Source organism: Ammodytes marinus (genome assembly GCF_949987685.1).
Source record: "Ammodytes marinus genome assembly, chromosome: 15".
In the NCBI taxonomy this organism is placed as follows: Eukaryota; Metazoa; Chordata; class Actinopteri; order Uranoscopiformes; family Ammodytidae; genus Ammodytes; species Ammodytes marinus.
This window is the reverse complement of record NC_137219.1, coordinates 8,520,658-8,650,159: the sequence shown is the minus strand read 5'-3', so window position 1 is coordinate 8,650,159 and position 129,502 is coordinate 8,520,658. Positions and strand designations below refer to the sequence as shown.

The 129,502-nt window shown below is 40.9% G+C and overlaps 5 protein-coding genes and 1 long non-coding RNA gene across 6 annotated transcripts; 2 read left to right on the top strand and 4 right to left on the bottom strand.

Moving 5' to 3' along the window:
* The first annotated feature begins 7,863 nt into the window (after window positions 1–7,863).
* On the top strand, window positions 7,864–60,726 carry stag1a (STAG1 cohesin complex component a). The gene is made up of 32 exons (XM_080041820.1): window positions 7,864–8,003; window positions 40,556–40,754; window positions 40,888–41,011; window positions 41,302–41,457; window positions 41,648–41,744; window positions 41,855–41,931; window positions 42,291–42,495; window positions 42,817–42,968; window positions 45,791–45,864; window positions 46,041–46,164; window positions 46,284–46,382; window positions 46,511–46,590; window positions 47,426–47,533; window positions 47,662–47,776; window positions 47,966–48,083; window positions 48,292–48,395; window positions 48,765–48,857; window positions 49,323–49,616; window positions 50,230–50,300; window positions 50,397–50,565; window positions 52,667–52,759; window positions 53,229–53,403; window positions 53,941–54,080; window positions 54,308–54,409; window positions 54,525–54,673; window positions 54,830–54,958; window positions 55,054–55,256; window positions 55,375–55,546; window positions 55,666–55,782; window positions 55,955–56,069; window positions 56,208–56,288; window positions 59,185–60,726. Exons 2-32 carry the CDS (start codon window positions 40,726–40,728, stop codon window positions 59,206–59,208), a joined length of 3,789 nt encoding a protein of 1,262 aa, XP_079897946.1. The 5' UTR covers window positions 7,864–8,003; window positions 40,556–40,725; the 3' UTR covers window positions 59,209–60,726.
* A 422-nt stretch (window positions 60,727–61,148) lies between these two features.
* On the bottom strand, window positions 61,149–94,250 carry pccb (propionyl-CoA carboxylase subunit beta). The gene is made up of 15 exons (XM_080041947.1): window positions 93,990–94,250; window positions 66,064–66,183; window positions 65,900–65,968; window positions 65,747–65,803; window positions 65,386–65,499; window positions 65,144–65,254; window positions 64,608–64,716; window positions 64,401–64,521; window positions 64,204–64,285; window positions 63,982–64,105; window positions 63,653–63,760; window positions 63,131–63,231; window positions 62,820–62,918; window positions 62,633–62,732; window positions 61,149–62,120 (listed from the first exon to the last, which is right to left on the bottom strand). The coding sequence occupies exons 1-15, from the start codon at window positions 94,233–94,235 to the stop codon at window positions 61,999–62,001; spliced, it is 1,683 nt and encodes a 560-aa protein (XP_079898073.1). The 5' UTR covers window positions 94,236–94,250; the 3' UTR covers window positions 61,149–61,998.
* LOC307262116 lies at window positions 75,962–76,757 on the bottom strand. Its single transcript, XR_013845237.1, has 3 exons — window positions 76,563–76,757; window positions 76,366–76,470; window positions 75,962–76,008 (listed from the first exon to the last, which is right to left on the bottom strand). It is a non-coding gene; the product is annotated as an uncharacterized lncRNA (long non-coding RNA).
* A 1,113-nt stretch (window positions 94,251–95,363) lies between the features above and the next one.
* On the top strand, window positions 95,364–101,923 carry msl2a (MSL complex subunit 2a). Its single transcript, XM_080042257.1, has 3 exons — window positions 95,364–96,381; window positions 97,150–98,555; window positions 99,892–101,923. The coding sequence occupies exons 1-3, from the start codon at window positions 96,240–96,242 to the stop codon at window positions 100,204–100,206; spliced, it is 1,863 nt and encodes a 620-aa protein (XP_079898383.1). The 5' UTR covers window positions 95,364–96,239; the 3' UTR covers window positions 100,207–101,923.
* Window positions 101,924–102,256: 333 nt separating this feature from the next.
* Window positions 102,257–107,865, bottom strand: LOC307262276 (tumor necrosis factor ligand superfamily member 10-like). The gene is made up of 6 exons (XM_080043107.1): window positions 107,580–107,865; window positions 106,575–106,715; window positions 106,025–106,070; window positions 105,774–105,890; window positions 103,689–103,921; window positions 102,257–103,324 (listed from the first exon to the last, which is right to left on the bottom strand). Exons 1-6 carry the CDS (start codon window positions 107,691–107,693, stop codon window positions 103,115–103,117), a joined length of 861 nt encoding a protein of 286 aa, XP_079899233.1. The 5' UTR covers window positions 107,694–107,865; the 3' UTR covers window positions 102,257–103,114.
* An 8,570-nt stretch (window positions 107,866–116,435) lies between these two features.
* nceh1a (neutral cholesterol ester hydrolase 1a) lies at window positions 116,436–121,883 on the bottom strand. Its single transcript, XM_080041783.1, has 5 exons — window positions 121,692–121,883; window positions 119,622–119,874; window positions 119,056–119,125; window positions 118,709–118,880; window positions 116,436–118,609 (listed from the first exon to the last, which is right to left on the bottom strand). Exons 1-5 carry the CDS (start codon window positions 121,830–121,832, stop codon window positions 117,986–117,988), a joined length of 1,260 nt encoding a protein of 419 aa, XP_079897909.1. The 5' UTR covers window positions 121,833–121,883; the 3' UTR covers window positions 116,436–117,985.
* Between the last annotated feature and the right edge of the window lie 7,619 nt (window positions 121,884–129,502).

Sequence of the window (129,502 nt, the reverse complement as noted above, 5' to 3'; positions counted from 1 at the left end):
AACACAAACAGCGCTATATGCAAATGAGCAATGTCAGACTCCAAACTGTTTATGTATTTGTTTTTATATAATAGCCCTGGACAGGCCGCCCAAATTGGCTGTTTAAATGAGAAATTTAACACTGATAGAAAAAGTTAATCTATTTCTCTTGCACTGTCTCTGGGGCTATTACAGTGACATGATGATGGTCCATGATTGAACCCAAATCACTTTTCTCTTTCTTTCTCCCTTTCTTTATTTGTTTTTCTCCATGCATATGCTTTAGGCCACTTATCTGGGGATGAGGAGGAATATAGTGTTTCCATGGTTACAGTGAGTAAAAAGTACATCGGACCCAGCTATTTGGGGCACCGTTTAAAAAACCCATCGACTAGGCTCCGCTTTGGGCAAGCTTCTGGGGGGGGGGGGGGGGGATAAATTCTTATCCAGGCTGGGAGGTGCAGCCTCCAGGGAGGAGTTGGTGACTTGCCGTGATAAGAATGTGCCAAGTGAAGCAGAGACGAGCCCACCACAGGGAGAGAGAGACAGAGGGATGAGGGAGGGAGGGAGGGAGGGAGAGGGTGGCAGGGTGGAGAGTACAATTCAATTCAAGCAAAATGCAGGAGGCAAAAAAAAAATCAAGAAGCTTTCTGCACAGTCAGCTGTCTCTTGCTCCGTGCCTGGTCTGGATTAAATGAATTATGGAGTAGGCCTATATATACGGTGACAGACAGACTTTCAGGAGTGCATTTAAGTTTTTTTCATTCTGTGTCTACCACTATTAGGCCTATATGCTGCAGTCCAACCCCATCTCTGTGTGAAGCTTTCTCTCTCAATCCAGAGCTTTCAAATAATCTGCCCCATGTCTATGGAACACTCTCCAACCTCCTCACACAGTCCGTCAACTTGACTTTCTTGATCAATTCAAATCTCAACTCAAAACACGTCTGTTTAGATTAGCACACCCGGCATAATCTAACTTCCACTCTGTCCACCCTTAATCTATATTAAATGTGTTCAACTGGTGACCTTAACTTTACCGTTTATTTTGTTGTGCTTGTATTAATGTTTTGTGTTCAAGTGCCCTGAAAGTCGGCGACAAATACTTAGCACTAGTTAACTAGCATAGTTAATGCCAGCTATGTATTAACTAACCATTAATAACCTAACCATATCTTAAAAGTCTTAGTATTACAGTTTTTGCCGATTGCTTACACACATGTTGCAGACTTTGGCCCAATGTGTCAAAACTTAACACACAGGCCGAATAGGACAAAGCACATGGAGATAATCTTCTAATTTATACGGCAAAATGAAGCTCTTGAAACAAAACCTAACAATCCCATTTCAAAACTGTTTTTAGCATCAAAACAATACACACATGCACTTTTGAATTACTCTTTCCTGGCAGCAACAACACACAGATGGGCTTTATGCAAAACACAACTGTATTCAGTACTTTGGATGGTTTTTGACTTTAAAAGTCTCATACAGATTTTTTTTGTGAAAGACTGATCCACTACAGTTGATCTAGACACATGAAAACAAAATGTAAACGCTTCAGATCTTTTATTTTATTTTGCCATTTCAGGTTTTTGCAAAAGTAAAAAAAAACACAAAGACACACAAGAAATGGTACAACTAGAATGTTCTACAAAACATAGTGTTGTAGGGGAATGATTGGAAGACATTTAGGCTATGGATCCTGTCTCCTGTTGGCATCTGGCCACATCACCTCATCCACGTCACAGGCAATGTCCTCCCTTGCCAAGCAACGGGGGAAATATCGCCTTGCGTGCCGTATCCAACCTCTTGAAGAATTTTTTGGAAAGATTGATCCACTATATTTTCAATTAGACACATAAAAAAAATATATAGATAAGCTTCTGAAAAAAAGTGTATGTTGCAATTTCATGGTTTTGGCAAAAAAAAAAAACAATAGGTAGGATGCAGTTCAAAAACAAATTCAGTGTGTCACTACTATACTGTAAACTCTGAAATAATTGCGAGAGAAAAAAAAAACAATGTTGTACGGAATGGGGCGGATGGATTATGAACCCTTTGGATACCGCCTCATGTTTGCGTCTGGCCACATCGCCTCATCGACATCACATGCAATGTCATCCTTTGAGAGCCAACAGCGAAAATATTCCTGATATCCAGTCTAAATGACCTAATTATGGAGCTATTGTGTAGTTGGGCTGGACTCTCTGCCCAGGCTCCTATATCGTTAGGCCATGATCTATAACATGGTTCACTATAGTGACCCTGTCTCCGTCTGTTGCCTTCTTTGTCCTTGTCCTCCTGCCGCTCTCTCTTGGCCTCTTCCCCTAACTCTTACTGTACTGTCTCACAAAGAAGCTGAGCTCACCTGAAGTATATTTGTAGTGCTAAGTTGTATTCAATTAGTTTTATTTTGTATATTTCATGTGTGTGAGTCTGTGTGATTTTCCAAATTTGGTTGTGTTTTGTATTTTACATAGATGTGTTTTCCCAATGATTGCAGGAGATTTCATTTTTGAACAATGTGTCTTATGTAAAGAACTGTGTGTAGTGTTTTGCAAGAAGTGTTTTGGAGAATTTAAAAGACAGTGCAAAGCATATTTTTTGTTTGTGGGGTTGGTGCTTGTGTTTAGGGCATGGTCACCAAAGTGGCCTAGCAACCACTATTAGTGTGTAAGCATTAGGCAAAAACTGTAATCAACCTGTAAAAGCATTAACTAAGCAATAATGGACAGTTTATTAATGTACCCTTATTCTAAAGTGTATCCATAAAATGTATTATTAATATCAATCCCTCTCAATCTATCTATCAAGTGCAGTAAGATCGGATGTTTCTCTAACACTTTCTCACTTGTTCTATATGGGAGGCCTCACCATCCCTCAGTCTGTCAGGCAAATATGACGACTCTTGGAAATCTACACTTTTCAACAGTTCAATTCACAGTGTGGGGATTTATTGGATAAATAAACATGATGGAATAGGCTGAAATAGATTTGTGTAGTCCTTATCAATCAGTATTCATCACTGTGCTTCCTCTGTCTGTCCTAGGGATTGTAAAAAATGGGTCTGCTTTGTGTGTTTTGGTGTTTTTTAAAGTGTGAACAGGATGCCATCATTCAAAGCATGGGTGTCTGAGCTTGTTCCTCATTACAGCAGGAGCTGATGAGAGCAGAAATAAGTGAACCCAGCCACTGAAGACAGGGCACATTAATCACTGGGCCCTCCATGGTGGAAAAGGGATGGAAGAAGGGAGTCAGAAAAAATAATAACAGAAGTGGGCAAACCACTACTGCCGAAATGAAGATGAAGATCTTCTGCTGAAATTAGTAGCCGGAGGTGGTAGCGTGTGACATATACACACTGCAGCAAAGAAAAATCTTGGCTCTGTCCACTTCCATCTGTGTGTGTGTGTGTGTTTGTGTGTGTGTGTGTGTGTGTGTGTGTGTGTGTGTGTGTGTGTGTGTGTGTGTGTGCGCGTGTGTACGTGTGTGCCTGTGTGTGTGTGCCTATGTCTGTCTGTGTCTGTGTGTGTGTGTTTTCGAATGAGGGAGGACTGCCTAGTTCACAAGTGAGAGTTATGGTAGACTGTAATGTTTTTGGATTTTTTCTTTGGTCCACAGCTACTATAGCACTCTACCTCTCATGCATTTTGCATTAACCACAGTGGTGGAAAGGGAGGAGAGAGGGGAGGAGAGGGGAGGGAGGGCAAGAGCAGAAAGAGACAGGGGGGGAGGAGGCAAATAAGATGTGTGGAGGGAGCATATATAGACTGTATGGGAGTCAAACATGGGGTGTCTGGTAACGGTCAAACAAGATTAAAAAAAAAAAAAATGCAGAAAAGTAGCCTTGAGAGTGAAAAGGGGCTGCAGGCAAGGTCAGAGGAATTTAAAAATAGAACAGTTCGTAGAGGCGCACACCAGTCAAAGTGAAGCGTCTCTGTTATAGGCAGCAGCCAGCCCCAGAGGTGAGGCAGAATAAATCAGATCTTTATTGCGTAACATAAGAGTGTGTGTTTCAGCATCAATACAGAGACAGAGACAGAGGATTGAAACCCCACTGGGAGTTTCTTTTCCTATGTATTGAGATGTCTGTCAGTGCTCTTGACTAGCTGAGTATAAGCCTGTGATTACCTTGACAGTCTATAAGGGGCTTCACTCCAGTGACACCGCACCGCCAGACAGCCTCTGTTGCCATGGATACGGGGGCCTGGGATACAGTTTTAGACTATACGGTTGATGCTGTGAATGTGATCGTGTGTGTGTGTGTGTGTGTGTGTGTGTGTGTGTGTGTGTGTGTGTGTGTGTGTGTGTGTGTGTGTGTGTGTGTGTGTGTGTGTGTGTGTGTGTGTGTGTGCCACAGTTTGAGGCAGAATTGGGGCAATATGAACCCTATCAACCCTACCTAACGTCTTCTGGTTATGTAACTCAACGCTGCACCATGCATGCTTAAAAAGTGAGGTGTAGTCTGACTGAAACAGCCCCATTGCCTTAAACACTGGGTAGATATGATACAGATTAACCTTGGAATGTCTGTTTTGAGAGGATGAGACTGTAAGTGTTGAGGATGTCGGTCTAAAGGGAATATAAAACGCTTGAAAAATAAATCCACAAAGCCGAACATGCAATATACTGCAACACAATAAGACTGCAAGCCCCCTTTTGTCTGAGTTTGTCTGAACAAGAGGATAACCAGACAGACAGAATCTCATTGCCTGTTTCAAGGCTGCATAGTGTAAACAGCACGCATGCAAATGGTGAATGAACGGAGCATTTCTCACTGCAATGTAGAAGGTTAAATATGCAAAGTTATGGATTTGAGTTAATAGGTGTAGGTTTATTCATGATACATGATCGTTGTATAAGTCAACACGTGTAATTGAGAGCAATGCTGCCAGCCAAGTTCTCCTACATTCAGAATAATACAATACATGAATCACTGCATCTCATAGGTCGACAGCCAGAGGGTACATTGCTGGCATCACTGGGCTCAAAAGCGATATATCATCCATTCCAAATATAGCAATTTCTCCACGGGTTTTTATATTGTACATAAAAACAGACAGAAATTTGTATCGCACTTTTTAAAACATAAATTTACAAAGTGCTTCACACACAAAATTTAAGTGAAAGAAGAAATATAGAATGGTCAAATTAACAATTAAAATATTATAAAAACAGACCAAAGACATAATGGTAATGCTGCTATTCTTACATCTTTTGTCTAATGCATGTTGTCTAAGAACTGAACATACTGTACATACATATCTTTGATGTCTCCCACAATGTAATTCGCTCTGGAGTGGCATATATTCTCAACAGTAGAATCTCCCTTGAGAGAGGCGATATGAGTATTAGAGTAGGTATTTTTAGACAAGATCAATAAACTGAAAAGGAGACAAGATGCCATGTGGGCGAGCCGGCTGACATGCTGCATTAACACTGGATTTCTGCTTATGTTGCTTTCCGCTACAGCTGACCTTTGACCTCTCAAATAGGAGGAATAAGTAAAGATGTTTTATTTTTTTCTGTGCTGGAAAGTTCAGAGAATCTTGAGGCAACATTAATGGGAGTTATTCCGCTGGTTTGTGTCTCCACAGCAACAGAGCTAGATGGGCATGGCAGCTGTGAAGCATCGAGACTTTCCCTGAAGTGGACTTAAGGAGCAGCACTTCCACATAAAGACAGATTCTAATGTGTATTGTCCTGTATTGGTGTGTGTGTGTGTGTGTGTGTGTGTGTGTGTTTGTGTGTGTGTGTGTGTGTGTGTGTGTGTGTGTGTGTGTGTGTGTGTGTGTGTGTGTGTGTGTATGTGTGTGTGTGTGTGTGTGTGTGTCTGTCTGTCTGTTAGTCTGAAATATTTGTATAGTACTTAATACATGTTATCAGAGAAAACAAAAGATGAAAGATAAGAATTGAACAATATATTTTTTTTTCTATATTGGGTTTGACAAAAGTGTATACACAAGATTCCAATTTTACAAATCGTTTCTCCAAGGATTATTTCAAAGGACTTGAATGAAAAAGGGGGCCTCTTTGTTATTTATTGTTTTTGCCTTGATATCATTTGATACACAAGACACTAGCGGAATGCTTCACCACAGCACCAAGCAATAGGAGGTTAATAACATTGGAATATTTGTGTGTTTGTGCGTGTGTATTTGGTTTTGTGAAATGACCCTGAAGCAAGGATCTGGATGCAGCTATAATGGCAAAGACGTGCTGTTGCTATGGCAAACAACAGTGCGTCTGTTGGATGAAACACTCTGTGTGTGTGTGTGTGTGTGTGTGTGGGTGTGTGTGCGTGCATGTGTCACTGCCTTATCTATTTCAAGGATTTAAACTATAATAAAAAAAAAAAATGTAATCAGCTTTTTCTTTTTCTTTCTCGCACTTTCTCTCTCTCCCTCTCTCACACACACAGACACACAAACACACACACACACACACTTGTAATGTAGGTGTTTGAAATCCGCGTAATGAGTCTCAAGTGGGACTAATATAATTAACTGAAGGCTCTCCGTCTCTGACTTTCTGCCAGTATCAGGCCATGGTGGGCAGGGAGTGAGTAATGTACATCAATCCAGGCTCGGTAATTGGATTTAAGCAGGCCCAATTCCAGCCCAAGGATCTCGAGGAGACAAATGGCACAGGAGTTTGGCCCTGTGTGTATACTAACTCTTCTCTCTGTCTGTCTAAAGTACAGAGGCAGAGATGAAAAACATCAAACATGACCCCAGGTCAAAGGTCATTAATGCACTCACGTCTTGTGTGTCTGCAAACTCAGTCTTGTCAATTTAAGATATATTGCTCTCAAGTATACATCCTTCACATATCTATGCAGACACTGGGCACCACAGTGAGTCTAACAGAGATGAAATGATTAGTCCAGCAAAAGAATATGAATCTGCAACTATTCTGATGATCAATTTTATTAGTTTTGGTCATATGCAGGCGAAAAAATAACAAACAATTACTGGTTCCAGCTCGTCCAGTGTGTGATTTTGCTGCTTCTGATCGTCAAAAATTATAGAATGGGACATGACAAAACAATTTGATCTGTAAATTCATTTATTTATCTATTTTTCATTCATCATTATTATTATTATTATTATTATTATTATTATTATTATTATTATTATTATTATTATTATTATTATTATTATTATTATTATTATTATTATATTTTTTACTAGCCTACTCTTTTTGACTAAATGATTACATGGGAAAAACAACAGACAAATTATTGATGAAAAAGAAACGTTATAGCAATTGGTGTCATATTTCTTTTTCAAAATGCTTTATATAAAGTCATTTGTTTGTATTTGTTTTTGTTATGATATTTGATTTTTTTGTGTGAATTAGGGGGGCTATAATAAATTATGATTGGTGACCGTTAATTGATAGTAGCAGCAGCCCTATAGTTTATGCATGTTGGTTATATCATATGGCCTTTCATATGAATGAAGCCTGTTTATTTTTTAAATCTCCTGTATGCTATTAATTAAGGATTTTGTGATGTATTTTGACTCATATCGGTTACATCATCATACATGTATTACTGTGATGTGTGTAGCCTATAATATTCCAAAGGGTAATCAAAAAAGTGTGTTGTCTTTAGAGAGCTTTATATTATATAAATAATTAAACATTAGCTAATTAAACTGAGAAGAGGAGGGGGGAGAGTGTCTGCTCCTGTGCGCGTGCCCGTGAGGGTTGTGTTGGCGGGGTCTTGCGGGTTCCTCCCATCCCAGGCTCGCCCCCCTCTTCCCCGGGGCGCGTGCCCGCCGCGGCCCGGTGTGTCCGCCAGGGGGCAGCTGTGTCTCGGTCTGAGGCTGCGCCGCTCCCGCTGCATCACAGAGAGGAAAATACCACCAGATGGCGGTTTAGGATTGCTGCTCTTCTCTCTAGGCGCGGTTCCGCTCGCACGGCCAATTTTCAATATTAAAATACGCACAATATTAACACGAAAATCGATTTATTGTTTCGGAAGGCGATAATCGATTCGGCGATGGTCGCTAAAGGTGAGTGTCTTGTGTTTTTGTCGTGTTTTGTGCGGCGGGGAAGGGAGACGGAGCACAGATTAAAGATGGTGGACACAGACAGGGAAGACTGGTTGGTTGGGGGATGGGCGTTAGCGGCTAACGGAGGTGAATGTGCTTTCTCTCTCTTCCTCAGTTACATTATAGCCTAGCAGAGCCATTAGCTTGCGAGCTAGCCACTCAATTTTCGGGCAAGAGAACTTGCTAGAGGGGCAAGTGGTTCCCGCAGCACCCGGCCTGTTTTTTCCCCTATATTTTTTTTGTCCACCCGGAGCTGGAGTTTGGCTTGTCAACAAATAAAGAGCCATGCGGTGTGACGTGTTTTCTTGCTCTTTGCAAGACAGGATTCAGAGCATCACCTTTTCTCATTTGCACAGCCGTATTATGATTGTGCGCTACAGTGTAGTTGCCCTCCTGCCGTGCAAGTCTTTCTTTGGTTTGGGTTGTCATCTACGCAAATGCCACGTTGTTGCTGACTTTGTTGTCATCAACCCCCTTTTTGCACACTCAAAGACATGCACAATGTGAGATATGAACGGTTTCACAGTTGCTACTTTTTCTCGTGTCAACATCAGCACCCAAGCTCCTTCTTTTATCATCATGCCCTGCCAAGTTTATAGTAGTGGCGACTTTTTCACACAGCTAATAAACATGTTGCCAACCCAATGGATGACAGCACGTGAATGGGCTTCTCAATTTAGGGTTTGATTGTCTCGTGCGACGTTTTGAAAACATCATTATGGCGCTTCTTTCCCCTTCTCTTTTCCCGCCCCCTTGTACTGTGCGAGAAGCAGGCAACACTGAGCGGGGAAACATGAGTCACATTAGGGGGGATGGGCTCCAGCAGCCATCCCTAGACTAGTCCAGGTTTTAGATGGGCTCCAGTTCTACCCCCTCCCACACTGACCTCTGCCCGGCTGACCCTGCCCTGTGTGGCATTAAGGAGAGTTGATAGTGGGTCAGAGAGAGTGCTCCCTGGCCGTGTAAGCCTGAATCTCAGATTGTTGCATAACTGCTTTGTTTACAGTCAGCCTGCCATGTGATTTTTTTTTCTTCTCTCACCCAGTCTTGTCTTGGATTGTTAATTGACTGCAGCCTGCCAACTTGTCTCCCATTATCACTCAATGTTTCCACACACCCGTTCTCAACAAGACAGATTTCATGTATCATGCAGATTCAGAACAAGTCAAGCAATAGATAGTTGTATTCCTGTTGTGCTGTCAAACATATTTTTTTAATGAATGGCTTCTGAACATGTGCGTTATCTGCAAATTAACATATGGAGTAGCCAATGTTTCCATAACCATATTCTGAAAGCACATGAAACATATGTCAGTATTGTACTAAATGAATTGTTTAGAGCTCCATATTGGGGGTTCCAATACACATGATACAAAATGGGGGAAATTAAAGTTTCCCAATACGATAACTATAAGTACTTTCTTCTTTCTTTATATTATTTTATTTTGGATAATCAGTTGAGATATTTTCAGTTGAATAATCAGAGATGAATGTCTGTCTGTTTTTGGCTTATCCAGCTGTTTAAACTGAGTGCTTCATAAGAATCAGGATCAAGTTTATTATTAAGTTCGTTAATGCATGCAAATCATTTGTTGTTGTCTGATGGTGCGCACAATAAACATGCACAGAGAAGCTAGACAAATAGCATAGACATTTTACAATTTAAATATTTTAAAAAGAAGTATGTGCAATTATCTATTCTTTAAAAAGAATAGCTGTAAGGTTGTGCAGTGAGCAGAGTGATCAAACATGTGCAAACATGGATAATGCAACAATCATTAAAACGGTTCAATATTGCTTTATGCTCTTTGATTGGCTTAATTTCCCAAAGCGGTCTAATAAGAAGGCTGAGTGGTAAGCGGCACGGCAAAATCATATATGAAACGTTTATGATGTCTTCCGTTAAAAATCATAACATTTCCCACCCCTTACATAATATAATTAGTTTTCAGAAATGTGTAAGACTCACAATAACTCTGGTGTTATGACCATCACCATTAAGAAACTAAGAGGTATGGCTGCCAAACTGTTTAAGAGATATCCACGGTAATAGGAATGTGTAAAATTGGTCTGAAACATTAAAGTTATGTGTTGGCTTATATTGTAGAAAATCCTCCTTTGACAAGATCTCATAAGGAAGAAGAAAAGCACATATTTTCTGAATAACGGCATAGTTTTCCATTTTTGCTTTTTGGAATAAATTCAGTTGTACATCCACCTGTCCTTGCCTTGGGAATAAGACTGGAGCTGACATTCAGTGGCATTTCTTGCATAACTTTCTAACTGTGTCTGGTGTGAAGAGCATGTAATAAGCCCTTACACAAACATTGAAAGTTGACATAAATGGTGAAAATAACAGCCTCTTTCATCCATCCCTTCCCTTGCATTGTTGAGCGCTTTGCCTTGGCTCTTCGTATAGTAAGCCTATAAAGGCTGAGAGTAGTATAAACTCATAGTGTAGTTTGTCATTTACAATGTTGTAATGGATATTTGTATGGAGGAGAACTGGTTTTAAGCAGTTGCTGTTAAGAAAAGCCAATTGCTTGCCCAATGCTTTTATGTTGAACGTTAACTTAAGACATCAGGAAACGCTACTGTTATGTGTGTCTCATTTATGAATGACTCAACTAGTGTGGTTTTTAGGCAATACATCAAATTGGAAAGCAAAGCACACACACCTGGATTCTCTTTCATGAACTGTGCTGTATAACAGTAACTAAGCCTGAGGCTCTAAACACTCAGCTGCTGCAGTGTGCTTTTTGTCAAAGCCCTATGCTTATAATGATGACACAGCTCAGGAGATTATGTAATACGTTAGACATTTGTTAGAGCCTATACTAAACAGTGACCTTAATTCAAGATAGGCTTTAGTTAGAATAATATATCCTGTTCCTATTGTCGTCCTGCTTTTGGATGAATGTGAAAGAAAAAACTAGTATCGTTGCAAACTGCTTTTACTCTTAAAATCTATCTATTCATATATTACACTTATGTTACACATTTTCAACAGCAATAAAAATAACTCGACAGAAACCAAGTGATTAGAGTTAAATACATTAATGGGTTTCCTCATTATTTTATATGTAAATAGTAGAATATGTCAGCTTTACATACTGTAGGTGTACTTTGTCCTTTCATTTGCTCACTGCTATAATGCAGCTATAGAATAACATGCATATTGTTTGCCACAATTACACAAGTGTATGCAGCGAAATGTTGGCGCTAAAGTGTGTGTGTGTCTTTTTGCTCGTGTTGATATGTAAACAACAGACCTGTGTTTTGTCACCCCTCGCTGGCTTTCCTTGTGATGTGGTTTCCTGTTATGCAATTGGCTGCATTTCTGTTCTCAAAACTGTTGACTTTCACTTTAGTTTGCGGGGCAACTTGGGTTACGTCTTGGAATAAGATTCCTGTAAAGAAAAAGCTGTATTTGTTGACATAACTGTAGGCTGCTGAAATGAGGTCCAGCAGTAGTTGAGTTAAAATAGAAACACAGAATGCATGTTAAAGCATTGAAATATCATTGATATAATACCAACTTTAAACACAAAGTAGCAAAGACATTTTTGACAAACTGAAGAAGTTGAATTGTTGACGTAGCTCTTAAATGGCATGTCAACGAAACAGTTTTTTTATGTTTAAACAGTTTCATTGTGTTAATGCTTCAGGATAAAAATTGGCCACACTATTCTTCCAGTGCAGCCTCATTGCCCATACATTAGAGCGATGTCACCTATTGGTTCTGACCTTTTAGTAAAGCCATTAACTCTTGCCCAGAAAACGTCCGGCACCATTACATTAAATATTAATTGTTTCGTTTGGAAATGTCAAGCATAAAGGAGTGTGTGATCATCTTAGAACTGGAGATGCCCAAGTGTGAAGAGCTTGCCCGCCGAGGAAGGACATTTAATTAACTAGGAGAAGATAGACACAAGTCAGGGTTGTCACTTATTGGTAGAACCAGTCTGCTCAAGTGTAGGCTGACGGCACTTAAAACAACTTTGAAATAATTGGTTGTTGTCATATTTTCTGCAGTCAAACACGGTCCCTCCATAGCTTGAAAAGGTCAACAAGTTTATAATACCATCTGGGGACCAACCATGGTATGTGTACTTGCTGTTGCTGAAGATCTTTATAAACACTTCAAAACATATTGCATGGTTACTGGTTCATTTTTAAATGGATAACGCAGATGGTCTGGGCTCATCTTTTACCACATGGCCAAATCTGCCAATGGTATAATAATAATAATGGAAAATATTACTATGCTCAGTACATTGGAAATGGCCTTGCTGATTTGGAATGGAAATTTCATAGTCAGATAGCATAGTAATAGCAGTGTTGACTTAAAGATTGGCCAGATAGCGTAATGACAACCAGTTCTGTTTCCAGAGAGGGTATTCATTTAAGTAATGCTACTCAGCTGTCAGGTTTTTCTGTAATGAGCCGAGGTGCGCCATGTCACGTGTGTGTGTGTGTGTGTGTGTGTGTGTGTGTTTTGCAGGTTTGTTATCTCGACTTGGTATTCCTACATGGCTCAGACTGAAGATGCTTTTACCTGCAGCTGACACATAAGTGTTTTTGCGCATGCAGCCTAATGACCGACTGACAATGGCTATTACTACTTTTATAAAAAGTCAAGAAAGGAAAGCAAGAAAGGCTTTGCTTTCCAACGTCAAGACTGTTTTTCTTTATTGATATCGTAGTATTCAGGTTAGTAGATAAGACTTAAGACTTTATTTTTCAATAGTCATCAAATCTTGGATAAAGTATTAAGAACAGCTATGTATCTATTCTAGAGTCAGACAGCCACAACGACCCAGACAGCAGCCTGCTACACAACACAAAATCCATTGACTTACCGCGTTATTGATATCGTAGTTATTTTATTGATGCAAATATTTTTACATAATATATATATTATTCTATATTGTGTAAATATTGTAAAGCAATTAGCTTCCCTTATAGCGTCTCCTCCTTATCTCACTGAGAAACGCAAACACGTGTTTTGTCCCGCCCCTTAGCATATTTTATGAGCCACAAAACAAACACTGTGCGCTGCTAATGGAAACATAACTGCCAATGTGACCAGGGTTCGACATAACCAATGGCCCGGGGCCAGTAAAATCATATGCAGGGCAAGTTGATTGGCCAGTCACTGTCCCGCCCGGGCCAGTAACGGCCAATCACAGTTAAGTATCTTTTTGTAGACTACATCATGTCAGGTTCATTGAAATGCGCGTTGAGTCGTAATGAAAGCAGTTGTTATTTAAGACTCAATATAATAAAAAAACTATATAAAATATATTTTTAATGAAAGGCAACGATGCGTGGGCGTTTTGACAGGCGGAGCAACAAGCGGGCGCACTCTCGCTCCGTTGGCAGAGCTGCCTACCGCCCGCCTGCGAGTCGACAAATCAATCGACTTACTTTGCCCCCTTATTTTCTTCCCACAGCAGAGGTTGTGGTGTAGAAAATTAAGTGAAAACTGCGATTTTCCTTTAGCTGCCGCCGTAATGTTGCAGTATTTGCATCCAATGGTAATACAAATGAGAGGCTTTATTTAACCGCTGTGAATGCGTCTCTGGTGATTGTAATTGTGTCGGCTGTAGACAGAAACGAACGGAGGGACTCGGCTCACTGGACAGTTCCTACAGTCGCGCAGTTTGTCTGCCGACATGGCTCTGTGTTTTCAGGCTCGAGGCCAGGCCCCCAGGACTGTGCCTTCTCCGAGCAGCCAGCATGGACATGTGGCCAACCCATTGGTATTGCATGGTTGGGGGAGGAGCTTATTTTCATGCGGTCCGTAGGCAGATTTCCCTGTCCACACAGTACAAGCGGCGAACAAGATTGTGTCTCTGTAAAACATTTCTGGATATCAATCATAGGCTCATACTTATCTTTAGACCATATACTATTAAAATGGAAGTTTTCTCATTTCAAAACGCCACCTCAAGCGTTTTATTAGCCCAACGGCTTTTAACGTCTTTCAGTTTGTTTTCGCCAGGCTAGATGCTACAGAACGAGAATGATTCTACTCCCGCCTCCAGTCCGCTACGCTTGTCGCCCTCTTTCTTTATAGGTCCATAGTGCAGCTACGTCCATGCTATGTCATGCTTCCGGGCCGCATGGAATTTCCGGATTATGCTTCCTTGTTGCTTCTCTGCGCCAATGAGCAGCTTTCATAGGAATTAATGGGCGCCGTGTTTCAATCCGGTGTCCATTTCTTTATATGTCCATGCTCGAGGCATACAATCAGATCGCGGAAGTCTTTCCCATTGACATCGCTGGGGGGGGGGGGGAATATCCCGGTTATGATTTTAGCCACAAACCACAGTTCTTCTGCGCGGTGGCTCACTCGCTTACTGTCGAGATCTCACAGTGAAACGCTGCTTTGCTCGGACGAAGGCTTTGTGTGTTTTTAAGGTGATTTAACATCATAGTCTTAGACGAGCGTTTAACTTATGCTGCATATTTTGCACTGCATTGTTTTTTATCAATAGTTTGAAAAAATGGTCCCACCATTAATGTGAAGCTGACACTTCATGCAGAAGTGACGCTCCTGCAGCGCGCTCACGAACAGACGTGAACGCGCATACACGGTGAAATCTCCCATTAAAAAAAACGGCATAACCTTCCGATTTTCGGATTTCTATTTTTAAAGTCAACTTGAGTGCGAGTGGAAAACCTGGTTTGACACATTCCCATCCCTAATGCATAGAGAAAGTGATCAACTACCACACCACAAAGACTGATCAGACCTTCATCTCTTTTTTTCCCCTATGTTTGACCATGACTTCTGCAGGTGAACTATTCATTAAACTGCCCAAATTCAAAAATAAAAACAATCATCAAACTTCTGGACTTTAAAGTACTGGCCCACTCCTTCCACATACTTTCAGTTGTAGACTTCAAATTCAATATGTTTGCCTGTCTTTATATTATGCGTATGAGCAATATCAACATTTCATATCATTAATTAAAAGAAAAATAACCAAATCTAAAGGGAATATCTATACTGTTATAGTATAGACATTCCCTTTAGATTTGGTTATTTTTCTAATACAGGTATCATAATTATTGACACTAAATTATGAAGAAAAAAAAAGTGTGTGCAGGGCCAGTGAAAATATACAAGGGGCCAGTAGGAAAAAAAAGTTATGTTGAACCCTGGTGACTGCGGTTCAGTTAGATGCTATAACTTAACATGTAGGACTTACCGGACTTAGAAGCCTATAATGAATCATAAACCTAAAATAACACACATGGGCTCAATGGGATGTAAATCCATGGTTACAAAAAACACAAACATAAAGAAGGCAATTACTGTAATCTTCAATTGTGTGCCTGTGCTTCGTAATGACGTGTTCATTTGCTGTCAGTTCCCTTTTGTTCAAGCCAGACTGCAAACACAAAGTTTCCTCTCCCTCGCAGCATAATAGGTCAAACATCGTCTGTGTTGTTATTTCCATAAAAGTATCCAATTAAAATACCACAGCAGTGAATGTTCTCACTTATAGTTCAGCTTATATATGCAGGAATGAAATCACTGCTATTGTAAGACCTCCTGTATCAGCAATGTTATGTTAATTCTGCAAAACGGGCATTGGCCAGCTGGTATTTGATGAAGTATTATACACAAAATAGTTCATGTTACTGTCAGATTGAGAAAGTATGGAAAAGTGTGTAATTTGGCATTCATTAAAACATTTTGTCTTTGGTTTTGATGTTTTGGTTTGTCACATCTGCTGTTGGGCCAAGTGAGGAAGTGTTGCTGCTAGGGCTGCAACAACAAATCGATAAAATCGATTACTAAAAGCGTTGGCAACGAATTTGGTCATCGATTCGTTGAGTCGCGCGATTAATAAGTCACTTGCAGGCGCAGCACTGTTTACATCCAGCCGCCGACAGGTTCATGCACGCCCACAGCGAGCCTTCCGCACGTGAAGGCTCGCTTCACGTGCGGGAAAGCTATAGTGTGAGCGGTCACAGCTTGTATTTTGGTCATATCTAACACTGGACTGCAGGCCTATATAAAAGTGTTGTACCTTTGCTTTCTTTGGGTAAAAAAAAACTCCTTCAACTCAGTATCCGTCGTCCAAAAAAACTATGTCAGCTGCTGCTGCTGCAGAGTTCATGTTACTGTCAGATATCGAGCTGACGTGCTCGGAGAGTCGGCATCGGCGCATCAACAGTCATTCAAAGCAGCGGCAGTAATCACACAACCGAACGGTGTAGAAAGTCCCGTCAGTTAAAAATAGTGATCCAGATTTTAAATCTATGTTAAAATCGGAAGGATATAGAGCTAGTTAGCTTAAAAAAAGTAGCAAACATGTCAACTGTGATGTGTTCAGGCCGGCTCAGTAATATGATTGATGTGTTCAAATGCAACAAAAAAAAAAGAAATTTGAGATTTTGGCAAAACTTGTTTTCCCAGCAATATAAAATAGATAGTAAAGATGGAATTATGACCTGTTTAATGTCCTATCTTGAGCTATGATCATATCAGCAATTAAAGCAATAATACAAGTTCTATTTCAACAAAATAATAGAAAATTATCAATTGTGATATCAATAAAGACTTGGATCGTTAAGGAGTCTTGAAAATGGTATCAATATCGATACAAATTAACGATCTCCTGTCATCTGAGAGAAATTAAGATGATTACATTTTTTTAACCGTTAGTATTTACCGGTTAAAAATATTATCGGTTGACTGGTTTACCATGGACATCCCTTACACTGTATAAATGTATATCATACATTGTAAGTTTTTTTGTGTGTTATCCCAGTTAAGTTTATTATTAATTTTTTATCATTTAATATTACTTTTAATAGTTCCGGGACGTTGGCGCAATAACCTGGTGTTTTGACACTTCAGTCTGCACTGTGAATTTGAAGTAATGTTCAGTTTTTGAATAAAGATGCGGCATTTACAAATGTTTATTTTTTTTATCCGATTCATCGATTAATCGAAAAAATAATCGACCGATTAATCGATTATTTAAATAATCGTTAGTTGCAGCCCTAGTTGCTGCAGCATGCTCCGTTGATAGTAACAGCATTTAATTTTTACATCAGCGTAAAGTAAAGTGGAGCTTTGTAGACTGGAACACCTTATTAAAGCCCTGAGCTTTTAGACAGCCCGACGGCTCAAATAAATGTCTGCCACACTGCCTCTCCTTCTCACACTGAACGCAGGGGGAGAGAGTTTAAAGGGGGTTGAACAGTGAGACTTTGTGTGAAGAGAAGCGGATGGAGGTTCCTGTACATTTAATACAACACAATACAATGCTCTGTAAGAAATACTAAAAAGGCTACTGAGGGTGTGCATGGTTTCAACACACTTTCAACCTGATTGTCTTTGTAAACAACTATCACTCCTATGAGGAACCCATATGTGGATTCTGCTGTATAAATAAATTAGAAATTATGTTATAGTAGAACTGTTGTAAGAATACAAAATATGTCTCCAATTCCTGATAAATACTTTACATAGATAAATGCTGAAACATGTGCTATACATATCCGCACATCTGGATTATAGTTAGGGATGCACCAAATATTCGGCCACCGAAAAAGTTCGGCCGAAAATGGCAAAATAAGTAATTTTTCTCTTCGGCCCGAAACAGTTAAAAAGCCGAACAACATTACCGAAAATTGGCGAACTAAATGACACTAAGGAAATATGTTTTTAAAAGAGCTGCGCGCTTGTAAACCAGGAAATGGCAGTAAAGAGAGACGTAACCGTGTATGAGAGTCCACGTCTCTTTGTGAGCGCGCAGCAGGAGCAGTTTGGAGCGTGCATGAAAATGTCAGAGTCCAGTGTGGGAGAAATTTTCAAACTGGATGAAACAAGGCGCAGACAGTGCAATGCTTAATGCAGCATAAAGTTAAAACGCTCGTCCAAGACTGATGTTTAATCACCATAGAAACACAAAAGCCTTGCGCGAGCGAAGCAGCGATTCACCCGGTGAAACTCTGTGACAGTTGGTAACTGTGTCACTCACAGTGACACCTCGCCGGTGAGGGCCGCCGCGCAAAAAAAACTTTAGTTTGACATCTAAAATGATAACCGGAGATATCCTGTCCGTTAGCGCTGTTGGGGGAAAAAAGGCTCCTACGGTCTGATTGCATTTCTCGAGCCTGAATACACAGAGCCAAGTCGGCAAACTGACAACGCGGCTAAATATATGTCCAGCAAGCCGCCTCCCCCCCCCGTTAGTTTCAGTCTACAGACGAAAAGGTTACAATCACCTCCTAAGAATGGACATCGTTTAAAGCCTCTCATTGTTATGATCAGGCCTTTGAAGCAAATTCTGAAGTCTGAACAGTATGGTGGCAGCTGTGGTGCAGTTTTTTTAGAGCAACTCAACCTGCACTGCAAAAAATGAAGAAATGCGATATGTCAATCTTTTTGTAGATTCATCCTCATATAAGTCAAGGTAAAAATCAGTGAGAGGTTCACAAATTAATTCCTAGTAAAATATTACTCTTAGATTTGAAGGTTTTACTGTTTAATTATTTATTTAGGGTTGCTTTTTAGTTGTAGGCTATGTTTGAGGAGAACATTTGGGAGTTCATGTATGCAATGTTGAAATAATTGACTAAATAATAAACAAAACTGCAAAAGCCTCTTTCGGTATTCGGTTTCGGCCTTTCGGCCAACTGTTTAATTTTATTCGGTTTCGGTTTCGGCCAAGAATTTTCATTTCGGTGCATCCCTAATTATAGTGTGTGTGTGCACTGTGCTATAAACCACTTATAAAAATGATAATATAGAGCATATAAAAGTAACTGTTGACACATTTCTGTTATTACCTCACATCTCAAGTTGCATAATCAATAAAAAAAAATATTTGTACTGTACCTTTCATATATTCTATAAGGACTGAGAAGCTAATAAGACTGTAATGTAAGACTACTACACACACGTTATGATGGATAAAAAAAGTTAAACTCAAAAAAGACCAACGACATATGGACTAGATGAGCACATGCAAACGATAAACTGAATGGTTGAATAAAATAAATGATTACCATTTGCCATAAAACATTTTGATGAAAAGCCAGGTTGAAGAGCATCTGGCAGGCTGCTCCCAACAGCTTGCAGCATAAAGCCTAGAAGCTTGCTCACCAAACACAGTTTTGTTTTTTGTCAGTTTTCTAATTCCTGGGTGGAAAGAATTTACTTCTGGAGCGTTGGCCAACAGAATGGCAGTAAAAGTAAAAAGTCCTGGATTTGAAAAACTGATTGAAACGTTGTATTGAAAAGTTGTGTCTCCTTGAATGCAGCATAGTTGTTGTTTTATGAATGGAACAGAAGAGAGGTCATTATTGATTTCTTTGTGAGGCATTAAAGAGTGCCTTCACTTTCAATGGCAGAAATTGACAACCTGCACTACAGTCTCCCAGTGGATTCTTGGCTTCTGAGGTTTAAGACTCGATATTTTTGATTTAAGTTTGTCAGAGCAGCTAGATCTAAATTTGGCACCGAACCAGTCCGGCAAATCCTTTAGGTGTAATTTACACAGGCAACGTTAACAACTTGTTTTTTCAAGCAGCAAATCCAACCTCCTCAGCATCAGCTGTGGCAGTGTGTGTGTGTCTCTGGTCAGTATTAGTTGTACACTACACTCTTAATATTGATTCACTGGCCTGTGCCAAGTCAGTACTGTTCCGAGGCTGTGCTGAGTGGAAATGAAGTGGTTTTTAGATTGGATCCTTGGATCTGCTTAGCGCCAATACAAACTTGATAAGACTTCACAAACCGCGTGATGTTTGCGGCGCTGCTTGAGTCCCGCCCCCAACAGCGACTGCTAGAGAGGCTGGCAGCGTGATATATCAGCGACCTGAGTGGCCACATTTGATGCTTTTGGTGTGAATGTGGGGCTACCATAGTGGACTGGACATGTTTCCATGGATTTCAGATGAATCCTATTCTACAAGCTGAGATGTGACTAGGCTAGACTTGCTCACATCCCGGCCTCGAGACATCATTAGTTTGTATCACTCAGAGCCCATCTGCTCTGTCAGACTGTGTAAAAAGGATTAAGGGCCTTCCCTGCCCCGCACTAGCTGACTCCAACAGATTATTTACCCATAAACCTCCACAGACTGCATAATAGCCTGCCAGTGTTATCTACATGTAAACTAAGGAGTCCAACGTATAGTATCAGACAAGCCCACTGAGAACAGCTTGCTTAAACTGTTGACAGTGGCTGATGGACTTTAACAGTGCAATTTCATACATGACTTGGCGATATATTCTACCAAAATGTTTTACATTATAATGCCTGACAAAATGCATGTTCATCTTGGTACCACTCTTATTGTAGGTTAAGGCCCGAGCGTATGACTATTTCGTTGTTGATTATCCATCACGTTCATAAAAATGTAATTTACAAATTCTGGTAACATCTTCAAAATGTCCTGTTTCGTCTGACCCAACAGTCCAAACAGGTATTCAACATACAATTCAGACAAGCAGCATATCTTCACATTTCCCAAGCTGGACCCAGAAAATATTAGCTTTTTTTCACTTGATTAAACAGCTGTGTCAATTGATAGATCATCAAAATAATTTCAAAATGTATATTAATTAAGTAAGTTTCAGCTCTGTCATAGAAAACATTATAGTGCCTTGTTGTGACTTACCCAGTGATTCACATTCCTCTTCTGCAGTCATGATTTACCAGCGTTTACCTTGAAGTAAAAATATGATTTTCCACCTTTGGGCTTTTTGAAGGAGATTGATTGAGTGGTCTCCCATTCTTCTTCTTGGCTCTGTTCTCTTGGCCCAGCCAGGCCAGGCAGCAGCTACCATAAAGATTCAATGAAAGATTCAAGCTGTTTTACAATGGGAAATCACAACTAATCCTGGTGAAGTTATATATAGAAATAAACAAAAGAAACCTGGCTGTGGAATATATAAAATCTCCCGGCCACCAGTTTCGTATTGTCACTGTGCATTATCTTGACGATTGCACAAGATGATTATCCTGTTTAGTTCATAGTCTCAGTATAGACATTTACCAATAAATTAAAAGATCAAACACATCTCTGGACAACAATCTATTGCAGGTAGGGATGAGTACCAAAACCCGGTATTACATTTGTCCCGGGGCTAAATTGTTAATGACCGTAGTTAAGTTAGTACAACATTACACCGTGTTCCACCATATTTGGTGACCCATCAGATTCTGAAACCTGCCTTGATATCACCGGCTCTGCTCCATTTTTGTAGCCTGGCATTCCCAGACCTTCCACTAGGCACTGACAAATTAAATTTGCTGCGCCTGTTGGTCTGGAAACTCTCCGTTGAAGCTTTTTCAAAAAGACCAGAAATCTGGGCTCACGTTTCAATTGCTTCTATCTAACATGGGCGGGCCAGAGCCCTTTGTATGGTACTCTGGGGAGGACGTAACCGGATGACGATAGTGACGTGCATGCGACGTCGAAGCCGTGATAGTAAACATCAAAGATGGCTGCGGATATGTTGTGCGAGTTTGAGACTGCTTTGGCCTCGACCCTTTACGATTTGGAAGATGGCACTCAAATATTTCATTAGCAAGTAAGTGGAATGTTCTGTTTTGCCGACCGACCACGACAAACGTTTAATTTAACAGTTTAACAGCTGTTCGCTAAACGAACGGGGCTTATGTCACCTTGTGCATCGCTCTGATTGGTTGTAGTGCTATCCAACTGCGTGCAGTGGCATTTGAAATGCACGAGTAGGAGCCGCCCCTTGAGTTGGAAATTACTATTGATCGTGGCCAGACCCTCTATCGTTCAAGATATCAGGGTCTGGATTTCCAGGCTACCATTTTTGCTATTATTAGTCCAGAAGAGAGATCACCCTCTCTTGAAGCCTGTTGTAACAATATAGCAGATGGAGACCGACTGTCTGGCTATGTCGCGTTAGCAGTCAGCTAACTCGGCTTTGGTTATCATTAGTTGTGTTGCTAAACCATTCACTGTATACAGTGTAGTTCATGCAGTCTTTGTGCTAAACACGTAGCTTGCTAACTAGCCACAAGCAGTCCAACAATATTAATTTATTCAAAAATATATAGCATATAGTTTTCAGATTTAGGATCATTTTTAACATACATGAAAATAACCAAACTTACAATCATATGACACTAGTTTAACACGACCATTTTTCAAAAATATTTTGAATTTATTTATCGGGGGCCCACTGAAAGGATTGTATGTAATCAATTGTCAAATTAGAAGTAAAGACCATTTTAAATCAGCATAATCCAAGATGATTTATTATAACGGCAAAAGTAAAAGTGTTGTAACAATGACATGAATACAGAGAATTCACTGTATGAATTTGTATCATCAGCTTAATTATCTAAAATCTGACTTAATTGCTTAGTAAATTTGTCTAGGCACCACTCTGCAATAATGAACTCTTTCTCTGTTTGCTCAAACAGCCTCCAGCTGACAGAATTGTTTGTGCTTCGATCAGCAGGAGAGGCTAATCTCAAAACATCATTAAACGTACCACCAGTGGTTGACACTAACGCTTGCCCGCTTGCCCGGGGCAAGTGAAAATAATGTTCGGACAAGTTGATATTGCTTTTTGGTTGCCCGACCGGGCAAGTGGATTTTAGATGAGTTGTCAGTAGTCTAAGCTATTTATTCATGTGTTTTAGAGTCCGCAAAAAAAAATTTCCCCGCTAACTCACACAAAATAGATCGGCTATATTTACTATTGAGCAGCTGCGCGCGGCAGCCAGCAGTGTCACGCTCTCTCGCTCGCTCTCTCTCTCTCTCGCTCACACACACACACACACACAACAGCCTGTGTGCGCGCAGTTTCGCTGTCTACGTTCCGAAAGCCGGCTCTATTAGGCTACGGACCTGGTTCCGCTATATTCAAACCCCAGAAATCAATAACGTTTGAGCTTATCGATACCGCTATGGAGTCCAGTAGGTCACAATCACATGATGTAATTTTAAATATCGAGTAGAGTCGGGTCATCTTCAACTAATTAGGCCTACTTTGGCGAATTATTCCATCAGTGGTCTGCATCATAGACTGTAAAAGTGTTGTACCTTCGACTGTCTTGAAGAAACTCCTTCAACCTGCTTCAACTCTGTCTCCAAAAAAATAATAAAAAATCCGTCCGCTGAGCCGCTGCAGACCATGCTGCAGACGGGCTCGGCACCGTCTCATCATTCATTCAAAGCAGCGGTGATCAACAAACGAGAGACTCTGTAGCAAGTCCCGCAGTTAAAAAATCGGATAGTTTTTAAATCCATATTAAAATCTGCAGGATAAGAACTAGTTGGCTTTAAAAAAAAAATCGCAAACGGTTCAAATGTGATGTGTTCAGGTCGGCTCAGTAAAATGATTATTAGGCAAAGGTCAATAAAATGACATCATGATGTGTTCAAATGTAACATCAAGAAAAAAATTAATTTAAGTTTTTCGTGAGAAGCTTGAATAATACAGTTTGGGTGAAAAACTTGTTTCCCCAGCAATATAAAATTATTAGTAGGCCTAAATATGGAATTATGACCTGTTTAAAGTCCTATCCTTAGCTCTTCTAATATTATAAGCAATTAAAGCAATAATACCAGTTCTCTTTTAACAAAATAATAGAAAAGTATCGATAAAGATTTGGATTGTGGAGTCTTTATAATGGTATCAATATGAATAGAAATTAATGATCCCCTCCCTACTTACAGTATAACTGGGCAATAGCTTTAACATGGTGGACTTCAATAATTTTATGGCAGACTATCACTTTTTCGCACAATGTGACCGTTTTAAATAAGTAAAACAAGTTACATTTTTCTGAACACTTTTGTGTGGAAGCTTACCTTCAGCTTGACTCTGAGCTAGACTGAGACCCCCAAAACCAGGCCAGGTGCCTGGCAAAAAGAGGCCCTTTTACGATGCTGCAGCAGGACCAAGCTCTTGGTGTAGTGTGATGTCATGATATATAGGCTTATATGAATTGTTGTTGGTTGTATGTGGTCAGGATGAGACTAGTAAGCTGTGTTTGCATTTAAGAGATACGGTTCGCTAAAATGTATAATTTAATTAGCCTATATATATCATTGTTTTACAGTTTTTTTGGGCAAGTGAACACGACATTCGGGCAAGTAAAACATTACCTGTACTTGCCCTATGGGCAAGTGCTTTTGAAACCTTAGTGTCAACCCCTGTACCACTCACACTTTGAATCCAGCATGTTGCCTGTTAAATATTCCCCTATCTTTTTGTCTTGTCACCTGGCTAAGACTTACATACACGACACACCTTGAATCATTGTTTTTAAATGAGCCATCTGCTTCATTTAAGTCTCAGTATCTTCTTCTTCTGATTCCCTCCCCCTCAGTCTGTATCTGAGTCCTCAGCTGCCTGCACATTATAGAACTTGACTTTTTATTATTTTTTCAGTACGTCTGCCTTGCTCAGATTAGCCAACTTCTTCCACTCCTGTGAATACTTGGAGGTGCCGCTTCATCGTTAGGAAGTAATAATGGGGCATGAAAGTAATGGCCTCCGCAAAGGTGTGTGTGTGTGTGTGTGTGTGTGTGTGTGTGTGTGTGTGTGTGTGTGTGTGTGTGTGTGTGTGTGTGTGTGTGTGTGTGTGTGTGTGTGTGTGTGTAAAATTAAGAGTGTAATTGTTGTGAGTGTGTGTCTTGCCCCGTGCTCCCTCTTTCTTCCCCCCTCTATTAGAAGAGAATATGAGGCAGACTATGAAAACCCGGCGCCCAAGGTGAGAGAGGGAGCCCAGCCAGACAGATGAGAGAAGAACAAATTTGTCACTTTTTTTTCGACTGACTCGCTCTCCCTGCTGCGCTCCCCCTCTGTGCCGCTGTCACACTCTCTTAACCCACCTTACCCCCTCCTCCCTCTTGCCCCAATAGCCCTCCCCCCAACACACACACACACACCTCTCTTCTCTTCTGGCTCTCGCGGCTCCATTTTGCGCCAGCCAAGCAGGCAGCCATTGCACACAGATAGGGGGAAGAGAGATAGAGAGACATCCATTGCCTGTTCTGTCCATCTCTTTTTATAATCTATTTATCTTTTTGTATTCACAGAGGTAGCTCTCAGGAGATTGGGGGGGAATCAATTTTTCAACCCAGATATTATCAGTTTGTGCAGTTCACACAGTAGTATCCTCCTTCCCCTCCTCCCCTCCTCTTTGCCAAGATCAGGGCTTTTGTGAACTGCAGAGAACGAGTGTACAGTAGTTTGTGGCAATAACAGGTGTGTGTGTGTGTGTGTGTGTGTGTGTGTGTGTGTGTGTGTGTGTGTGTGTGTGTGTGTGTGTGTGTGTGTGTGTGTGTGTGTGTGTGTGTGTGTGTGTGTGTGTGTGTGTGTGTGTGTGTGTGTGTGTGTGTGTGTGTGTGTGTGTGTGTGTGTGTGTGTGTGTGTGTGTGTGTGTGAACACAGGACTACGGGTCCGACACGGTGACTCTGTGTCGGATGGGTAATCTCCTGTGTGACATAATCATAATCTGGTTAAAGCAGACGGCCACAGTTGGCCTCAAGGCCGTTCAACATATTATAAGGCCGTGGCTCTTTGGTCTCAGTACTATGCATGGAGGCTGGCAGTGTGATAGTGCAGTTATTGCCTTGGTGGTTCAGTTGGTACTGGTCCTTGTCCAGAGGGACAGAGTGTGGTTCAAACTCACAAGTCAGGCTATGGTTAGCCTTTCATTGTGGAGATGTTTTTAAGGCCACAAGAGTTGGCTGTTTAAAAATGGTTTTCTTTGTAGCAGTTTCATGACAGTCCTGCTATTTGATTTGACTTTTAATTACAAGTAAGGATTTGAGATTACAAACACCAGGAGGTGGGACATCTTCTCTCAATTCTCAATTTATTGCATGAAACCAAATTAACTTGCTGTAAATGATTGTTTTTATTATCGGTTAATGCACTGATTAAACCCTTTGATGAATAATTTAGTATTATGTCATGTCACATATTTTTCAAAGAGCCCAAGCTGACTAAAGGGCTGTAATCTACTCCTAATAGCAACATTTTTGGTTGCAGCAGGCAGCTGTTTTCAGTGAGAAAATAAGAAACTGCATGTTACGTGCTCAGGAGGACCAAATGGCAAAAATACAAAGTTGGCACCTGGCTGCTGAACAAAGTGGCCCATTTAGCAGCTAACTAGCCAGATTTTTCTGCTTTCGAACTTGGTGGAGACCAAAAAATTAGCTACAATTAAATGGCAAATTTCAAACGAATGCCAATGTGTCTGCTGGATGTGTGAATAAGTGACGGTTAGTCTAGCAGGTCAGTCATATCAACTTTAACCTCAACAATATTATGGTGTCCAATCAGTTAAAAACCCAACGTTAAACATAGTAAGGCTACAGCAAATATTCACATTTCAAATGTTGGAATCTATGCTTAAAAACAACTAATTATACACCAGAGTTGATGCCTGTTGATTTTCTGTCTAGCAATCATTACATTATTCTGCTAAGCCGCTTGGAAGTCAAACACCTCAAGATCTGTAATGAGACATTCTTAACTTTCGGCTTCACACCTATGACCATTAACAAATTCACTGTATGGATGAATGCATTTGTGACAGCAGTAGGATTTTTAGTTACTGAATACGGTCTTTAACGTAGAGTTTTCTGTTTTATAAGGTAGTTTGTGTTGTTCCTGTGTGGGGATCAGTCAAGTGCACACACAGTAGTATAATGCATAAGCAGCGTAGATGATCAACCAATGGCTGACATAATGACACATCCCTATGTCTGCCTTGTATCAGTTAAACCACATACTGAGCATGGTCTTGAATTATGCAGGGTTGTAAAGGCGTTGACTTTATTCCCATTTTAATTTGCGGTAGACACAATGCATCATCATCGGACACAAGTGCAGCTCTCCCTGCTCTGCCTAACAACAGTTAACGGCTGCCACAGACAAACCCTGGTGAGAAAGTATCGCATGCAAGGTCAAGCAGTTGAGATACACACATATATGAAAATCCGTTTGTTGTTGGACTATTAGTGCCTTATTACTGCCTGATGTTTTTCATCTTCTGTTTCTGCAAATGTTTTCCCAAGCTGATTGGTTATGTCTGATCTTCCAGCGTGTGTCTCCCCTTTTGGTTTGACATCTGTCTTGACATTTCTTCCCCGTCTCTCTAGCATTAACTAGCAGGCATTTCATCTGAAGCAGTCTCTCAATTATAGTTCACACATATTTTCATCTAAACAAGTGGGCACACTGGATAAGGAGTTTAAAACCCTTTTCATACAAGCACAGCCTTTGTATGATATTCTGACTAAATCTTAACTTGTTGGACTGGAAATCACAAAGGCAATCTCAAAGTTTCTGTACTAGTATTCTTAATGCCACAATTCTGTATTAAAAACCATCAGATGAACATGAATGCAGCAGCAGGGAAAGGAGAAACATGCAGAGACAAATAGAGATTATAATGCACGTCTTGTGCCGCCTTTGAAACTAGTGAATGTATAATCACGATTTTCTTCTCTTATGCACAAAATGTACTGAACTGGGAAACACACAGTGGAAGGGGCCAATTATAGAGCGTTGACAGATTGATCTTCTCATATGAAATCTGTCTATGAAAACCATTTTCCCCTCGTGATGTGACTATAGAATGAGATAAACCGCCTCTGTGTGTGCTTCCATTGTTAATTATAAGCCAACAACAGTGTGGAAATTTCAATGGATATCTGGCAAACACTTTGAATACAGCATGTCAACTTACAAAGATTACACAAGAGTCCCACCCTAACATCCTGTCATTCAGTGCTTGTGTGCACTGTTGGCTATTGTAGAACAGGCCAGAATTCGTCATCAAATAATAATGAATTGAACGTGATGTGAAAAAATATCAGAAGTTGCAACTTTCATTGGGGAGACTGGCATTTCTTTATTTGCTAAATTTTTGAAAGAAGGGTGGATAGCAAGAGAAACTATAGAGAGCTAGAAAGAAATGGTACATGGCCGTGCAGGAAATCAAAAGTCTACAGAAACTTATTTTAGCTTTTTTTTATTAAATCAGAAACTGTGGTAAATGTCATTCTAAGCAGCAAGCTATACCGTCCTGGGGGACACATACACTCTCATTCCCCATTGGTCATAATGACACATTTGGCACGATGGTGCAAACTTCAAGCTCGTTTGTTACGGATATAGGAATTGAGTCTTATAGTTGTAGCACTGTACTGAACACCATACAGCAGCTCTCTTTACAGCATTGTGGCCATAAGGGCTCTTCAAAATGCATAGTATAGCCAGTCTCAGTTGTGCCTGTAAATGAACAACATGCCCGCAGCCTGCTTCATTTGCCCTGTTAAATCTATTACAACTCAATTTAAGCACTAAGTGGCTATAAAAGCAATACCAAATTAACAACATTCAGATTTTTTTTTTTATCATAGTCTAGTTTCCCTCTGAATTTACACACATTCTCCACAAAGTTTTATCATACAATTATTGCTTTTACAACAAAAACATTTACTGAAATGAAACTAGGGTCTTCTAAAATAAAATGAATAACATTTTGCAACACTTAAATGCTGCTGAACATAAAACAATAGAATGTAAAGTTACAGCTTTAGAATGAATAAATTAAACCTATACCACCCAGTTCGTTTGGACAACCAAGCAACAAATGATAAAGCTTCTTGATTAAGGACACAAGTCTACAGTGTCAACAGTTTGCGGCTTCAAGGAGGAACATGGAAAGTTACAACATCTATTGAGTGGTTTGCGTGAATGAATGATAACATTGTCATTTATATAGCAGCTGGGATTGATATGAGCGGGACAATTGTCATCATTTAGAAATGAGATAGCATAGCTAGCTATATGAATCAAGATCACCATTCATTTATTTAGCCAGCCCTATCTGCAAGTATTATAAGCTTTTTGTTTGCTGCACATCTCTTTGCTGCTTCCACTTCACCATCTGTATTTTTTTGTGTGTGTGATATTTTCCACTTTAGCCTTTGATGTATTTTGCAGATCTGAACTGTGAAACTGTTGCAATCAGATAGCAGCAAGTATTGCTACTCCTGGCTGAAGCACATTTCAGTAACAACAACAACACAAATAACTCACAGCCAATACTTGGTATGATGAGCATAGAGGTCTGGGGTGACTGAAATATTTAAAGATGTTATGTTTTACTAATCCTAACCCTGTTGGCCCTGCAGCCTCACAATGTTAAAAAACTGAGCAGCTTTATTCAGTGTTGAACTGCTGACTGGATGTTGGCCACTCGCCATCCAGAGTATCTTGTAGAAACAGAAAAGTCCTCAGATATACCAGTTTTTTCCCCCACAGTGGTTTGTGTTGACAAGCACTACCCTATTATTTTTATTTATAGCAGAACATCAGAAGTCACTTACAACCACTGGTTGCCTCTTCCAGACAGTGCTGCTGAGCCCTTTCTGTGTGTGTACGCCTCTCCCTTAATTATATTTGTGTAATACCTTGGCCATTTATTTTAATACAATCCATAATATTCAATATCAGAGGAGCCGTTGGAAGCTGTCAATAAACTATTTATTTGGTTTTTGGCAGTTTAGTGTTTCTTTCTTATTTCGCACTGCCGTAAAAGCTTTGTCGTGCATCAGCATCGGTTTCATTTAAATTCAGTCCCTGGCACCGACTCCATTGTTGATTTTATAGGCTGCTAAATGTAATTAATGATCATTCGCCAACCGGCCATTCCACTCTGTCTTGCACAATTACTCAATCGCCCCCTGGTAAGAGCTGGATGTTGAACAGCGCTCCTTTTTAAAAATAAAAAAAAACTAACAAGTTGGCATTGCATCAAACTGAATTTTTCAGTAGGTTCCCTTTTTTTTAAAGATATTTTTGGGGCATTTTTATGCTTTATTTGATAGTGCAGAGAGACAGAGGTGAAATGGGGCAGAGAGGGGAGTGACATGCAGAGAACGACCGCGGGTGGGAATCGAACCCGGGTCTGCTGCTGGGCCCGGCCCGGGAGGGGGACGCCTTACCAACTGAGCTAAAGGCGCCCCCTTTCAGTAGGTTCCTTGTCTTTATTTATGAATAAATGTTTTAGATAAGAAAGTTTATTGTCCATTACCTTACACAAAATTTAAATTTGCCTTTGGCATTCTGGCACTCAGAATAAAAACAAACAGTGAGAAAAGACTAAAATACATTAATACATAAAACACATGAATATATTTGAGATAGTAGTGTTCATGGAAGGGTCTTATTTTATTATGTCTCTGTTTGATGATATGTTTTATTTCAACTACAATTGTGTTGGCCATGCTTGGTTTGATTAAGATGTAGCTAGTAGATACATTTTAAAATAAAATAAAACATTTATGTAGAAGAATATGTTTATACTCAAAATAGTAGTGAAATATTGTGTGACCCCCACAACTGAAAGCAGATAACTAAAACAAGGTTTAAAATCCATTCTAGAGGTTGTATCAGAATTTGTAAGGATCAGTCGGAGAATAACATTGTCTTTATTTGGAATTGAGCAGATGTTGAACACCTTTTTCGTGTTTGCGAGTCGTAGTTAGTTCAGAGTCAGACAGGGCTATAAATCAGCAGAGGTGATTATCAGAGTGTGAGCCGCACAGAATAGCTGTGAGGAAACTTCCCCACTACAGCTGTCTAACATCCTTTGCAGGCTTTTTCTCTCACTGATGAGATGTACAACACACACCGGAGATGCCTGGAGGGTGGTATGACAACCAAGCAGGTGGTTCAGACCATTTACATACATTCTTGTCTATGTTTCTCCCCTCTGGCATTCGTATAGACAAGGGTGGGGGAGACTGACATCATCAATCTATGATGATTTTTTATCATGCACACTGTCATAATAATCCGTTTTCCGTTTCAAGAGGGTGGAATCAGCGATTCTGGATAGGGCTGTGTCAAAAAAATTGAAATATCGATATATCGCGATACTTAGTTTCGCGATATCAGTATCGATTTTTATAACAGTTTTATTAATTTTCTTATTAATTTATGATTTTTTTTTTTTTTTTTGGCTTTTCAAGGCTTTATTGGCAGTGCAGAGATCCAGATATGAAATGGGGCAGAGAGGGAATGAAATGCACAGAACAACCACGGGTCAGATTCAAACCCATTCCACACCCAGTCTGCTGTCAGGCCTGAGCCTCTAGGATACTGACTATTGAAGTTAGATCAGTTTTGTTTATAAGAATACTTCACTGTGTCAGAAAAGCACACTGATGTGTTTTAATTTGCATTGTGTCCTGTACAGTTAGTACAAGAGTGAATTGGATTTGTTATTTTGATGTTATGGCAGCTGCAGCAGTGTTTGATCATTTGCCAAAACCAAAAAAAAAAGGAAGAAAAATAGTAAAGGAAGTTGTGAATGAAATAGTTTTGACTTCATTTGTCTGTGCAATTATCAATATATTGTGCTGTTATGTTTGACAAGGCAACTTGTTTATGGAATATCACAATATATCGTGATATATCAAGATACGCAATATATCGTGATATATTGTATGACCAGTGTATTGTGATACGTATCGTATCGCGAAGTCCTTGACGATACCCAGCCCTAGTTAATACATAGCGTAGGCTTTGGAAACAGGCATGTTGCTAGCTATGGTGGGCCCTGTTTGTTTACAAAACCGTTTACAGAGCCTAGGCTGTGTATGATCACCAGATTGTTTTCCCCCAGCAGCACACACAGTACAGACAGGTAGCTGATCATGAGGAGATGTTCACTGATTTTGAAAGAAAGTGGTTTTGGCGGGCATTTGCTGGAATTCTTGACTTTTTGCTTTCATTGACACTGTGTCCTGTCTGACCTACTGTCTGGAGGATTTACCGTCTCATTTTCCAATCATGGGGATGCTCCCTCATTGAATTGGATCCATTTAAATCCATCCATGTTAAACTAGTCCGCTTAACCAGGGGCGTTCAGGGTCTAACACTGCTGCAGTGCCCTTCAGGGATATATATATATACAACAGATAAAGGGATCCCATAGACCCCACTCTCTCTGTGCCTATTTTACAGCATCTTAGCCCTGTCATGAAGTGCAGTGGTAAAAAGCAGTGTCGAGGACACACCACAGTCTGCCAAGAGAGCAGAGAGGAGATAACGCAGCGTGGTTTACAGTTACAGATAACAGCCGGGATGATTGCGGGTCAAATTCTCCACCAGCTGAAAACTGTGGAGATAAATGGGTTCTGGAGAGAATAATACTGTAAAGTGGTAAATGGCCATTGAGGAGAAAATTACTTTTGTGCCGGGGCCACGTTGCTACAGTTAACACACAACCTTATTAAAGACGAGTGCTTTACTTGGAGGTTAACATCCCATTTTTAACACCTTCAACCAGTTTTTTATGTTTAATAATGGAGGCTGTCCATTTTCTGGTCTCCACACAGAAGGAGAGGCGTAAAAAAAAAAAGTGCATTCACTTCAGCCTGAGCTGGATTTGTTAATTCAGCTCAGCAGCAGCTTTAGTGTGTAGAGACAAAGTTAAGCAGCTTTAGCTTGACACTCAGTTAAAGCTCACATTTGCTGAGCTGTAACATAGAGGGAGAATAATAATACCCTCTCAGTTTCTCCTTCTATTCTCTCCAGTAACCACTGGCTTGTTTTAACTCTGGACTCGTCAACAGTTTTTTAAGTTACATTTTGGCATAGCTTTCTTAAAATAAAAAAATTATGTTCTGCTTTTCTTTGCTTCAATTCTGAATAATTAAGTGTACTTTTTTTTTTTTGAGGAGCTCAGATGAATTTGAGGAGACGGTGAGGGAACACGGAGTCGTGTTTGTAAGAGTAGAATTGTTTTGAGGATATTTTGAGCAAAGGAAGTAATTATCCATTGTATTGTAGAAGATGCACAAAGGGGAAATGTTTCGAAGCTCTACGGAAAGCTTTTTTTTCCCCTTTCTCAAGTGTCTGGTAAACGCTAAAATGAATAAATCAGGGGCTTGAGATGGTGAGCTTTTTATTTGTGGGACCTAGAATGAGTAAACCTGCTGTCTAGTACCCTTGGAGATGCAGCCAAAGAAATGTTGTAAGACTAAATGGTTGTGAAATGGGTCATCATGGCTCGTGCAGGGACCACCGATGATCATTAGCTGACTCTTGGCCATTGAAGCTGTTGAGTCCATTCCTGGGAAACATTCTCACATTCGAGATCATGCACAGAGGTGCATTTAATTTAATTTTACCAAATCTATTTTTTTGATAATTCTTTTTTATGACTTCATTGCAACATTTAACTGAATTAAATGTCTAAAGTGGGGTGGACATACACAACAATTTGACTTCCTTATCCTGATTATTACTTGTATATCCCCCTGTTTGTGCTCAATTAGTTTTAATATTTTTGTGCATTTTCCTGCATTTGTAACAAACTCTTTGGGAGTCCTATTGACACTGTCCTCTTGTTGAGCTTGGGTCTCTGTGTTTTTTCGCTGGCAGCACACTTTGATGTTCTGCTTTGTGCCGGTTTACCTACCTGAGGAGACACAGACACTGTAAAAAATAAAAATAAAAAAATGCTAATTACCTCTTTTTTTTTGCTGAATTAATTTGGCATTAAAGGCATTGACTTGCAAACACCTGGTAACTGACAAAAACACACAGCAATTCAATTCAAACAACGACTTTCTCTGTTTTGGACTTTGTGCACTTTACAGCATGAGGATACAGTCATCATTCATTTGTATTTCCAATCAGTTTTCATGTAAATTGCCAATATTATCATGCAAAGGACTCAATTGTTTAGTTTCCCCTTGGGTTATTATCCCAAATAATTATTTCTATTGCCAATATTTGTTGATAATGGGTTGATATTTCTTGATAATGTCCTAATCCCATTCTACAATTTCGGTGGCCACAGTGGCAAGTGTTATAATCCCCAGCTTTACTCACACATTTAGGTTCACACAGTCATCCTGAAATATTGACTTGACTGAAATAGCACACGGGTCCCTATTGGCATTATTGATATCGACACTTACACAAAGGCCTGTACAGTATCTGGGTCTTTGCTTTTCCCCTGTTGATGTTTTTAGTGGTGAACCCTATCTTGTGTCTGAAACGCTGCACAATTGTTACTTCACAGTACTGGAAATAAGGGCTTACTGCACTCTGTCTCTGGAGACAAGGGCCTATTATAGCAGATGCAGTATACAGGTTAGAGTTTTTAGATGAATCGGCCAGCAGCGACAGCTGTGTGTGTGTGTGTGTGTGTGTGTGTGTGTGTGCGCGCTCTTGAGTTTTTGCAAGACCAGCTCTTTCCAGCAGAGTGGAAGAAATCATCACCTTATTGTCACCACGCGTGAAATCCTCTGTGTTGCACATTCACTTTTAGAAACTAAAGGGTTTCATTGTTTTATCAGAGCAATGTTTCCACCTCTTTTGTGTACACATCATTGTTTTGTATTTGAGATATTAAAGGGTTTATATCAAGGAGGTAAAAGTGTTACTGGGATCCTCTTTAATTAAGTGTGACTATTATAAGATTACCAACTGCAGTGGCCCTATGCTGAGTTTATCACCTCTCTGATCTCCCTGTAGAAGTAGGAAGAAAAGTTTCCTTTGGACTTAGGGAAGTCAAACGTAATATTAAGCTGTTTAGGATGTTGTGACCATTATTCATTGTTGCCATACTGGTTCATTGCCATACTGTTCATTTGGCACAGTGGTGCTGCAATAGTTTTTTCTATCTTTGATTCTGCATAGTAGAGGCAGGAGCAGTATTTAAAACATTGTACGTGCAAGATTATTCCACACAATTTTCAGCTAAAAGAAATCTCTTTCAAAAGGCAAAAATAAATGCATACTTTGCTTTCAAGGTCTTTTTTGCTGTCTCACTTTAGAGGCCTCTTGCACTGGAATTGATTCCTTGTAATAGACTTTCACCTGTTTATCATAATAGCAGCCTCACACATCAGTGGCTCGATGCGTAATGTATTATTACGCTGTGTTGTTATGAATTAATTGTGGCGTAACGTTATTGTGTTTTCCCTCTATCATTAGCTTAATCACAAAGTATGGCTCTGGAAATAGTTTTTGCCTGCTTGAAAACAAAATTGCTTATTTGCTTATTAGCTCTTAACAAAAGGACTCTATTGTCATGCAATCATTGGAATGGGAAAGTATTCCTCTTTCTTTGCTTCACTTCTTAATAGTGACACTTTTGGCGAGGATTGGTCGTGCGAGATCCCATGTTTTATGTTGTCGGCAGTGGCACTATCAATACATTTTTCTCCTCTCCTAAACTATTGAGCCTATCCACTGAAACAACCCTGATGCAGAAAAAAAAGAGTTCAGAAAACGTTGCTTTAACAAAGGGCTGGCTGTTGCTTCTCGTAGCATTGACACATTAAAGTACAATCCTGGATAGCTGGTTGGAGTAAAAAGATGAGTAAGTCTGAAAGCTAAATATCAGACACCAACACATTCCACAGTGGTAATGTACAGTATTTACATTACAGTAATCTAGTAGGAGATGGCACTTTTTTGTTTGTTTTATAATTGGTTATAGATTAAAAAAAGATTATTCCTGAAGCCAGCTGTCTTGGCAAAGTTGTTCCATCATCAACACCGTGGTTGCATTCAAACACGGCTTTAAAGTGGGGATTTCCGGTCCAATCAAAATAGTCGACAGTTATTGTCTTCTTCATATAGAAACATATTCATGCTTTTATTTTACACTCCTACCTATAATTCCCCTCTATGGATTATGTAAGATTTGTTTCAAAGTTTTAACAATATCACAAATAAGATTAAATGGTGTCTCCAACAGGAGGTAAATACCAGGCTTTTTTTTTTTTGCTATTTTAATATCTGTGGACTCCATAATAATTGTCTTCATGAGATGACAAAAAAAAGACAACTCCTCCCAAGTTTAAATTTTCTTAAATCTACATCTCCATATTAATGAATGGAAATGCTCTAACAGAAAAAAAATGTATTTAGTAGTCCAAAGAAGAAAAGCAACATCTTCAATTTACTCAAAGACGTACGTATGAATAATTTAACCAGAGACACTGATCATATGGAGTAAGTCTCTTCCAGAACTTTCTCCAGTGACTCCTGTTAGTGTGTATGATGGATCCCTGATTGGATCTTTAACCCTCTATGGGCTCCCCCCTGTCTACACTCAGCCAATCAAATATACCGTCACCGCCGGGCTGATGACCCGCACCGGTTACTATAGCAACGCCGGCCTGCCTCCTGGAGAACATGTCATGCATGTTAAGTGGTTCTCAGATGCTCGCTCGGTGTCTCCCTGTCTTGCACTCTCTCTCATAACTAGACACACACACACACACACACACACACACACACACACACACACACACACACACACACACACACACACACTACAGTTTAGCATGAGGGTTTGTTTAGTGCCTCTGAAGCGGCACTTATTAATAACTGCACCACCTAAACCCCAGAATGTGTGTGTTAAAGCACAAGTGCCGACACTTACATGCTGAATAGGTTATCAGTAATTGGATTTCTCACCACTTATGAAATGGACGCAGTGCTAGAGGAAGGTTTTATGTATTTGCTATATGCATAAGATTGAATTAAAACTCAATTGCTTGAAATGTGTGTGTGTGTGTGTGTGTGTGTGTGTGTGTGTGTGTGTGTGTGGATGGTCACATACTCTCTCACACACGTTTTTACTGTTCTTTAACATCCCAGAAAGTTTTTGGAGCAAATTTCAAGACTCTCCAACAGTTATCGTCATATTACATTTTATTCGGCTATTAGCTTCTAATGCTACCCGAATAAACTGAACCAAATGTCTTTTGGTCTGTTCTTTTTGACGTGGCAACATAAAGTTTTATTATTCTAACTGGAGCTGTAATTAATTTTATTTATTTATTCATTCATTCAGAAAATATTAGGTTCAGCTCAGGGGAAGTTTCTCGTTTGACACCCTGTTGACACCACGCGTAGTTGCAGGGCAAATGTTATAAAGCACTTGAAGTAGACAGACTGCTCTCCGATCAGCTACTTGGTTGTACAACTGTCTGCACACCCCTGCTGCCAGGATTAAACTCCTCTCTGCTGGCTCGGTTGGAAGTGACTGTGTGAATAAGTGTTCTTTATAATATTAGCCCTGTCTTCTACCAGTGTAAATATTGAACTTTTTTGTCATTCTTCTGGGCTGCCCCTATTTTTATTACCTTTTCCCCCCTTTTCTATATTTCCACTCTAAAACGTGCATTCTATGAATCAATAAAACGTTCAAACAGATTAATAGATTGAAGTAGACAGCTCATCTTAGACCAGCTACAGTAACATACTGTGCTCCTATGCAGTATCATGGGTTGTGTCATTGCTGTTGCAGCGCAGCCACAACACATCTAACTGAGTGAGCAGGAGAGTGGCTTCATATCTATAATTCATCTTTTTTTTTATGGAAGTAAATGTATTTATTTAAGAGAGTTTTCCGTCTCATTCGTGCCGTCGAGACTTAAAGGAATACAAGAAAGAAAAAGGGCAACAGAGGTGTAAAGTGAAAGCTGTTGGCAGCTACTACCCTCCAAAAATTGAGGAATAGTTCAAGATACTCACTGCAAATTATTCATTGCCTTCTGTTGAGGCTGCTACTGTGTGTGTGTGTGTGTGTGTGTGTGTGTGTGTGTGTGTGTGTGTGTGTGTGTGTGTGTGTGTGTGTGTGTGTGTGTGTGTGTGTGTGTACGAGTGTGAGAAAGCTACAGATAGTGCCAGCAGTTTGTCAAGAAAATGAGAAAGGCCAATTAAGGATTGCTTTGTGCATTAAGGATTATTTAGTTGTTGGTCAATAGGGGATCAGGCAGGCTCCCCGCTTTCTCACACACACACACACACACACACACACACACACACACACACACACACACCCTTTTCCACTTCCTCTCTTTCTGTGTAGCTGAAGACATGAGAATTATTTATGTAGTTAAAGGTAATCTGAGGATGAGATTATTTTGGGGGATAAAACTAAGTGGAGTAAGCCACTGAGAGTTAAACAGTCTGTGAAGTATGGAGGGAAGATGGTGTAGGGTGAGGGTGGCTCCTCCAGCAGTGCAGAGAACAGTCAGCTGGCAGGACTTGTGGTAAAATGACATAGCGAAGCTGAAGCTCCCTGGCTGTGGCTTGACTTTGCTTACCTCATTACTTTGCTTATTATAAATGAGTTACAAAGTGCTGCTGATTATTACCGGTCTCAAGTGTCAAGTATTTTTGGCACAATTTGACTACATCTTGATTACCGTCAGCTAAAGCCGGCTTTCTAGACAGTGTTACGTGTTTTAGTAGGTTAAATCCACCAATTAGAATCACTCAGGATGATGACTAGACCAGATTCAATGAAGTGGTAATTCATTAACACCAGCAATCTCCAGTCATTGTCCTGTCAATTCCAGTCGCATTTACTCTCATTCTATTCCCTTTATTCTTAGTAGGCAGTTTTTTTTACAAGTTCTTTTTTTTTTTAAACATTTGATTAAACATTTTTTTTAAAACTTTTCACACAGCATGCAAGCTTTATTCACCTGCCTACTTACATCTGTGCTGATGAACCTTAAAAGGCAAAGTTTATACTGGGATTCTGTCAAATTTTCCTGTTTCTTCTTACAATACAAAGCACTGCCTTCCCCCCCCCCCCCCCCCCCCTGAATACCTGCATCTAAAGTGTTGCACATGAGAAGTCTACATCACTTCAAACTTGCATCATAGTTTGATCTCTGACAACCTTTTTTTCCCTATTTTTCTTCGCCCCTAGCTGTCAGCTTTTTGCACATTACATTTCCCACTCCACATTGTGTTCAATATCCCTCCAATGCTGATGTGGTGCTTACATGTGCAGAAAAAAAACATCTTTGAAGCAGGTGTCGTCTTCATTTAAGCTTTTTGTGCCAGTTAACAGTTTATTCCACATCCAACCGAGTTTTCAAAGGGTGAGAATATTTCCATTCACCATTCACATGTGCAGCCATGAATCAGGGCCTCTTTGGAATATCAAGTGCCAAAAAAATCGATTAGGAGATTATGTGCACGCACGCAGGCTCTTCCTATTGAAGTTTGTCTGAAAAAAGGCACAACCTCTGATTATGAAATATTCGCACAATTTACTGAAAAACCTGCTGGATTACTTCCGTTTAAAAAAATCTGTAGTCGTAAATGATTTAAATCACGAGTCTCTTTTCCCACAGCCTTGACGTTTGCTCAGCTGTCAGCCTGACTGTGTGACAACAGTGAGCCAGTTAGAGATGACTGTTTGTGTGTGTGTGTGTGGGGGGGGGGGGGGGAGAGGGGGACAGGCAGCGTTTGTGTGTGCGTGCATGGCACAATGTTGTGAAACAGTGGGCTCTCCTGCCCATGCTATTCCTCAGTACAAACACTGTGGAAGACTGTATTTAAATACACACTCTCTTAGCCTGCCCCCTACTGTTGCCCAGACCTACTTTCAAACACACACGTATACACTCACACACACTCGGGGGACAATGCACTCTTTAAAACACGTTACAGATGAGGAAAACCGGACTGGGACTGAGCTGGGAGTTAAATGAGTCCTAAATGATTTTTCTGAGCCCACCTACCCCTGGTTTAAAACTCAATTAAGCACTTTGGAGTTGGACTTTGGGCAGAGGACTTTGTGGTACATACTGCCTCTAGTGGCCGAGAGCGGCAGTGCTCCTCCTCTGCCCTTTGCTCTCATTAGCATATGAACTGGTCAATCACTAATGTTGTAATTAACCCAGCTGCCAGTCTTCTGAATGAGAAATGATCCTTATTTCAGCTCTGGCTGCAAGCCAATTTTTTGGGAGTTTGTGGGACCTGGGAATTCTCACAACTCAGGGAAGAATTTCTGTAAATTATGTTTATCTCAAGCTTTTCTCCACAAAATGAATATCGCTTTTTTTAGCCAAGGCTTCCACTATTATAGCACGTCTCTGCCTTCTGTATAATTCTACTTTCACAAAGTTTAAAAAATGATGTTATGTCACACTTTGAGCTTCCTCTATTAAATCAAGAGTTATAATTTACTCAGTTTAATCACTATTATACTATTCGTAACAGTTTTCAGGGATTTTTTCTGAATAAGTTTCAAAAAAACACTCCAGTATATATAAATCCTCACCACTCGCCCCACAAGATTTTGCTGTTGTAGTTCTCAGAGTGGCCAGTTGGTGTCGTCCTCTCCCCGTTTCCACCTCCTACAGCCATGATTGACCACGGTGAAAGATTGAACTGTGTCTCTCTTTGCTTTTAGTGACATTTTACAATAGTGACACTTTGTAGACAGAGCCTTCATGCACTATATAAGCTTCCAGGCCCAGGGGTCAAATAATATTAAAAAAAAAACGGTTTCTATTGAATAAATCATCAGTGATTTGAGACGATCACTTCATCACCTCTTGACAGCTTCTCTCTAATATCTAAATCAGGTAGCTTTTTATGTGCACATGCTTGAATATGTACGTTTTTAATAATAATAATTTTCTCTCTTTCGCTGTGTTTCATTTCTTCCAGGAGCTGAAGAGAGTTAAGTGCCAGCAAGTCCAGCGCCTCTCCTCCCTGCCCCGTCCTTGAACCCCCTCATATTAGCTGCTGTCCTCTACCTCCATTATTTGGACCTGAAACCCTCTCACACCCAAACACACACACACACACACACACACACCTCTCCATCACTAACTAGGATGATCACCTCGGAGCTCCCCGTCCTGCAGTGAGTCAAACGCACAATTGACTTGTAAAGAGCATTTCATGTCATTTTGGTGCTGAAATGAACATTTGAATTACTATGGATGTATCAAAAGTTTGAGATGTGTGTGTCCTGTGTTTCTCTCTCTCTCTCTCAGGGACTCATCCAACGAGTCTGGGGCCACAGACGCGGTGGGCTTGAGCATGGCCATGAGTGAGATCGAAGACACCGAGGTGGTGAAAGGCAAGAAGAAGAGAGGCAGGCCGGGAAAAGCAGCCACGGTAAGAGTCTGTGTTAAGAAAAAAAAGAGACATTAGTGACAGAAGATTGGTTAACAGTCGAGACTTTCCCTGTGTTCCAAATCGCATACTCTTTCTTTTTTTCTCCATACCTACTTATCATAAAACATATAGTTAGACATACTTTACTTTTACTTATTTATTTTCATCATAACATTGCGTTTTGAACTTGCCTCTGTGTGTTCCTTCTGTGAAACAAAAAGGAGTGTTTGGTTTTTTTATTTTTTTTATTCCTGTGTTATTAACATCTCTCCGCCCCCCACCCTCTACAGACAACCAATAAGAAGCCTCGGAAGGCGCCGGCGGAAAAGCCTATGAGCGTAGCACGAGGGCGAGGGAAGGCCAACGGGGTGGTGCAACAAAATGGAGACGGTGGAGACCCGGTCACACTGTTTGAAGTGGTCAAACTGGGCAAGAGTGCCATGCAGGTGGGTGAATGTAGTTTTGAAATGAACATTAGCAAATTATAAGCTTGTCAAATTTGCATTATTCAAATGTATTCTATAAAAATATAAGTAAGCTTTCCAAATAAAAATAAAATTGAGAATCTCACTCACTCTGTGTGTGTGTGTGTGTGTGTGTGTGTGTGTGTGTGTTTCTTTCTGTGTGTGTTTGCAGTCGGTGGTGGACGAGTGGATCGAGTCGTACAAACAGGACAGAGACTTGGCGCTGCTGGACCTCATCAATTTCTTCATCCAGTGTGCGGGGTGCAAAGGTTAGACTGGCAACACTATTGCATCTTAGTAGAATCCAACTCTTGTGTTGCACATAAAACAGCTGGAATAGATCCTGTAATGATAATTGTAATTCCATTGTAACCACCAGGCACTGTGAGGATCGAGATGTTCAGGAACATGCAGAACGCAGAGATCATCCGCAAGATGACTGAGGAGTTTGACGAGGTAACTTATCCGCTCTTCAAGGAGAGTAATTCTTTGTTGGATTCATTCATATGCCCTTTTATAGAAGCTGTGAGCACAGTGTGTGCCATAGCAGGAATAATCCCCCACAGGATAACGAAAGCTTTGGATGGATTTGATACCTCCATGTCTCAGCTAAAATCAGCTTGTTTTGAAAAATACAGAAAAATTGCACAGAATAAGATCTCTCAAATCAGTTTTCGTTTTTTTCTCTATTTTTTTCTCTCTCACAACATGAGAAATATTCATACAGAACCAAGAATAAACAGACAACAGAACATCAAATAAAAGATGTTCTTCACTCTATATTTACCATCTATCACTATTGCTCTTGTCAACAGGACAGCGGGGATTACCCTCTCACCATGCCGGGGCCGCTGTGGAAGAAGTTCCGCTACAACTTCTGTGAGTTCATCAGCGTTCTGATTCGCCAGTGTCAGTACAGCATCATCTATGACGAGTACATGATGGACACGGTCATCTCCCTCCTCACCGGACTCTCGGACTCTCAAGTGCGAGCCTTCAGACACACCTCCACACTAGCAGGTAAAGACAGTCAGTGATTCTGGAGAACGCTTGTTGTCCAAAACATTTTTTTGTCAAGATTGTCACGATCCACTAGTTGTCCGTACTGTGTGTGTGTGTGCTGAAAACAAATCTACTGTTAATACACAGCCTAGGTTCTGTAAATGTATTGTAATTCATGTATTGGAAACTGGATGAAATACAAGTTATTTTAGACTTATGTACAGGTCTTTTACAAGAGATACAAAATGTAACTTTAAAAAGGTGTTGAGGAGAGGTCTAGACTATATCAGTAAGTATTCCTTTCCGAGTCTTATATGTGTGATATGTGTCTGTGTCTAGCCATGAAGCTGATGACGGCGCTGGTGAACGTAGCTCTGAACCTGAGCATCCACCAGGACAACACCCAGAGACAGTACGAGGCCGAGAGGAACAAGATCGCCGGCAAACGAGCCAATGACAAGCTGGAACTGCTGCTACAGAAGAGGAAAGAGGTCAGTCTTTGTGGGACGGGACTGTTCAGATGTGATACTTAACGGGAAGCCACGGCACTGTCATGTGTAGAGTTAAGATTATTAAAATAGATGTATTATGAAGTGTTTTTCATATCTTCAAATAATAATAATTTGATGTTGGCTTAGCAGCGATACTTAAAACCATATTTTATTCGAAAATAGATAAAAATGATTGATGTTGGTGAAAGATGCCAAAAATGTTTGTTTTTTTGTGGTCAGAATTGTTATTCTTTAGGAATAGCAATTGCTGTAACTGTTTAGCTTGTTGGGATACAGTGGTGGAATGTATATGTAAGTACCGTACTTTTCGGACTACAAGCCGCGACTTTTTTCAACTGAAACTGAAACTTTAACTTTTTTTTTTTTTTTTTTTTTTTTCAACTTTAACTCTATGGGCTCTATGACCTGTCCGCGCCCACCTTTAAGTGGTGGGCTCCAGCATGGGCTCCAGCTGTGAAAGCTGGAGGCCGGAAAAGAGTGAGACAGGTGGTAAGAGAGACAGAACGAGAGCGAGACAGTTTGCGCAAGGGAAGTTATGGAAAAGAAACGTAGACATGCATATGATGCAGCTTTTAAGTTAAAGGCAATCAATCTGGCTGTAAAAGAAGGCAATAGAGCTGCTGCACGTAGTCTTGCCATAAACGAGTCAATGGTGAGACGTTGGAGATGCCAGCGGGATGAACTGTCTCAATGCAAAAAGTCTAGAAAAGCTTTCAGAGGTTATAAACGCAGATGGCCCGAACTTGAAGACTGTCTTGAAGATTGGTTGAACACACAGCGAGCAGACGGCCGAGGTGTTTCCACCGTGCAGATTCGACTGAAAGCTAAAACAGTCGCCACCGAACTGAAAATTGAAAATTTTACAGGAGGACCATCCTGGTGTTTCAGATTCATGAAACGAACGGGACTGTCCATCAGGGTGCGGACGACTGTGTGTCAGCAACTCCCTCCCGACTACCAGGAAAAAATAACAAACTTCGGCGAATTCACTCAAAGAAAGATAGAGGAATATTCCATCGGACCGGCCCAGATCATAAATATGGATGAAGTGCCTTTGACATTTGACCTGCCTCTCAGTAGGACTGTTAACAAGAAAGGTGAATCGTCTATCACGTTGAGAACCACTGGCCACGAGAGAACGAATTTCACTTGTGTTCTTGCCTGCACAGCATCTGGATTAAAGCTTCCGCCAATGGTGATTTTTAAACGGATTACAATGCCAAAAGAACAGATCCCGAACGGCATCTCCGTAAAAGTCAACAAGAAAGGGTGGATGATGGAAAGCGTAATGAAGGAGTGGCTGAATGAGTGCTACGTCAAGCGCCCTGGAGGATTCTTTCGCAAAAAAAAAGCTTTGCTCGTTTTGGACAGCATGAGGGCACATATTACAGATTCTGTTAAAGCAGCCATCAAGAGCTTAAACTCGATTCCAGCTGTGATTCCTGGGGGCACAACGAAGCATCTGCAGCCACTCGACATCAGTGTCAATCGTGCGTTCAAAGTGGCACTACGCGTTCAGTGGGAGGTGTGGATGACTAGCGGCGATAAATCATTCACCAAAACTGGTCGCATGCGAAAAGCAACTTTCGCTCAAGTTTGCAAGTGGATCCTGATAGCGTGGAGGAGTGTCAAAACATCCACGATCACCAACGGGTTCCGAAAGGCTGGACTGCTGCGTGATGAAGAGGAGGACGCCGCCACAGGCTCAGCTGAGGCCATCCTGAGCCTGTTCGTTTCCGACAGTGAAGAAGAGGAGTTCGTTGGTTTTGAGAGCGACAACGAAGGAGAGAGGAGAGAGGCTGACGAAGCCATCCTGAGCCTGTTCGTTTCCGACACTGAAGAAGAGGAGTTCGTTGGTTTTGAGAGCGACAACGAAGGAGAGAGGAGAGTGGCTGACGAAGCCATCCTGAGCCTGTTCGTTTCCGACACTGAAGATGAGGACTTTGGTGGTTTTAGTACGCAGGAAGAAGACGGAGATGAGGATGAATGACTTGACTTTTCTGGTTACAGCCGTGTAATGCACCTTAGCCTAAAAGATGAAGACGAGGATTAATGACTTTTCTGGTAGGCTGATTACCGTATAGGGATATATTTTAAGCAGCCGTGTTGCTGCAACTTTAGGCTTACGCGCTTACTGTCGTGTTACAGGCACTTTATTTTGCACTTTAAAAAAAAGACATTTAATTTAGCCATTGATTTTGCCTCGTCAAGCGCTGTAAGCTTTGTTTTTTGTTATGTTATTATTACTGTAGGCTATAATGTAGATCAGTGGTTTAAACCACTGCTGTAGCCTAGATCACTGCCGGTAGGCCTATGTGCGCTGGGAGCGCACCGTTTAAGTTTGAAACTTGAAAAGTTTACAGTACAGTTTACACAGCACAGTATATGTTCTGTAGCTATTATTGCACTAAATGGTAACACTTGAATACGTTATGCAAATATGCAGCTTGTTTGTTGAAATGTTAATAAATGGGAGCATCTCAAGCAGCCATCTCTGTCCCGACAATCCCCTCTGTGCACGAGCTCTTAGCGGCTTATACCCCCGTGCGCTTTATAGTCCAGAAAGTACGGTATACTTTAGTACTGTACTGTATGAGTTTAAGATAATCTACTCAAGTATTTCCAGTAACACTTTGGAAAGTCTTAATAAATAAAATACTGAGTACTTACACTACTCCACTATAATAGTCCACCACTGGCTGTATATTAAAATATTTGTACATTTCCTGTCCACTGTCTGTCTGTTTTTTTTTTTTTTTTTTTTTTTTTTTGCCTAAAACGTGTTGTTTTCCTCTTTGCAGCTTCAAGAAAACCAAGATGAAATAGAGAACATGATGAACTCCATCTTCAAGGGAATCTTTGTGCATCGCTACAGGTAAACTGTTCTGCATATTTTTGTACGTTTAAGAAGGTATTGTTACTTCAGGTAGTTTTTTGATGTTATGTCGGCACAAAAGATAACTGCAATCACAAATCTGTCCAATTTCTTAAAGGTGATGTCATACTTAAAAATAATAATGATTTTCTTGTTCATTGTACTTTATTATCTAGGGATGCTATTGCTGAAATCCGAGCCATCTGTATCGAGGAGATCGGAGTGTGGATGAAGATGTACAGCGACGCTTTTCTTAATGACAGTTACCTGAAATATGTTGGCTGGACACTACACGATCGGGTAAGCTGCTCACTGTCGCATGACTCAAACAGAAGGGTTGACTTTCAGCCCACTAGTATCTGCTTTTCTTCCAGATTTTTTAAACCATCTCTCTCTCTCTTTCTCTCTCTTTTTTCCAGCAAGGAGAGGTGCGTCTGAAATGCCTGAAGGCGCTGCAGAACCTGTACACAAACCGAGAACTGTTCCCCAAGTTAGAGCTTTTCACCAACCGCTTCAAGGTGAGAAAAACAATACACTCAACAGGAGGACTGGGTACTCTGTAGTTTCTAATGTGTTCCTTATTCAATTGCATCTTTTGCTTATTTATTCCAGTTCTTTCCCTATTTAATTGTATGTGTTTTGACAGGACCGCATCGTATCAATGACACTGGATAAGGAGTATGATGTGGCTGTGGAGGCCATCAGACTAGTCACACTCATCTTGCAGTGAGTCACTTTAATGTTTTTTCCCCCCACACTTGGTATTGCACTATTTTCATCCAGGCACCACTTTTTAATTCACAAATTCAAAAATAAGCAACAAAAGATGTGGATGGAATTGCCCCGATACTTTAACCCATTGATGACTATGGCAATCTAGGATGCATGTCCTTAATGCCTGAGGGTTTTCTGAAAAAATAGTACGAATTGTCAAGTCTACCAAAACCTTAATATCTAAGCCTGTGTAGCACATAAAAACATGAAATAAAATACATTTAAAAGTTAAGGTTCACAGGTTTTATTTAAACATGCTCCCTTAGCGCTTACACACCAACAAATTTTTCTAAAAATCGTCAAAATTAGATGGGGGAGAAAAAAAAGAATAAATAATATAAAATATTTAGTGTGATTTTCATCAGTAGCCTATAGTGGACCTTGATTCTGCGCACCAAACGCCACTAACTGTTCTGTAATACACTATCGCTGACACAGCCGGCTTATTTTTTTTTATTATTTTTTTTTATTTTTTATTTTTTTGATTGATGTGATTTTCGGCAAACCCCACAACTTTTGGGTGGTCACGTGGTCTTAAAAAATCAACAAAACCCACCTCATGTGTATTTGAACCAATGACAGTGCATTCTATGCTGCGCATGCCATGAAAATTAGATAAAGTAACAATGCTGCACGATGCAGCATCAGGCAGGAGAGGCAATGTTGCATCGCGCAGCAGCCGTCATCAATGGGTTAAAATGGGTTTTAAAAATCTTAATTACTGTTATTTCTTGTACAGAAGAGACATTAAGGTTGATTTTGAGATCATTTTGTTTATCTGTTGTAGGGGCAGTGAAGACGCCTTGTCCAATGAGGACTGTGAGAACGTGTACCACCTGGTTTACTCTGCACACAGACCGGTGGCAGTTGCTGCTGGGGAGTTCCTACACAGAAAGTGAGTCCCATCATCATGCCTTTTTAGTAATCTTCAAATTATTTTAAACTTGAAACAATGTTAATCTTTACTTTAGGTTGTCATTTAATGGTGGTTTGTAGTGTAATCTCTTGTTTTTCCCACCTCAGGCTGTTCAGTCGTCATGACCCCCTGGCAGAAGAAGCGTTGGCTAAGCGCAGAGGGAGGAGCAGCCCCAACGGAAACCTCATCCGCATGTTGGTGCTCTTCTTTCTAGAGAGCGAGGTAACACACACTTTATAGTACTATTAATGTAAAGAAATGGTATTCAGGTTGTCCCGCTCTAGTTAACAGAGACAATTAAGTGAATACAACTTAATAGTACTTTATTTATTGGCTCAATAAAGTCAACCATAATGAACAGTATATCTTTGTTGATGGTTTAAAAATGTGTACATCTTTTTTTGTGTGTAGCTCCACGAGCATGCAGCCTACCTGGTGGACTCGCTGTGGGAAAGCTCACAGGAGCTGCTGAAAGACTGGGAGTGTATGGCTGAACTTCTGCTGGAGGAGCCTGTGCAAGGAGAGGAGGGTAAGACAGACACACAGACAGACAGACACACCCACACAGACGGACGGACGGACAGCTAGCTAGAGGACATGATGCAATAAAATGTTCCTTTGATCTCTCTTTGTTACTGAACTTCACTGACTTGATTTTTCTATCTTCCTATTTCTTTCTTTTTCTCTCTCTCTTCCACTCTCTCCTTTGCTTCGACTCCTCCCGTCTGTCTCTGCAGTGTTGTCAGACAGACAGGAGAGCGCCCTCATAGAGCTGATGGTGTGCACCATCCGACAGGCAGCAGAGGCTCACCCACCTGTTGGCAGAGGCACCGGCAAACGGGTAGGTCCAAATATACATGCCACACACTGTCACCACTCTTTCAGCATTCACTTTGAATTGTGCATGAGGTGAGTCAAAAGGGAATACCTTGAGCAAAACTTAAAACATCCCTATGCACATGTTGTAAAGTTCCCGTTATTTTTTTTTCACTTATGGCATGTTCTCATCAATCTAGAATACACAACATGTTAGGCCAACCTCAGAATCAAAGATGTGAGGGATGTGTATGGGAGAGGACTGGCAAAAAAGAGATTTTTTTCTATGCATTAGTTATTTCTCCCGTCATATTGAAAAAACAGAATATTCTTTGCTGTTACATTTGACCTCAAGTTTAGGGTTTTTGCTTGTTTTGCGTTTTTGCTTGTCCAGGTGCTGACGGCTAAGGAGAGGAAAACCCAGATAGACGATAAGAACAAACTGACAGAGCACTACATCATGGCCCTGCCCATGCTTCTCTCCAAGGTAAGGGCCACACAGATACTTAAGAATGAGAGTGCTGTGGGCGACTGATCTGTTTGTCGAAAATAATTGATCAACGTGTTATTTATGGAGTCATGGGAAGTGTTATTGAATGTTTGCCACTCTGGATAAGTGTGCAGGATAAATACTTACAATGTAATCGACCATTTTACTGCCAGGGCAACAGAAACAAAGAACCAAGTATTTATTCATTTATTTTCATACACATTCAGTCAAATAGTCTTCACTTTTTTTTGTCTTTGTTTTTTTTGTTTATTGTATAAAAAAAAATACATCCAAGAACAACACGCACGCACGCGCCCGCCCGCACACACACGCACGCACGCGCACACACACAAAAAGATTAATAATTTTTTTTTTAAAAAAACTTCCTCCACTCATCTGCTTGTGAGTCTTATATTTTCACTCCTTTACCTAAGATCTCTCTCTCCATCTCCCTATCTACAGTACCAGGCAGACTCTGAGAAGGTAGCCAACCTGCTGCAGATTCCTCAGTTCTTTGACCTGGACGTGTACAGTGCGGGCCGTATGGAGAAACACCTGGACGGCCTGTTGAAGCAGATCAGACTGGTGGTGGAGAAACACAGTGAGATGGACGTGCTGGAGGCGTGCAGTAAGACCTACAGCATCCTCTGCTCCGAGGAATACACCATCATGAACCGCGTGGACATCGCACGCTCGCAACTCATCGACGAGATGACAGACCGCTTCTCGCACTCTGTCGAAGAGCTGCTGCAGGAGGTAAGGATAGCAAGCTTGGGCTAAAAAAAAGGGGGACAAAGACACCCTCAAAGAAAGGATGCAAGGGACACTCAAGTCTACTCGCATGACACTGAACATCTAATGATGTGATGGTTGTGTCAGGCCCAAATTTTGCCCAAAAATTTACATTTTACTTAAAGGTGGAGAATGCTTGTTTTTCAAAATCACTTTTTTGTCAAAATTAGTGAACATCTCCTCACGATCTGCTACCTGTGTGTGTGTGTGTGTGTGTGTGTGTGTGTGTGTGTGTGTGTGTGTGTGTGTGTGTGTGTGTGTGTGTGTGTGTGTGTGTGTGTGTGTGTGTGTGTGTGTGTGTGTGTGTGTGTGTGTGTGTGTGTTGAAAAAGAAGCTGGTGTGTTAACAGCCTAGGTTATGTAAAATGGTATGTAAACAAATGGTGTGCAAACAAAGTACACTGTAGATTGCAACATGCTTCGTTATTTTGACAACCAGTATTCTCCAGAATCATGGACTCCACCTTTTTAAATATAGAAAGTGTTACTTTTAAAGAGGGAAAGATTTGTGAAAACTTAACACAAACACCATACGTTATACAGTATATATAAGAACAGTGTTTTATGTTATTCTTCAGGCTGAGGAGGCCGATGATGACGACATCTACAATGTCTTATCTACTCTCAAGAGACTCACAGCCTTCCACAAGTAAGAAACTCTTCTCTGTAAACGTCACAATATCAGAAAAACGTGACAAATGACTTGAAGAATCTAATATGTTTTCCTCTTGTTTTCCCACCTCAGTGCTCACGACTTGACGCGGTGGGACTTGTTCAGTAGCTGCTACCGGCTGCTGAAGGCGGGCATCGAGCAGGGCTCCATGCCGGAGCAGATCGCCGTGCAGGCCCTGCAGTGTTCACACTACTCTGTCCTCTGGCAGCTGGTCAAGATCACAGAGGGGGCTCCGAGCAAGGTATTGATGGACTCACCTCTCTGACTTTAAGAGCTTTAACACAGCACACTCAACTGATCCCAGGCCAGCTTTATCATCAGTGAGGGGGCTCAGTGTTTAAGACTGCTGTGCCTGTGTAGCGGTAGCCCTAGAGCAGGGGTCGGCAACCCAAAATGTTGAAAGAGCCATATTGGACCAAAAAAACAAAAAACAAATATGTCTGGAGCCGCAAAAAATTAAAAGCCTTACATAAGCCTTATAATGAAGGCAACACATGCTGTATGTATCTATATTAGCTATATTAGCCTACTATCAAAATTACTAAGTTGGCTACAAATACATTATGAGCCTTCACAATTAAATGTTTTTTTCCCCGCAGCGCATCCTAGAGAATGACGCACCACGTGACTACTCTGTTGTATGTTGTACGATGCCGCCTCAAGTTTAACTTCATTACAATATTAATGAATGATGTTTCATTGCTTTGATGAAATTAAAGAAATGCAATAAAGAAATCAGATTTTTTATGTCGTTTTTATTTTGAGGATTCGAAAACAACAACAAAATGGAACGTGCATAACGTGCCCCTTATCTGGGCAACAAACGGAGTGTAATAAAACGCAGCCTGCATTTATAAAAATAAAACAGCAGCCTTTTGAAAAGGTAAAGTATATAAAATCAAATTAAGACAGTTTAGTTTGATTTCTGTGCAAATGCCAAGCAAGTCAGTGCCTTTCAGTGGTATTAATTGGATCATTTCTTCTTGCGGCCCATCGGAGTTCACGTACCTGCATAAAAGCGCAGTCTGTTCAATATCGATCACATCACAGGACTCATCACAGGCAATTGAGTATGCTGGCGCTGAATTAATGTCCTTGATTTGCTGATCGGTGATGTTGCCTGCCATTTTAATGGCCCTTTCCTTCACTGTCTTAGCGGAGAGAGGCATGTCTTTGATTTTCTGTATTATCTCGGTTTTGTTTTTGAAATCTGCAAATAGGTGTTCTGATATGTTGATGAACGACTCCTTCAGGTAGTCACCATCTGTGAACGGTTTTCCACGCTTTATTATCTCCCGGGTTGCAACAAAACTTGCAGCAGTAGTGGAGTTTGGAGATGCAATCCACTTCTTAAATCTATTTTTGCGCTCCTCTAATTTCTCCAGAAGTAATTCAATCGCACTTTTTCTCTCACTCCCAACTGGGTACTCGGCTGCAAATGTAGCATGCCTTCCCTGGAAATGTCTTTCCACATTACTCTTTTTGTTATTTGACAACTGGCCCATCACACAGCCGCCGATTTGTTTACGACAGCCACCTGCCTGGCATCCCGCCCTGCTGATAGAAACGTGTATCGCAGGCTATGACGCAAATCTAGGGTGACAGAAATGTTGATATTTAATATTTATTCTACACATTTTTAAAGCATTGGAAAACGTTAAGAATGTTTGTGTCATGTTTGTCCTCCTACAGAAACCATATTAAAACAAAAATTATATTTCCCTCCCCCATCTTTTTCCATTTTCAAACATTTTTGAAAAAGCTCCAGGGAGCCACCAGGGCAGCGCCAAAGAGCCGCATGTGGCTCCAGAGCCGCGGGTTGCCGACCCCTGCCCTAGAGGGACAGGAACTTATCTGTATTCCTGCAGATACCAAATCTATTCCATTGAACACTTAAACGCTGCACAGAGGTAACAGATCCCCAGGCCTGTGATGCTGGACTGAAGCCCCAAACCTCCCAAGACAGTTTAACCCCTTATCTACTGCTGGAGAATTTAGCTGAATAGTTTAATGAGGCGCTATAAACTACAGTAGCTTAAACATTCCCCATGTGCACCCACTTATGTGAAATGCATTATAAAGGTGTCATATTGATATTGATCATCAGTAGTTGATCAGTGTGCCAGGTCCTACTGTGCTCTCTCAGCCCTCTGACAGACTCATCCACAAACTGTATTGATTCTTCCGCCTCGACAGAGTTAGCTGACGATTAGCTGAAATCATTAAAGTTTGATTTCGTCATCGGTGCCAGGGGCAGGACATTTTACATTGATGGATACTGCCGTCTAGTATGGATTTGTGTTAAAGTGTGGCTAATGGTATGTGTGTTTATGCGTGTGCAGGATGACCTGTTGGCTCTAAGGAGAGTGGTGAAGTCTTTCCTGGCTGTGTGTCAGCAGTGCCTGTCCAACGTCAACACACCGGTCAAAGAACAGGTAACCACACACACGTTTCTAGAGTTGCCTTGTGGTCTTTGAAAATAAGAAAAAATGGTGTTTATAGTATGACAAATTAAATATTAAGTATTTTCAGGGCTTTAGTTACATTCCACTCATACTTTTGAAAACTATTTGATCTTCTTAGGTGGGAATAAGCCGAAATGTTTTGTTTTCTCACAGATATTATATATTTATTTGGACAAAACAAGCATGTTTTGTTAATTAAAAAAAAAATAAATCTTAAAGGTGCTACCAAATATTTCTGAAACAGTCAAATTTTTCCACTGATGATCATAAATTACATGTAACAGCAAACGAGACCATCAGGGCAAAGAATGCTATTTTTATATAGTTTTTCTTAATGCCTTTGTCATGGGTACGCGCGACAAGGAACAACAGCTGGCGCAGTAAAAACACTCCCGCTTTTATCAACTCCTAACTCCTCATGTGTACCTCCTCTGTTCAGGCGTTCATGCTTCTGTGCGACCTGCTGATGATCTTCAGTCACCAGCTGGTGTCCGGTGGTAGAGAAGGTCTCCAGCCTCTAGTCTTCAACCCAGACAGCACTCTGCAGAATGAACTGCTCAACTTTGTCCTGGACCACGTCTTCATCGACCAGGATGAAGAGAGCCAGAGCATGGGTGAGAGAGAGAGAGAGAGAATATACTTATTAACCTTCTCCCTGTTACTGGGTCCAAGCACTTTGTTTTTTAGGAATAATTATATATGAATTAGATTAGCTTGGAGTTATAATTAGGGCTGTGAATCTTTTGGTATCCCACGATTCCGATTCGATTCCGATTCCCGGGGTCACAATTCCATTCAAAATCAATTTCTGGATTCAGTTCAAAAGAGGATTTCAGGAGCTACTCCAGTCAAATCAAATAAAAGCCCATGTCTTATTTACCTTCATTTAAGTCTATTTATATGTGAAGCTTGTGATGCATGTGATTTTAAGGCAATTCAACATTTCTGGCAGCAGCAAAATACTTAAAAAAAATATATATATATTTTTTTTTTAATTGATTTTGGAAAATTATGAATTGATTTAAAATCGCAGGAGATAGGAATCGCGATCGATTTTTTTTTAAAACCACCCCTAGTTAAAATGCCCTCCATTTATTAATTTGATACATATATTCATCTCTTCATTTGTCTGTCTGTCTGTCCGCCTGCAGAGGGAGACGAGGAGGACGAGGCCAATAAGATCGAGGCGCTCCACAAGAGGAGAAATCTGCTCGCTGCGTTCTGCAAACTCATCATCTTTGACATCGTGGACATGCCCGCTGCCGCAGACATCTTCAAGCACTACATGAAGGTGGCTGTTCCTAAATAAATTAGATAATATGAAACGGATAAGAAGATCAAGATATATATATATATATATATATATATATATATCTTGATATTCATTAAATAAAAGGATAACAAAATATATAGAGGAATAATGAGTGAAATAAATAAATGTATATGATGTGAGATTGAATGTACTAAACTGTCTCATTTTGCATGTTTTTTCTTACCGTTTTGTTTCTCTGCCTCCAGTATTATAACGATTACGGCGACATCATCAAGGAGACTCTGAGTAAAACCAGACAGACGGACAAGATTCAATGTGCCAAGACCCTCATCCTCAGTCTGCAGCAGGTTAAGAGACACTGATGAAAGACAAATATATTACATGTGTGTTATTAATGGTATGAGTGCTGCCTATCGTGTACCACATCCTCAAACCCTTTGCTTCAACACTTGTGTCTCTCAGCTGTTCAACGAGCTGCTACAGGACCAGGGACCCACCCTGGACCGCACGTCCTCCCACGTCAGCGGCATCAAGGAGCTGGCCCGACGCTTTGCCCTCACCTTCGGCCTGGACCAAATCAAGACGAGAGAGGCTGTTGCAACACTGCATAAGTAAGACTACTGGTGTTATTGTTGAACGTAAAAAAGTTGTTTTTATATGTATGTCACTTTGGGTGGTCTCTGTCACTCATTTGTTTTTTGGTTTTCTGTCGTTGTTTTCTCTTTCTTTCTCTCTTTCTCTTCTAACCGTCTCTCTTGTCCTCTCAGGGATGGAATAGAGTTTGCTTTCAAGTATGTGAATCCTCGAGGGACAGACTTCCCTCCTCTCAACCTGGCCTTCCTGGAGGTACTCAGTGAATTTTCCTCCAAACTGATCCGCCAAGACAAGAAGACAGTGTAAGTACTTATTTTTCAAAACACAACACATCTGGCATAATGTAAAATTTTCAAAATAAACTAACTATACTAAAATGCGTCATGTGTCCTCACAGTCACTCGTACCTTGAGAAGTTCATGTCTGACTCGATGTCGGAGCGTCGGGAGGACATCTGGCTGCCTCTCATCTCCTACAGGAACAGCCTGCTGACGGGAGGGGACGAGGACCTCATGTCTGTCACCTCGGGCTCCAGCAGCAAGGCCAGCTCTGTCCGCAGCAAGAAGGGCCGGCCGCCGCTGCACAAGAAACGCATTGAGGGTGAGAAAATGCACAGATATATACGAGGCAGTTACTCTTTGTTTGGTTGGGTCTCATTGTTTTGGAATATGAGACACCATCTGTGAACCCTGCCTCTGTGTGTGTGTTCATTTTTCAGAAGAGACTAGTAGCGTGGAGGGCTCGTGGTTGATGCGTAACGACACTCTTCAGACACCGGGGGCGCTGCAGACTCCTCAGCTCACCTCCACAGTCCTCAGAGAGAACCGACCGGCAGAACAGATGCCAGACCCGGACTCGGAACCCGGATCGGAGAACGACTTTGTCCACAAGTGAGTAAACTTTGTATACACACACATACATTCAAAGTAACATGAAATGGTTCATCAATTTAAAAAGTTCAAAATGAGTTGCTGGTTTGTTGACAGTGCACACCATGTTTTGTCTCCAGTCCTCAGATGCAGATGTCGTGGCTCGGCCAGCAGAAGATAGAGGAGGTGACCAGGAAGGACCGGACGGGGATGAACTACATCAAGTCACGCAGCAATCAGGGCGTACGGCAGACTGTGTAAGTAGTAGCAGCTAAGCAGCTGAGCAGCAGCACAAATTATAGAAGTTGGATGAAGCCAAACTATATACCTCCACCATGTGTTTGATGTCAGTCCTCGGCTGAATTAGAGAGGTGAATAGATAGTAGAAAAGACAATATACAGATGGATCTGTTGCTTCTTTCCCATTAGGCGTGGGTTGATGGAGGATGACGCAGAGCCCATCTTTGAGGATGTGATGATGTCATCGCGGGGCCAGCTAGAGGACATGAACGAGGAGTTTGAGGACACCATGGTGATCGACCTGGTCAGTAGCGTCCCTCTCTTTTCTCACCGCATTCAATTTGGGAGATTAAGAAGAAATAGAGATATATTAAGAATCCTTGTTTTGATCCATTATTTTTCTTTTATTTAATGTCTTGATTATGTCCTTTGTCCTTCCCAGCCGCCATCGAGGAACAGACGTGAAAGAGCGGAACTAAGACCAGACTTCTTCGACTCTGCAGCCATGATTGAGGACGAGTCGGTGAGTCATTTAAAGATGTAACCTAGGTTTCTGGGAAAATTGTGACTTCTGTGACCGAAAGATAAATCGTTAAAAGAGTTTGCAGTTGAATTAATAATAATGAAAATAATTGTTAGTTGCAACTATATGCGTAAACTAGTATTATTTCATTACATACAGTGCATAAAGTGATTTTATTGTAAATGAAACTAGAATTCTTCAACATCAAATTTTAAAGCTAATATGTATTGAATTTGATTATCAACTTTGGGGGGTCCGGGGGTATGCTCCCCCGGAAGAAAATGTTGTACCTTTTAAATGTTAAATGCATCAATCTGGTGTACTTTGAGGAACACTATTCCTATATAAATGGTGATTAAGATGGAGTTTAACACACTTATCAATGGTTAATGAATAAATTAACCAATTTCCAAACTCCCATGCCTGGCAAAAATTCTAGAATCAGTCATTAATACTCAGTTGAAATCCTTTTTATCCAGTGCTTCCATTTTGAGTCCATTTCAATCTGGTTTTAGGGCAGGCCACAGTACTATATCTGCTGTCACTTTGGTCTTAGACAACATTGTTACAGCTATCGATAAAAAAATGCACTGTGCAGCACTTTTTGTTGATCTGTCAAAAGCTTTTGATACTTTAGATCACCATTTGCTTTTAGAGAGGCTGCATGAAATTGGTTTTGATTATTCTACATGTAGCTGGTTTAGGGACTATCTCTCTGATAGACAGCAGTCAGTTAAGCTGGGAAGCTACCAAACTGAGTTTTTAACAGTTACAAATGGTGTTCCGCAGGGCTCAATTTTAGGTCCAGTCCTATTCACAATTTACATCAATAACATTGTTTCATCACTACAAAACTGCCATGCCCATTTGTATGCTGACGACACTGTACTGTATTGCATTTCTGATTCAGTGCAACAATCTGTTCAGAACCTACAGAGCTCTTTTAACACCCTGCAGAACTGTCTAGTGGATCTCAGGCTTGTCCTTAATATAGAAAAAACAAAATATATGTGCTTTTCCAGAGCAAGAATTACACATTTTAATGATCTTATTATTCACACAAATAATGGATCTCACATTGAAAGAGTCACTGAATATAAATATCTTGGCATCTGGATAGATGAAAAACTCTCTTTTACATTTCACATAAAAAATCTTGTCTGTCGTCTCCGACAAAAGATTGGCTATTTTTATAGGAATAAAGCCACCTTCCCGTTGTTCAGTAGGAAAAGGATTATTGAGGCAGTTTTTATGTCTGTCCTTGATTACGGTGATGTGGTTTATCGGCATGCATCTCGTTCATGCCTTAAACTCCTAGACTCTGTATTTCACTCTGCTTTGAGATTCATTACAGGAGATGCTTATGATACACACCATTGTGTTTTATATGAAAAGGTTGGGTGGTCCTCCCTTAAGGAGAGACGTGATGCACATTGGCATATTTTTATATATAAAGCTCTGACTGGAAAGCTACCACTATATTTGACAGAAATGCTGCTTATTTCAGATGGGCTTTATCAAACCCGCTCAACTGACATGCTCATGTTATATGTCCCCTATGCCCGGTCTGAGCTTGGTAAAACCGCTTTTAGCCATAGTGCCCCTGACTCCTGGAACAGCCTACAACATACAATTAAAATAAATACACTCATAACTGTTAACCAATTTAAAATTATTATTTTGAATCAGCCCCTCTACACTTGTAACTGTTTTAATTAGGCTATTATGTCTCTCATTCAATTGATCTGAATGTTTTAAATTGTTGTTGTCTGTGTGTGTGTGTGTGTGTGTGTAAACTTGTTATGTATTCTCATTGTATATTGTGTATATGTACAAACTCGACGTCATTGTAAAAGAGGGTCACCCCTCAATTGATCTTTCGAGGTTAAATAAAGGAAAATGAAATGAAAAATAATTTTCTATGATACACATTTGAGCCATCAAAAAAATTAAGCAAAGGTGGTGGTTACCTGTGGTTCAAAAGAGTGAACACAAGCGCCCTTTTGTTTTATTAGATTGTTGAATTACTAGTAGGCCTACTCAAATAACTGTGACTACAATCACGAAGGATAGCTCACAATATTCTTTCCAGCAGAGGGTGCTCTGCTGGAAAGGCAGCAGGCGCGCAAATTACCCACTCCCGACTCGGGGAGGTAGTGACGAAAAATAACAATACAGGACTCTTTCGAGGCCCTGTAATTGGAATGAGTACACTTTAAATCCTTTAACGAGGATCCATTGGAGGGCAAGTCTGGTGCCAGCAGCCGCGGTAATTCCAGCTCCAATAGCGTATCTTAAAGTTGCTGCAGTTAAAAAGCTCGTAGTTCGATCTCGGGATCGAGCTGACGGTCCGCCGCGAGGCGAGCTACCGTCTGTCCCAGCCCCTGCCTCTCGGCGCCCCCTCGATGCTCTTAACTGAGTGTCCCGCGGGGTCCGAAGCGTTTACTTTGAAAAAATTAGAGTGTTCAAAGGAAATACAGTCACAGCGCGTGTTGACACCGCAGGGGGAGGGGCTGATTGACTCGGGGAGATTGAAGCCTCGATCCCTCATGCGGCGCTTTGATAATAGGCTACGTCCATGATTGAAGGAAATATTGTTTCTTGAGATCACAGCGCGAATCACACGTTAAAGATTTTTATGCGGAAATGCTATTGTTTCCAAGTGAAACTCGCGCATTGCAAATTAAATGTATACATGTATATTTTTCAAATAGTAAAATATACATATATAAAAAAAAATATAAAATGAAAGTGTGGCGGGGCAAAATGAAAGTGTGGCGGCCCGCCACGGAATGATACATTAGTGGGAAACACTGTGCTTTATTCAGGGATGTAGCCAGGATATTTCGTCTTTAAAATTGTCTAACAGCCGCTCTCTCCTGTCCATTGTTTACAGGGTTTCAGCATGCAAATGTTCTGATCTGGGAAGAGGCCAAGATCCTGAGATCCAGGATCCACATCAGGAGTAAACAGAAAATGGGAAGAAGGGGGGTTGGGGGGTTTAACCCAGATAAGCTGCCAATCAAACTTTTACAAAGAAGAAGAAAAACATTGTTGAATACTTTTCTCTTTCTATAAGACATGATGGAAGGATGTTTGTCAAGTGGATCTACCATCGGGTGTCAGTGTGGAGCGAGGAATGGGCTCTGTTCTGTCCGGATGGATCTAGAATCTAGTCTGGAATATTCAAGAGTTTTTTGGTCTTGCCCCTTTTTTCTTCCTCCTCTTCCTACCAGATTTGTTTGTATTTAGCGCTTGTTAGCGATAGCTCCGGCTGCCTGGCCAATGAGTGTAATCGCAGTTTTTACGGTTCAATGTTACACAGATGTACAGTTTTTTTCTTCGGTTCCACACTTCAATCCTTTTTTTGGTTAAATCCGACAAAGACACGATCTCAATACTAAAATGTTCTGTCTTCTATCTTTGCTCTTATTACGAGCCACCGGATCCCTCTCCTCCTTGCTCTGTTCGCCATCTGAATCCTGTGTATGTGGTGGTGCTGGTGTGTGACGTGTGTGTGTAAAGTGATGATGATGATGATGATGATGATGAAGATGGTTGAGTAGTTGCAGATGCACACAGAGGTCAAAAGCCCTAGACCGACATGGAGAGGTGATGTAACCGTCTTGTGTGTGTGATGTCAAAGCAAAGTGAGTGTTGTCATTTGACACCCCCCCCCCCCCCCCCCCCACACACACACAACTGACCCCCCACCCTGGAGAGAAACCCTGCCCTCTCAGATATAAGGAACGTGCACACACACACACATACCCTCAAATAACAGCTTTTTTGAAGTTTAAAAAGTAAAAAAAAAAGACAAACATATTTTGAATTCTGTAGCTTTAGTACTAAAGTTTTAAAAATCAAGTGTGTTTTTGTTTATGTCTGATGTTTGTACAGCTTTTTTCTCGAATATTGTATCTCGTTTCGTTTGTTGCCAAATTGTGGCCTACATACTTAGAGTATATTCCAGCCCCTTCCCCTTTCCCCCCCGTAACTCATATGTCAACGGTTACCATGCTCAGATTGTTGCTGTGGGAAAACCAGCTTTTTTTTAAAGCGCTGTATGGTCTGATTGTAATCGTTTTCACAGTTCAGTATTACAGCAGTAAAGGTTGGTTCATTCTTACAGGTCAAAACCAAGTCATATTTTTTAAGGCCTGCCTACAGTGTTCCAAGAAGTTTGAAGATTTGTTATCATTGTCCATATCATATCAAGTGCAGTGATGGATCTAGATGTCTGACCGATTTGTTTGAATGTGCTTTGAATGTTTTTTCCAGCCATATCGTCGTTCACCCACTTGTTTGTTAATCAACCATCTCACCTTTCCCGGCTTGGCAGTCCTTCTGTAAATATCAGAGACAATTGGATTTTTTCTGCAGTGCAGTTGACATCAGTTGCCCAAATATGCTCTAAAACGCCTGTTTTTTTTTTCTGTGATCCTAAATTCTTTTTAATAAAATAAAATCTGTAATCGATTTATGGACCAGTGTTTGCGTGCGACTTTGTTTCACAACCTATGTCTTTTTTAAACATTCAGTTCTATAGTCTATGTTTATAGGATCTAGCTAGCCGTTTCCATCTGTTCCAGTTTATTTGCTTAGATGGATTATTTACTGTACGGACATGGGTGTTTTGACCTTAACCGTTTCATATCTCTCTGCAAGAAAGCAGTTGTCTTTTTCCCACAATATCAAACTATTCTGCAACAGTCACAATAATTGTCTTTGTAAAAGTTTCATACCCAAACTTTGGTTGTAACTTCAAAACACACTCCAGAAAACAGCCACTTACTCAAAACATCTATTTTTATTCTGAAAACCAATACTTTGTAGATCATACATATTTGTTAGATCCTACCAAAAAAAAACACTATATGACTACAACACAGATATAAACTATTGCATTGGTAAAAGTAAAAGGGACACATGTTGTTGAGTCCATGATTTATTTTACAAACGGCAGAGCAGAATATGCCACAGTGAGAAAAGGCACAGTTCCAGGTGGTGAGGATGACTTGAACTAAACGGTAAAAAGATAAAAACATAGGGATGTGCATCTGAAAGCACAGTACCGTACACAGCAGAAACCTCAAATTAAAAATACAGTACATTCACTAGAGAAAACAGTGTGTTTTAATGCATAACTCGAACCATTATGTTTTCAGTTGAATTTGATCTGTGACCCATAATCTGCCACTTCAGATTCAATCTTGTTCTCTAAGTGTCAAATTATACCAACAATAGTGACCAATATGGCCACTACTGACAGTTACTAAGAGGTACTCTAAATGTATGTGCCTGACCGCTCTGGTGCTTTTAAAATGTTATTTTTCCTATTTATTAATAAATGAATGTTGCATATCAGTGGTAAAGATGCACATGCTGATTTTGCATTAATGGAGCACCAATATTTCCTGCACAAGCTTTTCTCAGCTCGCGGTACATGTTTTAACACAGTTTATAATTCAGCAGTGAACTGTAGGGGAAATTTGGCGCTGCTATTAAGCAATCAGGGAGTGTATCTTTATATGCTGCTATCAGTGGAGTGGTTAAATATGACAACAAACATCTGCTTAGCAGGCAAGTCATTTTTCACCACCGCAGTTCATTTTGAATGTGAAGTCGGAATCGGGGGAACTTCCACCAGCGCGTGCGTGCCTTTCGTTAGTGTTGACGTCAAAACAGTTTTTTTGTTTGTTTTAGTTTTTCACAGGGGAATGTTGGCGTGTTTCTTCCAGGGGTTGACCTGCTTCTTGCTGGCCAGCACCTCCAGATCGGCGCAGATCTTCTTGCGAGTGGTCGACGGTTCGATGATGTCATCCACAAAACCTAAAACAAAGAATTTGGCAGGTCAGGGCAAGAGAATTCTGGCATTGCATTGTTTTGTGTATTAAAAAGGTGGAGTCAGGGATTCTGGGGTAAGCTTGTCAAAATAACTGTCAAAATCAGGGAATATCTCCTCACTATCCGCTATCTGTCCGTACGCTGAGCAAAAATTGGTGTTCCTATACAGCCTAGGCTCTGTAAATGTATGTAAACCAAGTGGCTCGGACCGACCCACGGTAGCTAGCAACAATGCAATCGATATAGGCTAAGCTACTGATCAGCTTATACTTTGGCTTCAATTCCTATTGAAATATTGACAGGCATACCCATGTCACTACTAAATGCTTTCTTCAGAATTGTTGAAACAACCTTTAAGCACACACACACACACACACACACACACACACACACACACACACACACACACACACACACACACACACACACACACACACACACACACACACACACACACACACACACACACGGATGGCAGATTTAGCAGGAAGTTTTACCTCTGACAGCAGCTGGGAAGGGGTTGGCAAACTTCTCCACGTATTCGGCCTCTGCCTCCGCCTGGTTCTCCTTTCCTCTGAAGATAATCTGAACTGCACCCTAAAAAAGAAAAAGACCATGCATGCTGTCAATCAAAATAGGGCAAAAAAAAGAGAAAGAAAAAAGGAAAAATTAGTGTGTTTGTACCTTTGCTCCCATGACGGCGACCTCAGCTGAAGGCCATGCGTAGTTCACGTCTCCCCTCAGGTGCTTGGAGCTCATCACGTCGTAGGCTCCTCCGTAAGCCTGGAATACACAGGCAAACAAAACATTGTGTCAGATGTCTTATATCTATGTACAACATTTATTGTGACTTTTCAACCCATTAATCTAAAATACACCCATTTTGTTTATAAACTGGATAAGATTAATTCCCTATATTTTTTTTTCTAGTTTTCACTTTGTAAGATGTATTTATATATTTTCTTTCTCACACACACACACACACGCACACACACCTTTCTTGTGATGACGGTTATTTTGGGGACGGTGGCCTCTGCGAAGGCGTACAGTAGTTTGGCCCCGTGTCTGATGATGCCTCCATACTCCTGAGCGGTGCCTGTTGGGGTCCATCATAGCAGATATAATGGATACGTGAGAGGGTGTGACTCTTATGTAACAGTAGCTACGTTTCAATGCGAGGAAAATGTCTGCTTAACCAGTTAATGTAAGCCGTTTGTGGCTTGTGTGCATAGGCCATAATATAGCAAGGCTAGCACATATGAGTGTCTAAGTTAAGATAACTAGCTTACCATGCCACACCAAAGCTTGTTACATTTAAAAATATATTTTGTGTTTATGAGCTTCTTATTTCTTTCCTCTGAGCTGGCATTGTTTCAACTGTGATCAAGACTCAACATGATGCTAACTGTGTTATTCATGGCAGCTGAGACGTGTTAGAAAATGATAGGTCAATTTCTTTACCCGATTAAGGTGTCAATTAGAATGCATTATGCACCGTGAGATTTTCAAAAGATTACCTGGCAGGAAGCCCGGCACATCCACAAAGGTGATGATTGGAATATTGAAAGCGTCACAGAAGCGTACAAAGCGGGCTCCCTTCACTGAGGAGTTGATGTCCAAACAGCCTGATAAACAAGTGAGAAATGAAGGACGGAACAGCAAAACACATCAGAGTAGATCATTGAATCAACTAATAACAGCCTTTTCTCCCAACTTTTTTTCCCCCCACACCATACTTTTTCTGGGTTAGGCTAAATTTACGTATTTGCAGTTTTTATTCTAATAAGTAAAAGACAGAAAGAAAATTACCTATTACATATAACAACGATTTGTATATTTTACTTACCAGAAGCCACTTTGGGCTGGTTCCCTACAATGCCTACAGTGCGTCCGTTCATGCGGGCAAATCCCACCACAATGTTTTTGGCGTAGCTGGGCATGATCTCGAAGAATTCCCTGTCATCGGCTATCTAAACAGATGCATGAAAAAGGAAACTGTTTACTACTTGCAGAAATGAAATGAGAAGTGGTTGCACATCATAGAGCATGAGGGTACGTGTGCACATACTGTTTTAATGATGTCCAACATGTCATAGGCTTTAGTTGTCTCAGATGGGACAATGGTGTCCAAAGCAGGTACCAGACGATCGCTAAAAAAAGAAATGAGATATCGTGAATTAGTTGGTATTAAAAAAATAGATATTATCCCATTTAGAATAGTTGATTGGTGGCACTGCAAAGTAGTGGTCAAGGTTGATTGCTAACCTGGGGTCATGGCACTCCCTGATAGGAGCGGGATCCTGATTACTTAGGGGTAGGTAGTTGAAGAACTCGCGCATGTTGAGCAAGGCTTCAACGTCATTCTCAAAAGCATCGTGAGCCACTCCTGAGAATAAGACATCAGACAATTCTGAGACCTTAAAGACTATTTGTAAACTATATAGAACACAGCAAAATATGTACTAAACTAACCAGACACTGTGGTGTGTGTTTTGGCTCCACCGAGCTCCTCTTGCGTCACGTCTTCATTGGTGACAGACTTCACAACGTCTGGTCCTGTGATGAACAGGTACGATGTGTCCTACAAACACACAAGCACATGCGCACAGTTGTCAGGCTAATGAAATTGAGAAAGCAATCTCAGAAAGCAGACTTCATAAATGTGTCAATCAATTTTGTGTCCACAATTTGCTGCAATGAGCGCATGCTGACACTTTTAATAACACTGCAACATTTGATTTTGGATGTCCACTGTGGCTGAAATTAAATTAAAAAGGTGGAGTCAGGTATTCCGGGGAATGCTTGCTAGCTTCAGTTGGGCCCCTTTGTTAATATACCAGTTTACAGAGCCTAGGCTGTGTAATTACACCAGATTTTATTTTTTCACAGAGATATTCACTGATTTTGACAACAAGTGATCTCCAAAATCGCCGACTCCACCTTTAGGTGTTGATTATTAGATTGTTAGTAACTCTAATTAAAACAAAATTGTATTTGCAGCTCCCTACCTTAACCATGAAGGTGAAATCTGTCAGGGCGGGAGAGTAGACGGCTCCTCCTGCACAGGGACCCATGATAAGGGAGATCTGAGGGACCACGCCTGAAGCCAGCACGTTCCTCTGGAAAAGGACAAGGTTTTTACTTTTTCATTTACAGTGTCCAAAAAAAAATACAACTTCAGCCATGTGAATTTCAAAATGTCAACAATGGAAATATCTTGCAAAGGCTACCCTTTGCTAAATAACCATACCAGGAATATATCTGCATATCCAGCCAGAGACTCCACTCCTTCCTGGATGCGAGCTCCTCCGGAGTCATTCAACCCGATGACTGGCGCTCCGACCGTCATGGCCTGGTCCATAATCTGAGCACAGAACATTTAAAGGTTACATTGTACATTAATTCCCAATGGGTATTTTGAAAAGGACAAAACAGGAAGTACCATTCACTAAATACAAACACACCCAGAGGCATCAAGGAATACTTCACGTACAGCTGACAATGACTATTTACTGAAGGAACTTGTTTAACTGTCAACGCCAGTGCTTGGTTTAGACACACATACATAGTCACAGTCACACGCACACATACACACACTTAGTTTGGTTTACCTTACAGATCTTCTGTGCATGAGCTCCAGACAAGCTGCCACCAAACACTGTGAAGTCCTAAAGAGAAACAGAAAGAACGAGATGGAACTAAAATTACCCAGGTGAATTCAAGCCAACACACTGTAGAATTATAGCAGTATAGTTACGTTGTACCTGACTGAACACATAAACCAGCCTGCCGTTGATCCTGCCTCGGCCTGTCACGACACTGTCACCCGGGAACTATGAAACAGAGTGAAAAAAAAATATTGTAGCATTAAAATATTTTGAAACCAAAGGGATAAAATATGAAGGACCAAATTGTTGCCATCCGCTACCTTGTTCCTGTCCTGCTCCATGCCGAAGTCGGAGCAGCGATGCTCTACAAACATGTCCGTCTCCACAAAGGACTCGGGGTCCAGCAGAAGCGCCACTCGTTCCCTGGCTGTCAGTTTACCCTGCAACACATAACCCCAAGTAACTACACATTTAGCTGAGGAAACAATAGAATACGGAGCAATTTGTACAATTACACTATCAAGTGTCAAGGAACAATACTGTTACAGTTCAGCATGGTAGCTAATCCTTTAATATCTCTGGCTGTATTTGGCAACTGTTGACAATGTTGTGCATTAGATGGGCTGCTTTATATATATGTTTGTTACTTTGATTTGTGAGGCAGGCAGCTATTTAAAACATAAACTTTTCAGTCTGATGCCTTTACACAGAAACATTTAATTATTATTATTTTTTTTTAAATAATCACCATATATTTTGTTATCATGATAATAACTTTCATTAATCCGATTTTAATAAATATCCAATGATTTCACTGAACCCAGAGTAAGAGCAGACCATTCTAAAAACAATTGCAAATCAGTGATGATGCTAACCAAATAACTTATAATAGCATTATTATTTATGTATTATATTGAAATGTTTAACGGTATAGGTTAGGTATGGAAAATTATATGTCAAGTTGGCTTTTTAGTGTGTGTGTGTGTGTGCGTGTGCGTGTGCGTGTGTGTGTGTGTGTGTGTGTGTGTGTGTGTGTGTGTGTATCACATAAGACAGCCGATCTGCAAGTTTCACATGACACATCCATCCATTTCATAAACTGGGATTATTTTTAGCATTTGTTATCAATGTTAAACCTGCAAATTACAACTTTCGACCTCGAGTTGGCAAGGAATAAGTAACTTGCTCAAGGGCACTATGAATCAGCATGGTAGATGTTTACCCGATACCCAGCCAACATGTCCATGTGGGCCCCACATGGGTTACAAATGGGCTACATGGGTACCTAGTGGGCATGGGCTTGTACTGGGCAAATTGTGTGGGGCCCATATGTGTTTAGTAACATGGGCCACAGATGGGAAACCCATGTGGGTTGACTCTATGGGCCCCATAAGGGATATGAGTGGGCAAAGTGGGCATGGGGTGGAACTGGGCAAATTGTGTGGGGCCCATATGTGTTTAGGTACATGGGCCCCAGATGGGAAACCCATGTGGGTTGACTCTATGGGACCCGTAAGGGATATGAGTGGGCAAAGTGGGCATGGGGTGGAACTGTGCAAAGTGTGTGGGGCCCATATGTGTTTAGTAACATGGGCCCCAGATGGGAAACCCATGTGGGTTGACTCTATGGGCCCCGTAAGGGATGTGTGTGGGCAAAGTGGGCATGGGGTGGAACTGGGTAACATTATCTGGGACCCATCTGGTTTCAGCGACATGGGGCCCACTTGGCAAGTAGTATTAGTATTCTGATTTTGGCTGACATTTGGCCATGGAGTACGGCGTTGACTTCCGGCGAGTACGGCTTCCTCAAGTCAGCCACAGGTCAACCTTGTATGGCCCACATCTGCAGTTCTGTTCTGGCACACGTCAACCTTATTAATAATTTTACAACACCTTATATGCCATGATGTGGGCCAGATCTGGCCAGAAAAATTAACCATATGCTTTAACTGACCAGGGGCCGTATTCACAAAACATTTTATCTTAGCGCTAAGAGTACTCCTAAGGAGCACTAAAAGTTCTTAGTAAGGAGTCATTTCTTAAAACCTATGAGTGAATTTATGACCTGTGGAACGGAGGAGATGGAAGCGGCACAAATAGGCCTACTCTAGTAGGAAATTAAACCCAAACGTGACACCAACAGTAACTTTCAGTGCATTGTAAACCCAAAGCAACTGCAGGAAAAGGAACTTAATAAATATTTTTTTTATATAAATATAAATGTGTCTATACTTTCTAAACATAGCTTTACTAAGATCATTAAACCCTTACAGCTATTAAGGCCTTTTGTAAAGCTCACTAGCATTAAATCTCTCCAAAATGCCATCAAATGGTTGTCTGTGACTTAGGAGTCCTCTCAAGGACTCTTAGCTTTTCATAGATTTAGGAGCTAGTTTTAGCACTAAAATGCTTTGTGAATTACACTTATCTTAAAAAGTTAGGAGTCCTAAAATTAGGAGTGAAACGCCCCTTATTTTTGAGTTACTCCTAAATCAGCACGTTAGGAACTACTCATAGCCTTAAAATGTTTTGTGAATACAGCCCCAGATGTCTATGTTGTGTACCAGATCTTGACTGAAGGAAACTACCACATTTTTTCTTAGATGGGCTAGCTTCCTTTTCTTTAACCTTGCACTATACAGTAATTGTAATGTAAATAAAATAAAATAAACCCAGTCAGTATGAATACAGTATAAGTTATCTTGATTGTAGCCTATGTCTTTCAAAAAGAAGAGGGACCTTGGTCTCAGTGTGACTCTCTGACATAATAAAGACTGAATTAATGTAAATCATGTTTAGATTTTTAATTTGTTCATTAATCAGAATTAATATTTCGCTGTCTGGCACGGCGTCCTCCATCCCTGTCTCCAGCCAGATGGAGCCACCTTCTGATCAACTGCTCCACCTCTTAGTCGGTCGCAGTGATACGGCATCTATTCAGCTGACGTCTCCACTACATCTTCCTGTGTTGACAGAGTAAACACCATGTTAAAGCAGCTACGAGTAACATTTAAATATCTATTAAACAGCCTTATGTTTCCTCTGATAATCATAAATGACCTAGGTTAAATAAAGGTCTACACATGGTCAGTGGGAAAACCACTTAGCACTGGCTGTGCCATTTGAAGGAGTTTTAGGGGAGATGCCGCTGAAACAGAAGTCAGCATTATTCTTTCAGTTTAAGAGAAAGAAAGAAAACAGTTTTTCGCCAAATGTAAATGCCTGCCCAAAAAAATGTTAATGTTAAAAATGGTACGCTAAAAGCCTTGCCTGGTCTGATGGGTCTCAATTTCAGTTGCGAAAGTCAGATGGTAGGGTCAGAATTTGGCGTAAACAACATGAAAGCATGGATCCATCCTGCCTTGCGCCATCAACCATGCCACTTTAAAATTCACTTGAAATCCCCTTTCTGATGCCGTTTCAACTTCAGCACGTTGTCTTGACCACGTCTACATGCCTAAATGCATTGAGTTGCGGACATGTGATTGGAAGATTAGCTTTTTTGTTTTTATAAGCAATTGAACAGGTGTATCTAATAAAGTAGCCGGTGAGTGTATGTTTCTAGATGATAAATAAGTGCTATGTTAACATATCACAATTGTGTTGCAAGCCATTTATAAAGCAAATCATGAAATGCTCATTAACAATTCATTGGTAAATTATTAATCAGTCTTTTACAAACCTTTCTTCATCCCCCTAATCTAAAGTGTAAACCATTCATCAGGTACATACAGTTGTGTTCAAAATAATAGCAGTGTTTAAAAAAATTGAGTAAAGATCAAAATCTTTATAATGGCTTTTATTTCCATACATGCAAATGGATTGGGGACATTGCACATTCTATTCCAACTCCAAATATGAAGAAACATTTGTCAAATGTCTCCAATGCATTTGCGTGTTTGGAAATAAAAGCTATGATAAGGATTTTGATCTTGCCTCACTTTTTTAAACACACTGCTATTATTTTGAACACAACTGTATGTGTAGTAGGGCTGTCGAATCTTGCCTATAGTAAACTAATCGTCAAATCATGGTATTTTTTTTCCTGCTTATTGATCCAAATTCTCATTTGCAATGGGGCTGAAAGACCCAATTATAGTTTGTCTTCTTCAGTTGGCATAAGAATAATGTCTACCTTATTCATTCACTCACACTTAGTAGATTGATTAAGAGATTGAGTTGGTTTCAAGTATTTTTTTATGTCCAAGAGCCAAGGACCACTTGTGGAGCGCTTCAATTAGCAGGTACTGTTGTCTCAAAGAAAACAGTAAGTAATGCACTCCACTGCCATGGCCTGTATGTGATCTCACCAAGCAAGACTCCAATGCTGAAAAAAAGCTTGTTGAAGCTTGTTTAGTACATATTTCACCCGCTGTATATTACTGTTTTGTAAATTACTGTTTTGTAAATCATCGTTTCATAATTATTAATGAACAATATTATAAAGTGTTACCCGTTTGGCTTCTGGCCCTGTCTGCATCAGTACAAGACTGACTTCTGCTACAGTGATGTCTCCCCCAAACTCCTTAAAGTGTCAAACCATCTATATAAGGTAACAGAATAAATATGCACACGTACCTTATACAACCCCACTTAAAAAATAATGAACTATACCACATACATACATATATATATATATATATATATATATATATATATATATATATATATATATATATATATATATATATATATATATATATATACACACACACACACACACACACACACACACACACACATATATCATGGTATCTGCACATTTTTAAAGTTCAAATTTAAAGACATTTAAGACCTTTTTAAGACCTCTAAAATGAAAAAATAATACCAATACCGCGGTAACAGAAATCGACAAACAAACAAGCAGGCGTTCAGGTTAATAAACCGCGGGTATTAGAGTTGTACCGATTGGCAAAAGAAACGTAGGCTACTATCTGCGATTGATGGGAGGATCGGCAATAGTTTTTATCTAGCTGTCAGAAAGGGAGTGCAGTGGAGAGAAAGAAAGTGACAGAAAGACCCGCGTCTCACTCCATGAGCTCACGCCAAGTCAACGCGACCTGAATGAGCTGAATGAACGTCTGATGAGCAGCTATTTATAAATATAGATACATAAACATTGTTTACTAAACACAATCAACGTGTTGTGTGATTTGCGACAGTAGCCTACCTATATCAGCGGACGTGTGGTTGCGCACCTACAAGCAGCGGCAGTGTGTGGTCGCGGTCGCGGGGTGAAAAAAGCCAGCCAGTCGTCCTCCCTCCACCTCTCACCGAATTTATAATAGCTGAGCATGCATTTCGCTGGGTCGTTCTCTCCTTTTTTGCTCTACCGCGGCCGACTTCAAATTCGAAAGCAGGGAACACACATTCTTCTTCTACGTTTTAAATGCGGTACTCAGCCTCACACGGCCGTACTGCCTCTAGCGTAGGTGTCGGACATGCCGGATATCTTTGAAGTAGCCTATATAAAACACCGATAAAATAAAAACATAGAAATCTAACAATTAAACTAGAAAACTAGAAAGAAACAAATAAGGCAAGCTCATTAATTCTGCCCCCGAGTAAATTTAATGCCGCCCACCCAATAATTCCAGACTTTTTAAGACATTTAAGGCCTTGAATATTGAAACTTAAATTTAATGACTTTTAATGCTTTTCAAGATCCGCGGCAACCCTGTATATATACATATATATATCTTGTGAAATATATGTATAAGAAATTAGAAAAGGTCTTGGTAAGGTTCATTGTTCCTTTTGCTATACTTACGTGCCAGTGCAGATGTGTGTGTTCTGCCTTTCCCTAGGGGTGGAAACAAAGTGTTAGTCTAACATTATATTTTGTGTATGCTAGTCTTGTATGCTAGTCTTCTAGTTCAACTGACAGTTGAACTAGAAAACTCATGGGGAAAACAATACCTGATGAGAATTAAATGATGACAGGAGGACTTATCTTTTTGCTACGGTATTTGAACCGGTAACAAGAGTAAATAAATTAAAGCTAAAGGCAACAAAGAACAGGACCTCGAACTTTAAGCATCACTCACCGCCAACTACAGCGCAACAAAAGGTTAAGACCTTGATGGCTGCAAGAAGGTGGACATCATTCCATCTGAGTGGTTAGAAGGCGGGAAGGAGGGAAAATTATGCTGGTGGCCACCAGCCCTGATCAATGTCACCAAGGCAGTGAAAGACGGAACACCACCAGCCAGAAACTGGATCTTGTGCAATGTCCGTGTAATGGGAAATGCATGTAACTTGACATGGAGCAGGAGCAGTGGAGGGAGGGAGAGAAGGAGAGTCTTAGTTCACATACGAAAAACAAACTCACAGCTCATTTTAATTTCTAAGTACTTTCCTTTCTTTATTGCTGAAGAGCATGACCCCCACAGCATGATGCTGCCACCAACATGTTTCACGTTGGGGATAGTACGTTCAGGGTGATGTGCAGTGTGAGTTTTCCACCACACATTGGCCCTCATTTATCAACCTTGCGTAGACGAGAAAAATGGGTGTACGTACATTTCCACGCAAATCTCGCCATTTATCAATTTGGACGTGAGCGTAGGGTACGCTCAAATCCCACGTCAGCTCTCAGCTCGTGTACGCAAATTAATTTGAAAACAGCTTGGACTCGAAGTGCAGGCTGTGCCGGGTAGCTGATGACTTTGTTGGACAATTATTAGAAGATAATACAAATGCAGTGTTTTCTCTGACCAAAATAAAGATATAATCACTTAAAAATGTGCAGCTTATGGTGTGCAACTGAGTAGGAGGGCTGATTCAATAGTGTGCACACCGGCCACTTAGGAGCACTGCATGGGACTGCGTAAGGGCAGTTGTCTCCGTATTTTCATATTGACGGACATCACATCCGTTCAGTTAATGCTGATTGTCAAGTCAGTTAGATGACTAAAAAATACTTGTTCATATAGTTTGAACACTTTGTGAATCAGAGTGAATGGTATTCTGCTAAAATATCAAATAGCCTACTTTAAATATATGCGATATACACTATACAGTTGGATAATTTTTAACACTTTGTTATTAAATACAGTCATCGCTGTGTCCGTTTGATGTGAAATAGTCAGATGTATTAGTTAAATGACAGAATGCAATGTGTGGCAGAAAACTAACACTGCACATCACCAGGAACACACCATCCAACCGTGAAACATGGTGGTGGCAGCATCATGCTGTGGGGGTCCTGTTCTTCAGCAGGTACAGGGACGCTGGTTAGAGTTGATAGGAAGATGGATGGAGCCGATACAGGGCAGAAAAACCTTGTTCGAGTCTGCAAAAGACTTGAGCCTCGGGTGGAGGTTCACCTTCAAGGAAGACAACTACTAGCAGATTCATGTGTTAGAATGGCCCAGTCAAAGTCCAGACCTAAATACAATTGAAGGACTGGAAAATTGCTGTTCACAGACGTTTTCCATCCAATCTGACACTGAGTGTTGGTCTATCACATGAAATCCCAATAAAATAAATGTACGTGTGTGGTTGTAACGTGACAAAATGTGGAAAAGTTCAAGGGGTATGAATACTTTTTCAAGCCACTGTAACTTTCATGTTGATGCCATTTTATAGATGATAGATACTCCTCACATTCTCCAAAAGAACCATTGACAAACAAGATTTACCATTGATAATTCCTATCAGCAAGAGGTTTTTGAATTCTCCTTTGCCATAGACCCCCTTCCAGTTCATTGGCCTGGCAAATCTATTGGTGAAGAGGTGCCCCATCAGCCTCCAAACTGAGTCCTTCAGAGACACACCACCCCTTTGAGCCAACATGGTCATCTGTTAGAAGAGAGTAAACAAAGCAAGTGTTGAGAAAGATCTGGGGCCGGTTTCCCAAAGCCTTCTTAGAGCCTTCTTAACGCTACGTCATTCGTAACCCCTACGTAGAGTTCCTACTTAACATTTCGCCTGTTTCCCGAAACGTTCTTTGCTACGAATCTCTTTCGTACGTCATACGTTGGTAAGGTTGGTCTGGAGCGCCCTCAGAGCCTTCTTAGCTCTACCGTAGGGATGTTTCAGCTCTCACTTGTGTCATTTAACTAATAAATCTGACTGTATTTCATATCAAACGGACACAGCGATGACTGTATTTAAAACAAACTGTTCAAAACTATCCAACTGTATAGTGTATATCACGTATATTTAAAGTATGCTTAGGCTATTATATATTTTAGCAGAATACCATTAACTCTGATTCACAAAGTGTTAGAACTATATGAACAAGTAGCCTACTTTTTAGTCATCTAACTGACTTGACAATCAGCATTAACTGAATGGATGCGATGTCCCTCAATATGAAAATAGGCCTACTTTATAAGTGATACACTATAGCCTACAGTCGGATCGTTTTTATCAGTTTGTTATTAAATACAGTCATCGCTGTCTCAATGTGATATGAAATACAGTCAGATTTATAAGTTTAATGACACAAGTGAAAGTCCCTGCGATCGCTGTGGCATCGAGATACAAACCCCCACATTTCCTTCCGTAAAGCACCATGCGTAAAACGGACACGAGTCACATCCCTGTTGCGCATGGAACTGCCACAAGTCATTCATGAAGAAAATAATTGCTGTAAACAATCTTCATCTCCTCCGCTGTTTCTATATTTTCTATATATTTTTTTAAATTAGTATAGGCTATGGTAGTATGTTCGACATGGTTAACACTAGAACCTCCGCACTGTGTTCCACACCGGCTCAGCTGACAGCTGAGAGCTGTCAGCTGAGCCCGGGCAAGAGTGCGTCGGATCCTCCGCCTCAAAACATGTAAACGTGCAAAAAAATGAATGAATAATCAATTAGAGCTTACCTTAAAATAAGTGTGCCATGTTACTGTTTATTGTATTTAGGATTTTAGCTCATTTGGACGCTGTTTGGGCCGTCTGTTTATTTATATAGGCTATTGGCGATATTATGTCTACTTTCAGTTTCATTACTGACCCACCAAGTAACGTGATTAGTGTTCTTAAAGATACTTATTTATAAAACAAGAGTTCCAAAACACAGATGATGATTCAACAAACTAATTTATGACTTTATATTACAGTAGAAATGCACGGGTAGATTTGATTAGACAGCATACAGATGCAGCTGCGCATGAAATGAGCAGGAAATGGAAAATCGAACTCGGAGCAACCGATTTCAGCAGTGTACGAACGACGTAAGAAGTGTTTCTCCTAAGACACCGTTCGGGAACCACGACTACAGAGGTAAACAACTTTGGTAAGTCATAACGTAGGAGTCTTCGTAGCTCGCTAAGAGAGGACGTTATCGGGAAACCGGCCCCAGGTTGATTATTGTTTGAATGGAATGTAATAGGATTGAAATAATAAATAATTAATTTTATTGTAAGGTAAATGTTATGTTTTATAGTTTGGTTTGCAATAAAATAAACAAAAGTGCCAAGAATGTTTGCATACACTGTGAATTAGTATTAGTAGGGGGAGGTTATTGATTATTATGTTTGAATTTGATGGCAAAAAAATTAGTGGTCTAAATAATATTTTCTTTAGTAAGTGACTATGGTATCATTGTTCCTACAGCTTAACACAAGTTAATAGAAGACATTTTTAATGCCAACTGGAAATTAAATTTAAGACCAACGACGCAATCAACACAAAGGAAAAAGGTATTGTCTCGGTGTTCAGACACCACAGTAACTCTGCTTTCAGCTTAGACGTCATTATCTGTATCTGTTCAACCAACAAAATAATCTGTATATGTATCTGTATTCGGATATGAAGCCCGAAGTGGCCTGAGCTTATGTCTGAATATTTTTTTTTCAATTATTGTCCCTTCAGAGCATCAAATTGATTTAATGTTGGCATATAATTAATTATGAGATACATTTCTACCTCATACTGTACTTTTAATTCATTGCTCTCTCTCATTATAAGTTATATGAACTGTCTGAGCCCCACTAGCCCTTTAACTGGGGGAAATTGAACATTCAGAATCTGAAAAAGAACAGTATTACATCACAATAATTCAATGTGTCAGTTTTATTTTTTTAATCTTTTTCTACCTTTTTACTTCTTTTGAATGCAACAACACTCACATGTGCTGGGACGGTCGTTCCTCGGCCAAGATGGTGTGGTATCTTTGCTGAGAGCTGTAGCGAAAGAGAGTTTGATATGACAGAGGTTCTTAAGGAAAGGATACAATCAGTTCATTAGGTTTACTCACGTTTACCTGCTCTCATTTCTGATGAGCATCGTCTTCTGCCTTCTCCAGAAACCCCTACAGAAAATAAGAAATAGGTGATGGAGGGTGTTTTAAATACCTATTCAATCAAATATGTAAGTCACAGCAAAATGTGTTGAATCTTTCTAAAAGTGGTTACTTGTTTTTGAGTATTTGCAATCCATATAATTTTGATATAGTTATCGAGCTCTGTAAATGGGAAATGCAGTCAACAAACAATGAGGAAAGAGTATATGTGACTGTCTGACAATCCTGAATTTTGGTCACGCAGTAACTAATTTCATTCATTGGTTTTATTTTCAATAAGTCAACAACACAGGTGTTTGTAGGGCTGGTCTCGCTTATGTTATCCTACCAAGAATTACACTGAAATGGACATATTACTATTCTTACATTGTGAGAGCATGGGAGGTGCGCATTACAGGAGGGTTTGGTAGTTTGGAATCCCGCCTGCAGTCACTGTCCCTCTCATCCGATTCAAACATTGGATTCTTGATTCTGCGTTAAAGAGAAGTTCAATAAGAAAGGTATGATGCAAGGCTATAACACGAACATTACTCAAACCTTTACGTTGCTCAATCTCAACTTACAGTCTACTTTGTTTTTTTCCATTGACCAAGAAGGGCAGGCCGAGGAAGGTATGGAGAACGATGCTGATGGGGCTGAACAAATGTCAGATGAAGACCACCATCACTCTAGGTCACCTCTTCAGGGGCTAGGCATTGCATGGTTTCTGCTCTGTGTAGAGACTACTGTGGCTATACCAGAAAACTGTTAAGATGCTTTGTGACCAACTTCGCTAAGATATATGGGACCAAATTTCTTGTTAATACCCACAACCTCATACATTTAGCAGACGATGCAGAAAAATACGGCCCTCTCGATTCAGTTTCGTGTTTCCCCTTTGAAAATTATTTAGGACAGTTAAAAAAAATGGTGAGAAGACCACAGGGCCCTATTCAACAGATTGTCAGGCGTGTGTATGAAAGGCAACTATTTCCCCACATAGCAAGAGAAATGCCTGAAGGTATTGAACCAAAACAGCCCCATGCATCTGGACCAATGCCAACAGATTTATCCATGCATCAGAGTGTTCAATATAAAATGTATAAAGGCAAAGCCACAATAATCACAAACACCAGTGGTAGCAATTGTTTTGAACTGGGGGGCAGAGTTCAGACCTGCAAACTCATAGGAGGTGAAAAAGGTGACAAACACTCGTCCCTTCTAGGGGGGTCGGGTGTTTTTCCAAACGATTGGCTATTGTTAAATATCATTCACACAACCAGAGTTCTCCACTATTGAATCACTATTAAATCACCTTCACACAAAGTCTCCGCCCCAGCAAAGCAGCGAGTCGATCGCTGTGACGGTGAAAATCACCGGGACCCGGGAGACCCAGTGAGCGAGTGAGACGCCGCTCAGAAAAAACTCTGTGGTTTGATGGATGAAATCAGTCGGGGATATCCTGCCCGTTAACTTTGTCTACGGGAACGGCTTCCGCGATCTTTTTCTATGTCTCGAGTCTAACAGAGAGCCATGCCGGCAAACTGACAGCGCGACTAAATACAGTGAGCTGCGTCCCTCCGTATAGTTTCTGTTTCAGTAGGCTGTTACATTAACCTCTGAAGCATTGACAGTGTTTAATCAAAGCCTCTAATTTTTTATTATCAAAAGGGCTTTGATTGAGACTTTTAGCCAATTCTAAAGTCTGAACACACAGCGGCAGCAGTGATGCTTTACTGTGCCCGATCTTAACGCTGATTGGACAATACTCATGACGTCTACCAAAGATGTTTTATTGCCAAGATAACGATATTCCCTTGTCTCACACTACGGTAACTCGCCCACACAGTCCAGTCTGGGAAGCGCTGGCTGACTTCTCTGGCAGCTGCCGCTACCCCCCCCCCCTCCCAGAAACAAAAACTCTTCGGATCTATACGATTCACGTGGGTCATATATTTTGATTCTAAACGGCGATTTTCGCCGAAAAGCGACGAGTTTGCAGGTATGGAGTTGTGATTGTAAGGAACATTGTGCATTGCCGAGGAGAAACTCATGTTGTGTATGAAGCTTCTGAGACAGGGGCATGTTTCTTCAACTACCCCATAGAGTCAACATCGCTTGGAATTTCTATCCTCTCAAAACTCTCTGGTCAGCTTGCCAGTGCTCCAGTCAAGGATTTCACAAAACCACTGCTTTTATTCCCCCTTCGAAATACGGTTGTGGCTTTGCCTCAGCTTCACTGCACATAACTCAGTGAACTTTGCAGGATGCCCTCATTCAGTGTGGTGGAGTTTGTTTAGTTTGTTTAGTTAATAAAAACTTTGGGCTTGAACCAGTGCACCGCAGGGGGGGATGGAGGAGACAGCCCTCCTGCTCTGCTTTGTCCAGCTGGACTCAGGTCTGAGAGAGATTGAGATAACAGAGATAAGGTTTTAGAAAATATTATTCATATATTTTATTTATATATATATATATATATATATATATATATATATAGTTTGCAGAGTTCCATATAATTCGCAACTGAGGAAGTAACGTCGGTATTATGTAAACAAGTGGATATATGTCAAACACCCTCCGATTTATGTGAACTAAACCTATAGCACTCTTCTTAAAAGCTCTGAGAAAAAAGCTGACCATAAATGTTAAATGCAGAAGACCTAAAATCATCTCATAATACAGACAGGAAGATACAGGCATTACTAGTATCGTCAGCTTGAGCCTATCTTTCTCATGAGCCGTGCGTCAAGCATCACAAACAGTGAAAAGTATATGTTTCACATCGAAGGCTACAAGCTACAAAAACCTACCTCCTCCTCATCATCTGCCTCATCAGCCAGCCTTACAGCGGGCACGAATCCTTGGACAGATCAGCATGAAATCCAATCTATGCGAAAGTCAGATGGTAGGGTCAGAATTTGGCGTAAACAACATGAAAGCATGGATCCATCCTGCCTTGCACCATCAACCATGCCACTTTAAAATTCACTTAAAATCCCCTTTCTGATGCTCTGTTTCAACTTCAGCACGTTGTCTTGACCACGTCTACATGCCTAAATGCATTGAGTTGCAGACATGTGATTGGAAGATTAGCTTTTTGTTTTTATAAGCAATTGAACAGGTGTATCTAATAAAGTAGCCGGTGAGTGTATGTTTCTAGATGATAAATAAGTGCTATGTTAACATATACACAATTGTGTTGCCATTTATAAAGCAAATCATGAAATGCTCATTCATTGGTAAATTATTAATCAGTCTTTTACAAACCTTTCTTCATCCCCCTAATCTAAAGTGTAAACCATTCATCAGGTACATATGTGTAGTAGGGCTGTCCTCCACTAAAAATGTACAAAATCGAATCTGATTGGTCGAATTTTGCCTATAGTAAACTAATCGTCAAATCATGCTATTTTTTTTTCCTGCTTATTGATCCAAATTCTCATTTGCAATGGGGCTGAAAGACCCAATTATAGTTTGTCTTCTTCAGTTGGCATAATAATAATGTCTACCTTATTCATTCACTCACACTTAGTAGATTGATTAAGAGATTGTGGACACTTGTGGAGAGCTTCAATTAGCAGGCGCTGCGGTATACTGTAGGGACAGCTGCCTCTGGCGAGTTTAACTTTTTTTCTCTTCCTTGTATAAACAGTTTTGTAAAATCTCCCCCAGTAGAGACACTTATACTGTCATACTTCCCAGCCCTAATAATCGCACAATTTCACCAAATCAGGCAGCATTATTGCCACCATGCCTAACAACTTTTCTGGGGAGAAACCTGCTGTGTGGGAACTTACTGCTGAGTCTTCAAAGATTCACCAACAGAGCTTATCTGCAATTAGAGACAGGAGGAGGAATGAGGAAGATGGGGAGAGAGAGGGAGAGAAGTTATGTGCTTTCACTGACAACATACTGTTATAGTATATAGTATATATATTTATAGTTTCCCTTCAATATGCCTTATCGAAAGATATGCTTAGTGTTTACAGAGAATTAATAATGTTATATATACAGTAATTATTTAAAATATTTACTGACTAAATGAAGCATTGCCAGGTGTACATCATAGTTAGTCCTAATTGTTATAAACAATATCAAACGTCTAAGAATGCTCAGCAGTTGCCCACATCCACAATCATTAGCTGCCCTTCTGTCTTTTTCAAAAATAACAATCCAACTTACCGATCAAAGCGCAGAGCTGGATTCAAGTTCCGTTTGTCTAAGAGAAAATCAATTGTCAGTTTGCAAAAGGACAGTTGGTTCAATTCAAACTATCTAGCATGGAGAATAAAGCTATCTAGAAATTGAAGATACAGTGTAGTGTCATATCTGTTATGGACTGTAGTAAACATAAATTGTTATGTGTGAGAGCATAAGTAAGTGAGTGTATGTTTCTAGATGATAAATAAGTGCCATGTTAACTTATCACAATTGTGTTGCAAGTCATTTATAAAGCAAATCATGAAAGAAGTGCTGGGGTGTGTGTTTGTGACTGGTTGGCTGTGAGCTAGTGTCTTTGTTAGTGCAGCTCTCTGCCACACACACAGCTAGAAATAACTGACCTAAAAATGCCATGATTGACCAATCACAACAGAGGGTGTATAAGTGTCATATTAGAACTACCCAGAGCAAATGTGTTCATGATAGGTGTATATGTAATATATATATATATATATATATATATATATATATATATACATACATGTTGCACTTCCAGATGCGTTTATCTGTGACACTCCAGCAAGAGCTTTTTTAAAATGTGTCAAAGGTCATGGTGGCTACAGTTCTTGTGAGCGTTGCACACAGTATGGTGTTTATGTTGACGGTAGAGTTGCGTTTCCAGACATGCATTCCAGCCTGAGGACAGACACTCAGTTTGAACAAATGTCAGGTGAAGACCACCATCACTCTAGGTCACCTCTTCAGGGGCTAGGCATCGGAATGGTTTCTGCTTTTCCATTGGATTATATGCATTTAGTTTGCTTGGGTATTGTGCGGAAATTGATTGCTCTGTGGTTCCATCTAATGTTTTATCTGCCATCTCCGATCACCTGAAAATATGCAGACAAAGCTTCTGTAAATGAATACATGGCTGAGGAACCAGTGCACCGCAGGGGGGGGATGGAGGAGACAGCCCTCTTGCTCTGCTTTGTCCAGCTGGACTCAGGTCTGAGAGAGAGATTGAGATAACAGAGATAAGGTTTTAGAAAATATTATTTATATATTTTTATTAAATATATACAGTATATATATATATATATATATATATATATATATATATATATATATATATATATAATATACTAATGCTGAGTGCGAGGTGAAAAAAGAAAGCTTGTCATTTGCAATACTTGTTACACTAAGCTTACACCAACCGCATCATTAAGTTTAGTGGCATTCATTTTCAATTACCGTAAGGTTTTATGCATCAAATTGTCCCGGAAGCGCTTTCTACTAGGCTAAGTGTAACCACCAACTACTGGTTTGGCATGCGTACTACAGCGATTTCGGCCCAATTTCTTCGCAACAGTGGGCATGATGAAAGTTTCCAAATCAATTGCGTTCAATACAAATCAATACATGGAAACTTTTGAAAATGTAAAAGGGAAAATCTTTGCGTTTTCACCGTTTGAACAGCACCTCAGTGGCAGGAATTATATAATTACCATCATATTTGTCTGCTGTGACTGGCAGCTGAGTGCTGGCAGATCTAGCGCTACTACTGGCATATTGGATTTATTTGAACTAAACCTGTAGCACTCTTCTTAAAAGCTCTGAGGAAAAACCTGACCATAAATGTTAAATGTTGAGCCGAATGTTTTGGTTTCAGGGGAAAGGCTGCAGATTGTATCCGAATATAAATATCTGGGAGTTTTATTTGATTCAAAGTTGTCATTTACATCACATGTAAAAAGGGTCTGTAACCGAATCAAATTCAACCTCAGGAACTTTAGACACATTCGCCATCAAATGTCTATAGAGGCAGCAAAAATGTTTATGCACTCTATGATTTTCTCACACATCACTTACTGTTTACCCATTTGGTCACAAGCTACTGTTACATCCCTGAAACCTATACAATCACTTTACAAACGAACTGTTAAAATCCTGGACAAGAAACCTTGTAGATTTCATCATTGTCCAATATTACAAAAGCACAGATTACTCAAATGGGAAAACATGGTCAACTATTCAAATCTATGTCTTGTCTATAAAATCATTCACGGTTTATCATCCCCTCCGCTCCATCAGTTTGTCAACATCCGAACAGCTGATCACAGCAGAACTAGAGCATCAGCGAGGGGAGATTGTGTTATCCCTTTTAGGAAGAGTGTATTTGGCCATACCTCTTTCTCTGTTCGTGCAGCTACTGAGTGGAACCTCACCCCCATAGCCATCAGAAATCTGACCCCATATAGGTCATTCAAATGCCAGTTAAAGAAATGGCTCATTGATAACCAGAGCTGTTTACATTATCATTAACCTGTTCATGTTATTGTCTGCTGTTGTCTGATTGTTGCTCTGCTGTGTTTTTATTGTATATTTTAGCTTAATAGTACTTTTTACTTTACTTACTTTTTAATAGTACGTTTTACTATAGGTGTGTTGTGTTATATAAATGTGTAAGTTATTTTCTTTTACGGTGACTTTTACCATCTGTCTAGGGACTGCAGATGAAAAATAGCCTTCTGGCTAATTCTGGCATATTGACAGAAATGTTTGATAATATGCACTGTCCCTGTATTAAATAAATAATATAAAAAAAAAAAAAAAAAAATGCAGAAGACCTACAATCATCTCATAATACAGACAGGAAGATAAACGCATTACTATTATCGACGACGCGTGGCTGTGCGTCAGTTTGAGCCTATCTTTCTCATGAGCCGTGCCGTGCGTCAAGCATCACAAACAGTGAAAAGTATATGTTTCACATCGAAGGCTACAAGCTACAAAAACCTACCTCCTCCTCATCACCTGCCTCATCAGCCAGCCTTACAGCGGGCACGAATCCTTGGACAGATCAGCATGACATCCAATCTATGGCAGGTAATACATTAACATATCATTACATTTCAACATAAGTGTATGTTCATATCAGCTAGAGTACATGTTCATACCACAATGCCACACATTGTTTTCCTTGTATTCATAGAGCTACATTTTTTAATGCATAAATACACTACAATTTACAGAATGCTAACCTAGTACAATAAGTCACTGAATGATAACCAGTTGGTGAATCTAAGCCCTGCTGTTGTATTGTAAGGCCGGACCCCAAGTGTCAACAGATTTAGCTCGAGACTCCAGCTCGAGACCCAGAACCCCAACCCAGCTCGAGACTTAGAACCCCAAGTCCAAGTCCAGCTCCACAACGGCTCTCTCTTCACTTCGATTCTTTTTGAACATCAATTCAGCATCATCACCACTACTACTTCTAAACGGCATCGACGAATTTACATATCTTATCAATTTAATGAATACCTTTTTTATTTTTATCATTTTGTTTTAAATGTACATTGATTATCAATCAGTGCAATCCTGTATATAGTTCAAGCAGATACTACAATCCCCGCCTGCGTTCACATACCGGTAAGTTTGATGGTACCGGTCAATTTATCTTGGCTGTTTCAGCTAGTCAGCCCGATTTTACTAGGTTAATTTTTTTTTATACAATTCTGATTCAAACAAATTACTCCAACATAGCCAACTGTATAAATTAAATAACTTAGTTTGTTGGCCAAGTGGTTAATATATCTGAGAAACAAACGTTTGTTTCTCAAATAAATCAACTGACACTGTTAGCACCGTACGTACAGCTGGCAACAGACATACGTTAGAACGGTTAGAACCGTTCGCTTAGCCGTGTATGCACTTGCTAGCTAGAAGTTGCTGTGTAAATTCAACGGTTAGCGCAACCTCGGTCCAGCATTTTATCATGAACACGACGAATTAATTATAAAAGACGAATAATTATAACATGAGATCAAGTAAACTAAGCTTACCTTCACATATTTTACCGACAAATCCAAACTGGCAACTGACATACGTTAGAACGGTTAGAACCGTTAGCTTAGCCGTGTATCCACTTGCTAGCTAGAAGTTGCTGTGTAACTTCAACGGTTAGCGCAAACTCGGTCCAGCAATTTATCATGAACACGACGAATTAATTATAAAAGACGAATAATTATAACATGAGATCAAGTAAACTAAGCTTACCTTCACATATTTTACCGACAAATCCATTTTCGGTTGAACAGCGGTGGACGTAATTGGTCATGGGAGTGCGACTACTCCCGTTCCGTTCGGTTTATATAGCTTTCAATTCCCGCTGTTGATGGCAGGAAGTGGGAGCGTCCCTTTCTTTAGCGTACCTACAGTATGTTCCCCGGGTCCTAGGACCCTTTTCCAGAAAAAGTCATTTTGAGTAGGCCCGTTCGAGGTCAGCTGCGGCTATGGGCCTATTAAAAGATGCTGCGGCTCGCCTATAAAGCCATGGACCAATTAAAATAGCCAAGTGAAGTCGGCGGAGTGATCAGAAAGCCTTGTTGAAGCCAAGCCGACCAGCTCCGAGTTGTCTCGACATGCACCGTCGGAAGTAGAATCTCTTTGAGTATTTATTTGAAGCCCTATTTAACATAGGCCTACAATGTGAGAAAAACAAAAAGGAGCAAACACTTTAAAATTGTGGGGCATAAATAAAAACAACAATAAACCAAATGTATCTCCACACATCTTTCCTGTTATTTTAATATATTAAGTATTAAGTAATAAAATATGTTTTGCTATCCAAGTCAGAGGAGGCTTATTTCTCCCTTTACTACAATGCATATGATAGGCCTATAGGAAGTTTAAAATCATAAATATAAGAAAACTGATTTCACAAGTTAGAATGTAACCTTGTTGATCAAGGGAATGCAATAAAAAAAAACATAGCCTATTATTGAAGAGATGCCTTGAATTTTATAGGCTAGGGTCTATGATATGTAACATGGATCTAGACTATTTGCAAATTGCAATATATATGATGCAAACAGCATTCAAATTTCCCAGACCATTTGTAATGGCATAAAGATATAACACTTCACCACAAATGAATGACTCAAGTTTGTGTTCATTTTACACAGACATTAATGTGGAATCCTGTAATTATTGCTTTCCCAAACTATTTCTGTCAGTTGCAGATCAATAGAATGTTTCACTCTCATTTAAGACATTAAAGTTACTGCTTATGTGCATTTACACTGTGGAATAATGATCAAAATGTATAATGGTTTGTGATTTAATTTTAAGGTGATTTCAGACTTTTGCAAAAATCAATTGGATAATTTTAATCGAAAACAAGGGGTTTAAACTCCCAATTTAGCTCCACCCATCAGCAAGCCGAAACGCTTGTTTGGAAGTTCCACAAAAGTCTGTATTTACCACTCAAAATTAAATTATGATCCATTATCATTTTAAATCATTACTACACAATGTAAATGCAGTATTGTGCACATATACGAACATATGACATTACCAATTCTTCATTATTATATATATTAACACTGCATTTTGAATACACTCAAGTCCTTAATGTTTCATGTTGACTGCTATTACTAACCAGTGTTATTCTCTCTCTATTTCTCTTTCTGCACAGATAGAGAATCCTTTTTTTCTGACGACTTGTTAATAAGAAACAGGTGAGATGGACTATAATATTGATACCCTGTATAATGTGAGTGTTTATAATTGATCCTAACCATGGAAATTGCAAGGTTGGGCTGCTTGATTATGACAAATCATAACAGACATTGTTAATCAAGAATATTCATTGATTTATGAACATCATGTATTTATGTAACTTTTAGCACCATGACTTTGGACTTAAACATATCCTTATTGAACTGAAAACAAGTAAAATGCAAATAAGTAAAAAATGTTTTCTAAATAAGTATGTCAAAATAAAAATAAACTGTTGCAAATGTCATGGATAGGGCACGTCTTTTGCTAGCAGGAATTTTGAGGGCATAATTTATTTAGGTCTCATGGAGCTTATTGGATAGGCAAATTGCATTGTAGGATACAGAGTTCTTAATTGATGAATAATGTTGTGGATACAGAGTTCTTAATTGATGAATGTTGTGGATGCAGGAGTCAATGAGCTTTAAACTTCCTGTGTTTTTATTCATTTATTGCTTGGTCATAGACCACTATGGTTTGACTTAAAGTGAGTGAACAAATTAGTCTTGTTGTTTTGAGGTGCAGTCAGACATGCCTTTTTCTCTCTCTCTCTCTCTCTCTCTCTCTCTCTCTCTCTCTCTCTCTCTTATGGTTGCGTATGTCACGTGACTTGCATGTCTGCACGTGACATATATTGCACATTATTTTAGTTTTGAGTCTGAAGTGTTTTCAGACAACACAATTAGTTTTACCTTTAATGTCCTTTCATCTCATATGTTTTACTCAAACTCAAGTCATACCGACTGCTGCATTTAGTGGTTTCTGTAATTAGATCCCTCACTAGCACAGTTTCATGAAAACTATGTGGGAAACACTGTCTATTTCTGTGGCCCTTTCTATTAATTTTAGTGAAATGGATTACTTCCACGGTAATTCAAGGACAGGGAGGAGGAGGATTAAGGCAAGAGTGCAGCAGCATTTAATGAGCCTTGCCATGGAGGCTGTGGACCAGGTAGATCAGGCTGTGGACCTGGCAGATCAGGCTGTGGATCAGGGAGATCAGGCTATGGACCAGGAAGTTCAGGCTACGGACCATGAAGTGCAGGTCGAGGAAGATATCGAGATGAATGCTGATGGGGCTATGAGTTTGGAATCTGACTTTGACAGTGAAGTTGATGACTTTAACATGGCTAGTAGTGACAGTGATGATGACGATCCTGATTTCACTAAAGAGGAACCCCACTCTGACGCTAAGACTAAAATAGCTGAATGGGCAGCTAACCGACATGTTTCGCATTCTGCCCTGTCAGAGCTACTATCCATACTTTTGGAGCTAGGTCTGGATGTACCTAGGGATCCCAGAACTCTCCTCTCTACGTTGAGAGAGTGTGAGGTGAAAGAGATGGGACAGGGAAGCTATTACCACTTTGGGCTGGCAAGAGCAATACTGTCAGAACTTAAAATGACAAATGAGCAACTGACAACAGACACAATTACCATTCGTGTGAATGTTGATGGACTGCCTCTTTCAAGGAGCTCCAATATGCAGCTGTGGCCTATTTTAGGTAAAATAGTGGAACTACCCAGAGCAAATGTGTTCATGATAGGTGTATATGCAGGTCCCTGTAAACCTGTATATGTAAATGAATACATGCATGATTTTATAGAAGATCTAAAAGTCATAACAACAACTGGTGTAACGTTAAGTGGCAAAAAATATAATGTTGCACTTCCAGATGCGTTTATCTGTGACACTCCAGCAAGAGCTTTTTTAAAATGTGTCAAAGGTCATGGTGGCTACAGTTCTTGTGAGCGTTGCACACAGTATGGTGTTTATGTTGACGGTAGAGTTGCGTTTCCAGACATGCATTCCAGCCTGAGGACAGACACACAGTTTGAACAAATGTCAGATGAAGACCACCATCACTCTAGGTCACCTCTTCAGGGGCTAGGCATTGGAATGGTTTCTGCTTTTCCACTGGATTACATGCATTTAGTTTGCTTGGGTATTGTACGGAAATTGATTGCTCTGTGGTTTAAGGGGCCATTGCAGTGCCGGGTTCCATCTACTGTTTTATCTGCCATCTCCGATCACCTGAAAATAAGCAGACAAAGCCTACCCCGGAGCTTCTCCAGAAAGCCACGGTCATTGACAGAGTACAGCCAGTGGAAGGCTACAGAGTTCAGGCAGTTTTTGTTGTACACAGGGCCAGTTGTGCTTTTTCAAAGATTGCCAAATCAACACTACAAAAATTTCATGGTTTTGTCATGTGCAATGCGTATTCTTTTGTCTCCTCTGTGTAGAGACTACTGTGGCTATGCCAGAAAACTGTTAAGATGCTTTGTGACCAACTTCGCCAAGATATATGGGACCAAATTTCTTGTTAACAATACCCACAACCTCATACATTTAGCAGACGATGCAGAAAAATACGGCCCTCTCGATTCAGTTTCGTGTTTCCCCTTTGAAAATTATTTAGGACAGTTAAAAAAAATGGTGAGAAGACCACAGGGCCCTGTGCAACAGATTGTCAGGCGTGTGTATGAAAGGCAACTATTTCCCCACATAGCAAGAGAAATGCCTGAAGGTATTGAACTAAAACAGCCCCATGCATCTGGACCAATGCCAACAGATTTATCCATGCATCAGAGTGTTCAATATAAAATGTATAAAGACAAAGCCACAATAATCACAAACACCAGTGGTAGCAATTGTTTTGAACTGGGGGGCAGAGTTGTGATTGTAAGGAACATTGTGCATTGCCGAGGAGAAACTCATGTTGTGTATGAAGCTTCTGAGACAGGGGCATGTTTCTTCAACTACCCCATAGAGTCAACATCGCTTGGAATTTCTATCCTCTCAAAACTCTCTGGTCAGCTTGCCAGTGCTCCAGTCAAGGATTTCACAAAACCACTGCTTTTATTCCCCCTTCGAAATACGTTTGTGGCTTTGCCTCAGCTTCACTGCACATAACTCGGTGAACTTTGCAGGATGCCCTCATTCAGTGTGGTGGAGTTTGTGGATGAGGTTGACCCTGATGGCTGCAAGAAGGTGGACATCATTCCATCCGAGTGGTTCAAAGGCAAGGAGGGGAAATTATGCTGGTGGCCACCAGCGCTGATCAATGTCACCAAGGCAGTCAAAGACAGAACACCACCAGCCAGAAACTGGATTCTGTGCAATGTCCGCCTGATGGGAAATGCAGGTAACTTTGATTTTCCTCATAAACTACTGCTCTTTTTTGTGTAAATGTTTCTCCAAAGGGCTAGTGTAGCTATAGATTGTCACTCCGACCAAGCAGGATCACACCACACTCGATTAATTAATTCAACTGATCTAAGCCTTCACACATGTGATTAGTAGTATCAGGTGCCTGTGTTTCTCTGTCTGCACACAATCTGAACTGTGACTTTTGTGATACATTGCACCCCTATTTTAAAGGCCTATGCGAATCTAGTTCTATTTTAATTTCTTCCTCACTCCTTTTATTTTGTCATTGTATTTTACAGCCACTTATGCAGATGCCAGAGGGAAACTGCATCAGGCAGAATATTCTTCCGACCTGACAGACAAGGAGGATCATGGCTCGAGGAAGAGAAAGTAGGTGTTTGTGGGGGAATGAGGTTAATATATTTCCTCTAGAAAGAAAAAAAGGCAGTATATTGTTAACCATATATGTTCATGTGAACCTCTCTAGGGCAAGTGCAAAGCTCCTCCAGAGTCAAGCACACTCAAGCGATCTGTCTGACTCTGAGGAGGAGCTCCCACCCACTCCCCCAGAAAAGCTCTATAGGCTATCGGGAAGGGTTACCACTGCCCAGCAAGACGCCAGCCCCACCACCCATGGAGTCACCAACCCCACCACCCATGGAGTCACCAGCCCCACCACCCATCGCGTCACCAACCCCACCACCCATCGCGTCACCAACCCCACCACCCATCGCGTCACCAACCCCACCACCCATCGCGTCACCAACCCCACCACCCATCGCGTCACCAACCCCACCACCCATGGAGTCACCAGCCCCACCACCCATCACGTCACCAACCCCACCACCCATCACGTCACCAACCCCACCACCCATCACGTCACCAACCCCACCACCCATCACGTCACCAACCCCACCACCCATCACGTCACCAACCCCACCACCCATCACGTCACCAACCCCACCACCCATCGCGTCACCAGTCCCAGCACCCATGGAGTCACCAGTCCCACCACCCATCCAATGTTTACTAAAATTCTACAAATATTGGAAGAAATTAAGGAGACCCAACGGGTGCACGGAAAGATGATTAATGTCCTCTTGAAGAAGCAAGAAGTTTCCATCAATGAGCTTCCTAACGGAGTGGTCTTCCCTCTAACATGCAATGATGATATTGACTCTCTTAATGAGAAACTGGTGGACCGAACCCTGATGTCTTCTGTTGTAAGTTTTTGTATTTATTTACTTTTTCCAAAGTGATTTGCACTAGGCTACAAAGTAAAAATATGTATTGCATTACACTAAATTACATAAAGGAACTTTAAATGTTTACTTTTTTTTTTACTTGAATTTCTGGCTGTTGAATCTATGAAGCTTATTGTCTTTGCAGTACATGTAAGCCTTTGTTTCTCCTTTTGGCTCTCATCCCTAGGTTGCCATGGTGGCAGATGTAGGGGGATGCAGCATAGATGACGCTACAAGACGTATGATGAAGTATGTCATAACAAACGACCTTGCCCTGGAATACAACCTGTTTGGCCGTCACGGCAAAAAAAGGTTCAAAGACTTGCGTCTTTTTAATGTTGTGTATGGTAAGTAAATAAGAGAAAAACTGTCTCAAAACAAGGAATTATGATAGATGTTTTTTTGACACTTTACATGAGTGTGTCGTCATCACTTGTGGTGCGCATTTTATTCGGCAGAGAGGAAGTTTGGTGGATTGGTATTTAGCGTTTAATTGAATTTCCCATTTTGGCTTCCCTCGATCATGAAAACAAGATAATCGTAATAAAACGATCATTGTGCTGCACGCCGTGTCTTGTGTGGTAAATGCAGCGAACCCTTCAGGCAGGGCTGTACAGTGCAACAGTTTTGATCGCATTTGCTACTGGAATTGATCACGTGCGATGATGAATACAAGTCCACTCGCACTAGTGCTAATGAGCAGATGCGCAACACTGCTTAGAGGGCTCTTCAATAACTATCTCCAAATGCGGGTAAATGTAGTCTTTGGCTGGTGAAAGATGTGCACTCTGGATCTGTGCTTGTGCGGCGATATAACCGGAAGGAGACGGCTCTTTACATTACCGCAGTTAAGTTAGCGCGTGTGCAAGCAGAACATTTCCTGTGCGCCTTCACATTAAAAGCCTGTTACTAGCCAAACGTGAGTTGACTTTTATTCTGAAGCCGGTAAAAACAGGAAGTTAGCGCTTCAGCTTGCAGTGCTCTAGCTACAAAGGCAACTCATTCAGCTGCAGAGTTTGAAATAAGCCACTGAAGAACTACGCTTAGCACATTCACAACAACCAATTTAATTTATCCTAAATTTTACCAATATGTATACTTATTCATTTAACAAGCTATGTTTAATGTTTTAAAGTTTGGTTTTAATTAACAGAAGGACATTTTCTATTTTTGTTATTATTATTAATATAATAATTAAAAGTATATAGATACAGATATTATTTTTATATTCTTATGGGGAGAAATAATTCTGAATCAGCAAAAAATTGCAATTGGCAGGTTAGATTCTTTTGTCTAAATTGCAATCAGTGCAACCCTATTAATTTTTCTACAATTATTACTGCACACACTAGGATATAATATTAATTGTGAATCTCAAATTAAACCAAGATGACAGCCTCAAAGGTAATTAGAGCGAAATGCAAGGGTTAAGGTTTTGCAAGTTTTTGAACATACTTTCTGTGCTACCAAATTTATTTTTGTGCTACTGATTTTTTTGGCTTGCTAGCACCAGTGCTACCACCTAAAAAAATAAGCGTACAGCCCTGCCTTCAGGTCTGCCCCGCCACCGCCTGACAATTTTGCTTTAAGCGATTGCATTCCAATGGTTTATTCAGCATTAAGTTAAAACACTCTTCCAAGACTGGTGTTAAATTGTCATAATTTTATTTTAATTCTATGATTACATGTACACACCTCACAAAGCCACTATGTATTAATTATGACTGTGAGGGAGTATTATAATAAACGGTTTTATTAAGTTAAAATACTTTGGAAATAACTAAGTTGGCCTTATTTTAATTGGAATGATGTTAAGAAAGATGGTATTTTTATTGTTAGCTTATACTGTCAACCAAATTTGTTTTACAGAGGCTCTTAAGAAGAACACCCTCACGGCAAAGGTCAACCAACAGGAAGCGGAGAGGGCACTGTCCAAATGGTTCACTGGGGCGAGAGACAGAGGAGGACGAAGGGCATTGAGAGATTAATGTGTCAGAGTGCCTGAGAGCCTGACTGCATTACAGGGTTCAACATAACTTTTTTTTTCATCGGCCAGTGGATCCGAGTTTTACTGGCCCCAATTGTATATTTGTATATTTTCACTGGCCCTGCAGACACTTTTTTTTTCGTAATTTTGTGTCAATAATTATAATATAGTATAGAAGTTCCCTTTAAATTTGGTTATTTTTCTTATATTATTATTATTATTATTATTATTATTATTATTATTATTATTATTATTATTATTATTATTATTATTATTATTATTATTGTTGTATTTCTTAGTATGACATAGAAACTTCATAAAGACACACTTAAAATAACGATCTCTGCCCATACAAAAAGCTCTGACTTGGATAACGTTATGAGTGATCGACGTATAAAACCATCCGGTAGGCTACATGTGTCTGATGACGGGCCGTTATATTAATAATAAACAGCGTTGCACATTAGAACAGCATGTACATTAAAGATCTCGTATCCATCCTGAGAAGGCAAACATGACATTTTTTCTGCACAAAAATGGTTAATTTGACAACGTTAATAGTTGTGGTCTTATCTTTACAGAAGACTTCTTTGTATTTTGTTTTATGTCAGTTGAATTTTGTTTAACGTTAAATGCAAATGAGCACTGTTAATGTTCCAAAAGGAACGCTCTTCCTTGACTGTTTTCAGTCTGTGGTTCTCATTGGGTGTACTTATTCCCTTACTTTAATTTCATATGGGTGTTTTATATGTGTATCTATTTAAATTTTTAAGGTGTTGTATTGTTCAGGTCATAAGGACTCTTTCTTATCAAAATGATTACTTTCAGCTAAAGTTTTAAGATGGAGATTAGATTACCTGGTAGTCTCCACATTAATCTCCATTATTATATTGTTTGAAACAGTACTGTTGTATTAGATAATATGTAAATTGTGTGAATTTTATTTTATTTAAATTTTAAAATTGTTTATCTGTAAGGTTTTCATAGAATAAATGTGTGATCTACAAAATTACATTGTGTGTGTTTATTTTACTAAACCTTATCTGCTTGTGTCTGTAATTTGTGTGCAATCTGTGTCGGGCCAACATGGAACCTAAAAATGGGGCCTGGAAGGCTTTTATGCATAATTTTCTGTTAGGCCTTACTTACTCCCAGTAGAGTTTAATTCTGCTTGAAATCTGGGCCCGTTAGAACAAGTTCCAACCCACTGCAACACATATTTCAGCCCATGTCAACCCCAATGTAGGAACCACATATAATTAAAGCTGGGACCTAGATGGGTCTTGCATATGTTGCCTAGTTGGGGCCCACCTAATACCATAGGGTAATCCTGCATTAAACCCACATGGGCAATTGATATGGGGCCAACATGGAACCCGTGGACAATCCCATAGTTCAGCCCACATCGTCCCCATGTAGGACCCACATAGGCCTTTAAACTGGGACCAAGATGGGTCTAGCATGTTTTGCCCAGTTGGGGCCCACCTAAAACCTAGTGTAATCCCGCATGAAACCCACATGGGCAATTAGCATGGGGCCAACATGGAACCCGTGGACAATCTCATATGGGTCCCATCAGACAATCCCATATGGGGCCCATTTTCCAACCCACTTTGTGCCCACATGGGCCCCATGAACAAATGTTGGCTGGGTAGGACATTGCTGAGTGCCCGTGACAGTTAACCCTTGCAATGTTAGAGAGTTGGTTTCTTAAAGTTCACTTATAGTTTGCGAAAAAACAAAACAATAATAAAAAGGAAAATTCAGCAGCAACCACATAGGCTACTTGCCTTGAACCAAACCTTTCACAACGCAACCACTCAGTTAACTTCAGTCAGAAGAAACGTAGCCTATACATTGTACTGTAAACGCAGGTTGACATGAGATAATAGGTTTTCGCCGACTTTACCTTTTTGTGTTGTGCATCTATTCTGCTCTGACCTCCGCCGACCAGCGCTGCCCTCCGCTTGGTGTCAATCCTCTCCTTCACGGACATGTGGCTGACGGAATACCAGCGTTGGTCCCGAACCAGGCTCGTCTGCGGCCCTGCGGTAGAGACTGCACCATGTTTCACCGGCACAAAACTCCTGAAAGAAACCCTCAAGCCGTTTAACAGACCGCAGCTACTCCGGGCCGCACTGAAGGCCGCCATCATTGTCGTTCGAGTGGTGACAGCGGCGGGGCGGAAATGAAAGACAGATTTTAGCAAATAGCGAATGGGGGGCGAGTTCTCACAGCCAATGGGAAAGAGGGATTCGTAGCATGAACGGGTGGGCGGGGCCTGGAAGGGGTTGGATTTCCCTCATTTCCCTCAGTACATTTTGGCCTGATATCTGAATGTCATAACCAGTCTGAGTCTCTCTGCTCTGAATGTAGATGGCAAAGTAAACTTTCCTCTCAGGTTTGGGATCTCTCTTGCTGCATGACAGTTTTCAAACCTCAAAGATTGCACCGGGATATAACAATTTGATCGATAGAGCTGGATAGTAGGCTATAGTGTTGGGGACCTATAGGGGTCAGGGCTGTATGTCAGGTCAGCCACAGGGGAAAATACTGACCAACCCAAATGTAGGCCTACTGTGATGTCAAGGGTTTAATCAGGCCTTGTTTATAACATACATATCTGTATACAGGTGAGGGTTTTAAAAGGGAAGTACCAATATTACTGCTGTAGCCTATGCCTATTTGTCATGCAATTGATTAATAAATAAAACTTATACTGAACTAAAACTAACACTAGGAGCATGTTCTGCAGCCTCTCCCAGTGATGTTTACCTATTCAAATGATTTGTTCTATAATATAGCAACCACACCGTCAATGGTGGCATTTTAAGCATATAAATGCCTTTCTATTTTGTAGATCTTTTAAATGGCTTGCTTTCTTTACAACACAAAGCATGTCATTTTTGTTTCTAATGGTTTTCAAGTAGGCTTTATTTTCTATCTTATTTTTTTTTATGAAGTTGGGCTTTATTTCCATAGGCTAGTCTTCTCAGGCCTAATTGCAGCTGGCCTGTCCCTGTTTTTATGTTCATTTTGTGTCTGTTTTAATGTGACTTGCTCTGTGATTACGACCTCTGTTATTAATAAACTCACCTGTTTTTTTTCATCCTCTTCTTAAAACAACTCATTATTGTTCATTTTACTTGACTTGTTGTGGTTTGTGGCTGTGATGTGTAGATGTGAATGAGCAGGGAAGGAAGGCGCGTGCGGTTACACTACGGTAACCAGGGTAACAACGGGAAGTCTCGCGTGATCATGCCTATCGAGAGGGGCAGATGCGAGGAAATTGGAAAATCGGATGATTGATGCATTTGTAAAACGAATAGTTAGCTATGTTTCGGTCGTTGCTCGCCAAGTATTATAGTAAAACGTATGCAAAATTGCAGGATTTAAACTTACAGCTTGCATTTCCTTCCTACGCGTGAGGCCAAAGGCGCCCTGGGGGGGTTAGTGATACGGTTGAATTTTTCGCAAGCTAACGTTGCTAGCCATCATAACGCTAGCAAGTTAGCTTTGTTTACATCAAGTGCGCGCCTGGTATCTGGTAGCTTAATGCTAACCAGATACATTTATGATCTTCTGAGAAGCTCTTCGTTCAACAAAGCCTGGACGAGAAGCCAGCGTTAAATTGCAATTTGGCTCTATGGCTAACATCGACTATCTCTTGTTTAAGATGTTTGGCTGATGTCGTGAGCTAACGCTGGCTACACAATGCTAACCTTTTGATCATGGGTCGTTTGCTAATTTGATTCAGTGTTAGCCGCTGGGTTAGTTAGCGATAATGTGAGTAACTATTACCAAGGGTCTACTTGGTCCGAAGTAACAGAAACGTGAACTGTGATTTGAAAACAGCTTGTTGTTGAATAGGGACGACAACCGGTGATGCTAACTGTAGCTAGCCGTCTGCCGAGCTAGCATTGTGCGCGTGAAGGGATACCCGCTTCACCATGTCCGTTGTCTATTATCGTGTATATTATTAATTCATGTGTCTGCATTGACAAACTGGATGGACTAAGTGTTGCCCCGCCGGCAAAATTGACTCTCCCTCCACCCACACTGAGACTCGGCTTATCTTTAGCTTCGTCACAGCGGAGTGGTTGGATTTTTTTTTCTTTCCCGGGCCGTGTTTCCCCGAGGCTGCGGAGTGTGTACCGCTATGAACCCCGTGAATGCAACCGCTCTGTACGTGTCCGCCAGCCGGGCCGTGCTGCAGTGTGACCCGCGGAAGCCTCACACCTTCTCGGACATGTTCACGCTCCTGCCCTTCTTCCGACAGTCCCTTGCATGCCTTGTCTGTGGTAAGAAGCATCCTTCAATTATTTAGTTTATAAAAGCACTGCATAATGGACGATTTTAGCTTAGATGTTTTGTTTCGCCACAATTGCAAATAGTGTCATGTCAAGTGCTGCAAATGATTTTTTACTTCACTTAAAGTAATTGGGTGTTTCATAACCTTACTATTCATTATTGACTGAAGCGTAGCCTACGTGGGCGTGCACTCGCAGCAGTTGACACGATTTGCCGTGCTCACCACCTTGATCTCCTTAGCAACCGCGGCTGAGCCCCAGTCATCTGTCCTCTTGACAAGACAGATGACTCCTCCGTTGTTGTGTCTGTTTCAGAGCCATGTGTTTCCTATGTATGCCTTATTTCCTCTCTATCAACACTGGCACAGCTTGCATTAAGAGATGGGCAATATTGACAGAATGATATATGACCATATTCCTATTATGTAATGGTGCTTAAAGCATGGTTATTTGTGCTTTCATGTGTTGTTCAACCAGAGCTACAGCCTGGGGGATGCAAACGGTATAAATAAATAATGTGAACACATAATGATTGAGCAGGGTGGAGTCTTGTTTTTGTTTTGTTTTTGGGGGGTAGATTAGCTCAAATAAAAAGTCCAAGAAACAGGAGTATTACAGGTATAGGAAAGAACAATATAAATCCCAGAGATTAGTCGCACCATACTGACATTACATTTATTATGTTATTATAGTTGCTGGGCATAAGTATAAAATGGATGAAAACAACATGGATTAACATCCCTCTTGTTTTTGTCTCAGGTAAACTGCTCCAGGAACCCGTTTCCCCGACACACGCAGAGTGTCAGCATTACGTCTGCTTGGGCTGTAAGGGCCAGAAGATGAAGATACGGCCGTCGTGCAGCCGCTGTAAAGACTATTCCTGCTTTGAGGAAAACAAACAGCTCTCTTTGCTCGTGCAATGCTACAGGAAGCTCTGCCTCTATGTCACCCATTCACCGCTGCTGCAGTTGATCAGGAGCCACGTAGGGGGGTCTCCTGAGATTATGGCCTTGCTAGAGGAGGTGATTATGTCACATGAAGAAGAGATGGAGACGGAGGACCCATGCCTAGCACAGGAAGATGTGAATCCCTCTGCCCCAGAGTCCCTTACCCCCACGGAGGCCCCTCCTGCTCCTGCTGCTCTCTCAGCTGTCCCCCAGCGCTCCTCCTCCGACCCCCCCTGCTCCAATGGACCACAGGAATGCAATGGAGAAGTGCTGGAGGAGCTGGATCCCTCGTCTCCTGAGCTGGAGGTGTGCGAGCTAGTAGAAGAGCAGCCGCAGGCGGGCCTCTCTTTGTCCCATACTGGTTGTGGCGGTCTGGAACTGAGTCTGACCACTGGACCTTTAGCCCCGACACCAGGCACCGTGTGCTCACTCAGGGAGGGGGAAGCCAGCAGCAGGGAGCTGGAGGAGGGGGAGGTGTTGCTCCTCAGTGTGGAGGAGGTGTTACAGACTTTAGATCCCCTCCAGCCCGGCAGAGATTCTCCCCATCTACAGCCAGAAAGAACACACACTCACACACACATCACCACGGACAGAGCGCACACTCAAATGTACATACAGCTGGACACGGCTCACAACTACACACAGATTCGAACAGACAGGACTAACACAGCGGTGAGCCACGGTGCTTACATACACACATCCTCCTTCGATCCTCCTCTGACCTCCAAACCCCCGCCGGTCCGCCTTAAACGTAAACGTTCACGATCAGAGAGCGACAGGGAGAAGGTGAAACCGCTCCCTATCGCCTCCATCCTGCAGGGCTCCTCCTCACACACTCCAAACCCCTCGCAGACACTGCACACACAACCACCCACGCCCTCCTTAACCATTCCCACACACACATACTCCTCCCTTCCTAACGGAGCGCCTCCTAAGCCCAGTCGCCCTGCCACCAACCATAATAAAGGAGCCAGGAAGCATGTTGATCAGGGCCCTAAGAAGCCCCATGCAAAGGCCCGCAGTGGGGGAGGCTCCAAGACCAAGGACGGGAGCAAGGACCAGCGTCTGATGTCAGGCTGCCTGGTGCCCCCAGCGCCTGTCAGGCCTCCGTATAAGAAGCCTGTGGAGAAGAAGGGCTGCAAGTGTGGCCGGGCCACCCAGAATCCATCTGTACTGACCTGTAGGGGGCAACGCTGTCCCTGCTACTCAAACCGCAAGGTGAGCAAATGACCATAATATAAAAGTAACGTGCATTTGTTTCACCTACCACAAATAGAATTTCTAATGATTTGAGGTGCACATGTTATATTTGTTAAAACTGCCTCCTCTGATTTATGTTATATAGAAAACCAGGCTTAAAGTCAATGTTTTTACAAATTTTAATATGTACTGAAGAATTTCAAATCAGATTGTTAGGAGTCTAAAATAATGTGTCTGACTTGCTCGTTCATCAAAAAATTATTGCAGTACCATATCATATTTAAACCTGACCAATGACTGCAGTTACTTGGGGGTTATATTTTAAGAAACATTAGTAGGGGAGAACGGGGTAAATTGTCACACGGGTTGGTTGTCACAATCGTTATATCTCGGAACCAGAAGGCGCTGTCTGTGAAAATTTGGTATGTAAATATCCACAATTGGGGTCAGAGGTCACCTACATAGTCTTCCTTGGAGTTAGACTGCTGAATTTGAGGTGAGAGGACTGTTTGTGTTTTTCATGTCAAATTGAAAATATTTAGCTCCTCAGTATTTTTCTTCAAGGCTTTTACACAATGGGTTTATAACAAAACACTTGTTACCCATAAAAAGTGTGAAGGAAACTATAGTTTAGATTGTGGTTAGCAAGCTGATTAGTCAGAGATGGTTGTTGGCCTTGATGCTAGCAAGAAATTCAAGTTGGGGTTGGTCGTCAAATTTTTTGGGGGGTTGGTTGTCACATGTTATCCAAAGGCTGCAGCCAGAAAAGGAACACAATAACGAAAGAAATTGTCAAGCTGTGTCCTCACTGACACCCCAGAGAAGGAGAGAATAGAGCAGGAAAAGGCAGCTAGCATGCAAAAGAAAAAAGGGCAACAAAATCAAAACAACCCACTGCATCCCAAACTAGACCAGCTGCCAAGGCTACAGTAAGTTATGTAGGCCTATTTGTCAACTTGACAATGCAATTACACGTTCAAATTTAGTTCTGCTTTCTCGTCTTCTTTTTAAGATTATTCCCATTAAGATAACATTGTGACAAACAACCCCATAGTGTGTGACAACCGACCCCTTGATGGGGTTGGTTGTCACAATGTGTAAGGGTGTCTTTGACGATTAATTTCTTCTTTATTACAATAAGATAGAAAAAGTGAGGGGTACACATTTCAAGCCAACACCTTAAGCTTCAATTTAATGTAGGAATGACTATTGAAAGATGTTTAGGTGATGAGCAATTCTCACTAGAGTAAAAAGTGTGCCTACTTACCCCGTTCTCCCCTACAGCTTTTATGTGTCCTTGGTGTATTACAAAATAGACTAATGTTGCCTGTCTCTTTTCTGTCTCCTCTCTTAGGCATGCTTGGATTGTATCTGTCGAGGTTGCCAGAACTCCTACATGGCTAACGGTGAGAAGAAGCTTGAGGCCTTTGCCGTGCCAGAGAAAGCCTTGGAGCAGACGCGGCTCACGCTCGGCATCAACCTCACCAGCATCACGGCAGCCGCTGCACTCCGCAACCCGGCAACCACCAGCATCCGCGCTAACACCCTCCTCAATGTCGCCACAGCAACGGGAACGCCTGTAACCACGGCCTACCTGTCCCCCAGCCCCCCGCGGGATCCCAACTATAAAGACAGCATGGAGCTCCTGGATCATTTGAATCTGATCTGATGAGAGGCTGGGACCTCCAATAAAAAACAGACAGCTCCGTGCTGATTGAATGTGATGGCTGATCATTGTGTCCGTCAGTTAAAAACCTATACCCCCCCCCCGCACCCCCTCCAGAAGGGGGAGGCGATCTAAGGCAGCTATGGGTCTGTCCTGTCCTGTAACCTGCTCTTCTTCTGTGTTGGAAAATGCTGAGTAGTAAGACTAGCATGGGTGTGCCAAAGCCTCCTGTATTGTGCCTGTGTGCGCCGGTGTATTCTTGCCTGCCTGTAGTTAAACACTTATACTCGGTTCCAAGGCTGTTCTGTTCTTCAGAGGTGCTTTTTGTTCAAAGACCACAGACATACTGTAAGAGGCAATAGGAACCCATACCAGGTTTTGTGTTTGTTAGCGTGTGCACACAATTATAGATTTGGGTGTGTGCCTACTATGTGTGATTCTTGGTGCATTATGATAACGGAAACCGCATCGTCATATCGCAGTCACCTGCCACAGCATTTTCCATGTTTGAGTATTACTCCCATGTATGTCTAAGCATTGGTATTAGGACAGCCCTTACTAATCCTTAACCCTGTATGTGTTCACACCTTAATTGTGAATGAAGCTTGTGATTAATCTATGGAGAACGTCTGGCCCTACACAAGACTGTATTCCTTTTTCTATCTCTTTGACTCACTCAATCCAAGTACTGTCAGATGAGGAGGATGATGATGATGAATTTGTCTTAATGAACTTGACTGATGCAGGCATTGTACAGGCAGCAAGATAATGTCAGAGCACTTGGCTGGCTCCACGGTTTCTGTGTGTGTAAAAGAGTGTGAGTGTGTGTATGTATGAGCCTGCTGAGATTTACTGTAAAGTCAGTGAGGAGGCGTTTGGTGGGTTTGTAAGCACTTAGTCTGATTGATTGGCCAAATTACAACTAAAAACCATTACTGGTTACCATAGCAATAGGAGCACCAACAAGGAGCCTCCCAGCTCTCGTGCACACACACACGCGGTTGTTTACAGATTTGCCATTTATATAAACTATAAGTGACTGTCTTCAAAAAAAAAATCTATATCACCGTTATGTTTTAAATATGGGATTGTACATGACTGTGTGTGTGTTTTAGATAAACTGAAGCCATAGGTAGTCAATTAACAAGACGTGATCTCCTCTGCGTGTATCCCCCCCTGTTGTAGTGTCCCGACTGATTAGAGACCAACTCAGAGACTATTTTTGATACCAAGTGTTTGGTACCACTGTCTTTTTTTTTCTTTTTGTGTGTGTTTTGGTTAAAGCACCTTGAAGCCCTCCTATACGTCAAGAGGCTCTGTGTATCGTCTGTGTTTGTGTTTACTGTCTCAGCTGTAACTACAACCATGTTTGTCAGTCCAGTAATGGTGACCAAAAAAAAAGGAAGAGACTGAAGGAGAGAGAGAGAGAGAGAGAGAGAGAGGACTCAGGCAGACCAAACAGAACACCTTGGTTCTCCATTCATACACCAGGAAGTAGCAGGTGGATTACAGTATGATACAAATATGATCTACCTTCCTGCGTGTGTGTGTATGTTTCATGTTTCAAAACATGTATTTCATTTGGGCATTACTTGAACCCTGATTAGTTTTTGGTATTGTTTTTTTTTGTTTTTATGTAAAAACTCCTGTTTGATGAGTGACTCTTATTATTGCTGAAACATTCACTGCCATATTATGGAAACATGTAATATGACATGTATTAAATGATAGTTTTTTACTTTTTCAGTTTTGTGTTTTTTTTTGTGTAGCGAGGGGTACTTGACTCAAGTTTGCTTTACAAAGGTTACCCATGGGTGCAGACAACAGCTCAACCAATTATTAACCATTATCAACCGTGAACAAAGCAGTGGAGGGAGGTTTGTGGTTGAGGCTGATAGGCTTTCCCCCATTTTCACAAGCTAAGAATAATCTTTTGTCATCAAGGCATTGGAAAAAAAACATTTTGACCCGATTAATTAAATGAAATGAACTGGATTTCATAAATATTTATCCAAAAATTGTTGAGACATTTATCTCAAAACCACACGTCAACCTCATGGTGGCGCTAGATGACAAATTCATATAATCAATCGTTAAGACATTTTGTCTGTGAACCGTAAACCATACAATTATGCATGGCTTCATGGTGTGTAAGTTTGCCTTGTTACTAGGGAAATGTTAGGTAGTATTACATTGAATCTGTATAACAACCATTTGTAAATTAATTTAACAAGCGCTAAAGGAAATCTGGATTGGTATCAACTGTATATTGTAGCATAAGTGTAAAAGTCAAAAATGTATCAGTCATTCATTCATTGTAGAACAATTATTTTCTTTAGGAACATTACGGTCTATGTCACACCACACATCAATTCAAGACATTGCACGGAGGAAATTCAAATGTTGGCTTTTGTTGATACTCCTTATTCATGTGTCCGCCAGCACAATCTTTTCCCCTTGGAATGACAACTCTTCTATTATACCTGCAGGCAAAACAGCTCATTCTCTTCAAGAGATGTCTTTCATACATGTGAGCACCAAATGCCTCGCAATGCCCCAAATAATCCATGCTTGCTCTGTCATTCAGTACAGTCCAGCTTTTTAAGACAATAACCTGTGTCAGGTTAAACAGTGGGTGACCAAAGCATTAGTCACTGCTGGAGTAATACACACAGCAAATGGCTCTTTTTCCTAGCTATTTTGGGCCGGTGAGAATCCTCCACTTGCAGCTCAGTTTGATCATATCCCTGCTGGCCTGTGTTCTCGAGCGCTTTGCACCCCTCCCTCAAAGTCCATTCTCCTCCCGATCCTGAACTCTGAGACAGCCGCTCATATTATCAAGCAAACCCCCTAGCATTTGGGTTAACTCTGTATATCAATTCATCCGAGGTATTCCCAAGGTGTCCTCTCCTTAGCCCACTAGGAAAGCCCCAAAGTAGCTGGCCCTGCCGTCCATCTCCATTGCACTGGCATTGCTAACGGTGATGAAGAGACGGTCTGCGGGCTGGAGGAAGGCAGTGCCGGCCTGATGCAGGGAGAAGAGGCCGGGCTCCTGCCCACGAGGCCAGCATGCACTGCGAGACGACTTCATCAGCAGGATGGGCACAGGGTAAGAACTCATCTGTATAACATAAAAAAAGATCAAAACTTTCATAAATTTCATAAGCATTAAATCGTACATTGTATTAGTATAAAGCATTCATTGTAGATGTATTTTAATTTGATACAGAGGCGGTGGGAGAAGTTTCAAGGAGACTTATTGTTTCTCATGTCTATTGGAGAAATGTGCAAATGTAGGAGTTTTTATAACAACAACATGTACAGCGATGTCATCCATCCTGCATCTGTTTTTGTGGGAATTGTTTCCTTTTTTCTAAATAAAAAAAAGTACATTCAATTCTTGTATACAGCTGAAATAACCTAAAGCTACTATTAAAATGAGTAGGCATAGTGCTTACTGTATAATATGTTAATACTAGCCTAACCTTCTTGTAGATATACTGGACCAGCTGTGCTTCTTCCTCCTCATAGGCCTCCCCCTCTGTCTCCTCCGTAGAGGGCAGCCTGAAGTAGGTCTGGGCATAGATGTAGTAGAGTCCTGCTCTGGGCACCAGCAGCTCTCCTCCTCTCAGCTCCATGTTCTGGAGGAAGGACAGACCTCTCTGACCCTCCCACGCTCTGATTCGCTCCCCCAGGTAGCCCCTGCTGCTGCGCGAGCCTGCAACCGCAACACAAACAAGCAAGAAAAATAGGACACACAAGGAATTAAGGCCTTTCACTATGATGTAAGATCATTTGAGATCACAGGGTGGAGTGTTGCCGAGTATAAACAGTCACCGAAATTCAAATGAGAAACAAATGTTGAGGAGAATGAGTCTGTAAATAAGGTACAGATGTGCTCACAGACCAGCAGATTATTAACATCATTGACAACAGTAAAAAAGAAAAGAAAGAAAGAACATTAGAAGGAGCAGATGGGATCAAGCTTCCCTGAGGGATGTGTATTTTTGTTAAGAATGAAGGTCATCCGACCTTTTAGTTTTACGACTTTCAGAAATGAATTCCTTACGGACAGCAAAGTCCATATATTTTGAAGTTTATATTTGTCTTGTCGCAACAAATCCATGAAAAAACTACCAAAACCCAGCAAACGTGTTTGTCCTTCGTCATATTCTGCTATGGTTCTGGACTTTACTTCCCATTATAGACATAAATCTTTACGAACCTGTCACGAATATGTACTTTAATTTTTAGAAAAACCTGTGGGCTCATGTGTTTTACAGCAAACTCTGCATGACGCATGAGTAAATAGCAGTAAATGCATCAACTTGGGACTACTTTTTGCGGCAGATTAATATAGATTTGATCCTCTAATGAGTACTTAGGTCGTGTGCATGTCAGATCAACTCAAAATAAACTACAGTTCCCAGGTTTATTAAAATGAAGAAACATGTCACTTAGTGAAGTGAGGTAGCCCATGCATGTATAGTTTTAAGAAGTTTTTGGATAACTATGGCAGCAGAAGAATATGATATATACTTGTTTGTGGGATCAGTTTGTTGTTTTGTCATTTTGCAATAAGAAAGTCTAAGAACATTTACCAGACTGCTTCTTTAAAGCCTTTTAGTGTAGAATTAGAAAAACTTTGACTTTGGCATCCTCCAGTGGTAATATCAGAAAAGACATCTTGGCAGACATCACCCCTGAACCCCACCACCCCCCTCCAAAAACAGTTGACGATGAGTGATAACATATCATAGTTTTCTCATAGTACAGCGTTTTGATTATTTCTCTAGAAACAAAAACTTAGCTTAAAACAAATTAAATGGAGTCAAAGCAAATGTATTTGTAACTGGGGCTAGACTCCATTTAAACAAAAACTATTATGGTCTGGTAAGAGCAACTGAGTTCCCTGAATCATTCAAAAACTAATTTAAATGGTTGAGCCTACTTATAATATTGACTGCAATTAAAGTAACTTGAATTAATGACTAGGGGAGAGGTTCTTTTCCCTCCAAATAGGCAATGTGTGTTTCCCGGTTTTTGGTGATAAAATAAACATCTTAGGGCCGAAAAGATTCAAACTAAGGCTGTTGTTATGGATGTGTGTAGCGGCTTATCACACATATCTTGGATTTTTTCCCCCCTTTCATGTTAACGCTCTGTCTAATGCCAAATAAATCTGAAAGATAAGGTAAGGAATGCTTGACACCTGGAATTTCTGAAGACACGCTACATGTCTGTCTAATAACCGGACAGGGAGGTATTGAGACACTACAAAGTCAAAAAAGACATCTACAGGACACTTTGACGAGGATTAAAGCAGCTGCACATCTGCAGGTCCAGACAGACATGTAGGTGCAAAGATGTAACTCAATATGACACCGGCACAGGAAGCCTTGAGGGACATTCCTCAACTCTGACCCAGGAGCGCATTTGGGTGAGGCAACACAGTGCTCGCAGGTACGTTGAGCGGTGTGTTAATGACACTTTCTAGGTTTTAATTTGAAACATATACTGATGTGCATACTGGATGTTTCCTATCTACACTACTATGGCGGGATCCTCACCTTCTGCTGTTGGAGGCTGTGTGGACGAGATGACACCGGTCACATGGGCAGCCACTTTAGGAAGAGGGACCCCTCTCACCCCAGGGTTCAGGATAGGCATCACTCCAGTCAGCTTCTCTGTAAAAACAAGATACAATTAAGAAATTAAAAATTAAAAATAAATCACAAGCAGGATTCTTTTTTTGTGGGAAAATACATACTTCCTCCTCCTATTAGTAGTAATTGATAGTCAATAAGGGCATTGTCCTCACCTCTCATAGCAGTGGATATCTCCTTCTGGAATCTGTCAGCCATCGTCTGGAAGAAAAGAAAAACACTCAGAGACGGAAAGAAAAACAGTCCATGAAAAGAGAGAGTGAAGGGGGGGAGGCGGCCACTTAAAGTATGTAGTCCCCTTCGGTTATCGTACATTTTTAAGTATCTTTAGCTCTAAGTAAACAACACTAGAGGAATACAGCAGGGACCTTGTCAACCATGAATCATCCAGTCCTCCCTCTGGGTCAACAAATATGTCATCTACTGGGCCTGTCATTGCAGTATATTCACATTTGGGCAACTTGAGCTGGGCCTCATTTACAAATGATGAGGACTTGCATCACTTTTCCCAGTTCTATTCTGTGCTGTCTGCAATGTAGTGTTGCTGCATGTGATGTACAAACAAAGTCAAATTTCGTAAACATTCTGCAACATTGTGGATAGAAGGCTACACAGAAAAAAATGAAATAAAATTGAACCAGATAGTTTTTTTTTCTTTTGCACACATAAGTTAAGTTACATTAAAAACAATAATTGAAAAAAAACCTTCTCTATGTGGTAGTGGAGCTGTTGCGTGACTTGCCAGCAGGGGTCGCTCTTCTTGTCGTCCGATGAATCTTTACCGTCGGAGTGCAGATTTGCGTTAATCAGACAGGACACGCTACTCCGGGAGAAACTCTCCTGCATCTGTCAGCAAAAGACACAAAATGTCAAGGGGCCACAACGATTATTTCATCATATTGTGTAGACCTATGTGTTTATTCCCGAAATTTGGACTTTATTCATGAAACTGAATTTCGACTTTGTATCGACAGTCTGATTTTTTTATCGACTTTTCAAACTTTTCTTTTTTCAAAATGCATAATGAAAAAAACGGCGTAATTTTTTTTTCTCTTAACCTTGGCCTTAATAATCTTCCATACCCTCGGTGATACAGGTGGATGCCAATTGGCGCATTGATATGCAATTAACACGCAAGTGGTCAAAGGTGTTACATTCGGTGAGGTGGGTGTATTTCCCCTCTGTGACCACAGCCAATCAGAGCTCAGCATTGGGATCTATCTGCTTTTTGGGAAAAGCATATTGTTTCTACTTGGCAGACACTTTCTACTGGAGCCTGAAACGTGTTGCTTTAGGAGTGTCACACCTTCACAGCCCCATGAGTCCAACTGGTCTCATTTCCTACCATTGTTTTTCTGTTATCTACTCTGCCAACTTTCTCCTTTCGCATTGTCCGGCGTTAGAATGGCAGAAATTCTCACATAACTGGGTCATTTCTCTTTGCCTCATATCACCCAATAAAAAAACTTCTCCAGTAGCCTATTTGCCTTATCCTGAACTTTTTCAACCTTGAAGAATATTCAAATCACTTAAATATAGTCTAAATAACGTCTTCAGTTGCCTACTAAACAGTGACATTGTGTCAAAAATAAGTGTTAAATTCGTCATAAAGCTCTGTGGTCAACTCCTAAATAGGTGTCAGTCAGTTGCAGCGTAGTCAGATTGGCGCTATCGGCCATGCGCATGGGGAAGACAAAACGCGTAGCTTACCGTGTTCAGGACTTTGTTGAAGTACATAAAGCTGACGGCAACAGCGATGGCCTGGAGAAGGATTGCCGCGAGTGTGATGAGCCCGAGACACTGGAGAGACACAGAAATGGCCATGTCACGGCGCGAGGGTTGTTGTATATACCCAAGCAAGTTGAGAGGAGCTGTGAAAGAGAAAGACACTTTCAGAAAGCGAGGACAAGTCAGATCAAGCTCTGCTGCATTTCTACTGTGGAGGGAGAGAGAGAGGGAGGGAATCAGCAGCAGTTTGAAGGTAGGTGGAGCAGAGTGTGTGAGAGAGAAACAGAGAGAGAGGAGGAATGGAGGATTACAACAGCCTCAATATGTCACTGTTTGTAGTTTTTTTAATACTGCACATGCAACTTCATGACCCCTTCAAGTGCTGTGGGAATGGTGGAAACTTTTAAGCATGAGAGCCCATGTAGGGCCAAATCAAGAGCCACTTTAGGGCTGCATGAATATGACAGATCAGAAAATGAGATAATAGTAAAAGATAACACCAATATTAACTATGTATATGGTAGCTTTTAAATCAAAGGTTACAAAGTACTTTACAATAAAACAACAATTCATACAACAAGAACCATAACTTGTACAATATTTGAAACACGATAAAGTAGAACAATGAATATCATTGGGTAAGAAAATGTTGTGAAATTTCAAATGTTTCTTTTATTACTCACATTCCTTTTTACATTTCACTTCCAGGTCCGTTTGGTAGCTGTTCTGGAACTTTCTACTTTCATATCTTCACACTCTCTCTATCAGGTGATGCAGGAGGTTTCCCTTTTCTTACGGAGTTATATGTTCACAACAATTAGCTTTTTTTCCTGAGGGCTTAAAGGACATTTGGTTTAATTTTTTAAAAAGGACACTAAGCATGTTTAACTTAATTAAGATGCCGATACAAAAAATCCTCACATCCTTCAGGTCTTAATGTAAATATAAACAGAAAGTTACCAAACGGAAAGCAAGACAGATTGTTTGTGAGTGCTTTGAATAGGCACAGATAGAAAAGGTAGATCCGTTTTCCGCCCTGTTTAGAACACGGCAGACGTTTGAATGTGTCAAATCCTGCCGTTATGTGTAGCAGATGCTACTACAAGGCGATCGTCCTACAGTGTGTCACTTTGTTTACTCCTTTTCTGTATAGTCCAAAGCAACTTTGTTCCACTCAAATGCCTCGTTTCCACCGAGTAGAGCGGGTCGGATCGGAGCGGTTCGGTCCGGGAAGTTTGGCTTTTCATTTGCCAAAAGTTGGGTAGGGTACGGTTTAAGCGCACCTAACCGCTCTGAGCCGCTCCCGATCTCAGTACTCCTCCGTAGGGGTACTAGCCGCCTGAAAGCGGGCCGAAACGGCGGAGCCGTCATTTGATTGGTCGAAATAGTCATTTCCGCCATGTGTAGTCATCTCGGCAAGAGTGAAGAGAGTCTTGTATCGGCGAAAATGTGAGCACAGCAATGTTTATTGTGTGGTGTTTTTCCTCATCAATAAATTAATCAGTTGGTTACTGTTAGGCCTTTCACACCGCCGCAAAATCGGAGCTAGTTCTGGGCTTGTTCGGAGTTAGAGCCAGTGTTTTGGTTTCACACCGCCAGAGAGCCTGCTCCGGGCCGTAAAAACCGGGGGAACTCATACCCCAGGATTGAGCAGGGTTTGATAAGAACTGCTTGCGCGAACGGTTGGGGGAGGGATTATCCTGACCAACCAGAGCAACTCAAACCTCATGCCCGCCATATTTAAAAACACCGCTACTACGAGACGTAAACATAACATAATTACCGAACGTAGCGATCAAATTGACCGGCGAGAATACGCTGTATGGGTCCTGTTTGCTTATGAAAGCAAAGCGAGAGCCAACAAGTGTAAAAATAAGACGTATTCGCCGCTGTTGTTGTGCTTAAAGCTAGCGGTAGCTTTAGCGTTAGCCACAAGAGCAGCGGCGTCGGGTGACGTACACACACGTTTACAGTGACGTCATGACGTTGCTCTCTTGCCGGCTCCATGGCTGTCTCCGGTCGATGTGAAACCAACCGGTTCATAACTGGGATAAGGCTGTAACCAGTTTTGAACTGACCCCAACACCAGCCTGGAACTGACTCTTGGTTCATTTTGGTGTGAAAGGCCTAACTGTGTCCCACTAGTCACGTAGCTGCCGCAGCCAGCGCTGTTCTCACCGTCTCTATCAGTTGCAACTTGCACCGAGCCGTCTCTTGTGTGTTTTCGCCATAGTAGGCTAGTAAATACACGCTCACAACAACACGGGGGGAATAAATAAAGAAACGGCTGGTTTGACCAAGCAAAAACGAGAGATCGCTGGCTTGTGAGCGCGGCACTGTTTATTGTGTGGTGTTTTTCCTCGTCATTAAATGAATCAGTTGGCTACACTGTGTCCCACTGCTACGATGTCACGTAGCTGCCGCAGCCAGCGTTCTCTCACTGTCTCTATCAGTTGCAACTTGCACCGAGCCGTCTCTGTGCTCACAACAACACGGGGGGAATAAATAAAGAAGCGGCTGGCTTGACCAAGCGAAAACGAGAGACCGCTGGCTTGACCACAGTTGTTCCACAGCCCGATAGTTTAACCCACATTCTGGCGGCGGCTATCGCAGTCCAGCCTAAACCCCGCCCTACCAGTAAGGGTAGGGTCCGCGGTGGAAACAACACCGAGATTCTTAAAAGTGAGCTGTCCCGCTCTGAGCCGCTCTGATCCGACCCGCTCTACTCGGTGGAAACGAGGCAAAATAATCCCATCTGTCTTCAACATCAGACATGATCTGACAGTGGGTGTTCATTTAATTATTACACCCTGCAAGTAACACAATCCATTCTTTTAAATTGTTGTTATGACTTCACAAATTTGGAGCCATAGTAAAACAACCCTATTGGTTGAAGAGGAGGCCCTGGAAACAATCAAATACAGGACATATTTGATCTTCAATGATGTCATAAGGTGAGAAGCGACACCCCTCATTACAAACCTAATTTACATCCACCTGTGTTAACTTTTACTACGCCTTGGTTACCTTAGAGGACAAAAACGTCCTCTCCCTATAAACTGCCATAAAACATTATACATTAATATTTTTTTCTACTTTTTTTTTTACAAACCTTTTATCCCACTTGACCTCTTCACATACATATCAAATATTCATTCATTTGTAATTGCTTTTAACCCTTTACATGCATGCTTATGTGATGACGTGAGCCATTTTTATTTAAAAAAAACACAATAATTGAAAAATTTCTCATATAATAGATGCAAAGTGGATTTTTTTGAGTGGGATAATTAGACTCTAGGATATGTTAATGATTTGCAATAAAACTGCTTTTGATATATGTTTAGTATTTGTGCAGTCACAGATGCAAATAAATACTCCCTCTCATGACCTTAGAGGACAAAAACGTCCTCTCCCTATAAACTGCCATAAAAACATTATACATTAATATTTTTTTCTACTTTTTTTTTTTACAAACCTTTTATCCCACTTGACCTCTTCACATACATATCAAATATTCATTCATTTGTAATTGCTTTTAACCCTTTACATGCAAGCTTATGTGATGACGTGAGCCATTTTTATTTAAAAAAAACACAATAATTGAAAAATGTCTCATATAATAGATGCAAAGTGGATTTTTTTGAGTGGGATAATTAGACTCTAGGATATGTTAATGATTTGCAATAAAACTGCTTTTGATACATGTTTAGTATTTGTGCAGTCACAGATGCAAATAAATACTCCCTCTCATGACCTCCCTATAAACTGCCCTAAACACATTATACAGTAATATTTTTTTCTACTTTTTTTTTTAAAACCTTTTATCCCACTTGACCTCTTTACATACATATCAAATATTAATTCATTGTTAGTTGCTTTTGACCTTTTAATTCCAGTTTCTTTGATGATGTCAACAAAGTAACAAAGTAAACCTGCAGCCACCTGAAAACCCACAAATTGCACATTACAGCTGCATACATATGCATGCGCACAAAGACACACACACATACACACACAGTAATTTCACAACACACACACAGACACAACCCTAAGGTATCCATATGGATCCACACTTTCCATTAATTTCTCATATTTCTTATGTTTAGGCCTGCAACTTAAAAAAGTACAAAAATGGTTTTAGGGAGCATATTTGATCCTCGAAAAAAAAATGGAGAAAAGAAATGATTGAGCTAGATAGGGCTAAAAAAGCAGTTTTGGTGTCTTAAGTGTTAGATTATTGCCTAATATCATCAAATTTACATGTGTTTGTCATCATGGCTATGGTTTGAAAAAATAAAGTTTAAATTGGGCCATTTTTTCCATACACGTTTGAGTTTGTAAAGTTTGGCTGTGTGTACACAAACACACACACTATATTTTCTCAATACACACATACGCACCACACACTAACATCCCTTCCATCACACTCACACCATTTAGGTTGAATTTTTTTTTCTATTGCACTGTGGGGGGCAGGACCGACAACCTGGAAAATTGCTTGTAATTCAACCCTATGCCAAATATAGGGAAATGGCTAAAAATTTTGATGGTGTTGAAAATGATAAATTTTGATGCTTTGTGTCTAGGATGAAAGCATAAAATCATTGAAAAAAATATTTTATGCTGTAATGACAGCAGGATCAAATTGGTGAAAAAAGGCCATTTTGAATGGGAGTCAATAGGGGACAAAAACGTCCTTAGGGAGCTGAGAGGAACAAAAAAGTGTACAGCCTTTATAATAGATGGTACAAAGTTGCTGAGTAGAAATAAACAAAATATTTGAGAAAAAAAAATCCCTGGCCAAAAATATTTCAGTTAACATAAGCACAGCCAAAGTTATAGACAAAAAAGAGCGTTAAAAAAGTGCGAAAGGACAAAAACGTCCCCAAGAGCACCTAAGGGCACACCCCGAGGTACCCCACAATTTATATTCTGGGCCAGACTGGACTTTTTTGGAAAGCGGGCCTCAAAGAGACAGACTCAAAAACAGAGCGTTTCAGACAGAGGCCGAAAAGAGAAGATTCAGCAATGGCGCTGTGAGAAATATGAAAGTTTTTTTTGGACACTACTTCATGGGAACAGTTTCTAGTAGGAACCCAAATAACAACTTTGACCACGAAAATGAGCATTATGTGTGACCTTTAACTCTTCACTCATGACTCAGCACAGTATTGAACTATCTCTGAACAGCTTTTGTCAATTACCAATTTTGTTATGTCGTGACAAAAAGTACCTGAATGTACCTTGAGTTGTATCTGTGTGACAGTCAACAATCAGATGTCAAAGCTTGGGTGGTGGAGCACATAAAGGCGGCATCACTGCATGAAAGTTTTGGGCCAGAAGATAATCGGCATCTGAGGGTGAGATGAAAAAGGGACTTTTTTCCCTTCTCTTTCCTGCTATTGTGAAGTGATCTGAAAGAATGCTAGCCGATAAGTGCCAAAATGACCCGCCATTGTTAGTGCTTCAGTGTAGCCCTGAGTAGGATTTGTCACAGGGGAGTCGTTGAAATCTGCAGGACCTAACCTTGAGTGATTCCTACACTTTCATTCCTTCACCTCTAATCCCTGCTCCATTGTCAGTGGGAGGAAGTGAGCGCAGACACAACTCCTGATGTGCACGACCCCCCCCCACCCCCCCAAACACACACAATCAGACCCCTGTGTTAAAGCCGTAGGGTTAAAGCACGTGGAACACAATCACACGGACACACACAGAAACCGTAATGATCAATCGAGGCAGGTGGTACCGTGCCAGATTAAACGGAAAATGTTGGTGCAAAAAGTAATAACAACACCAACAGGGGAAAAAATAAGTGTTTAGTTAGTTTCCTTTACCGATTCAAATCTCAAAAATGTGGAAGATAACGTGATAAGAGAGTCCTGTGTTCCCTTAGGTGAGTGAATTCCCAGGCTTGTCAGAGAGAGAGAAGTATTAGGGGAGGTGGTGATGAGTGATATCTCAAGACTGTCTGGCCCAAGGGCAGGGAAGATGACACCCTGAGAGACATGCCTGTCTTCAGTCCCATGGCGCGCACACACACACACACACACACACACACACACACACACACACACACACACACACACACACACACAGAAAGTGTGTGCCTGGAATTATTGCAGAAATTAGTCATATGAAAACTATGGTGAAACATTTTCATTAGCGTCTTTCCCGGCAAGCTGTTGTAATGACTTACTTTTAAGTCCAGTCAGCTAAGTGACCTTTGACCTCTGTCGGACATGTCCACATACAGCATCTTAAACCTGAAAGGAATAGTTAAACATTTTTGGGGAAAAACAGCTTTTTATGTTGAGAGTTAAGTGTGATGATTGCTACTTTGCAAAAGCCAGAAGCTGGTTAGGTTATGTTAGCTTGGCATAAAGACTAGCTAGCCTGGCCCTGTCCAAAAGTATCAAAATCTGCCTACCAGTGGCTCTAAAGTTCACTTATTACCTATATGCCGTTGTAGGTCTAATATTAAAACTAAACTACTCCAAACGAGTAAATGGGACAAGTGGCAGTTTTATGGGGGTATGTGTGTGGGCTATTTTTGTTGTGTTTTTATTCATTTAATAATTTAGTTTAGTTTTTTCCTCCAGCTGTGATATCAACAAGATCAATTAACGAGCAGTAAGAGATAACATACATTCATAATTTCCTGTGACCATAACCGTAATTGTAACCATAAAAGCTGATAGATATAGAAAGGTTAAAGGTGAAATCCTAAAGAATTTTGATACATTAATGAGCTATTGCTGAAGAAATCCTGAACACAAACAGTATCAGGGCTGGCAGGGTTTGATTTAATGGAAAAGGAGATGTAACTTCAAACCACTGAAATCGGAACATGACTTTGATTCACTGCAAATTCACCCAAAACTTCTGTCTCTGTGTAAAACATTTACATAACTGTGAAATTGTTGTGAAAACTCAGTGAACCAAACCCACAAATCTGAAATCAGTTACCCGCACAGTTGAAAAACAGTAATGCTTTTGGAGAGCTGCTGCTTCTTTAGAAATAAAAGCTGTTTGAAAAAAATCCAAAAGACATAATAATGGATTTAAAGAACAGATCGAGCTCCAACCACCCCCCCTCTGTCCTCCACTCCCTCTTTTTCACTCCCCCTTGAGGCTTCTCCTCCCAACGTTGGCCTCGCTAAAGTCATGGAATCTCCCTAAATTCCCCCTGAGCACTACAGCTGCTCATTGTCTCATTTATAAAACAAATGCTACAACAGCACAATGCACATAGACAGTTAACAGTGAATTAGTCGGTGTGTGTCTAGTGGAAGGGTGTTTCCTTGATCGGAAACCGGCTGTAACATGTGATTGTGCTGCTGGCATAGAAACGGAGCCAGTACACACAGGTTCATATTTAACTCACAATCTTTCATTTTGTTTTATGTTATTCAACCAGGTATATCAGCCAAAAGACACTAAACCAACCAAATCTAAAAGTAGGGTTAGGGTTACAGTCTTAGGGTTGTAGTTATAATTATTGTCCCAAGGTAATAACAAAAGAGATCCTTTATTGAACTAAAATGTACTTACTTAGCTAGTATCAATACAATCATTTAATAAAATACTTAATTATAAATCAAAGTCCTGAATTTGTTAATTAAATTATTTGTTAATTAATTATTTGACAGGCAGATAAAAGCCCCCATAACTGTTTTGTTACAATGTGTTTTATTTTAAGATCAGTGAATTTATAAGGATGTGTCATATTTTATTAAATGATCATGTGTTGTCTATGTAAAAAACAACTGGTAACTTTAGCAGGTCAGGTAAATGTAGCATAAAAGAAATATATTTTGATATATTCCACCACTCGTATCACATGGATGTAACTCATTTCCAGATGTGTGTTCAAGGTTCATGTTGTTCTCAGTCCATTAGAGGGGGGTGTTGCATTGATTATTGTTACTGCTATAGGGCAAGTGACCCAGAAACGCATTCTCGTAAAAACAAAAGCATGTCTGGTCTTGAAAATGACTGATAGCTGGTGCAGATGTGAAAACCTTGGGGGTCTATGCATTTCAATGGTAATAGCAGAGTACACATGCAACATGAATTATCTGTTATGCAGCTGTGTCATCAAAAAAAACATTCTATTCATGTATTTATATGTGAAGTTTGTATGTGTTTAAGTTAAACCTGAAGGAAAACTATCGCTTCCTATCCTAACCCATTGACAACTTTTCAAAATCTTTGATTACTTTTTTTAGTACTGTAGTTTTGAAAGCATAAACAGAATAGTTAATACGTCTCAAAAGATGGATTATAATAACTGAGGACATGCAAAAATCATGTTGACGTTAAAATGTTTACACTTTCTGTTGTAACTCAACAGTTGTTATAAATGTTTCCCATGTTACCTGAATGAGTTAAGAAATGAACAACAGCGCTTGATCAACGCATTACTTATAGAATAATTTTTAGGCATTTTCTTCCTGTTCACCAATTGCAGCTGAATTTTAAATATAAAATTAAAAAAAAAATAATGTACTTTCTCTACTTTTTACAAGGCCCACTTAACCATCCTATATGACCAAAAACCACCTCAATATGTAACCAACAACAGGTCACATACAAAAGGCAAAGTCACCTCAGTCAAACACACACCCTCCAGGTACAGTAAAGGTACAACATTCACACTTTTACTGTGAGGGTTGTTGAAAGGCATTGTGGGACATAACAATGTCACCAATTAAGGTACAATGAAGCCATTAACACAAAAAAACTCACCTAGTTACAAAATAACATTTGACTCACGTTGGGCACCACAAGTGGGAAATAAACAAAACAATGTATGACTTCATGTTTCTTTATTGACGCTCTTCATCAGCTCCTTCATAAATCAAAACAGTGTTTGGCAGAGCAGAGACAAAGGAGGAATTTCAATCCCACATGAAATGCGCAAAATATGTGAAAATTCCATTTAGAAGTAAAATGACATCATTTGAAGCCCTTGCAGATTATTCAGTTTAATAACATACACCTTGGAAAGCAAGTGGTGTAACTCAGATGTCCTGCATGTTACTTTTAAAACATTTTAGGAGTGGGTCTGTACAAGAAGACATCTGACAAAAAACCTTGGTAGCCATTTTTGACAAGTGAACTTACAACTTTAGTGATCCATTCATGTTTAATAAGTACTATCCTTATTTAGCGAATTAAAACACAAAACATTTCATTCATAGTAAACTGAGGTGATGTTCAGATACATAGAATGTCCTGTGAGAACACAATACAAATGTAATGTAACTTAAGGAAAGGTGCATTATGTTAGTGATTGTCAAGTGCCATCATCATCAGGGAAGAGGTTGCCTTCTTGTAGGCCTAGTGCAGGGAGCGCAAGGTAGGTGTTAACTATGTTTACAAAGCAGTGTGCCTTGATCTGTTGCGTGGAGAATATATATTCAAAAAGACACAGTATTTGTTACAATTGTTACCTGTCCTGTGTGTAACGTGAACATTTTCCTAGGACAAAAGTCTACAGCCATGCTAGCTGTATTCAGGCACAGCGGTGCTTTAAGCTAAATGGCATGCTCACACGCTCACAATGACAATAGTAAAATGCTCAGTTTAGCATGTTAGCAAGCGAATATCTGATGATTAGCACAAAACACAAAGTACAGCTGAGGCTGATGGGAATATCATTAGTTTGGCAGTTACAGTATGTGGTGATGAAATTAAGGGAAGTCAAGAATGGCCGTGCTTGCAATCAACTTTTTCAATGAAATGATCATCATCATGAATGAACATGTTATTTCCAAAAACATTAAGCAGTTTTTTCAAGATCACAAGATAATGAACATAATAGGGAAACAAGCTTTTGTAACAATGTGTTATGACCAAATTTTCATAGAATAATGCCAAATTATTGCTTCCGTAAATTCCTTATAAATAAAGTTTCGGACAGAAATTCGGACCCGATTGTGGCTCTGGTTGAACATTTAGGCACATAAACATGTGCTTGTGTGTCAAATTTCAAGACAATCCATTCAATAGTTCCATTTCTCTAAAAGGCCCAAATGTTAACCTCGTGTTGGTTAGAGGAAAATGGACACACAGTGAAAGCAGCTTATTCATTTTTACCATTTGTGGAAAGCTTGTTGTTGTGATGTCAATTGTTTTTATGCTTTATCTTTTGTTAGCTGGTCACAGTTAGCCATGTTAATGTTAAAACAGTTGCCCTTCTCTGCTGACTTTAGACATACATAAGGGCCCTTAACTTAGCAGATGTAAAAGCCCTTAGCAAGTCTGTGATTCATAGAGCAAGGACTAGTGCATTTGTATCCGTCAAAACACACATGCATGCACCCATGAAGACACTCTCACTCACTTGAAGACACACACACACACACACATGCAGACTCTTACAAGTTGCTCTGCAGCCAGTTGAAGTAGCCTCTGACTGCCCTTTTCCCTACATCAAAGTCCATTGGCCAGGCCAGAAAGCTAAAACATCCGTGGAAGCCGTCTTCGTAGTGGTCGTTGGTAACCGTGACGCCTGCGTCCTGTAGGCGGCGTGCGTACATCATGCCGTCATCCCTAAGCACGTCATACTCACAGGTTAGGATGTATGCCCGGGGGCATTTGGCCAAAACCTCTGGTGCTGCTAACAGCGGTGAAGCCCTCACGTTCAGCAGGCCCGGTATCTCCTTCGCTGGCTCCTCCTGTGAACCTTTCTCCACGATTACAGGACTGTAGCTCTTCTTGTGTTTGGGCGGCAGCAGGACGCTCCAGTCTAGCCGCGCCCTCAGTTCCGGGGTGATGTTAGAGTGGTCTAAGGAGCTGTGGTTGTTGGCCGTGACGTGAGAGTGCAGGGAGAGGTCGGCATTGAGGTACTGCAGCCAGAAGCGCACCATGAGGCTCCGTTTGAGGATGGGTATATCCTTGTTCTGCAAGTAGGAGGGCGTGTTGAAGTCCAGAGCCTGGAGAACTGGGTAGATCAACGCCTGGACGCTGAATTTCACGCTCGCCGTATCATCTATGGAAATCTGAAAAAAAATATGACATTTAACACAGCCTAATGAATCTCTTGATCGACAGGAAATCTGTTACACGACATTCCTACAGAAGATCATTCGCTTACGTACCTCCTGAGAGACGGCAGCAGCCAGGTTGCCTCCAGCACTGTCACCTGACACAGCCACTCGCTCAGGGTCAATTGCATACTTGGCCAGAACCTCTGGGGACAGGAAGTGCTTGGCAGCGGCGAGGCAGTCGAAAAATGGCATTGGGAAGTGCACCTCTGGATACATGCGATAGCTATGCAGACATTGGCGGCACATGAACACATATGAAGATCAGTGCATTTGTCAGGAGGGTAATCTCTGTGGCTTTATCGCCTGTCTGAGTGTAGATCTGTGGCAGCAGTTGATTTCGGTGTGTATAAACAGAAAAATGTGGAAACAGAAACTAGATCAGTAGGAGACACACTTACTCAACGGAGACCACCACAGTGTTGAGTTCGTCTGACAGCATCCGGTTGATATGATCATATGCCCCCTTCTCTGGGGAAGAGCAAGAAAATGGACAAGTGTGGAAAAGTTAGACGAAATAAAATGCTATTATTTGGTTTACATTTTCTATGAATTTACTTTACTGTATTCCCAAATAAAATTCCCACATTCTACTTAAACCTCCTTCGAGGAACTTTTAAATCTTTATATAACAGTCTCATATTCCTACAGATGATCATAAATGACCTGTAAAAGCAAATGAGACCATCAGCGATGAAAACGCTATTTTTATATAGTTATTATATTTGCCTTTGCAAGAGCCCGTTCTCCCACGAACTTTGACAAAACGATTTGCATTTGTGTTCTCTCTTTCACTCGCTTCCTAAACAAATACACGTTCCTGCCAGCACACGATTGGGCGCTGGTGTCGTAAAAAAAATACGACCGCTTTTGTCCAAAGGTGCCGCTAGAATCAACAGAAACGGAAAGTTCCTCGTAGCTACTTTAAGTAGCTACGAGAAAGTCCATATAAAGTCCATATACTCACTGGCACTGCTGAGGGCCCATCCTCCACCATGGAAGAACATCAGCCCTCTCCTCAGGTGTCCCTCCCCTCCGGCCGGGGGCTCATAAACACGGACCGGGATGCCTTCGAATTCCACGTCGCTGACTTTCACTCCGGGCACGACACCAGCGCCGGCCTCTGAACCACCACTCGCCATCATTCTATCAGAGAACTCTGTGACCTGCCTGATAGTGTGGATGTAATGGTCAAAGCCCAGCCAAGCCTTCAGAGAGGCCTGAACACAGAGAAGGTGAGCAGGGGGAATGAAGGGCATTATTAGGGCAAATAGTTAAAAAACAGCAGGTTGGAATTTAGGAAAAAGACAAAATTGCATTAATCTCTTGGGGGACTTGAGACACAACTATGTCTCAATGAGTAACCTTTGTCCTGTGTTACTGTGTGTCTGCCCTCTTCCACAGAAACATCTCAGGCTGTCTCAATAGTCGGGTTAACCAAGGCCAGCAGACACAGCTGTTTGGCAGCACCAGACAGATACTATGAGACGTGTAATACTTACACTATAAGTGTCATACCAAGTTCGGTTCTATCATTATTCCACCAAACTGGCAATATTTCAAAGTTTGGCCAATCCAACCCTTTTTCGGTTGCCAATGCTCTCTCTTCCACATGTTTAAACCTGTAGGCTATCACTCACTGAAAGTATAAATCATTTTAATATATTTTTTTATGTTTCGGTGAGCTGCAATTATCAGCCCTGGTGGAAAACAAAGTTGCAATTTATTCTATTCTATCATCCAGACTTAACTTTAGACACGAGAGTTTTAGAAAGTAAGTTGCTATATTTATTATATGTTGTGACCACATGCTTACACTTCATGTCAGCTGCAGAAAAGGAAAACAAACAATAATTCCTCTCAGTACTGTTTAAAACAATTTCAGATTTTCTTTTTCTGCAGAACATCATACTCAAGCTAGATGCTGTGGACTGTTTCATTTGTAATAAATAGATTTTTCATCCAAAACATATAAATTAAAATGGCAGACCTGTTCACTCATAAGACGCAATTTTACCTTATCTTTTCCACTAACTTTTATGGCAAAGAAATATCAAATGAAATATTAATTGACTGATAAAGAATATCATTATTTGCTTTGGCACAAACAAAGGTCCTTCTGTATAAGTAAGTAGCACATTAATCTCCAAACTCACTGGGTGCACTCAGCCATAGTGTGGCAATAACTGATATGATATCATTACTTTTCACCTACAGTGCCATTTATACATTTGTGGAACAAAGGTGAGGCTGCTGCATTCACTGTCTTCACACAGGCCCAGAATAAACTCTTTGGTGCTTCATTGCAACAGATTATTTGCACCATGAAAAAAGGCAAGACCGTTGCGAAATCCATGTTAAATGTCCTGAAAAAGCTCTTTGTACATTTCACCATGCTGTTGCTAAAGAGCTTTTACGGACACAAGCGTGAAAACACAATCTGGTGAAGGGAAGGCTCTGTAGACTACACTACACATAACCTACAATCAGTAACAGTGCAGGTTGTTGGACATGGTGCCTCTGGATGCCTCTGCTTATCATTGTACATGTCATAACTGCTTTACTGAAAAAGCATTGCTGAAAATACATACACATATGATGCAACAACTACCCCACATAACCTCAGCAACAGAAACACGTACTGGTGGGTATTTCAGGGTTAATATAATTCAACACTTGATTTAAGTAGGTGTGGGTCAGAGTCCATGTCTGCACAGAGTAGGTGTGTTACTGTGTGACAGGTTATGAGGCGTGTACCTTTTTTTATCAATGTCACCATTGTAGGAGCTGCTCCAAACTTACAGTAGGCTACGTGCAACTAACATTTTATTTTAAATTGTTATATTATTTTTCAACCACATCCCATATTATTTTGTTAAGATGTAAAAAGGAAATGTGTGCACAGAAAAGTGTCAGATCAGCTCATGAGCCCATAGCTAGATTTGCTGCATCCACCTGCTTTTGATGCAGTCCTCTGACAACCTGCAGCACATGTCATGGACCAGGATTTATCTCCCCCCTCCTCCTCCTTTCTTACCAGGTGCGACGCTGTCCGGAATCCAGCGTCCAGCATCATCAACTTCCAGGGCTCCTGGATGGCATCGGGCAACGGGATGTAAACATAGTAGGCGATCCCCACCGTTAATAGCAATGTAACAACGACTGGCAGCAGCCTCATCTTGTACCTGACAGCTTCGGTATCTCCAGTGACTCGTGCACGAGCTTAACAGCGAACAGACTAGACCGAGCGAGCCCGCTGGTTGCAGCTGGGACTTTCTGATTTGTCACTGGGTCGACCGAGAAGGGAGGGGAGGGCCAACCGGGGGAGGGCCAACCGGGCTCCAGAGTGAGAGTAAAACAAAAAGAAGAAGAAACGCTGGGTGATCGCCGCCAGCAAAAAAAAAACGAAGAAGAAATTTCGTATTTCCGGTGGAGCTCCGTTTCTCCATGGGTCTGCAAATAGACCTCTTGTCCAGAGTTGGTGAATTAAAGAAAATAAAATAGCTATAGCTTCAGTCACCCATCTATCCATCCTTCATGAACATTATGCATACTGTTAGACTTTTTTTTTTTTACTAAGATTATTTTTCTGCTCCTAGATTATAAACTTACTACAAATGTATTTTTTTTTGTAGTTGTTGTTGTCAATGGTTTTCTCTCATAGCTTAATAAGGCATTCCATCTCTAAAAACTAGACACTATTCATGATTTTATTTTGGAGGCAGTCAAACAACAAGTAATGGACATCTGGGAAATGAAGTTTTTTTTTCCATGTGACAGCTGATAGTGTTTACCACATTGTGTTTCATGTATGTGACCACAGAGAGGAGCAATAGAGCTGCAGACTGTAACCAGGACCCCACACATTTCATCTGGATTTATCCATGGGTTTATCAGACATTGTCAAGAGGAAATTTAGTCACCGCATTGAGAAAGTTGGTCAGAGGAACCACTTTAAAAAAAAATCTTTAGGTGAAAATTTAGAAATTTGCAAATGTATTCCATCTTACATTTTCTTTCTTGAGAATTTTTTTTTTAGCCTTTGTACGTAAATATTCTATTCTATCTTCTAGTTAAAACAAAAATCAAAATGATTGTGTTTAAAGTTAAGGGCCTAATTTAAGTCGAATCAAACAAATGAGATGCAATCAAACAAAGGTTTCAGTTCCATTTAGAACTTGCTGTCCTGTACATCTTCCCATGTGAGACAGGCGATTCTGGTGTGAAAGTTCTTGAATTGAAGGAAGTTTTCAATATTGCAGAAAAATGAAGGTGCAAATATAGTATCTCGCAACAATTATTACAAAGATGCCGAAAAAAAAACTTTGCATTTAACATTATTTGTTGTTTATTTTCGGAATTCTTCAAACAGGAAGGAGATCAAACTGTTGTGAAGTCGCGACCCTGTACATCTAGTATAGTAAGAAGAAGTGCCTCTCTCACTGACTATTGATATCGATGCCTCTCTTTATGTGTGCACATCAATACGGGCTGAAGTCTTCCTGGAATGGAAAAGTGCTGCTAGTTGTTAGAAGGAGATCAGAATTATCATGAGCGTTCACGAGCTATCGATCCGTCTGCCTCCTTCGTTTTTCTGTCTGTGCTTTCAAGCTGTTTTTAGATGAAAGATTTTTCTTCTTTTTTTTTGGTGTTCAGGATTTTGCACTGACTGGACCAATGTTTTCACAAGCCCACACAGCAACCAGAGCTAGTTTGACACCACATTCCATATCTTGGTTTCTGAGATAATTTTTTGTTTTCATAAGAGGGAAATAAAACAGGAAAAGCGAGAGAGAAAAGCAGTCATGCAACACAGAGGCCTCTTAGCCAAAATTCCAGATGAGAACATTTCAATTACATGCTATAGCATCTAGGACCACTAAAGCCACAATGAGGCCCCCCATGACTGTTTTTCAGGATTGGTCTGAATACAGGTCACAGTACCAAAAAAATGCCCAGAGCATCACAGTAGTCTGGTCAGCAGTGTATTCTCTCTGGGCTATTTATCGGCCCCTGATTCTTCCCACGCTTTAACTTTTAAATGGACGCTGCCTGTCCCTGGTGGCCCCCTTGTGAGAATGTAAACAAACATCAGAGCCAATAAGGATTCTGACCCCCTGCACTGAGCTGGCTTTTTCCAAAATACAGCAGCCCAGAGCAGCAGACCATAAGCAGCAGACCATAGCAGATTAGCTTCTTTGAGGAACAAAACAGGATTCTCAGAATAAGATATGAAGAGGTGGCTGCAGGATGTCTGTCTGGTTAGTAATATTTGGCCAAAATAAAAAGCAGAAAGATGCAGGAAGAATCCTAAATGTAAATGTGTGCGAGTGTTCATACTGGAAATATACAAACATAGATGTTTGTGCAGTTGAGCCGCCCAGCAGACATGATGGGATGAGGACCCTGAGCAGTAATATTTATACAAACTCAAGTGTGGTGTCTAGACGTCAAGCAATAGTTTATCTTTTTTCGGGGCAATTATGCTCATTCACTTTCTTCCCAAAATAATGATAAATGAAAAGATCATTACCGCCCTCCTGGCATTCCTTTCAAAATAAGACTAAAGCTGCAGCTTGTTATCCTAGCTTAGTATTAAGACTGGACACAGGGGGAAAGCTAACCTGGCTTTGACCAAAGGGGAAACATCTTGGTTTAGTCAAGAAGAAATTGCATGTAGGTCTTTAGATGAATACTTTGGTTTAACAATGGCTGTTTGTGCCACAATGAGCATTACCAACGATCAGCAAAAGATGGATTGTGCTGCAGAAGCGCTCTGAAAAGTTTCCATGGATGTTTTAAAGATTTTTCTCCCGTGTAACCAATACACCTAATACACCACAGCTGCTGTTCCTTGTGACTCTCGAAACTGCAAACATGTTGCAGTCATATCAAAATCCTGAATCCTACAGGGGGTCAGTGTTTCACAGTCAAAAGATCACTTTAAGTAAGACACACAGATGCCATACTTGCTCTCTTTCCAAAAGTCTGTCTCTGCGAGAGCGTCAGCAGAAAGCTTAAATTGTAAACGTTAATGCGATATATGTGTTTTTTTTTGTTGTTGTGTGTGTGTGTGTCCTTTTTTTGTGTGTGTGTGTGTGTGTGTGTGTGTAAAGAGTTTTCCCTCCTCCTGCCCCTCTCACCCCCTCCCTCCCTGTGTGTTGGTCTGGCGTCTCCCTCCAGTCTGTGGTATGGAGGGCAGAGAGAGAGAGGGCCTCTCTTGTGTCACTGACTGGAATTACACTGATGGTCATTTAACATGACTTAAACGCATGAGGCAGAAATGGAGGTTTGCCATTTCACGCTGCAGTCCCGTCTCGTGGGCTGCAGCCTCTTTACTTGAAGCCTTTATATGTGTTTGATAATTAATTACAAGGAATCTGTTGAGATTTTTACAGTTAAAACGGGGACCTTGATCTAACCGCTCCGCATCTGTTATTCAGATTGTTTTTATGGCCCTGCACTTAAGATGTTACAGGACTGAAAAGATGTTTAACAAAAACCCAGCAGAGGAGTAGAAATGAGAAATTAGTTCACAGTCACTCAGCAAGGTCCATTAACTCAAAACAGGATATTTTTTGTCTCTATTCCCTTTTCATGGGTTTCCACATAGGCTAAAACGCTTTTGCACGGATAAGTTACATAAGCTTGATGTGGCTGATACATGTTAAACAGGAGAAGTTTCCCGTAATGTGTCTGAGAGGGAGAGACAATTCAACTGGTATACACATGTATGAATGCTGCCGGGATGAGTGCGAGCCACTGTATATTTGTAGAATGTTCAATGCCCATTTCTCTGTTTGTGTGCATCATCGTGGTTTTGTACGGAGTACACTTCCACAACACACCCTAGCTGGGTCCAGGGGATCTTACTAACTATTCATTGGGTCATTTAAAACAACCTTACATGTGGAATATGGCTACAATGCAGCATGCGTGTGTCGCCAAACTCACCCAACACACACACACACACACACACACACAGTGACAATAATGTATTGTGGTATTTAGGAATGTCATGGACAGCAGGCCCAGTTGCTATGCTTCAGCTGCAACACAGACTCTATTTCTGAAATGACAAACAACAACCTGTTGTTATTCTGTCCTCTGCAAAGCGAGGCGTCATGTCTGAAAGACGCCTTCTTCAAAAATGACTTTTCTAAACCGTAGCTGTTGTCTTAATGTTATCTTAATTTGTCTGATGGCTCGTAGTATATGTGTTCACTTGGTGGCATGCAACAGAAAAGAGTTGAGAGGAATTTTGAAATACTGATTGTTGATGCTCCATGTTTATTATGCAAATCAACAGTTAATTGAGCGGGCCCCAAATTGTTGCAATCACCCTGGCAACACCTGATGAGGCAGACAGTCAGAGAAGATGTGAAACCAACGAGCTGATGATGATGAAATTCACACATAGTGCTTGGCTATGAGCACGTGTGTAACTTGGTTTTCATTTCCATTTCAAGAGATGTGTGGACCCTGATCCAAACGGAAAAAGATCCCTAATTTTCAACTGCTTATCTGCTATAGACATTTTAGTAAAGCCAGTGGCTGTACACTCTTATCTGACTTGCAACCTGCTTTTTATTTCATCACATGCTTTGCACGTAGTTTATTGAAAACAGATGAGGAAATAAAGATGCAAGAGTGTGTTCGGCTGTATCTTGTCTGAGTCATATAGTGCAAAGGCCATGCTAGCAGCAATATGTCAGAGAGATTTCTTTTGAACAGAATCTCATCTACTTTATCAAATGCCCACTCAAAAACCGCCGGAGGCAAAGGCAGCTTTTGACTAACAGTAATCTCGGAAATGGAATAAAAAAAAAATCTTTGCTTCACTTTGGGAGATATAAAGTGAAAACAAACACATTATAATATGTTGTATTGCAGAGCTGATCCAGTAAGTGCAAGAAACACAGTTGTCATCACCAGTTTCATCTATTCTCTCCCCACTTTTCATCAAACTCCACCCCTGCTCTCCCAAGTGGAAAGATCCACTGCCACCTCAGAGTCAGCTCATAGTCACTGTCAGACTCAAGTTTTCCAACAATCTCCTGTAGAAGACTTATGGCACAGTCCATTCACTGTTACTATCCACAACAACAGATAGCACACCAGTTTCCCCGGTTTGTGAATCACACTGTTTGTAAAAAAGAAAAGTATCATGCTGGCAACCGGTTTGGTCCTTGGGGGGGAGGGGGAGGGGGAGGGGGGAGGGGTGTCAAAGGTGTCAAAGGTCAAGTGTCATATAGGGACCGTGGAAAAGCCACATGCCTCATTCCTGACCCTTTAACCTGGAGGGAGCGTGAGGACAGTGCTGCACTGTTCTGCAGACGAGAGAAATGCGGCATTCTTCTCACAACACACAAACACCCACAATGGAAAACAGTGGCAAATGCAGAATACCACATCAAAGTCATGCACGACGGAGCTCGTTTTAAGGCTGCGGGGATTAACATAGCAGCTGTGATTAAACTCGCATCAGAAAACAAGCAGATGAACACGCAAGCAAGCAAGCACACACACACACACACACACACGCACACACACACACACACACACACACATGCATGCATGACCTCCCACTTCCTCTTTGGCATACTCAGGCCGACGCCCCGTCCCACTCCCAAGGGGCCTTTCCTCTGGCCCTAAATGGGATCCTGATGTTCTGTTCAACCAAATCCCCCCCCTCCCTCCCCTCACACTCCTGTGTTCTCTTTCAGCCAGAACCGTGGCTGTTAAACGCGGTTTCGCACTCCTCCCCTCTCTACGTCCTCAGCTGCTGCACAGCGATGTTTGACAAGAGGCAGCTGTTGCGGTGGTGGGCGAGATTGGTGTGATTGATTCAGTAGTATAGGCAGCAAACCAGAGAAGAAGAAACACAACAGATAAATAGGCAGATACCCAGACAGCGGCCTGCCTGGGGTCCCTTCTTCAAAAGACAATGTACATCCTCCATGACAAATATTTGAAAGGATGCCATTTTCATCAGCGCATAAGTGTTGTGTGGTTGTGGCTTTGTGGGATTTCTCCAAGCAAATTGGTGGCCTTGATTGCCTCAAACATGCGACGATGTTGAGATCATTTTGCACGCATGCGGAGCTGCAGTGGAGGACCTTGAGAAGTTGAGAGGCTGCAGCACGTCTGCACACTCAGAGAAAGGAGGGCTTAATAGGTCTGGAGAAACGAGTAACCATGGTGTCATGTAACACTTTATTTTCCTTTCACTAATGTAGGCCTACCCCTATGGATACAAATGTACATGCAGTTCGACAAGCCTGCTGATAATGAGTGCGCGCACACACACACACACACACACACACACACGCATGCATGCAGGCAGGCAAGTGCCCTCACCTTGTAAACATCCATGTGCAGTCAAGCGTTTTATGAACTGTGGCTTTTGTAATAAGCTCACCTCTGCCTGACAGCTTCAGGTCTAGACAGTACTAACTGTGGTGGTGGTGGTGTGTGTGTGAAAGTGTGTGTGATTGTGTGACTTCCTCGACCTTGACTCTATATGTGACACTGTATTTCTGGCATGTGTTGCTTTCAGCAGAAGCTCCCATCCCAGGTTTCGTGTCCTTAAGGCAAGCTGTATGTGTGTGTGTGTGTGTGTGTGTGTGTGTCCGTGTGTGTGTGTGTGTGTGTGTGTGTGCGTGTGTGTGTGTAGTGCATTTGTGTTGGTGTGCAAGGTGATGAGAGACGCTCCCTGTTCCATTTTGTCAGGATGTGTCAGCACCCTCATTGCCTTTTTCTTTTTATCCCTCCAGCCCTCTCTCTCTCCCCCCATCTCTTTTTTCAGCCCTGAACTGCAGCACTCACCACTTCATCATAGCCTGGTCCTTTTCTCTTTTTTTCCATTTTAAACAAGGTGTTTTTCTTTTTCTCTCTACTCTGTTCCTCAGATTTCCCTCAAAGGCCTGTAAAGAGCAGGCCACACTCATTAGAGAACAAAGCCGGCCCCTAGCTGCATGTGTAGATTTCAATAAGCAAGTGCTGGCAATGTCCTTTTATGGAAAATAACAGAATAAAAGGCACATTTTCTCTTTCGTAATGGTACAAGTGTCTTTTGAGGGAAAAAAGTAAAAACCTTTTCTCACTTAAGTAGCTGCACATGGATATGTTATGTATGTTCCCAAGGTTGTGAGGATATTTGCCTCAAAGACTATTCTGCTGTTGAAGCAATAAAACTGAGGCAAATGGATTTTATTTTTTAAGCTAATGCCCCATTGCAATATTTTCCAACCTGAACCCACTAAAAACAGCAACATGTCTATTTTGGTTACTCTGGATTATCCACAGCCCTCACTGTTAAACACATTTTATTAGAAGCTTGTCACAAAGTAGTTCCACTGAAAACTGTCCAGAGCAATGAGGACATTACAGTACATGCCACCATTAATTAAAAAAATGTTTTATTCAATGCTTTGAACACCACTAACAAATATTCAATTGTAATGGGATACAATAGGTGAATAAGGGTTTTATTTTAATGCATGCTCTTCAATCCATAGTGGACTCCTCGTGTTAGTGGTGTAAAGTGTTACGGCCACTTTGTCTTGTCCCTCTATCTGGTCCTCTTCCTGTAACGCTGTGTGTTAGGGTTTATTTTTACCCTGCGGACAGAAAAAGGTAGACACGCACACACACACACACACACACACACACACACACACACACACACACACACACACACACACACACACACACACACACACACACACACACACTATTAGGGCCCTTCTTGTCATGTGATGCAGGCCTTGTGATAGTTGATGTTGTTACAGGAGACACATTCCTGCAGGATTTGGAGTGGGGGATCTTAGGTGTGAGTGTGTATCT

Bases quoted from the DNA above. Each gene is read 5' to 3' on its own strand.
- nceh1a (XM_080041783.1), bottom strand. From the start codon at position 121,832: ATGAGGCTGCTGCCAGTCGTTGTTACATTGCTATTAACGGTGGGGATC. The intron at 118,881-119,055 runs GTAAGTGTGTCT...ATGTCTGCATAG, and splicing joins ACTGTGGTGGTCTCCGTTGA to CTATCGCATGTATCCAGAGG. The intron at 118,610-118,708 runs GTACGTAAGCGA...ATTTTTTTTCAG, and splicing joins CTGCTGCCGTCTCTCAGGAG to ATTTCCATAGATGATACGGC.
- stag1a (XM_080041820.1), top strand. From the start codon at position 40,726: ATGATCACCTCGGAGCTCCCCGTCCTGCA. The intron at 45,865-46,040 runs GTAAACTGTTCT...TTTATTATCTAG, and splicing joins ATCTTTGTGCATCGCTACAG to GGATGCTATTGCTGAAATCC. The intron at 49,617-50,229 runs GTAAGGATAGCA...GTTATTCTTCAG, and splicing joins TCGAAGAGCTGCTGCAGGAG to GCTGAGGAGGCCGATGATGA.
- pccb (XM_080041947.1), bottom strand. From the start codon at position 94,235: ATGATGGCGGCCTTCAGTGCGGCCCGGAGTAGCTGCGGTCTGTTAAAC. The intron at 64,522-64,607 runs GTTAGTTTAGTA...TCTTATTCTCAG, and splicing joins AACACACACCACAGTGTCTG to GAGTGGCTCACGATGCTTTT. The intron at 63,232-63,652 runs GTAATCTTTTGA...GGACCCCAACAG, and splicing joins TGTGCCGGGCTTCCTGCCAG to GCACCGCTCAGGAGTATGGA.
- msl2a (XM_080042257.1), top strand. From the start codon at position 96,240: ATGAACCCCGTGAATGCAACCGCTCTGTACGTGTCCGCCAGCCGGGCC. The intron at 96,382-97,149 runs GTAAGAAGCATC...TTTTTGTCTCAG, and splicing joins CCTTGCATGCCTTGTCTGTG to GTAAACTGCTCCAGGAACCC. The intron at 98,556-99,891 runs GTGAGCAAATGA...CTCCTCTCTTAG, and splicing joins CCTGCTACTCAAACCGCAAG to GCATGCTTGGATTGTATCTG.
- LOC307262276 (XM_080043107.1), bottom strand. From the start codon at position 107,693: ATGGCCATTTCTGTGTCTCTCCAGTGTCTCGGGCTCATCACACTCGCG. The intron at 106,071-106,574 runs GTTTTTTTTCAA...CTTTTCTTCCAG, and splicing joins TCCACTACCACATAGAGAAG to ACGATGGCTGACAGATTCCA. The intron at 103,922-105,773 runs GTGAGGATCCCG...TTGCGGTTGCAG, and splicing joins ACAGCCTCCAACAGCAGAAG to GCTCGCGCAGCAGCAGGGGC.